The following is a 142,234-nucleotide window of genomic DNA, read 5'->3' on the forward strand; positions in this document are numbered from 1 at the left end:
TCCAGACGCATGCGCCCCTTTGTGCATCTGGCTAACGTGGGTCCTGGGGAACCGAGCCTCAAACCGGGATCCTTAGGCTTCACAGGCAAGTGCTTAACCGCTAATCCATCTCTCCAGCCCCAAAATATTATTATTATTAATTAATTATATAAAATATTTTATTTTTTTATTTCAGAGAATATGAGAGGATGGGCACACCAGGACCTCCAAACGCATGCAGCACTTTGTCCATCTGGCTTACATGGGTCCTGCAGAATAGAATTGTGGTCCTTTGCCTTTGCAGGCGGGCGCCTTAACCATTAAGCCATTTCTCTAGCCAAGAGAGAGGATTTTGAATGTTCCCACACTAAGGAAATGATGAATATCTGAGGTGACAGATACCAGTTGTCCTGACCTGGTCATAGCACACTGAGTATAAATACTTAAAAGAATCACTGTCACATTATGCCCTATAAACACATGAAATTACTACCTGTCATCTAAACATTGCATTAGTAAATAAGAAATTCTCTGACCTACTTTGTTTGGCTTTAAATACTAAGACATCCATTCTAGAAAGGGTCGCGTATCTGAACATAATGAAGACTGTTCTGGGAAGCCAGAATGAACCTCAGAAGACACCCCTGTCTGGGTCCCAGGAGTGGGGGTGTCAGGTACCACTGGTGACCTCTGCCTCATACCCTGAGACTTTGGTCTTCAATGTGAAGGTTCCTATGTCACATAAAATTACCATGGTTAGTTGGGCATGGTGGCACATGCCTTTAATTCCAGCACTTGGGAGGCAGAGGTAGGAGGATCGCTGTGAGTTTGAGGCCAGCCTGAGACTACATAGTGAATTCCAAGTCAGCCTGGTCTAGAGCGAGACCCTACCTCAAAATCGTACCCCCCAAAAAGCAGATGGGATGCTAGAGAGATGGCTTAATGATTAAGGCGCTTGTCTGTGAAGCCTGAGGACTCAGGTTTGATCCCAAGGTTCCCAGGTGAGCCAGATGCACGAGGTGATGCTTGTGACTGGAGTCCGCAGTGGCTAGATGCCCTGGCCCACACACATTCTCCCTCTCCCTCTCTTTCTCAAATAAATAAATAAATAAGAAAAATCAGGTGTGTGAGTGATGGAGGGGACACATGATGTTTTCCTCCAGCCACCCTAGACAAGCCCATGGGCACTGAATTAGCACATTCATGTGCATAACACACATAGTATACACATGCAAAAAATTAAAGTTTATATCCCACCCCCAGCATTGCAAGTGGGGGTGGGGAGAAAGAATGAGCATGCCAGGCCTCTTGCCACTGAAAACAAACACTGGCTTTCTGTGGGCACTGGGGAATTGAACCTGGAACAGCAGGCTTTGGTAGCACTCACCTTTAACTGCTGAGCCATCTTCCCAGCCTGTTAGTCTTGTTTACTGGATTACCGCTATTTTGGTTGGTTCTGTTGGATGTTTATACTAGATAATTGTAACAATGGCAACTAATTGTCTCTTTTCAATGTTATTTGTACATTTTATTTACATTGCCTTTCCTTTAATTTTAGAAGGTTTTTTTTTTTTTTTTTCTTGGTTTTTCAAGGTAGGCTCTCAGTCTAGCCCAGGCTGACCTGGAATTCACTATGGAGTCTCAGGGTGGCCTTGAATTCATGGCGATTCCTCCTACCTCTGCCTCCCGAGTGCTGGGATTAAAGGTGTGTGCCACCATGCCTGGCTTTAGGAGGGTTTTTAAAAGCTTCTTTTTAGGGCTGAAGAGATGGCTTAGTGGTTAAGCACTTGCCTGTGAAGCCTAAGGACCCCGGTTCGAGGCTCGGTTCCCCAGGTCCCACGTTAGCCAGATGCACAAGGGGGCGCACGCATCTGGAGTTCGTTTGCAGAGGCTGGAAGCCCTGGCGCGCCCATTCTCTCTCTCTCCCTCCATCTGTCTTTCTCTCTGTGTCTGTCGATCTCAAATAAGTAAATAAATAATTTTTTTAAAAAAGCTTCTTTTTAGTTGAATGCTCAGTTTAGCCATGTCATTTATTATTTTCTGATCTGTGCATTAGAGGCTATACATATACATAGATTACTGCTTTGTCTTTTATGACAGGTTTTTATATGTAATGATTATTGTGGCTTTATGTCTAGATAGCTACTTTTTAAGGGTTACTTTTCAGTTAGAAGAAAAAAGCTTAGTATATATCCCTTTGTTACTTTATATACCTGTTACTATAAACAATTCAAAATTCAAACCTATACTCTCTCTCTCTCTCTCTGCCTTTCTCTCAGATAAATAAATAAATACTATATGTATAATTTAATTTTTTAATTCATATTTTATTTTGGAACATTTATTCACTTACTTATTTGAAAGAAAGAAGCAGATACAGAGAGAATGGGTACACCAGAACCTGTAGCCACTGCCACCAAATTCCAGATCATGTGCCACTTTGTGCATCTGGCTTACATGGGTACTGGGGAATCGAACCTGAGTCCTTAGGCTTCGCAGGCAAATGCCTTAACTGCTAAGCCCTCTCTCTAGTCCCTATATTTTCTTTTTGTTGTCATTTTTATTATGACCACCCTGCATTTTGGGAATTGACTGTTTTTTTTGTGATATAATAGTCAATTTTTCTTGAGGCAAGTCCAACAGACCTTTTTTCTTTAAGTGAGGGAATTGGCATGCCAGAGCCTCCAGTCACTGTCATAGAACTCCAGACACGTGCGCCACCTTGTGCACATGTGAGACCTTGCGTTCTCGTGTCACCTTTTATCTGCTTTCCATGGGATCTGAAGAGTTGAACATGGATCCTTGGGCTTTGCAGGCAAATGCCTTGACCACTAAGTCATCCCTCAAGCCCTTTACAGTCAATTAAAAAGTATTTATTTGCAAGTAGATAGAGAAGAGAGAAAGAGAGAATGGGCACAGCAGGGCCTCCTGCCACTGCAAACAAACTCCAGACACATGTGCCATTTGTACATCTGTCTTTATATGGTTACTGGGAAATTAGACCCAAGCCATTAGGCTTTGCAAGGAAGTGCCTTTAACCACTAAGCAATCTCTCCAGCCCTGATAGTTAATTTTTATTTATGTATCTTTACTTTCTAAAAATAGAGCTGAGAAGTGGCCTAGCAGGCTTAGTCTTGCCACATAAGTTTGAAGGCTTGAGAGGGCCTGAGCCTGAGCCTCCCAGCACTTAGCTAAAAATCTGGGCATGACCACATATATCCAGTCCACAGAAGGCTGAGACTGAAGAATCCCTGGAGCTCTCTGAGCAAAAACAACAGTTCCAGGTGGAAAGAAATTTTCTTTCAAGGAAACACACAGATGAGAGAATTCAGTGTTCTCTGGCCTCTATATATGTGCGCATAGGCATGTATCTGCACATATGGTACATATGCCACACATCACATCATATACCACACCACACATACTCTATATACATGTTCCTCCCCCCCCCAAAAAAAATAGGGCAGTCTTTTTTTTGTAAAAAATAAAACTATATAAGGTATTTTTTTTTTAAGTGGGGCTTGAAGCTGGGTGTGGTGGCACACACCTTTAATCCCAGCACTTGAAGGCAGAAGTGGGTGGATCACTGTGAGACAGGTCACCTGGAGACTGTATGGTGAATTCCAGGTCAGCCTGGGCTAGAGTGAAAACCTACCTCGAAAAACCAAAAAAATAGGGCTGGAGAGATGGCTTAGAGGTTAAGCGCTTGCCTGTGAAGCCTAAGGACCCCGGTTCGAGGCTCGGTTCCCCAGGTCCCACGTTAGCCAGATGCACAAGGGGGCTCATGCGTCTGGAGTTCGTTTGCAGTGGCTGGAAGCCCTGGCTCGCCCATTCTCTCCCTCTCCCTCTATCTGTCTTTCTCTCTGTCTGTCACTCTCAAATAAATAAATAAAAAATGAACAAAAAATATTTAAAAAAAAAAAGAAAAACCAAAAAAATAATGAAATAAATTAAGGTGGGGCAGTTAAGGCACTTGCCCACAAAGCTAAATGATCCAGGTTCAATTCCCCAGGACCCATATAAGCCAGATGCACAAGGTGGCACATGTGTGTGGAGTTTCTTTGCAATGGCTGGAGGCCCTGAGGCGCTCATTCTTTCTCTCTACTGGGCTGTTTCTCTCTTAAAGAAATAAATTAAAACTATAATGTGCAGTTAAAGGCACTGTATGAAAAGCCTGCTGGCACTGGTTCAATTCCCAAGCCAGCAGCACAAAGTGGCACATGTGTCTGGAGTTTGTCTGTCTCAGGCCTTGGTATGTCCTTACCATGTCTCTCAGTATTAATTTGCTCACATCTAGGGGACAACTGTGACTTGGGCACACACTGACCACCACACAGGTTACTAGTTTCCAACTGAGCTTCACATAGACAAGCCTGCCATACTGGAACCAATGGAAAACATGTCTCCACATCCCCTGCTGGGGGGCGGGAGGGGGGGGACACTTATGGTGTCCCAGTCAGGGGAGGGGAGATGGAGCAGGAGGAGGGACCTTCTCAGGGACCCAAACCAGACACACCCCAGGAGAGGGAGGGAGGGAGGAGAGTAGATGCTTACACAGGAAGAGAGGAGGGCCTCTGGAGGGAGAAGTTCCTTCTGCAAGGCCTGCCTTTCTTTGGACTACCAATAACAAAAGACCTAAAGGCTTCCCTGTGTGCTGCACTGGGTTCCAGCTCCTGTGGGAGCACAGCAGGTCTGTGTTCCCCTGTGGGTGGTAGGGATCATTCTGAGGCATGTTGTATTGTCCGGGCAGATCAAGGACAGACAGCTAGGCTGAAAAGCCCTTGTGAAGCCGGAAGAGATGATTCTCATAGCTGGTGCACAGGGGCTAGGAACGCTAATTTATAACAAAGGGCTGACTTGCACGCTGTAGGATGTTTACAGGCCACACTCACTGTGAAATTATGCGCAAATATCTAGTTGTAGCAAGAAAAAAAAAAAGTCACCAGGCATTTCCTGTATCACCTGAGGCAGGGGCTGCAAAATCCTCCCCTGATTAGATCTACGTGGAGTTTAAGTTCAAGCTCCACTATTTGCAGGCTGAATGAATTCAGGTAGGCCATTCAGCTGATCTGTGATTTGACTTCTTTACATGTAAAATTAAGATAATATTTACAATTATGGAAGTTGTCAATAAAAATTTTTTTAATGTGAAAAAAAAAGATAATAATACCCATAATAAAGAAACTCCACAGGATTGTCATGAAATGAGCTTATGGGTATTTAAAAAAGAGCTCTATCACATGCTCCCCACTCAGTAAATACAAGTTATTGGTCTTTTTAATATTTGTTTATTTTTATTTATTTATTTGAGAGCAAGAAACAGAGAGAGAAAGAGAGAGAGAGAGAGAGAATGGGCACGCCAGGGCCTCCAGCCAGTGCAAACGAACTCCAGATGCGTGCGCCCCCTTGTGCATCTGGCTAACGTGGGTCCTGGGGAATCAAACCTCAAACCAGGGTCCTTAGGCTTCACAGGCAAGCACTTAACCGCTAAGCCATCTCTCCAGCCCATTCTTTTTATTTCATTTATTTGAGAGAAAGAGAGAGGCAGATAAAGAATGGGTACATCAGGGCCTCTAGCCACTGCAAATGAACTCCAGACCTATGAGCCACCTTGTGCATCTGGCTTTACGTGGGTACTGGGGAACTGAACCTGGGTTTTTAGGTTTCACAAGCAAGTACCTTAACCATTAAGCCATCTCTCCAGCCTGAGTTCCTGTTCTTATGGAAATCCAGGTAACATTGGTGCTCAAAAGAACTGCTCCATAGACACTGTAGTACAGAAGTAAGTTTAATTTATTTATCTTCTGCCTGCCTTCTTTCTAGTAAAGCCGTTTAGGTTGCTTAAGGTAAAAGCACACGCAGGACTGAGTGACTTAAAATTAGACAACAGGGGGCTGAAGAGATAGCTTAGTGGTTAAGGCATTTGCCTGCAAAGCCAAAGGACCTCGGTTCGATTTCCCAGGACCTACATAAGCCAGATGCACAAGGTATCACATGAGTCTGGAGTTCGTTTGCAGTGGCTGGAGGCCCTGGTGTGCCCATTCTCTCCCCCCTGCCCCTCTCTGCCTCTTACCTTCTCTAGCTCTCTCAAATAAATAAACAAATTTTAAAAAAAGATCTGTTATAAACATAAACCCAGTGTGGTGGTGCACACCTTTAATCCAAGCACTCAGGAGGCACAGGTAGGAGGATCGCCGTGAGTTTGAGGCCACCCTGAGACTACATAGTGAATTCCAGGTCAGCCTGGGCTAGAGTGAGACCCCACCTTGGAAAACCAAAGTAAATAAATAAATAATAAAAATAAAATTAGACAATAGAGACTGGAAGGTGGCTCTTGTGTACATCTTATATTCAAGCCCTTGAGAGATCCAGGTGGGAGGGGTGACGGGAAAGGATTTCTGAGCCTTTTTTTCACAGTGTACCCCTTGGCTTGACCCAAGCACTGGGATCTTTACCAGAGGAACCCTTAGGATGGTGACTCCAGCTCTGCCACTAACTGATGTTAAGGTCAGAGTGACCTTAAGTGAGACCTTGTTACTCTCCCATGGAATGAATGGGGAGCAAAAAAAAAAAAAACAAAAACAAAAACAGAACAAACTGCTGGGGGATAAAAGTCACCAGCAGTGTGAACAAGCAGTGGATCCTGCAAGCTACAAAATCAACCAATCAGGCAAGGAGTACCCACTGCATAATAGTGGTACACAGGGTATGGTAATCAACTGCTCTGACTGGATATGGGACACCCACAGCGAGAGAATTCATGCCTGCTACTGAGAACCAAATCAGCCTGTGGCTTAGAAGGTCCTAGACTCTAGAAGGGAGCTTCCACTGCTCTTTGGCTAAGAATGGTCATACCCATCAAAAAGTCTTCCAGCTGGGTGGGGTGGCACACACCTTTAATCCCAGCACTCAGGAGTCATAGATATGAGGATCATTGTGAGTTCAAGACCAGCCTGAAACTACACAGTGAATCCCAAATCAGCCCAGGCTAGATTAAGACCCTACCTTGAAAAAACTAAGCAAAACAAACAAACAAAAACACCAAATATACAATCCTGGGCTGAAGAGATTGCTCAGTGGTTAAGTCATTTCCTTACAAAGCTTAATGAAGCAGGTTCGATTCCCCAGGACCCATGTAAATCAGATGCACAATGTGGTGCATGTGTCTGGAGTTTATTTGCAGTGACTAGATTTAGAGTGCCCATATACTTCCCTACCCTCTCTGCTTGCAAATGAATAAATAAATCTTTTTTTAAAATGACTTCCAAATATAGTTGCTTATTCCCTTTGATCCATGCTGCTCTCATCCCTGGATAGAGAAACTGCTTATTACAGACTATAAAGAATATGCAAGAGAACCAATACCCACCAGAAAAACACGAAAGCTGTTGTAGACAGCTCCACATTGCTGGGATGAACATTTAAACCAGACACGGCTTATGGGAGGAAGGGGTTTATTTCAAGCTTACAGACCCAGGGCAAGTTCCATCAAGAATGGCAGAAGAGCTGGAGAGATTGCTTAGTGGTTAAGGCACTTGCCTGCAAAGCCAAAGGACCTCGATTCAGTTCCTGAGGACCCATGTAAGCCAGGAACATAAAGTGGCACAGGCATTTTGAGGTTGTTTACAGCAGCTGGAGATCTTGGCATGCCCATTCTCTTTCTTTACCTACTTCTTTCTCTCTTCCACACTCTCTTTCAAATAGATTTTAAAAAAATGTAATTAAAAAAAAAAAGAATGGCAGAAGTTGTTTCCATATATCCAAGGACAAAGGAACAACCAAGCAGCCAGGAAAACCTACAGAGGAAGTGGCACATGGCGTACGAGTGATGCTTTTACAGATAGCATAAGAACCTTCTCCAGAGACATGGCGGCAGACACTGAGGAGACTCAAAACTCATCGAAGCAGAAATCCAGAGGCTGCCAAGAGCTCAACACTAAAGGAGACTTGTAACACTCCCTCCAAGGTTCAGGGAACATTGGAAGAGAGGGCAGAAAGAATATACAAGCCACAGGGTAGGAAGAAGTATCTTGAGGTATTGTTCCCCCCCCCCCCACACACAGACCAGCTGGTGCATTTATGATCCCACAGTGATTACTTATAACCCCACTGAGGAGCGCCTCAGTGAGATGGGGGCAGGGAAAGAGGTTGTGAGAGTCTAACCCGGTGGGAATATGACCAAGTCTCAATATATTCACTTATTAAAATTCTCAATGAAAAGAAGAATGTGACCTAGGAGAGGTTTCTAACCTTTGGCTTCTCTAGACCACATTAAATGAAGAATTAGGCTGGAGAGATGGCTTAGCAGTTAAGGCACTTGCCTGTGGAACCTAAGGACCCAGGCTCAATTCCCCAGGACCCATATAAGCCAGATGCACAAGGTGGTGCATGTGTCTGGAGTTTGTTTGCAGTGAGTAGAGGCCTCGGCACACCCATTCTCTCTCCCTCCCTCTCTCTATCTCAAACGAAAAATATTTAAATGAAGAATTGCCTTGGGCCACACATTAAATATAATGGGTTTCCAACCCATAGCATTTTTCATGACCTTGCAATGATGTTTTCATCTACAAAGTACATGCTCAAGAACCATGTAATCCAGTTACAAAAGAAAAAAAAATGCTCACAAAAAATGTTTTAATAAGTTCCTGGTTTCACGTTGAGCAGCATTTACAGCCACCATGCAGCTCAAGGTTGAACAGCCCTAGAAGAACGTAAATAAAGGTCACTTCAAATGTGAAAACCTGGAATCTGCGCCAGGTCATTTCCCTGCCATGATAAACACTGCAGTGAAGTGAGGAAATTGTTTTCCTAGGTCATAAAACAATTAAGTAGCAGAAACAGTAGATGGCCCTCTGAGTTAATTGTTAACAGATTCAGGCAAACCCAGATTCAAATCTAGACTTAACTGCTGACTAATGTTCTGGATTTAGGGGAGCACTGGGAAGATGGTTCTGCAGGTATAGGTGCTTGCCAGGCTGCTGGCCCTGGGCTCAACCCCCGGTCCCCTTGCGTTATAGTAAGCTCCACAATGCTGGGATGAATATCCAACCAGACACAATCTATGGGAGGAATGGGTTGATGTCAAGGTTACAGATCCAGGCAAAGTCCCGCTGATGGTGGAGGAAGCTGCTTCCATACATCCAAGCCAAGAGAAACAACTAGAGCAGCCAGCACGAGTCTGGCAGAACTCACATGGTTCTGCAAACGCCTTTGGGCTGGAATTCAGACGAGCCCACGTGGCCCCATAGCAGGAATCAGCCTGCCTGGTGCTGAAGTCAAAAACTCAACTTTAGCTGGGCATAGTGGCGCACGCCTTTAGTCCCAGCACTCGGGAGGCAGAGGGAGGAGGATCACCATGAATTTGAGGCCACCCTGAGACCACAGAGTGAATTACAGGTCAACCTGGACCAAAGTGAGGCCCTACCTTGAACCCCGTCCCCCAAAAAAGCTCAATTTGAATAAAACACTTGGGTCAATGGGGTCATACCTTTATACTATCATATTCAAACTATCACACCATGTAAAGCCAGATGCACAAAGTGGTGCATGTGTCTGGAATTTGTTTGCAGTGGCAAAAGGCCCTGGTGTGCCCATTCTCTTTCTCCATCTCTTCTATAAACAAACAAACAAACAAAAGTATGTGATAAGGAAAGAATGCCTAGACTTGACTATTCCTTCTATTCACTTCAAGATGCCATAGACTGCAGATTTCTGGGGCTGGAGAGATGGCTCAGTGGTTGAAGGTGCTGCAGTGAGAAGCCTGCTGGCATGAGTTCAATTCCCCAGCACCCATTTAAAGCCAGATGCAAAGAGACATGACAATGGGAGGCAGAGCCAGGAAAACCCCTGGAGAATCGAGCTAGTCTGAGTTCCTTTGTAGCTTGGCAGTTCATTTGTAGCACAAGAGACCCTGCTTCAAAGAAGGTGGAGGAGCCCAGAAGTTATCTTCTGACCTACACACACACACACACACACACACACACACAGAGGCTTGTGCACCCCCCCACATCCGCAATTAATCTTGAAAATATGTAAATTGTGGGGCTCAAATCCGATTCTCTGGAAATGGTCTAGAATCAGCATTTTACTGAGCACCTCAGAGGTAGGTGGTGCTCAATAACGTGCTGGGGGTGGTTCTGGGGACTGAACCTTGCACCTCATGAATGCTAAGTAGCCACTTGGCCACTGAGCTCCATTCAGTCAGGTTTGAAAGCCACTAACTAGAAAAGCTCTAAGGCCTCCTTCCAATATTCGAGCTCTGAAGTGCCCTCATCCAGCAGAGAGCAGTCCAGGGCGGAGGGCCACTTGCAGGTGGAGGGTCCCCGCGGGGCTCCTGTAGCTCTTGCAGGTTTAGTTCCCGGGCTTCCATGGCATCGACGTCTCAGCTCAGCAGTGTCACCTGCTCCGCGGCTTTGCTCTTAGCGCTGCAGGAAAGGCTGTCCACCAACCCGCCCAGTCCTCCTTCAGGGGCTTGAAGGCTATTTCACTACCAGGGAGAGGCCTCTTGACTTCAGCCCTTTCCACTGAAACTGCCCTAGACGAGGCTGTTAATCCCCCTTGTTTGGACCACACAGAGCATCCCAACTCTTCTTCCCCCGTCTTTCCGCACTGTATCCACAGTGCTTTTCCTATCCCCATCCTGAGCCCACCTCCTCTGTGCCTCCAATTCAAACCAACCTCCCTGCCTATCACTCAAGGCCTTTCAGAACTCAAGCCAACCTACATTTCCCCCTTTCACAGCATATTTCCATAACTTCTTCTAGCAAAGAGCCACTTTGGGGGTAAATATGACCAGAGGCCATCATACACATGTATAACAATATTAGAATGAAGCCAGGCACACTTTTAATCCCAGCACTCGGAAGGCAGAAGTAGAAGGATCGCTGTGAGTTCAAGGCCACCCTGAGACTGCATAGTGAATTCCAGGTCAGCCTGGGCTAGATTGAGACCCTACCTCTAAAAACAACAACAAAATACCTATATATCTATATCTATATCTATATATATAATTTTGTTCTGTTAATATGCCCAAATAAATAAAGCAAATAAGCCATTTGGGGCTCCAGTTAGCTGTGCTGAATTATTTAGTTTTTCAAGGTAGGGTTGTTAGGCCTTGCAGGCAAGTGCCTTAATTGCTGAGCCATCTCTCCATCCCACTCCACCGTACTGAATTATTTTTGCAGGTTTTCCAAGGCTGAAGGGACCCCCCCACCCATCCCCAGGGTGGTTTGAATGTAGATGTATGTTCCCTACAGCCACAGGGAAGTTTGATTAAAGTTAAGTTTGCAACTTCAGTCTCTAGCAGCCTGCTGGAGGAGGTGTCATGGGGGTGGTTGCAGATCTTATAGTCCACCCTCAGGTGTGTTCAGAGCCAATTTTGAGCTTTGGCTGTCTTTGCTGGCCATTGGTGGCGTCTCTCTGCTATGATCTGTGGAAGTGAGGCCGCTTCTTCTGCCCTGCTGGGACTTCCCTGAATCTATAACAAGAAACTTACCCTTTCTTCCACAGTTGCTTCTGGTCAGATGCTGGTCCCAACAACAAGAAGGAAACAGCAACACCTCCTCTCCATCACTGCATGATTTTTCATGGCAAAACATCTGTGATAAGCCAGGTGTGGTGTCTTATGCCTGTAATCTCAGCATTCAGATATCTGAGGTAGGAGGATTGTTATGAGTTCAAGGCCAGCCTAGACTACAGTTATTTCTAGGTCAGCCTGAGCCAGAATATGTCTCTGCCTCAAAACAAAAACAGGGCTGCAGGGAATGTTTAGAGGTTAAGGCGTTTGCAAAGCCTAATGACCCAGGTTCGATTCCCTAGTACCCACTTAAGCCAGATGCTCAAGGTGGCGCATGTGTCTGGAGTTTGTTTGCAGTGTCTTAGAGGCCCTGACATGCCCATTATCTCTATCTGCCTCTCTCTCTCTCTCTCGTCAATAAATAAAATTTTAGGGCTGGGGGGATGGCTTAATGGTTAAGCGCTTGCCTATGAAGCCTAAGGACCCTGGTTCGAGGCTCCACTGCCCAGGGCCCATGTTTAGCCAGATGCACAAGGGAGTGCACGCATCTGGAGTTCGTTTGCAGTGGCTGAGGCCCTGGCGTGCCCATTCTCTATCTATCTATCTGCCTCTTTCTGTCTGTCACTCTCAAATAAATAAATAAACAAAAAAATTTAAAAAAAAAATTAAACCAAACAATCAATAACCCCTATGCCACTGCTGGGATATTGACCCTCTCCATGCCCATCTGGTTGCCAGACTTCCCTGTCTCTTCTGGAGTCTGCCTGGGTCTTAAAGTCCAACCTACAGCAAGCACTTCATGCTGCTGTCTCAGACCATTGTGGACGACGGACAAATCAACAGAGATGGGCACAAGCATTCTTCTGCATCCCACATACTCTTCTTGCTTTGCCTTCCTTCCTGGGCTACTACCATGTCACCCCAAGAACTGAGCCACTCAACATCCTTCCTGACTTATATTGAGCACCCTTGATGAGACACCATATTCACTTTCCCAACTTCCAAATAAGCAGCCTCTTCTCATTAGCAGCTCAAGCAGGTAAACCCCTCCCTCTCCTGGGGCTGCTCCCTGCCTGCACCTGTGACAGACAAGGTTGTCACAGCTCTTGTCCTTTAGCCCCAGGCACAGTGATGCACTCAGAACCCTTCCCAACACCTGCCAGGCGGCTTCTCTCATCCCTCAGAGTTGGCCTGCAATTGACACCGTCCTGTTTACACCACCAGTGACCTGGGTGAGCAAATAGCTAATGGGTTTGCTACAAAAGCTCTGAGAGTTTTCATTGCCTCTCTCTGAAGGAGCCTTAAAGGAGAATAGCATCTAGTTACATTCAGTCTACTCCATGCCTGCCAGGCTGGAGGACCAAGGTGGTGGTGGGGATCTCGTAGAAGTCTAAGTTGACACAAGAACTGGATGAGCCGGTTACAGGTGACAAGAACCATCCTGGAGGCTGGGAGATAGCTCAGCAGGTAAAGTTGCTTGCCAAGCCTGCTGACCCAGGCTCAATTCCCCAACACCCATGTAAAGCCAGACGCAAAGTGGTGCATGCATCTGGCATTTGTTTGCAGTAGCCAGAAACCCTGATGGGCCACATAAATGTATATATGCATGCGCACGCACACAACACTCAAATAAATTAAATCATCATCCAGGAAACGTTACTGCCCAGCTCTGCTTTTCTCCTGGTAAAGTCCACAACACCGTGTGGTCTTCAATCATAAAGAAGGGTACCTGAGAGGCTATAAATCAAATGACCAACTACCCACGGAAGAACAATTCTCCAGGGCAGGCAGCAGTTGGAGTGACTTCCGTGTCTGAAAGCAGTGACAGTTTCCACCTAGCCTGAGCCGATGGAACCCTGTGCGATGCAAAGACTGACGTGTCTGGACAGGTAACAGACTACTTTGGTTTCTCTTCTGAATGGATCGTATTTCTTTGCTGATTTTCATGCTTGCTCAGAAGATCTTCAGAGATAAGTATGTACTCCACAGGGCTGCTGTTCCTCTACTAGTTAATATTGTCTACTGTAACGTAGCCTTCTCCCTTCTCCTCTGCCATAGCACGCATTGAACACTGCTACAAAACACCACTGTAAAGAAAGCCTTTAGACTCTGTCTGGAGCCCCAGGAGGGGCTGAATACCAAGATGTCACTGCCTCCATCAGCAGAGAAACACTGCAAGTTGCTTCCTCTCTTCTCTGGACCTCAAGAAAGCTAGAACTGGTGGGAGAAGTTGACAGCCTGGCAGCTAATCTGAGGGAACTTGGTAATCATGATGAACCCATGGGGCTAACCAAACCAGTTCTCAGATCCAGGATAACTAACTCTACAGAGATCAGCTGAGGTGAGGCGCTGGGGTTGTAGCTCAGTGGAAAAGCACTTGCCCAAGGCCCTGGATTTCACATCACAAAAACTAAGTTACTGAATGAATGAATAGACCATAAATAAATAAAGTTGACCACTTCTTACCTCTACTTATTGCAGGCATTTTCTAAAATGTTTTCTGTATATTAACACCCTAAATTCTTACAACAAAAATTTGAGTTAAATGTTTTTAAAAATTTTTTATTTTTTTGAGAGTGACAGAGAGAGAAAGAGGGAGGGGGGATGGGCGCATCAGGGCTTTTAGCCACTGTAAACGAACTCCAGATGCCATGTGACACCTTGTGCATCTGACTTATGTGGTTACTGGGGAATCAAGCCTCAAACATGAGTCCTTAGGCTTCACAGGCAAGCATTTAATCATTAAGCCATCTCTCCAGCACCCAAGGTAAATACTTTAAAAAAATATTTTATTTTTATTTATTTATTTGACAGAGAAAGGAGAGAATGGGCGCATCAGGGCCTTCAGCCACTGCAAATGAACTCCAGATGTGTGCCCCCCTTGTGCATCTGGCTAACGTGGGTCCTGGGGAGTCAACCTGGGTCCTTTGGCTTTGCAGGAAAACACCTTAACCGCTAAACCACCCCTCCAGCCCTTAAATACCTAAAAAAAAATTATTTATTTTCAAGGAGAGAGAGAATATGAATGGGTGTCCCAGGGCCTCTACAAACTCCAGATGCACGTGCCACTTTGTACATCTGAATTTACATGGTACTGGGGAATTGAACCTAGGTCCTTTGGCTTTGCAGGCACATGCCTTAATTGCTGAGCCATTTCTCCAGCCTTGAGTTAAATACTCTTATCATTCCAAAGATAAGAAACAGAGGCACAGTTGTGTAAGACCTCCCAGCAGCTGTCATTACCTGTACAAGATCTGCACAATACTAGGGCCCATCAACATGTTCTCATTGATGATGGAGGAGGGGGGAAAAAAAAGGAACTCAAAATAGAAGAGGGACTAGTTGGAAAGAAGGGGGTCCAGTGACAGGAGGACGAGGGATGGAGCTGCGATCAGGCTACATTGTGTATATGTATGGAGATTGCCAATAAAAGAAACAAACAGAAACAGAGGCGCTCACGCAAGGCTCTCCAGCAAGGACGTGGTAGTGCTGGGATTAGAACCTAGGTGGTCTTGCTTCAGAGTCCCACCCCTCCTGAAACATGTTCACTGAAATAAAAACAATGAAAGTATTGATTTGTGCTCAATGTGGTGGATTAGGTAGTAACTACATGGAACTCCCCCCTCCTAGACTTTCCATCAGTGAAGACAGAAGGGTGCTGAAGAGACCCAGGCCTGGAGAGATGGCTTCGTGGTTAAGGCATTTGCCTGTGAAGCCTATGGACTCATGTTGGACTCTCCAGGTCCCACATAAGCCAGACGCACAGTGAGGCAAGCATGCAAGGTGGCACATGCGCACAAGGGGGCACACGTGTCTGGAGGTCGATTGCAGGGCTGAGGCCCTGGAGTGCTAATACAAGAAGAAGAAGGAGGCTGGTCAGAAGGGAGGAACTCTGAGTGCTTACCAACTCCGGAAGGCCTCCCGCCAGCCACTCAAGACCCATGTATAACTCCTAGTGTTCCCACAGGTCACACACTGGTGCCCAGTTCCCCGCCCAAAGTGGTTTCATGTGAAGCGCCAGATCCCTGTAGGGTCTCTTCCTTACCGGAATACCACGTGATTTAACTAGTCTAATGCAGCCATGGCTGCTCCTAGGAATCTGAAACCCAGAATTCTAGAACACGTCCCCCCCCACCCCCGCCATGCACCCTGATTCATCTTTTCACCTGAAAATACGTCTTCACACCTTAAATAATTTTGAGCCCTCAAAACCACCCAGGGTGAATTCAGTATTTGCACGAGCAGCTCACGAGCAGCTCACTGTTTGCTGTAACGACAAGCAGGTAAGGAGTCTTTCTTCAGTGAGGGAGGGCCCCAACCATGCCCTCGGCAAATGGGATCACACAGGGAAAAGTGCTTTGTAAATAGCAGGAGGTGAGAATGGAGGGGGGTGGGGCGAAAAGGAGAAGGAAAGAGTGAAAAAGAGTGAAAAAGAGGAAGGGGAAGAGGAGAACTGGGGGAAGGCCCTTCTGCTTTGTCTGACTGCTTAAGCTAGCTCCTGCAGCCCCAGCCTGGCCTCCAAACTCCAGGGGACAAAGTCTGAGGCTCTGGCCTCATCCTCCCAATAGGCCAAGGCAAACCTCGAGGCCCATGCCAAGCGGCTCTGGGCTCTGTCTCAAACTGTTTCATTGCTCCAGATAGGTGCTTCCCCAGCCCTGAACAGTGACAGAGGCCAGGCCGTCTCTCCATTGTGCAACACAGTTAAGTCCGATTTCCCAAGAATCCCCTTATATAAGGGGATCCCTGAGAAATGATTGGTCCTTGCTCCGTGGTGCCGTCGCCACCATTCTCCGTGCGGAAGCGCCACCTAGAGGTCAATTCTTGCTCAAACCCATAACGAGAGTTTTTTTTTTTAAAATCTGCACCACGAAGGAAACAAGATAAATCTTTAAACAGAAAGGTAATCAAATGGCACAAGACCTTCAAAAGGCCCTCAGCAATACCTTGCTAGCCCTCACGTGGTTCTGATGGGATATTTAAGGGCAGAAATGGACCGCTCAACGCAACTGGATTCTTCCATGACTTGAAACCAGACAGATTCTACAATCTAGATTTGAGGCTGGCCATGGTGGCACACATTATTAATCCCAGCATTTGGGAGGCAGAGGTAGGAGGATCGCCATGAGTTTGAGGCCAGCCTGAGACTACATAGTGAATTCTAGGTCAGCCTGGGCTAGAGTGAGACCCCAGGGAGGAACCTTCTTCGGAAGAAAATGAGGAATACAGTTGAGCTGAAGAGCACATTAGCTGAGAAAACTTTCCAGCTTGCCCAGCATCCTACGTTCCAATTCGTGGGTTCTTCTTCTGTTCCAATGTTCAGGCTGTGGCCAGCTTGGGGAAGAGTTTGCCAGTGACCAGGGGGGAGGGGCGCTTGGTGATTGTCTCCGGAATCTGCTGCTCCACCAAGCTTGAGCGCACATTTGTCCTGGGCTATTTATTGACAAGTAGCTGAATTAGTCTACAAAGACACTAAGGACTACGTTGATTGCACAAATAAGCACGGAGTTACTTTAGCCTAAGTAAACTGTAGGCTAGATGGATCGGGGGTCCTGGGATCACAGGTGGAAAGGTGGATGAGGGAAAGCCAACGAGGAAGAAACGCAGCCCAGGCTCAAAAGCTTTCTGTTTTTGTTTGCTCTTAGAGGGAGGGTCTTGCTCTAGGCCAGGCTGTCCTGGAATTCACGATCTCATCCCAGACTGGCCTCATGATGATCCTCCTACCTCTGCCCAAGTGCTGGGATAAAAGGCGTGCACTACTATGCCTGCTTGTTTTTTTTAAAATCCTCTTTCTTCTTTAGAGTTTTCTGTTTATTCTTTTGGTAAGTCAACAATTTAGCTCCCTGTAAGCACAAAAAGTTACAAATAGCTAAAGCAATCTTCAGCAAAAAGATCCAATGGCAGAGGTATTACAGTACCTAGTGTAAAATCATATTACAGAGCTATAGTAACATTGTACAGACATAAAGACAGACATATAGATCAATGAAATTGAATGGAGAACCCAGAAATGAATCTACAGTCACTTTTTATTTTTTTGGTTTTTCAAGGTAGGGTCTCTCTCTGGCCCAGGCTGACCTGGAATTAACTATGTAGTCTCAGGGTGGCCTCAAATTCACCACGATCCTCCTACCTGTGCCTCCCAAGTGCTGGGATTAAAGGCATGTGCCACTTGGCAGTCACTTTTTTTTTGACAACTTCCATAATTATAGTTAATAAACCATGATAATTCCTTCCCATATTACTTTTCCCTTCACAACTCCATTCTGCATCATATCCCCTCCCCCCTCAATCAGTCTCTTTTATTTTGATATTATTATCTTTTCCTTCTATTATAATGGTTGTGTGTAGGTAGTGCCAGGTACTGTGTAAGGTCAGGGATATTCAGGCCACTTTGTGTCTGGAAGATTGCACTGTAAGCAGTCCTACCCTTCCTTTAGCTCTTACATTCTTTCCACCACCTCTTCCACAATGGACCCTGAGCCTTGGAAGGTGTGATAGAGAGATTGCAGTGCTGAGCACTCCTTTGTCACTCTTCTCAGCACCATGGTGCCTTCTGAGTCATCCCAAGGTCACCGGCATCTGAAAAGAGAAGCTTCTCTAACCAAAAGTGAGAATAGCATTAATATATGGGTATGAACATTAAGAGAAGTGCTTACTGAACAGTTTGGTGAGCATAATAAATGCATTTAGCCAGACACCAACAGACATTTTACCCCTAGGGCTCATGACTTCCCGTTATAGGCTTTTAGTATCAGGCATGTATGCCCTCCTATCCAGTCCGATTAGAGAGCAGTTGGTTTCTCCCATAACAGACAGGCCACTATGGCACCCGTTGGCTTGCCCAACATAAGGCTTGCAGAGTCCATTGTTGTTTATCTCCACTGATGACTTCTCTCTTTCCCATCACTCACTTAACTTTTGGCAAAGCTATCAAAAATTTATATTGGAGAAGCTGGGTGTGGTCACACCCCTTTAATTCCAGCACTTGGAAGGCTGAGGTAGAAAAATGCCATGAGTTTGAGGCCAGCCTGAGCTATAGAGTGGGCTAGAACGAGACCCTGTTTTAAAAGACTATGTTGTAATTGCTGTCTCATTGCTTCCACAAAGCACTCAACCACAATCAGCAGATGGGAGGACACAATGACAAATACCACATTTTCTCTCATATATGGAACCTAAACTTAAAATTACATATGTGTGCCTGTAGGTAACAGAACTAGAAAGGAGATCATGACAGGAAAGGAAGAGATCTCAAGAGAAGTAGGAAGTAGAGAGGGTAATGGATTATATGTAAAAGGAAAGCAGAAGGGGAGGCTAATGGGGCAGAAAAGGAAACAGTTGGAAGGGGGTGTACAAGGAGGGTGACAACTGAAAACAAAGTATAACAACATGCATGTTGAAAATGCCATGATGAAACCCATTACTTTGTATGCTAATGTTAAAATCTTTTAAATTTAATTTTTGTAACAATTTAGCTTCCTGGTACTCAATTTATTGAATACTGAAGTATAATTAAAGAATAACATCTTCTTGTTGTTAGCATCCAACCAGAAGCAGTTTATGGAAGGCAAGGTTTTCTTCTTCTTCTTCTTCTTCTTCTTTTTTCTGAGGTAGGGTCTCACTGATGCCCAGGCTAACCTGGAATTCATTATGTATTCTCAGGGTGGCCTTGAACTTGCAGTGATCCTACTACCTCTGCCTCCCAAATGCTGAGATTAAAGGTGTGTGCCATGACACCCAGCTAAGTTTCCATTTTCTTTCAGTTTACAATTTCATCATGGCAGGGAAAGAACAGTGGGAACAGGCAGCTGAATGTCACAGCTAAGCATCAGCAGGGAGGAAGGAGAAAGTGAGCTAAGCTGGCAAGGAGGATAAGGCCCACCCCCAGCAGAGCTCCGCCTCCCAAAGGCTCCACCACCTGGGGATTAAATACGAGACTCTCTGTGCCTCTTTCTCTCAAAAATAAATAAAAAAGAACTAAAAACTTAAAAAACAAACAAAAATAAATAAATAAAGGCTGAAGTGCTCTTTTCTTTCCAGGAGAAACGGTTCTACTTGGTACTCATAGTAACCTTGAGAAGTATTATCATCACTGTCCTGAAGAGAAGGAAACAGGAGTTAAAAGAAATTTCGCAATTTGCCTGTTATACAGGAGCCATGACATTTGTGATTTTCCCAGGAGCCATCTTTCTTCTTGGCACGAAATAGACATACTTGTACTGAAGACAGCACCCGGAGAAGCACTGCAACTTGCTGCAGGCTGCTGCATGAGTGAATGCGTCTGCAGTCATGGGGACCGCACTATACGGTGGCACCTATGGGCCCAGATGATCCTCACCTAGAATCAATGCTCACTGTTGGCCAGTCCACAACTCACACTTTTCAGAAGGCTCAGAACTTCTCAAGTGAACAAAAAAGAAAAACAAAACAAAACAGACAAACAAAATCTTCTCGAGCAGACAGAAAGATTTCTCCTTTCTTTCTCAGTTCATTTAAATTTGTTGTGCTCTGTCCTCTGTAATAAATTCCATGCAAGCATTTGTAATTGTTCTCTTGGCAGAGTCTCTCCTGGAATTAAGATCCACTCTACAACAAGTGGAAGGAACATAGACTCACTGGGGACTGACAGTGTCTTAGAACGCAGGGTTTCCGAGCAGAAAGGGCCTCCAGAGCACCCCATGACAGCGCACGTGCTCCCTTGGCATGAAGACTCGGCCCTTGGGTGGCCTGCCACACTCACAGTACCGTGAGGAAGCGCAGAGCTGCTGAGAACGCCAGTCCTACAGACTCTTGGATAAGTACACTTTCTATTGAATCACATTCTTTTCTAAGGAAAATCTAGCTAGAAGCTCAAATTTTCAGGATAGCCCTGAGATGAGCCTCTAGGGAAGCTAACGCCTTATGCCCCAGGAGAGCTGGTTCAGACAAGGAAGGGAGAAAGGGCCAGGGCTCCATTCTGAGCGCCCATCGTGCCTCACAGCGCCAGGCATAGAGGAGAGCGCTGGGCACTGCGCTTACTTTACCACGCCCTCTCCCTCAAATAAATAAATATTTTTTTAAAAAAATTATTTAGGGGGCTGGGGAAATGGCTTAGCAAATAAGGTATTTGCCTGATAAGGTTAAGGACCCAGATTCGATTCTCCAGGTCCCAAATAAGCCAGATGATGGCGCATGCATCTGGAGTCTGTTTGCAGTTGCTGGAGGCCCTGGTGCACCCATTCTCACTCTATCTCTCTGTCTCAAATAAGTGAATAAAATGGTTTTTTTTTTTTTAATTATTTGTGAACGGAGAGAGAAGAGACAAGAGAATGGACACACCAGGACCTCCAGCCACGGCAAACAGACTCCAGAGGCATGTGCCACTTTGTGCATCTGGCTCAGTATGTGGGTCCTAGGGAACTGAACTCAGGTTGTTAGGCTTTGCAAGCAAGCACCATCACTGCTGAGCCTCTCTCCAGCCCCACACCCAGCTTTTTAAAAAATATTTTTGCCAGGAATGGTGGCACATATCTTTAATCCCAGCACTCGAGAGGCAGAGGTAGGAGGAGCACCATGAGTTCATGGCCACCCTGAGATTCCATAGTGAATTCCAGGTCAGCCTGGACTAGAGTGAGACCCTACCTCAAAAAACATATACATATATATATGTATGTATGTATGTATATAAAATTTATTTGGAAGGAGAGAGGGATGATGATGATGATAATGGGCAGGCCAGGGCCTCTGGCTGCCTAAACAAACCCCAGACGCATGTGCTACTTTGTGCATGTGGCTTTCATGGGTACAGAGGAGGGTGGCAATAGAAACAAGGGCATCAGGCTTTGCAAGCAAGTGGCTTTAAGCACTGAGCAATCTCCCCAACCCTACCACTTACTTTTTGAAAATCCTAAGATCCACGCAGTACCCAGGTGGCCAGCTATCTGTAGGAAACTGGCAGGCAGTGTCTGACTAGCCATTGGATGCCTACCATGGATAGAAAATTGGAGTCTTGGGAATTTCTTGTCCAAGTAAGTGAATTAAATTCCCTCACTTGGGGTTGAAGGGCAGAAAGAGCCATGAAGAAACATGCGGAAAGAAAATAGGCCTGTTTTCTTCTTAAATTTTAATTTGCAAGCAGAGAGAGAAGAGACAGACAGAAAGGGAGAGAGAGAGAGAATGGGCATACCGTTCTCCAGCCACTGCTAATGAACTCCAGACACATGCACCACTATGTGGGTTCGGGAGAATTGAACACTGGTTGTTAGGCTTTGCAGGCAAGCACCTTAACCACTGAGTCATCTCCCCAGCCCATTAACCACTCACTGAATCTCTCCAGCCCAGGCTTCTTCTTGGTTTGCTTTTGCTTTTGAGGTAGGGTCTTGCTCTATCCCAGGCTGACTTGGTTAGCTCTCTATTCTCAGGGTGGCCTTGAATTCACAGCAATCCTCTTACCTCTGCCTCCCAAGAGTTGGGATTAAAGGCATGTGCCACCATGCCCAGCGCAAGCTTGTTTTTTTAACCAGAGCTATTACCAAACAGCCATGCCTTGCCGTCAAGAGTTCCAGAAGAGCCAGGCATGGTGGCATACACCTTAATCCCAGCACTCTGGAGGCACAGGTAGGAGGGTTGCCGTGAATTTGAGGCCATCCTGAGACTACATAGTGAGTTCCAGCTCAGCCTGGGTTAGTGGGAAAACCTACCTCGCAAATCCCCCTCCTCCCAAAAAGAGAGTTCTAGAAGAAAATTATGTTGTCTTAAATTCTTTCGCCACTCATCCTTGCATCATCCAGAACTTACATAGAGGAAAGGACTTGAGAGCTGAACTTGTCATTTCTCTTTACAAGATCCCTTTCCCTGGTGCTGGGAATGTGGCTCAGTTGGTAGAGTACTTGCCTAGCATTCATAAAGCCATGGGTTTGATCCCCATCACTTCATATACAGCATAAGCTTACACACACTTGTATTCCCAGCACTTGGGAGGTGAAGGCAAGAAGATCAAAGTTCAAGGTCATCCTTGGCTCTATAGTGTTCTAGTTTGAAACCAGCCTGGCAACATAAGACCCTGCCTCAAAAAAAGAGGACTGGAGAGATGGCTTAGTGGTTAAGGCAAGGCCCAAGGACCTAGGTTTGACTCCCAAAAACCCACATATACCAGATGACCATGGTGGTGCACATGTCTAGAGTTCATTTGCAATGGGTAGAGGTCCTAGAGTGCCCATTCTCTCACTCTCTCTTGTTTTGCTAATAAATAATTTTTTTTTAAAAAGAAGACAACCACCCCCCCTTTTCCTGGACTGAGAACTGAGCACAGCCCTCTTAGAGCCTTTTCTAAATGAAGGCTCAAAGCTAGAAACATGGAAACATTCACAGCAGAGAACACAAGGACCTTTTCAAACTCCTTACCTCCAGGGTGTTGATGTCTTCCGAGCTCTAGGGAACTTCAGGTTAAGAGTGTACACTTGCCAGGTGAGACAGGTGACTGAGGCTGGCAAGAGGTGTGAGAAACATGGAGCCAGAGGAACAAGGCAACAGGCCCACAAGGCAGTGCGCCTGCCAACATGATGCGCCACTTCCCTCCCAGACCTGCGATCTAGTACGATTTTATGCTTCTCCACAAGTCAAAAGGTCTCAACATCACACACTTGAATTTTGACCTTAAATTTCATTTTAGCAAGAGCACCTGTGTAGTTCTGCAGCCACCCGCTGCTTACATGCCAAAGAATGAGGCCATGGAGATGGCATAATTTTCTGTTGGAAGACAACTGCATTTCTTCTCTGCATGAGCTGTTTCTGACATGGAACATATATCATATATCCTCTGGTACCTGTCTCAAGCCAGTGGCTATCCCTACTAACCTTAACCACATACCTATTGTTTTCAAGCCTGAGGTATTTACACTGGCTTATTTTATTTTTATTTTTTAAACTTCCCTCCATTCTTTTATTTGTATTTATTTAAGATAGAAAAAAGCAGAGGGCTGGAGGGATGGCTTAGCAGTTAAGGCGTTTGCATGCAAAGCCAAAGGACCCTGGTACGATTCCCCAGGACCCACGTTAGCCAGATGAATAAGGAGGCGCACATGTCTGGAGTTCGTTTACAGTGGCTGGAGGCCCTAGTGCGCCCATTCTCTCTCTTTCCCTCTTTCTCTGTCAAATAAATAAAAATAATAATTTTTATTTTAAAGAAAGAGAGACAGAGAGAATGGGTGCAGAGGATTGCCATGAGTTCGAGGCCACCCTGAGACTCCATAGTGAATTCCAGGTCAGCCTGGGCTAGAGTGAGGCCCTACCTCAACAAACCAAAAAACAATGACAAAACAAAATAAAAAATTAGTATATGGTCTGTGTTTTATTTGGTTGTTGCATTTCACCTTACACACACACACACACACACACACACACACACACACACACACATATATGGCTGGAGAGATGGCTCAGCAGTTAAGGCACTTGTTTCCAAAGCCAAAGGACCCAGGTTCAATTCCCCAGGACCCACATAAGCCAGATGTACAAGGTAGCACGTGTCTGGAGTTCATGTGCATTGGCTGTAGGCCCTGGCATCACCATTTTGTCTCTTAAATAAAATATACTTTAAAAGAAAAATATTAATCCCAACACTTGGGAGGCAGGGTAACTACTGAGAATTCAAGGCCATACTGGGACTACAGAGTGAGTTTCAGGTCAGCATGGGCTAGAATGAGACCCTACCTCATAAAAATATATATATATACAAAATAAAATAAAAATAATGGTTATCTTTCTATCAGAAAATGAAAAATCAACTTTCAAGTAGCTTCTGGTGCAAGCTTCCATGTTAGTAGTAATTGGTGTCCAGAGGCTTTATCGAAGAGCTTCTGCAGATGTAGACAAGTCACGTTGCTCAGGACTGGAAAGTGTATCTGAGTCAGAATTTGGATTCAAATCCTGGGGATGTTGTTATTTATTTCCTAGCAGAGAGGAGAGAAATAGGCACACCAGGGCCTCCCAACACTGCAACAGACCTCCAGATGCCTGTGCTAGCTACTCTGTGCACCTGGCTTCTTACATGGGTACTGGGGAATCAAGGCTGGGCCATCAGACCCTTGCAAGCAAACACCCTCATCTCTCCAGTTCCCGAATCCTGGTTTTACTGCCTAAAAGTTTTTTGACATTGCATATCACCTCACTAAGCATTAACTACATGGTGCACACTAACTGTGCCTCACCTGATTGTTAAGAGATTCAAATGAGCTGGGCATGGTGGTGCATGCCTTTAATCCCAGCACTCTCGAGGCAGAGTTAGGAGGACTGCCTTGAGTTGGAGGCCACCCTGAGACTACACAGGAAGTTCCAGGTCAGCCTGAGCTAGAGTGAAACCCTACCTGGGGGGTGGGGGGTAGGAGAAAGATTCAAATGAGGTAACTAGCACCCCATGGAAGTACACAAAAAGTCCAGCAGAAAAAAAAAAAAAAAAGTCCAGCAGATATATACAATGGGACCAGTACTGGAACCCAGTCTTCAAACAGTTGACATTCTCCAATGGCCCTTGAGGTGGAAGAGTCAGTTACACAACACTGACATTCTTCAAATATTCTATTAATCAAGATTTGCCAAAATACAGAATGTTGCTGAAATTCTTTCCTGTTGGAGAACTCTTTCTAACATTTCCAGTGTGTCTGCTTCCAGGGCCCTGCACTGAGGTGAAGGGCTGAGGGGGTGCACAGTTCCTGGCCTGCACAGCCCAGGTGCAGGGTGGGGCAGAGGTAGACTCAAGGAGAATTATGTGATTTGCAAGAATGAGAGAAGAGAAACTCTTTCCCCCTCTCTAACTTGTTTTGCTACTTGAAAACTCCCTCAAAAGGATGCAAAGTACCACGGAGACTCAAAGCTTGCCAAAATGCTGAGAATGAGCGAGTGCTCAGTGTTACATGAGACATCTCCATTACGTACCCCCACGGTTCTGAGGACACTGCAGAAGAGGGAACAGCGAGAAGCTAGCACTGCAGGACGTGAAGGAATGCTTTTGACATGAAGTGGCCGTTACACTCATGACCTTACAATGGCTGTGATTATGTGCACAATACTGAGCCCACCAACATGCAAGCTAGAGCTGAGCTGGAAGCCTCCTCCCTGATGACTGAGCTGTCACGATGCTGGAAAGAGCTATGCAGCCTGTTGAGGGAGGAGAGTCATCAAGGGTCTTAACCAGCAGTGGATCCTCCCTACAAGCTCTACAGCTGGCCAACCAAGCCAAATATATCAAATGGTGCAATGGTGCCATGTCTGTTACGCAGGAAACCAACTACTCTCTGCTGGGACTTGAGGCCCACTCCATGGGAGGCAATTTCTGGCTGGTACTGAAAACCTAATTAAAAGCATAAGGTTGCAGGAGGTCATAAGCCATAGGGAGGAAACTACTACTACTGTCTGGATAAATAGATAAATTATGTCCATCAAACTGCCCTCTAAATACTTATGTTTATATCCATACATTCATGCTTTCACTTTTGAGTGGAGAAGCTTCTCTTTGCAGATGGCAGTGACCACTGGGGGTACTGTGACTCAAAGTGCTGAAAAGAGACAATGCAGTGTTCAGCACTGAGACATCTCTATCACAACCTCCTACAGCTCAGGGACCACTGAAGAGGTAACAGGAAGTCACAAAGGAAAGGGAAGTGTGCTTCCAACCTTGTCTTTCATATTCATGACCTCACCGTGGCTGATGCTCCCTACATGAGACCTGCATAATAAAAGGGGGAAATGATGACATCAAAATAAAAGACACTAGTTGGAAAGAAGGGATTCAGTTGAAGGGGAATTTGGGAAGAAGAAAAGGTGGGTGGGTGGGAGGGGATTGTGATCATTGTATATTATCTGTACATATAAAAGTTGCCAAAATGATTCAATGGAGGGGGTGGGGGGGAAGAGGAGACAACATAAGGTAATGGAAAGGGATTATGATCAAAATACATTACGGACATGTGTGAAAATTAGCAGTAAGTTTTTATTATTTTTATGGTTGGGTAGATGGGTCAGTGGATAAAAGTGGTTGCACGGGGCTGGAGAGATGGCTTAGTGGTTAAGCGCTTGCCTGTGAAGCCTAAGGACCCCAGTTCAAGGCTCAGTTCCCCAGGTCCCATGTTAGCCAGATGCACAAGGGGGTGCACGCGTCTGGAGTTCATTTGCAGTGGCTGGAGACCCTGGCGCGCCCATTCTCTCTCTCTAACTGTCTCGTTCTCTCTCTGTCACTCTCAAATAAATAAATAAAAATACACAAAATATATATAAAAAAAAGTGGTTGCTTGAAAAGTCTACTGGCCCACATTTGATTCACCAGGACCATTTAAAGCCAGATGCACAGAGTAGCACATGTGTCTGGTATTTCCTTTTCTCAAATAAATAAATATTTTTAAAAGGTTATTTTTTTAAAAGATGTAGGGGAGGAGGGAGGATGCAGCTGTGTGGTGGTAGTGCATACTTTTTAATTCCAGAACTCAAGAGGCAGAGGTAGGAGGATTGCTGGTGAGTTTGAGGCCACCCTGAGACTAAAGTGAATTCCAGGTCAGCCTGGGCTAGAGTGAGACCCTACCTTGAAAAAAAAAACAAAACAAAATAAAAAGGATGTCCTGTACTTCAGATAAGAGAGAACCAGAATATCATATTGTTTAGCTTTATTGAAGACATTACAGTAGACAAGTAGACGAACACATGCTCTGTAAAATATACATTCTATGTGAGAAAATATTATCAATACCACAAAAGGAGCACACTGAACAACTTGGCTTATATTTCTGTTTTGTTATGTCTAACATCAGGCCTGCTCATCTTCTAATAGAGGAAAAACAGAGAACGGGACAGTAGGGGTAAGGATTAAGTTTCTCAATGGATGAAGGCCAAGTAGCTAACAGATATTTCAGGAGCACTTGAGCATTTTATGATCAATTTGTCTTTCACAACACTGAAGGTTGTTACAAGGTCACTTTAATCCTTGATGCAACAACTGACAGTGATAAGTCAAACTGTTTCTTCACCCTCACCCTTAGGGTTTTTTTGTTTGTTTGGTTGGTTTTTCAAGGTTGGGACTCATTTTAGCCTAGGCTGACCTGAAATTTACTATGTAGTCTCAGGGTGGCCTCAACTACCAATGATCCTCCAATATCTGCCTCCCAGGTACTGGAATTAAAGGCATGCGCCACCACACCCTGCTTACCCTTAGGGATTTTAGGACTGTGAAGAAACATCTTGATACCTTGACGGAGTGGATCCAAGTCTTTAACTCAGTACACTGCCAGGGACTAAGGGTGCAGCTCCACTGTACAGTGCTTGCCCGGGATGTGCAAGGCTCCTGGGATCCATCTCTAGCACCAACCTGTCTCTTTCCTCAGACCCGAGTGATTCACAAGTTTTCAGATCCTGCAAGTGTAGATCTAAATACAATGTGACTTTGGTCAATGAACCAGGAAAATATCTGAATAAGATTGAAAGAAAATAAAAATCTAGGCTAATGTACTGTTGATTAAGATTAAATTACAGCCAGGCGTAGTGGCGCATGCCTTTAATCCCAGCACTCAGGAGGCAGAGGTAGGAGGATTGCTGTGAGTTCGAGGCCACCCTGAGACTACATAGTGAATTCCAGGTCAGCCTGGGCTAGAGTGAGACCCTACCTCGAAAAAAAAAAAAAAAAAAAAGATTAAATTCCAAATGAAGTTTTAAAAGGGAGGTGGCAAACACAACTGCCAAACTGGGCTGGGAAAGAGATCACACAGCAGAAAAAAACTATGTGCTAGTTGAAGGTTATAAGAAAAAAAAAAAGCAAAACAAAACAAACAAAAAAAAGGAGCTAGGTGTGATGGTGCATGCCTTTAATCCCAACACGTGCTGGGCAGAGGTTGGAGGATCACTGAGAGTTCAAGGCCAGTCTGACACTACATGGTGAATTCCAGCTCAGCCTGTGCTAGAGGGAGACCCTACCTTGACAAACAACAACAACAACAAAAAAAAAAAAAAAAAAGAGAGAGAAAAAATGAAAAAAGAAAAACAAGTAGCTCAACTAGGGTCTAAGATCCAGCTGTTTTCACAATTAATCTATAATCTGCAAAACAAAGTTGGGAGCTGGAAGGATAGCTTAGTGGTTAAGGCATTTGCTTGCAAAGCCAAAGGACCCAAGTTCAGTCTCTAGGATCCACATAAGCCAGATGCACAAGGTGGCACAAGTGGCTGGAGTTCATTTGCAGTGGCTGAAGGCCCTGGTGTGCCCATTCTCTTTCTCTACCTCTCTCTCAAATATATAAATTTAAAACAAACCCAAAGTTCCAAAAATGGAATATGTTACATAAAAATACAGCAAATGCAGGGTCTGAGCTCAGTGGTAGGACAACTGCTTGGTTTTCACAAGGCCACGAGTTCAACCCAAGCAGCACCAGGGGAAAACAGCCAAGTTTACTATGATCCCATCTCCACCCTTTTGACATTTCTGTGGATTTTTTGTTGTTGTTGTTGCTGTTGTTTAATGAGAAGAGTCCAGCCATACTGACACATACATATACAATACTGAGTATAAAACCAAACCCCATAATAACCACCCCCCATTCTAATTGGAGTCGCACAAGACAGGAAGAACAAAAATTAATCAAGCCAATCAGGGTGGCACACATCTATAAGCTCAGCACTGAAGAGGCTAAGGCTGGAGGATAGAGAACAGTTTGAGAACAGCCTAGGCTTTAGGAAAAAAAAAAAAAAAAGTAAAAGGAAGAGTTTAAATACATTAGAGGCTTTAACATTTTTTGTCAATTTCCATTTGTATTAGGAATTATAATTTTTCTCAAAAAAACAATCCCCATAACTTCATGTTTTCTTTCAGCCACAATTACAGGTAAGATCCCTACTGTCAACAAAGTCCAAAATTATTTTTAAAAGAATACTCAATCAAAGCCGGACGTGGTGGCGCACGCCTTTAATCCCAGCACTCGGGAGGCAGAGGTAGGAGGATCCCCGTGAGTTTGAGGCCACAGCGAGACTCCATAGTGAATTCCAGGTCAGCGTGGGCTAGAGTGAGACCCTACCTTGAAAAACAAAAAAAAAAAATAAAAAAGAATCCTCAATTAAGTATGATAAAGTGAACACAAAATATTCAAGGGTAAAAAAAGTGAGCTGTCAGGGAGCATTTGGAGACTTGATAGTCACCTGATCTACATTCCACCTCAGCATAGGCATCTCTTCCACACTAAGAGATGCCTGAGCTTCTGTATATGCCTTCCCCCAAATGGCTGATTGTTTCAATTATCCACAGAGTTACTTATACAGACCAGTAAGTGTGTACAACACCTCCACACAGATGAATGCTGCCTTGTCACTTCTTATGATGTGTAAAGACATCTGTCAATGTCTTTTCACAGGAAAACTGTGTCTAAATTGCTTGTTGAAATGGTCCTTTCGCAAACCCTTGGAGGACAATATGCAGCCAACAGATTTTAAATATGAAGCTAGCTACTGAGTACACACGCATTCTGGCATTTTAGGGGCGATGGTCCACTGGGCAGGGTTTCAGGTACATCCTATGTGAGAAAGTAGTTTGAATGAGGGTATGACTGACAGCCAGTGGCTCTGGTGTCGATCCTGTCCCAACAAGACTTGGAGTGTCATGACAATGCCACCTAACAAGAAGATTCGGGAGAACCAGTCTAAGAGGGCATTTGTTTGACTGGCTTTGCGCCGAGCCTGCCCGCCAGCATTTGGTGGACACTTTACTGATGTGCCACAAGCCTTGTCTCTAATGGAGGGCAGAGCACCACTTCATCAAAACCGTATTTCATGAAGTTGTTTCAGAAATTCCTTTTCACAGGATTAAAAATTGTTATTAAGAGCAGAGGCATGCTCTTCATTCATAAATAGAATCTTGACTAGTTATTTAGGCAAGCCAGGAATACTTGGGGGAAGGTTTCAAATGTTTAGTCAACATAATGGAGACACCCCTGGCCGAAGCATGGAGGCTGCACCCCTGCAGGAGCACTGGCTCGCAGCCTGCTTTCCACCTTCCTGTCAAGCGCCAACCGTGGTGCACAGGCCAGCCTCGCCCCAACTCCACACTTGCCACTTAGGACTGCAACTGAATGCATCATAAAGGAAGTGAAGCATCAGCGAGTTATAAATTAGTCGCAGCACCCCCTCAGCTAATAACCCTGACACACTGGTGTGCTAGAACATGTGTGTGCGTGTGTGTCTCATAGACCTGCTATTCCAGAGAGCAGTGGGTGATTTTTCATCACAGACAAGATTCCTTAGGTTATTATTACTGGTTATTATTCAGAAGCAGAATCTTTTTCTTCCTGAGAATTTTTTTTAAATCTGTATTTATTTCAGAGAAATAGAGAGAGAAAGAGGCAGACAGAGAATGGGCCTCTAGTCTTGGCTAACAAACTCCAGATGCTTATGCCACCTTGTGCATCTAACTTACGTGGGTCCTGGGAAATCAAACCTGGGTCCTTTGGCTTTGCAGGCAAGTATCTTAACCATGAAGCCCACTCTCTAGCCCCCCTCCTTCGCATTTCTTAGACTTACTCCTAACATAGAGAAAATAAATATGGCTAATGTTATAACAAAAGCATCATCCTTGCTCTATGCTAACAAAATACTTCACAAAAGCAGCTCTTTATTAAAGTAGCATAATCCTCTTTGGTTCCTGGAGGGAATTGCTGATTCACTGGATGTTATAGGTGGCAAGGGGTTTAAAGCATCTAGCAAAATGGCTCTTTTCAAAAATAAAAAAAGGCCGACCTAGAGAAAAAAACAAAACAAAACACTCTCTCCCCTTGATTACACAGCTAGCAAGGAACAGAGCTAAGAAGGGACCCAGTTTTCTAGTTCTGGTCAGATCAGCATAAACTATAAATGCATAAAAAGTAAAATAAAATGAAGTATAAGCCAGGCGTGGTGGTACACACCTTTAATCCCGCCACTTGGGAGGCAGAAGTGGGAGAATCACTCTGAGTTCAAGGCCATCTTGAGGCTACATAGTGAATTCCAGGTCAGCCTGGGCTAGAGTGAGACTCTACTTACAACCCCCTCCCTCCCCAAAAAAGTTTAAGATGAAGACAGGTACAATGTGACAGTTCAAAAATACAGAAAAATATGGGGTAGTAAGCAACTAAAGAAATGGCACTCTCCACAGGAGAAAAATTTGGTGGGAAAGAAGTATGAAATCCAGCTAAGCATTCTGACAAGAAGCTGAGAAACTGTGTGCACCTGGAACCCAGAATGCTCAATGATGTACAAATAGATGTTTTCAAGAGACTGAAGTCATCTAGCAAATAACTAATGCTGGATTTCAGGATAGAATTAACTGCCTGTGTCAGGACATCTGAAAGCACAACTTCCACCTACTGCTTTTCACTGACTTAAGTTCTTCTTTTACATAAAACTCTTTGCTGTCAAAAATTCAAGACTTTCTTTTATCTTGGTTTTTCAAAATGGGGGGTCTCACTCTAGCCCAGGCTGACCTGGAATTAGTCTCAGGGTATCCTCAAAGTCATGGTAATCCTCCTACCTCTGCCTCCCAAGTGCTGGGATTAAAGACATGTGGCATCACACCCTGCTCAAGAAACTTTTTGACTTAAATAACAACATACATAACAAGTACCATTCCCAATCTACATGGCATAGAAAATTTTTTATGTTCTTCTACTTTCAAGAGCACTCTTCCCTTCTTAAGATATGCTTGGAATTAATAACAGGAATGAAAAACAAACATAGAAAAGAATCTTTGGTTTCTTTGTCAACAAAGTACTTTGCTGAAAGAAGGTAATTCCAAACAAGACTTCTATATTTAAAGGTTGTAACAGAGCTGCCAGGCTCTGAAAGAGCCAAGCTTCCCTATTATGTTAGAAAGGGATTATCGCCTGGCACTTGAACTCAGATGGCAAATGATTGGATGTGTGAATATCTAGGCACAAAGAAAGCAGATAATTACACCAAGACTGTGTTTGTGTGTATGCAATCTCTAAGTACCCTGCCTCTATACATATAGTTTTGCACAAATCATTTTAGACCTTGAAACAAAGTTCTTAAAATCTCATCTAGCTAAGTTATACAAAAATCCACCTGTGATCTGAGAAACTGCTGTCAATGTAACTTGATAGACATTATTTATAGCTTTGGCATATCAAAAATATTTACATTGCGGTCAACACACAGGGTCAATGAATAGAAAATTTATAAATGCATATATATTTATGATGATATCCCTAGCCAATAGGGATTAAAAAAAGTCACAAGAATACAAAAAACCTTTGACCTGGTACCAGTTAGTCAACTCTGGGGTTCTTACTGAAGACCTTGAATATCAAAGCCCCAGTCTCTACCACCTGCTTAAACTCACTGAAGAATCCCAGGTATGCTTTCCAAAGGGTCCCAGAGTTAGTTTTTGCTCCATGGAAGGCAAAGTAGAATCTCAAAGGTAGCAATGCTTTTTCTCAGGACCATTCTGAGGACTGGGCAATCCAGTAGGCTAAGCAGCAATCAGATCTTCCTGATAGGCAGTACATACCTGGGCACGTCCCAGGAGGCACTTTTGCCTCCTATCTTCCTCTGCCACTGCTGTGTATTTTCAGTGTGACACACATTTATGTCAGCCATTACACTCGTCTTTCGCCGGGGATAAGCCCAAACACACTCCAGGCCTACCTTGGTGTGGTCAGGTGTAATTAGGAACAAAGTGGAAAGCAAATGCTGACTAGCGTTTCTTCTCGACTCTGAGGTAGTAGATACGAAATCAACTTGAGTCTCTTCCCAGATTTCATCCTGGACTGGGCTTCATGTGCCCTCACTACCTTCCTGAATGTTCTGAGTTCTACTAAAATCGAAAGCGCGGTCATGAAACCTGTGGCAGGACATGGGGGAAGAGCAGTTTAGAGCCCCCTCCACCTGGCCTTCGTGGCGATGAAGCTGTGGTGACTCCAGGACAGGCTGCTGGGGAAAGGGAAGCAGGCCCAGTTCTCTGTTCATGTTCCACAGGGGCCTCTGCAGGGCTTCTGAGAAGGAAACACAAGAATTATCAGTGGTGGCTAGAATTGCAGAATTGATTTTCTAAAGTTTAATGTCTGTCCTTTAAAACAACCTTCACCAGGCATGGTGGCACATGCCTTGAGAAGCAGCAGTAGGAGGATCGCTGTGAGTTGGAGGCCAACCAGAGTGAATTCCAGGTCAGCTTGAGCTAGAGTGAGACCCTACTTTGGAAAAACAACAACTAAAAAGGCATTTCTCACTTAAGCTCTTTTTTAAAGCATAGTTTACAAAAATAAAATTCACATAGAAAGTAAGGTTGGGGGAGGCCAGGTCAGGGAGATAACTAAGTGGTTAAGAACATTTGCAGTACAGCATAAGGGCCTCAGATGGCCCAAGCTCAATTCCCAAGACACATGTTAACAGTCAGGCAAGGCCATGTGCATCTGTAACCCCAGTCTCAAAGGGAGCAGAAGATGCAGTGGGGTGTGCTGACCTGAAAAAAAGAACTGAAAACTGCGTTCTGGGTTTAGTGAAAGACTCAATCTCAAGGAAACAGGCAGAAGAAGAAAAAGAGGACATACAACATTCTACTCTGGGCTCCCCATGCGTGTGCACAGGACAAATGCACCTGTACACACACGTGAACACACTACACACATCACATACCACCATACGCTACACATACACACACACAAACACACACCAAAAAATAATAAAAATTAAAAAAAAAAAAATTAAGCCAAAAATGGTGGTGCATGCCTTTACTCCAGCACTTGATGAAGTTGAGGAAGGAGGCTCCCTGTGAGTTTGAGGCCAACTTGGGCTATAGAGTGAGCTTCAGGACACCTAAGAATTGATAAAGACCCTTCCATTAAAAAAATATAAATAGGGCTGGAGAGATGGCTTAGCGGTTAAGCGCTTGCCTGTGAAGCCTAAGGACCCCAGTTTGAGGCTTGGTTCCCCAGGTCCCACGTTAGCCAGATGCACAAGGGGGCGCACGCGTCTGGAGTTCGTTTGCAGAGGCTGGAAGCCCTGGCGCGCCCATTCTCTCTCTCTCCCTCTATCTGTCTTTCTCTCTGTGTCTGTCGCTCTCAAATAAATAAATAAATAAAATTAAAAATATATATATATATATATATAAATAAATAAATGAAGGAAGGAAGGAAGGAAGGAAGGAAGGCAGGCAGGCAGGCAGGCAGGCAGGCAGGCTAGAGAAATGGCATAGCTGTTAAGGTGCTGGCTTGTGAAGCCTAAAGACCCAGGTTAGATTTCCCAGGACCCACATAAGCCAGATGCACAAGGTGGCACATGTATCTGGAGTCTGTTTGCAGTGGCTAAAGGCCCTGGTGTACCCATTCCCTATCTGTCTCAAAAAATGTATATAGGGCACTTGCTTGCTAAGTCTAAGGATACAGGTTCAATTCCCCAGCACCCAAATAAGCCAGATGAACAAGGTGGCACATGTGTCTGGAGTTCGTTTGTAGTGGCTAGAGGCCCGGGTGTGCCCTTTCTCTCTGTCTTACTCATGACCTCTTTTTCTCTCTCTCCTAAATAAATTACTAAATAAATCATGTGTGTGTGTGTATGTATATATGTACTTATATGTACACACACATACACACATATAAACAGAATACATATTTTTTTTAAGCTGGGAAAGGATTTCTCAAGATATAATAATAATGTATACAAATCAGGTACGGTGGCTCATGCCTGTTAATCCCAGCACTCAACAGGCAGAGGCAGGAAAACTGTCTTGAGATCAAGTACAGCCTGGACTATACAGCAAAATGCTGTCTCAAAAACAAATTGACTGAGATGGGGAGAATGGAATTTCAAAGGGGAAAGTTGGCGGAGGGAGGATATTACCATGGGATATTCATGGAAGTTGTTAATAAAAAAATTTTTGGAAAGAAAAAAAGCAAAACATAAATAAAAATTATTTTTTTAAAAAGGGGGCACTGCCGGGCATGGTGGCGCACACCTTTAATCCCAGCACTTCGGAGGCAGAGGTAGGAGGATCGCTGTGAGTTCAAGGCCACCCTGAGACTCCATAGTGAATTCCAGGTCAGCCTGGGCTAGAGTGAGACCCTACCTCGAAAAACCAAAAAAAAAAAAAGGGGGGGGGGGCACTGGAGAGATAGCATAGTGGTTAAGGTGCTTGCTTACAAAGCCAGGTTCGATTCTCCAGAACCCATGTAAGCCAGATGCACAAGGTGGCGGATGTATTTGGAGTTCATCTGCAGTGGCTTAAGGCCCTGGCATGCTCATACTCTCTCTTTTCCTCTCAAATAAATAAAAACTTTTTTTTTTTTTTTGAGGTAGGGTCTAACTCTAGCCCAGGCTGACCTGGTATGCACTATGTAGTCTCAGGCTGACCTCAAACTCACAGCGATCCTCCCACCTCTCCCTCCTGAGTGCTAGAATTAAAGGTATGCATTGCCATGCTTGACTTTTTTTTTTAATGTGGAAAATAGATTTACTATTGGTGTTTCTTTCACTGACACTGAATGTAAAGATATCTTCAGAGGGCTGGAGAGATGGCTTAGCAGTTAAGCGCTTCCCTGTGAAGCCTAAGGAACCTGGTTTGAGGCTTAATTCCCCAGGGCCCATGTAAGCCTGATGCACAAGGGGGTGCATGCACCTGGAGTTTATTTGCAGTGGCAGGAGACCCTGGCACACCCATTCTCTCTTTATCTCTTTCTCTCTCTGTCTGTCGCTCTCAAATAAATAAATAAAAATAAACAAAAAAATGGAAAAAAAAAAAAAGATAACTTCAGAAACAGTACTTTTCTCTGACCTGCACCCTCTTGAGATATCTTCAGAGTTGGTGTCTGAAGAACAGGGGTCTTGGGGATGGGGAGATGGCTCAGCAGTTATAAGCACCTTTAGCCACATAAAGCTGGGCACAAGAAGTGGCACAAGGCCAGTGTCGTAGCACATGCCTTTAATACCAGCACTGGAAGCCCAACATGGGAGGATTACTGTGAGTTTGAGGCCAATCTGAGACTACATAGTGGATTCCAGGTCAGCCTGGGCTACAGTGCAACCCAATTCCAAAAACAGTAGCACAAGCGCTATTATTTGTTTCCAGCAGGAGACCCTGGCGCGCCCACCTACCCACATAAATACATGTAAAGAAAGAAGAATCATCTCATGTTAGATCACTTACTGCTTTCAAAACTATCCTTGGGGGGCTGGAGAGATGGCTTAGTGGTTAAGGTGCTTGCCTACAAAGCCAAAGGAAGTGTTTTTCACTTCAGAAGGTGACAGCTGAGAGGCATGGTCAGACAGGAAGACCTCTGTGGTGCTCCTTCCGGTCTAGAAGGAGTTTGTTGTTATCAAAGGTCTAATCACACAGCAGTGTTTCTTTTCAGCAACCATGCACGACAGAGGACAGTATCCCCAAACTGCTTCCACACCTCATCAGAGAAAGAAACACCCAAGGTGATGCTGAAAGCAATATATACACCCAACTCAATAGCAAGCCAACAAAACATCCTCAAGTTTTAGCAAAGGCTTTGCCAAATTATATTCTTAGAACTTCAAATCCCCATTGCTGACCTCAAGATGGGAGAAAAATAAACTTAGATAATTTTTTAAAGCTTTTTCTGTATGGCCAGTAAATTTTCAGTAGTATCTTGTTATCTACATAAAAACTGTTTTCACCTATAAGTGAAGACTCATATATGTGAAATCTCTGGTTCCAGTTAACATTGGTGAACAGTGGCAATTACTCTATTATACCAATTTGTTTGCTTCTTGTCACTGAGCATGCTACTCTATGATAGAAGGAAAAATTAGTTAGGTAAAGCAACAACAAAATAAGCCAAAAACACAAAATAAACAAAACCAGGAAAGAAAAAGCATCCTGTACCATTACTCGTCTGTGCAGAGGGAAGTTTCTTCTCATTCATCCTCTCGTGGTTGGTGGGAAAGGCAGGCAACTCTCTGTCTGTGGATGGCACCAGGCTGTCCAGAGCACTGGCATCTTGGGGAGGATGTGACAAAAATGTCTCTTTGGGCACTGGAACCATGAGGCTGGAAAGTGTCTGATCCAGAACATCTTCTTCGGCAATATAGGTGTATGGACAGTATTCGCGGGTCCTCGAGTAGATGTTGGCATTGTCATAACAATCTGAACAGATCACCCGGGTCCCAGTGCTACCTAATAATGGCATGAGAAAGAGCCCAACATTCTTTCATTAAGGAATTTGCTTTACAATAATCAATTTTATTTAATAGTTATAATCATTGTAGCATTTACTGTGCACTCTATTTATAACTCCAGAGAAATTTCAAGGCCTGAGGACTAACTCATTTTATCTTTTGAGGTAGGTGTACTTATATATATCATATATGTTATGATACACAACTGTGAGATTATATATAAATAATATATATTATTTTATACTGACATATAATATCTCACGGTTATAGTTCTATGTTAGCTATAGCACAGGAAAGTAACTTGACTGAAATAATACTGACAGAGAGAAGAGCTGAAATTTAAACCCAGGTATTCTGGCTTCAGAGCCCATGCTCTTGAGTACTAACGTTAAACCATCTCTGTCCTTAGAGAGAGCAAGCTGCAATCAAGGCATTAAGGGCTGGCCCTGTGTCATGAGACACATGCTTGGCTTAAGCAAACCAAAGCAGAGAACAAGAAATTATCATGGCTGGATGAGAGGCCATGTTTCATGAGTCAAGAAGTTAAGTGACACTATGCCTAGTGAGGCACTGCCTGACAAGAGTTTGCAGTCAAAAGTAAAGGTTGAGGGGCTGGAGAGATAGCTTAGTGATTAAAGCACTTGCTTGCAAAGCCTAAGGACCCAGGTTTGATTCTCCAGGACCCGTATGAGCCAGATACACAAGGGGTACATACGTCTGGAGTTCATTTACAGTGGCTATAGGCCCTGGCATTCCCATTCTCTCTCTCTCTCTCTCTGTCTCTCCTCTCTCTCTCTGCTAACAAATAAATTAAAATAAAAATAAATTATTTTTTTAAAAGACTGGTCAATTTTCATTCCATTTTGCTAAATGTACTCATTGAATATTTTATTTTAAAATACTCATTTGGCAGGGTGTGGTAGTACACATTTTTAATCCCAGAATTCGGGAGGCAGGGGTAGCAGGATTGCTGTGTTTGAGGCTACCCTGGGACTACAGAATGAGTTCCAGGTCAGCCTGGGCTAGAGTGAGACCCTACCTCAAAAAACAAACAGTGGCTGAGAGATGGCTTAGCAGTTAAGGCACTTGCCTGCAAAGCCAAAGGACCCAGGTTCGATTCCCCAGGACCCACGTAAGCCAGATGCACAAGGGGGCACATGCATCTGAAGTTTGTTTGCAGTGCCTGGATGACCTGGCATGCCCATTCTCTCTCTCTTTCTCTCTCTCGGTCTCACCCTATCTCTCAAATAAATAAATAAAAATAAAAATATCTTTTAAAAGATACAAAAATCAAAAGGGGGGCTGGAGAGATGGCTTAGTGTTTAAGGCACTTGCCTGTGAAGCCTAAGGACCCAAGTTCAATTTCCCAGTACCTATGTAAGCCAGAAGTACAAGGTGGCACATGCATCTGGAGTTCATTTACAGTGGCTGAAGGCCCTGGTATGCACATTCTCTCTATCTGTCTTTCTCTCTCTCTCTCACACTAATAGATACAATTAAAACAAACAAAAATATTCCTTTGGGCTAATTGGAAAAGTACACAGTGAAAGATAAAGTTGCAAGAAGAGGCTGAAATTATACCCACATAAACAGCAGAGTCCCTACCGTCAGTGCCTCTGTGTACATAACCATTGGCAGGAGGCATAAGCTGTTGATGACTCCCTGCCTCTGAGTTGCTGTAGCCTTCCTGTGGCTCAGACAATGTTCCTTGGGAAGATAAGTAGCTGGGAATGTCTGCAGGCAGATTGAGCTCTTCTGTAAAAAGAAACATCTATAAGTATCAAAGTTAAGCAGTTGAGGCCAATACTCAGAAGACAATTTCACAAATGAGTTCCACTTTGATAATGGCCAGGAAAATGGCATGGACACATGTCCCCAATTGTTCTTACCACAATTCCCCTATCATTGTTTCTTACTACAATTCTCCTTCAAGTTTCACTTTAGTTGAATAGGACGGGGGGGGGGGGGGGGGGCGCGGAGCACAGCACTCATGTGCTTGCCTAACATGTGCAAGCTGTGAGTTCAATCCCCAGAACCACAAGGAAAAGTACACACCATGGTCATGTAGTTAAGACTCACCCGTGTTTGTGATACTATAGTCTTCATTTTTCCTTCTCATGTGGTAAATGACAATGACCCAGATCAAAGAGGTGCCCACAACGCAGCAGACCACAACAATGATGACAATGCCAACTGTGGTCCAGCCATCATCTTCATGCCCAATGCTATTCTGAGAAGAGTCACAATTGGGAGATGAGATAACGTTTAAGTAAATATGTCCACGTTCTGTCCCAAGGGTGTTAGACATAACGCAGGTATATTTTCCAGCATCTTCAAGCCCAGTGTCCACAATGATGAGAAGCTGGTTGGCTGCAGCAAAGAAGTGTCGTTCTGTAACCAGCAATGGTCCATCATCTTTAGTCCAGTTGAGGCGAGGGGCAGGACTCCCTCCAGCTATACACTGTAACACCGCTGTTTCACCCCGAGTGACTGTCTTGTCCTCCAGAGGTCTAATAAATGAGGGGGTCTCTAATAAGAGAACGTTAAAAATATCAAGTTAGGGGCTGGAGAGGTGGCTTAGTGGTGAAGGTGCTTGCCTGAGAAGCCTCAGGACCCATGTTCAACTCCCCAGATCCCACCTAAACCAAACGCACAAGGTGATGCATGCTCATGGTTGCACATGTACACAAGGTGGTGCATGTGTGTGGAGTTCAATTATAGTGGCTAGAGGCCCCAGCTCACTACTTCTCCTCCCTCTCCCGCCAATTAAAAAATAAAAAAGACTAAGCTGGGTATGGTAGCACACGTCTTTAATCCCAGCACTTGGGAGGCAGAGGTGGGAAGATTGACCTGAGGCCACCCTGAGCCTCCATAGGGAATTCCAGGTCACTCTGAGCTACAATGAGACCTTAACTAAAAAAAAATCGAAACACCAAAAACCAAAGACCACACACACAAAAAAAAGACCTGTCATTGGGCTGGCTTCAATAAATAAATGAATAAACAAACAAACAAAAATCAAGTTAGGCAATTTCATTCCTTAAATACTATATAATTAGATTCCAAGGGTATAATGAACTGTGCAGCTTCATGGTAGGATTAGACTTAATGTTTCAAAAAACAAATGACAAAAGCCATTGGAGGGGGGAAAAAAAAAAAAAAAGAGAAACCTGAACTGGGCTTGCTGGTATTGTGTCTATGATCCCATCTACTCAGGAGGCTGAAGCAAGAGAATCACAAGTATGAAGCCAGCTTGGGCAACTTAGCAGGACCCTGACTCAAAATACAGCAAAAAGGACTGGGGATGCGTGCTCAGTAGTAAAGCACCGAGCCTAGCACAAACAAAGCCTTGGGTTCAGATCCCAGTACAAACGAAAAAACGAATGGACAGAGAAAAGGAGTACAATCCAGTACTAAAGCATAGCTCACAGGCACACCTTCCTAGCAAGCACATACAAAAACCCTGGATAGGATCTTCAGCACCACAAAAACAAAATGAACCAACATCTTATCTCAATAATTCTACCTTGGGAAAGCTATCCCAAAAAATTCAAAGATTTATATGCAAAGATACACTATTATAAAATTAGTTTTAATTTAAAAATATACATTCAAGTGTTGTACACTGGTAACTCCAGCACTGCAGAGGCTGAAACAGGTCTATGAATTCAAGGCAATGGAGAAAAAAGGGAAGGGGGAAAGGAAGGGAAGGAAAAAAGAAGAAGAAAAAAACTGGGCACATTTAACACACAAAAGTGAGTAAAAGCCTGGGCATGGTGGTGCATGTCTTTAATCCCAGCACTCAGGAGGCAGAGGTAGAAAGATCACAGTGAGTCCAAGGCCAGCTTGAGACTACATTGTGAATTGGACTAGAAGAAGACATCTACCTCAGGGGGGCGGGGGGAGTGGAAAAAAATGTCTAGAATATGCTTTCTAGGTGGCTCCATGGCACAATGGATAGTGCATTGGACTTCTAGAATATACTTTCTTTGGGGGTTGAGTTAGGTTCTCACCCCTGAAATTCACTATGTAGTCTCAGGCTGGCCTCACACTCACAGAGATCCTCCTACCTCAGCCTCCCTAAGTGCTAGGATTAAAGGTGTGTGTAACCACATCAGGCAACTAGAATATGCTATCTTTAATAGTGTTTGAGTGATTCACTCTAAATCTGTAAAGTGGGGCTGGAGAGATGGCTCAATATTAAAGCCACTTGCTTGCAAAGTCTGACGGACTGGGTTCAATTCCCCGATACCCACGTAAAGCACAATGTGGTGCATGTGTCTGGAAGTCATTTACAGTGGAAAGAGACCCTGGCACACCCATTTACCTCCCCATCACTGCTTTATAAACAAATAAAGCTAACTGTGAGCTACTGATTTTCCTGATTACACAAGTAAAGAACACAAATCAACCAGCTTTTATGGTATGCTTTTCTTATTAGCGGTGTTTTCTTTTTTTTCTTTCTTTTTTATGGTTTTTTCAAGGTAGGGTCTCACTCTAGCCCAGGCTCACCTGGAATTCATTATGTAGTCTCAGGGTAGCTTCGGACTCATGGCAATCCTCCTACCTCTGCCTCCCGAGTGCTGGGATTAAAGGCATGTGCCACCACATCCCATTTTTTTTTACTTTTTATTTGAGAGAGGTAGAGAAATAGACAGAGAGAATGGGCACACCAGGGCCTCTAGCCACTGCAAATGAGCTCCAGACACATGTGCTACCTTGTGCATCTGGCTTACGTAGGTATTGGGGAATAGAACCTAGGTCCTCTGGCTTTGCAGACAAGCGTCTTAACCATTAATCCATCTCTCCAGCCTGGTGTTTCCTTGTTTTGGGGCTGGCCTGGAACTCTATTCTCCTCCCCTGAGTCTCTCAAGTGCTAGGATAAATGCATGCTTTAAAAAAAAAAAAAAAAAAAAAAAAAAAAAAAAAAAAAAAAAGCCGGGCATGGTGGCGCACGCCTTTAATCCCAGCACTCGGGAGGCAGAGGTAGGAGGATCGCCATGAGTTCGAGGCCACCCTGAGACTACATAGTGAATTCCAGGTCAGCCTGAGCCAGAGTGAGACCCTACCTCGAAAAACAAAAACAAAAAAAAAGCTTCTGATAGTCTGTAACCTGGCATAGTAGCTCACCTGAAAAGGCTCAGGCAAGAGTACCATGAACTCAATGCCAGCCAGGGCTACAGAGTGTAGAGACCTTGACTCGAAAAGATAAATAGGCCATGAAACTCTTGATATCTGGAAAAACAGAGAACTGGAAGGTAAAATTTGCTTAGAATTTAAATACCAAAAAGAAAGGTGCTCTAAACTGGGCATGGTAGGGTCACACTCTAGTCCAGGCTGACCTGAAATTCACTATGTACTCTCAGGGTGGCCTGGAACTCAAGGTGATCTCCTACCTCTGCCTCCCAAGTGCTGAGATGAAAGGTGTGTGCCACCACACCCTGCTTTTTCTTTAATATATAATTTATTTATTTATTTGTGAGAGAGATGTGGGGAGAGAGAGAGAGAGAGACAGACAGACAGAGAATGGGTGCACCAAGGCCTCCAGCCACTGCAAACGAACTCCAGACATATGCTCCACCTTGTGCATCTAGCTTACGTGGGCTCTGGGGAATCAAACCTGGGTTCTTAGGCTTCGCAGACAAGCACCTTAACCACAAAGCCATCTCTCCAGCCCTTTCTTTTCTTTTGAGACAGGTCCTTACTAGGCAGCATTGCTGGCCTGACCATGCTGTTATTCCTGTCTGCCTCCAGACTTCTAGGATTATACAGGACTATACCACAACACCTAGCATGAAAAAAAGGCAGGGAGGGCTGCAGAAACAGCTTAGCGGCTAAAACGCTTGCCTATGAAGCCTAAGGACCCATTTATAAATCTCCAGGTCCCACATAGCCAGACGGACAAAGATGAGGCAAGCACAAGGTTACACGTGCCCACTAGGTGGCACAAGCGTCTGGAGTTCGATTGCAGTGGCTGAGGCCTTGGAGGGCCAATTCTCTCTCTTCCAATCTCTCTAAAAATAAAAAATAACGACAGGGAAAACAGAAAACCTAACCAGAAGAGAGGTCACTTTTTAATATTACTTTGTTGTCTTTATTTTTTTCCAAGATAGAGTCTCAGTCTAGCACAGGCTAATCCAGAACTCACTCTACAGTCCAGGCTGGTCTTGAACTCACAGTGATCCTTGTCCCTTTGTTCCCCAAATTCTGGGATTAAAGGTGGGCACCACCATGTCTGGCTAATTTACTTATTTATTTATTTATATTTTTGTTTTGTTTTTCAAGGTAGAATCTCACTCTGGCCTAGGCTGACCTGGAATTTACTATGTAGTCTCAGGGTGGCCTCGAACTCATGGAGATCCTCCTACCTCTGCCTGTCAATTGCTGGGACTAAATATATGGGCCACCACACCTGGCACTAATTTATTCTCCCCCCCTACACCCCGAGGTAGGGTCTCACTGTAGCCCAGGCTGACCTGGAATTCACTATGAAGTCTCAGGGTGGCCTCAATCTCACAGAAATCCTCCTACCTCTTCCTCCTAAATGCTGGGATTAAAGGCATGCGCCACCACACCCGGCAATTTATTCAATTTTAAAAAACATTTTTGTTTATTTATTTATTTGAGAGAGAGAGAATGGGTGAATGTGCATACAAGGGCCTGTAGCCACTGCAACTGAACTCCAGATACATGTGCTACCTTCTGCATCTGGCTTACTTGGAAAATGAATCTGGGTCCTTTGGCTTTTCAGGCAAGCTCCTTAACTGATAAGCCATCTCTCCAGCCCTAATTTATTCTTAATTGGGAAAAATAATAAATGTTTTTAGGTTTTCTATGAGGCAAAAATCAAGTGGTCTGAATGCTTCTAGAAGCAGAATGCCCACTGGAAGATTCACTGAGTAGCAGAAAAAAATACATCTGAAGTAGAAACATGACACAGGGAGGTTAAAAGAACAAAGTAATAAAGGCATTTAATTTTGGGATAAAGACCTTAACTTTGCCCTTGGGATTTTTCTAGGCGTCAGCTGTGTGATCCACTGATATCCTAGGCTGACAAAACCTTATATAAAGTGGCAAAATAGTAACAAAGGTAAGAACCACAACAGAAACTTCAGAATTGTGCTTCTTGCCTTTTAAGCCCAAGTGAAGCTATCAAGGACTCCAGTAAAACCAGAGCTCCCGAAGGAGGTAAACATACCTAACACTGTTAGTGAGGCATTTGCTGAGAGGCCTCCTGCTATATTTTGTGCCATGCAGCTGTAGATCCCCATGTCTTCTATTTTCACATTGGCAATAAAGAAGACATCATCCTCAGGCATGACATGCATGCGTCTTTCTCGAGCTGCAGGAAAGTCAGTACCACCGTCTTTCTGCCAGGAAATCTGAGGTGCAGGGTGCCCCTCTGCAGCACATTCTAATCTGGCCATGGCACCAGTGCGAATAGTTAGATCCATTGGAGTTTTCAGAAAAGATGGCATTTCTGTTGGGGGAAAAAAAATTACTAAAGGTAGGCAAGAGGAAAACACACAAATCTGAAGACAAAAACAGGAACTGCTGGGCTGTGCATGGCTTAGCAATTAAGGTGCTTGCCTGGGAAGCCTAAGGACCCAGGTTCAGTTCCCCAGGACCCACTTAAGCCAGATGCACAAGGTGGCGCATGTGTCTGGAGTTCATTTCAGGGGATAGAGGCCCTGGCATGCCCATTCTCTCTCTCTCCATCTGTCATAAATAATTAAAAATTTAAAAACTTAAAAAAAAAAAGAAACCGCTGGGGCTGGAGAGATGGCTCAGTGGGTAAGAGCACTGGCCACAAAAGCACAAGGGCTTAAGAAAGCTTGATTTCCGCTGAGTTTCATTCCCCAGCACCCTCATAAAAAGCTGGTCATGAGCCGGGCGTGGTGGCGCATGCCTTTAATCCCAGCAGTCAGGAGGCAGAGGTAGGAGGATTGCTGTGAGTTCGAGGCCACCCTGAGACTACAGAGTTAATTCCAGGTCAGCCTGGACCAGAGTGAGACACTACCTCGAAAAACCAAAAAAAAAAAAAAAAAAAAAAAAGCTGGCCATGGCCACACATCCATGTGACCCCAGCTCTGTGGGGAGCAGAGATCAGAGAATTGCTGGGGCTTGCTGGTCAGACATGACCAAAGTGGCAGCTCACAGGTTCTCTATCTCAAGAAAACACGTGGATGGGTGATAAAAGAGAATATTGAATGTTCTCTTTGCCCCTGCACATGTGCACATATACATGTTTATACCACAAATACTGCATACACACTCAATGACTTTGAATTGAAATGAGAAACTTTAGATACCACCTTTTCTACCAGAGCCTCAATGTGTGGAAAAGTAACATAGTCTAGAATACAAGCCATGCCAATTTGACCATCTTGATGGAACAGGAAAATGAGAAAGCCACAAACCTTTTGGAACATGTTTAAAAAAATTCTCAAAAATCTTGCACATGCTGTGCATGATGATGCATGTCTTTAATCCCAGCACTCAGGAAGCAGAGTAGGAGGATCAAGGTGAATTCAAGGCCACCCTGAGACTGCAGGGTGAATTCCAGATCAGCCTGGGATAGAGTGAAACCCTACCTTGAAAAACCAAAAAGCAAAGAAAAAATTCTCAAAAATCTTGCACATGCCTTTAATCCCAGAACTTGGAAAACAGACATAAGCGATTGCCATGAGTTCAAGGTCAGCCTGAGACGACATAGTAAATTCCTGGTCAGCCTAGGCTAGAGTGAGATACTACCTCAAAATACCACCCTGCTGCCCCTCCCCCAAAAAAATCTTGCAGAGTCTTAAAGGTTGTACTTATTCAGGCAATAAGACAAATGCAACTATTTGGGAGAAGGATTTTGTAGCCAGAAAGAGCTTTATTTGTTTAAATGATTGTTGGCTACATTTGAAAAATAACAGTGACCCCTTCCTTCCACTTGGCTGCCAGAGCTGCTTACTGCCTTCCAGTGTGGACTGAAGACCAGCAGCTCCTCAGGAAGCCTCCAGGTCTTCAGTGCTGGATTGAGACTGCTGAGGCATCTAGCCACATGGACTGAGCAGCTACTGGGGTCCCTGATTCTTGGGCCTACAACTGCTATTGGACTACTGTAAGCTAATCCAATAAATTCCCCTTTTAATATTAAAAAAAAAAGAAAGGAAAAAGAATAGTGACCACTAGACCCAGACCACCCTTAGTTATTAGAAGACTGAATGGCAAGAATAAATCTCATACTTTTCAGAGAATGATATTTTAGAAAGAAAATTGAAATTATCATCTGGGCATTGTGGAACACACCCTTAATCCCAGCACTTAGGAGGCAGAGGTAGGAAGATTGCTGTGAATTCGAGGCTACCCTGAGACAAATTCCAGGTCAGCCAGGGCTAGAGTAGACTCTACCTAAAAAAAAAAAAAAAAAAAAAAAACACAAATAAAAAAAAGCATAATTCCTTACCATTCACGGTCAGTTTGGCTTTCTGAGAATAATTGGAACCAAAGTGATTAGTAACAATACACTGATATTTTCCTTCATCTGTGAAATTCACATTGAAGAGATGTAAGATACTAGTATATTCCAGAGCTTCTCCAGCTTGCTGTCGATAGCGAACAAAGTTCTCAATGTCGACGTCATACAGGATTTCACTGTCTTTGCGCCACACAGTGGACATAGGTGAATCACTGCTGCTCACTGCAGTACACGTCAGTGTCACATTAACACCTCGTAAAGCAATAGTGGTTCCAGGATGTGTCCTTATCTGTGGCTTCAGAAAATCATCTGGAGGGAATAAATACAATGATGGCCACATCACTTATTTACTTTTTGCTATAAGTTTAACTTTTAAAATATACCGTAAAATTGTAAGCTTAGTCTACACAATGGCATGTAAGGTTGAAGGCAACTATGTAGAGCCAGAGTCCAAGCCCCTTGTTTAAAGATGGAGAAATAAAGTCCAGAACTCAAACACCCTGTTCAGAGACTGAAGAGATGGCTCGGTGGTTAAGGCCTTTGCCTTGCAAAGCCTAACAACCAGGTGATTCCCTGGTACCCACATAAAGACAGATGCACAAAGTGGCACATGCATCTGGAGTTCATTTGCAGTGGCTGGAGGCCCTGGCGCACCCTGTCTGTCTGTCTCTCTTCTATCTCTCTGCTAGCAAATAAAAAAATAATTTTAAAAAATGCAACATAGGATGGGGCATAACCTGACTCTAGATTCTTTTCACCCACCTCCACTTCATTTTTGATGGAACAATCTGCTTCCAGGACACCCCAAAAGTCTGCACTAGCCTGTCTCCTTGAAAACTAAGCTCATTTAGATAATGGAGGGGGAACAGGAATTGCTCATTACTTTTATCCAGAAATTAAGGAGACAATTAAAAAACATACTAATGTGAATCCAGGCATGGTGATGCATGTCTTTAATACCAGCACTCGGGAGGCAGAGGTAGGAGGATTGCGGAGAGTTTGAGGCCACCCTGAGACTACATAGTGAATTCCAGGTCAGCATGGGCTACCGTAAGACCATACCTCAAAGAAAAAAAAAAAACCAACCAACAAACAAAACATATTAAGTGCTTTAATCCCAGCACTTGGGAGACAGAGGTAGGAGGATCACCATGGGTTTGAGGACAGCCTGAGACTACACTGTGAATTCCAGGTCAGCCTGGGCTAGAGGGAGACCCTACCTTGAAACGCCACCCCCCACCAAAAACAATACTAATGTAACTCCAAATGCCATGAAGGAAAAAAAATTCTTCTTAATGATAAATTTTTAACTCAACCAATACCTGGTATTTCTGGTAAATTACAAAAATTGGTATCCAAAACAGACAAGAGCTTAGAACAGTTGCTCCAGGCTGCAACTTCTATTTATTATCATCAGGAAGCTGAGAGAAAAAGAAGGGAAACAAAAAAATTTAAAACAGAAAAAAAGGCAGACAAAAAGGGAGATAGAACTAAAAAAGGGGGGGGGTGGAGGATAGGGCTGGGGAAATGGCTTAGTGGTAAAGGCATTCGCCTGTAAAACCTAAGGACCCTGGTTCAATTCCCCAGGTCTCATATAAGCCATATGCACAAGGAGGTGTATGCATCTGGAGTTCTTTGCAGTGGCTGGAGGCCCTGGAGTGCCCATTTTCTCTTTCTCTCTGCTTCTTCCTCTCTCAAATAAATAAATAAATTTTTTTTTTTTAAAAAAAAGGATCGATGTCACCAGATCACAGACCAGTAAAGGGTCCCTCCATTGAAACATTTAATTGGAAAAAATCTAAATAAATTATGTTTACTTGATGCCAAAGTCTTAACCAATAGAGAAACTGAGTACATTTCATTATGTTCCTGGTTTAAGTGGCTTACACTGGCTTTGACACCCCCCCCCCCCCAAAGAAGAACAAAGAAAACCTAGCGTTAAGCTGGGTGTGGGTGGTGGCTCATGCCTTTGATTCCAGTACTTGGGAGGCAAAGGTAGGAGGACCACTGTGAGTTCAAGTCCACCCTGAGACTATATAGTGCTTTCCAGGTCAGTCTGGGCTAGAGCAAGACCCTACCTTGGAAATGAAAGATTAAAAAAAAAAAAAGAAAGAAAGAAACTGGCTGTAAGGCTCTCAGTAAAGTAACTATGTTGCTGTATTTGCCAAGACATTAACTACAGGAGAAACTGAGTCTTAAGAAAAAGGTTCATGTGTAAGTGTTTAAGTTCCAAAGATAAGGTTCTCATACCTAAGAACATTGTGCCTGTAAAGGTAACTCTTTTTTTATTTATGCTAATTCAATCAAATGGTCATCAATAGGTTTAATCATTTTGGTTTAAGTGATTTAATTTCAGTCACTATAACTTTTTCTTTTAAATGTTTCCTTCATTTTCTTTATCATTTTTCCCAAGGTAGGGTCTCACTCGAGCCCAGACTGATCTGGAATTCACTATGTAGTCTCAGGCAGGCTTCGGATTCACAACAGTCCTCCTGCCTCTACTCCTCCCCCACCATTGCTGGGATAAAAGGCATATGCCACTATGCTGGTGTTTCCCGCAGTTTATATGTGAATCTTTAGAAGGCTTGAAAAGAACAGGGACAACAGGAGAGGGAAGGAATGTGCCCTGAGGACACACCTGTCCCCAACTTGAATTTTACTACCTCCTGATTTTAAGAATTCTTCTCTCTCCCAGGTTTAACTATGACTGGCCAGCCCCTCTGCCCCACAGAGCTTGGACCTCACCTGTGCAGATGAGATCTTGTAGATGTCCCTACTCACTTACTACCATGGCCTAACCAGAAGATGACAATGAAGACCCAGGACACACAGGCCAGAACACCTGCATGCCAGCCCAATGCCTCTCTTGCCTGTGACACCATGCTTGGCAGGCTGCGTGACCTGTAAGAGAGGAGCAGGGCTGGTGGGAGTAATCACTAGACAAGTCACTGTAACTTCCATCCTCCTGTTAGGTAAAGTATGTTGAGATAGCTTACCTAAGCTTTATTAATTTTAAGTCATGGGTAAGACATAAAATTGCTTTATGTTGTACCATGCGTGGTGGCTCATGCCTTTAATCCCAGCACTTGTAGGCAGAGGTAGGAGGATCGCCATGAGCTCGAGGCCACCCTGAGACTACAGAGTGATTTCCAGATCAGCCTGAGCTAGAGTAAGACCCTACCTCAAAAAAAAAAAAAACAAAAAAAACTTGCTTTATGTTAATTAAAATTTCTAATGTACATCAGATTTTATTGGTATCCAAGATTAAGCTAAAAACATTGGTTCTACTCTATTATCTGTAATAAAATAATTTAAAATCAAGATTTTATTTAAATAACTATATCATTGCTTGACATCCTAAGTCTACTACTTATAAGGAAATTAACTCTTAAGACATATTTCCACTTCAGGGTACAGCCTCATGCTCAAACAATGATCCTCATCTGAAAAAGATAATTTCAACCTCTGTGGCTCTGTTTCCAACATTCCCTGGGTAATTGGTACCCACACAGGTATCTGGACTAATCAAAGATGTTTTCAAATACTGGTGCCAAGACTTTATACTTTCTTCCTTACTTTTTGCTGAAAATTTCTAGTTTGTTTAGATTTGTTGGTAAAAAATATTGTTTGGGGGCTGAAGAGATGGCTTAGTGGTTAAGGCACTTGCCTACAAAGCCAAAGGACCCAGGTTCAATTCCCCAGGACCCACATAAGCCAGATGCACAAGGTAGCTCATGGGTCTGGAGGTCCTGGTATGCCCATTCTATCTGCCTTTCTCTCTCAAATAAATAAAAATTTTAAAACAATATCGTTTTTAAGACTGGTAACATGTTCTGCCTATATTGACAGCTACTAGATATTTACAAGATAAGACATGCCTAATTTCTATGCTTCAGATATGGTTTGTGCCATCCCAGGATAACGTTGAGGTTACACAAAATAACTTACAACATTTGTGCCGTTCTTTAACTAATCAATGTGCTGCACGTGTATACCCTTCATGGTTGATGTGACTTGGTTCTAAGTATAGTAATAACCTATGTACAAGCCAAAGTCAATTGGATTCACAGAAGCTTAAAAGGCCAACAGTTTGGCCCCTGTTCCCAGGCCATGAGGCAACTGGAGATGATGGGACACTTTTACACTGAACTACTGGTAAGTCACCTCTCTTCCTAATCAGGGAGGAGATGGAGGCCCAGAAACAAAAAAAAAGTATACAATCTAACACAAGAGTCACAACTGAGAAAAAAAACAAAAAAACAAAAAACTAAGTCCTCCCAATGTCCAAAAGGAGGGAAAAGTCACTTGGCCAGCAAACGGCCCTGACTTACCCTAACAGAATACACCAGTACTGGAAAAGCTATAGTGCTCCTCCCAGGTCCCTCAAGTCTCTGGAGAGCCCTTAGTGACCTCCGAAATTAATCCTTGATTGAATTTTGGCTACCTGCTGGTCTTAAAACACTCAGAGAATGATTGTGATGGGGAGGTAATATGATGGAGAATGGAATTTCAAAGGAGAAAGTGGGGGGGAGGGAATTAACATGGGATATTATTTTATAATCATGGAAAATGCTAACAAAAATAAAAAAAAACACTCAGAGAGAACTGTATAGCCAAAGATAAAGGGATACCTCTATTAATCTATAAATGGCCTATTGAGTATACAACAAAAGCTTCCCAAAAGGGGAAACAAACAAGGCCTTAAGACAAGTGAGCCCCAGGTCTACTAGTTCCAATTCCACAGTAAGAAAAAACAATTATAGATGTCAAAATGGTTATTTTCAAACCTAAAATATATAGAGAGATGACTCTGACCAAGGGTCAGTTAGTTCAAAAGACTTCCTAGAAACAATGATGAATCTCTTCTAACTTGCCAGAACATCATTAGTTAAGTCCTGAGGCCAAAACTATATTTGTACAGCCCCCAATAGCACCCAATGGCTCCATAGTACCAACCTCTGGTCCTGGCTGCCCCCAGGACAGATTTAAAAAGGTACACTATGGGAGCTATTATATAAAAGATGGCATATTAACCATCATTGAGGTTAAATGTTGTGCATATATCCCTAATAACTCTGCTAATATTTCATCTGTTTTATAAGCCATACAGGAACAGATTCAGACCATGTCAGACACTACTGTGCCATTTGGTGAACAGTTCTGGGAGAAGAACTCAGCAGCTCAGGCTCACATGGACAATCCAACTCTGTTTACCTGGGTTCCCTCAAATGCTGCCCAACGCCTAAAAGTTCACAAGAAGGGAACCCTGAAAGTGACCAGTTTGCTATGTGCCCATTTCTCATTACCTTTTTGCTTTTACTCTGTCTCCCCAACATTTTCTTCCAGGACTATGTTCCTATACTTTTGAGGTCCTTTAGAATAGTTCCCTTTCAAAAAAAAAAAAAAAAAAAAAAAGAATAGTTCCCTTTCTGGGAGAGACTCTCTAACTGCCCTATTTCTAACATTAGTTAGAGTGTCTTCTCAAGAGAGTGGTGGATGGGCTGGAAACATGGCTTAATGGTTAAGGTGATTGCCTACAAAGCCAAAGGACCCAGGTTCAATTCCCTAGCACCTTTGTGAGCCAGATGCACAAGGGGGCACATGCGTCTGGAGCTCACTTCCACTACCCAGAAGCACTGGCCCACCCAATCTCTCTCTCTCCCCTACTCAAATAAACAAACAAACAAACAGAGTGGTGAACGACAAGGAATAGGCAGTCAAGGTGAGCTGCCCCCAAAAGTAAAGGCAGGCAGGATGGTCTGCACTTGCCAGAATTCTCATCTTTTACCTAGGCCTGTTTTTCCACAAGCAACCTCAGGGAGGAAGGCTTTGATTTAAACATTGTGGTTGGTCAAGTTCAGCCCCTGGAACTCGGGTGTCAGGGCTAACCTCTTCCTGAATAAACCCCTAAACCTAACCAACCAGCTGTCCTTCTGGTTCACCTGAGCCAGATATAAATATAAATATAGAACATAAAAAAGGTTGTAGGGCTGGAGAGATGGCTTAGCGGTTAAGCACTTGCCTGTGAAGCCTAAGGACCCCAGTTCGAGGCTCGGTTCCCCAGGTCCCACGTTAGCCAGATGCACAAGGGAGCGCACATGTCTGGAGTTCGTTTGCAGAGGCTGGAAGCCCTGGCGCGCCCATTCTCTCTCTCCCTCTATCTGTCTTTCTCTCTGTGTCTGTTGCTCTCAAATAAATAAATAAATAAATAATTTAAAAAAAAAGGTTGTAAATATCTTTCTGTGGGGAGGGCACACACTCTGAGCTGTCTGATCACTTGGGAACTTCCAGCTCTTGGAAAGTTTCCCCTCCACTGAGCCTGGGCTGAGCAAGGGGAGAGCCTCCTAGCCCTTACTCTCCATATGGGCTCTTTAGCCACGCCAGCTCCCCACAGGGCAGGAGCTCTTTAAACTTTCTTTTCTTTCCATGGTTTTCCCAGGCCCTCCATGTAGGATCTCTAGCCACATGGGTGCCTTTCCTTGGCTCTGTACTTCCCTAAATAAATATAATAATAATTTTAAAGAACACCTAGTCGGGCATGGTGACACACACATTTAATCCCAGTACTCGGGAGGCAGTGGTAGGAGGATCACTATGAGTTCAAGGTCACCCTGAGACTACATAGTGAATTCCAGCCAGAGCTAAAGTGAGAACCTACCTCGAAAAATACCAAAAAAAAAAAAAACAAAAAAAAACAACCAACACACACCAAAAAAAAAAAAACGGGTTTAGCAACTAAGGTGCTTGCCTTAGAAGCCTTGTGAGCACCAAGGTTGGATCCTCCACATCCTATGTAAGTCAGATACATAGTGGCGAATGCATCTGGAGTTCATTTGCAGTGGCTACAGGCACTGGTGCACCCATTCTCTCCCTCTCCCTCCCTCCCTCTCTCTCCCCCTTCCCCCCTCCCTCCCTTCCCTCTGTAATAAACAAATAAAACTTTAAAAAAAAATGAGCTAGGCATGGTGGTGCACGCCTTTAATCCCAGCACTTGTGAGGCCTCATAGGATGATCGCTGTGAATTCAAGGCCACGCTGAAACTACCAAGCGAATCCCAGGTCAGCCTGAGCTAGAGTGAGACTACCTTGAAAAACAAAAACAAAAAACCCTATGGATACAGAAAGATGACTAAGAAACGTCTCAGAGAATAAGACCCTACTGCTTTAGTCTTTAAAAACTGCATCAAAAATACAAAACATAGGCTGGAGAGATGGCTTAGCTGTCAAGGCTTCTGCCTGCAAAGCCAAAGGACCCAGGTTCAATTTCCTAAGACCTATCTAAGCCAGATGCACAAGGTGACACATGCAACTGGAGTTTGTTTACAGTAGCTGGAGGCCCTGGTGCACCCATTTCTCTCTCTCAAATTAATAAAGAAAAATTAAAAACAAAACAAAATATACTAGACCTTTAATCCCAGCACTTGGGAGGCCAAGGTAGGAGGATCACTGTGAGTTGGAAGCCACCCTGAGACTACATAGTAAATTCCAGGTCAGCCTGAGTTAGAGAGAGACCCTACCTCAAACAAACAAACAACAAGATACAAAACACAAACTGAAGAGATGGCTCAGCAGGTAAAAGATTATGAAGCCCCACTGTCTGGGTTTGATTCCCTAGTACCCACATAAAGCCAGATGTACAATATAGTGTGTGTATGGAATTTGTTCACAGTGGCAAGAGATCCTTGTGTGCCCATACTCATTCTCTCAATTCTCTCTCTCTCTCTCTCTTTTTTTTTCTTTTTGAGGTAGGGTCTTGCTCTAGCCCAGGCTGACCTTGGAATTCACTATGTTGTCTCAGGTTGGTCTTGAAGTCATGGCCATCCTTCTACCTTTACCTCCCAAGTACTGGGGTTAAAGGTGTGCACTACCACACCTGGCTCTTCAATTCTCTTTTAAATAAATAAATAAAAAGAATTTAAAAAATGAAATAGGTACATTATTATAAATGTACATTACTATATACATATAATTATAACATTGATAATGACAACATAAACTAGTGCTTTTTTATTTTTATTTTTTGTTTATCTTTATTTATTTATTTGAGAGTGACAGACAGAGAAAGAAAGAAGCAGATAGAGAATGGGCACACCAGGACCTCTAGCCGCTACAAACGAACTCCAGATGCATGTGCCACCTTGTGCAACTGGCTTATGTGGGTCTTGGGGAAACAAGCTCAAACCAGGGTCCTTAGGCTTTACAGCCTAGCACTTAATCACTAAGCCATCTCTACAGCCCAAACTAGTGCTTTTTTAAAATTCCTAGTGGTACTATTAAAAGTCTTAATGTAGAGCTGGATGTGGTAGCATACACCTTTAATCCCAACACTTGGGAAGAAAGCAGAGGTAGGAGTTCAAGACCAGCCTGAGACTACATAGTGAATTCCAAGTCAGCCTGAGTTGGAGTGAGACCCTCCCTCAAACCTCCTCCCTCAAAAAGCCTTTGTGTAAAAAAAAAAAAAAAAAAAAAAAAATCAAACCAGGTATGGTGGTTCATGTCTTTAATCCCACCCTCAGGAGACTGAAGTAAGATTGCTGAGTTTGAGACCAGCTTGGGCTACGTTTCGAAGATGATAGAGTGAGACCCTACTTTAAAATATAATCAGAGGGCTGGAGAGATGGCTTAGTGGTTAAGCGCTTGCCTGTGAAGACTAAGGACCCCAGTTCGAGGCTCGGTTCCCCAGGTCCCACGTTAGCCAGATACACAAGGGGGCGCACGTGTCTGGAGTTCGTTTGCAGAGGCTGGAAACCCTGGCGCGCCCATTCTCTCTCTCTCCCTCTATCTGTCTTTCTCTCTGTGTCTGTCGCTCTCAAATAAATAAATTAATTTAAAAAATAAATAAAATATAATCGGAAAAAAAGAATAAAAAATATATATATAAGCAGAGTCAGGCAGGGTGGTGCACACCTTTAGTCCTAGCACATGAGAAGCAGAGGTAGGAGAATCACCATGGGTTTGAGGCCACCCTGAGATTGCATAGTGAATTTCAGATCACCCTGGGCTAGAGTGAGACCATACCTTGAAAAACAAACATATATATATATAAACAAAAAGCACATTTACTGACTCAGAAGTCTTACTACAGATCTATCCTAAACTTAGCAACTCTTCCTGAAAGTAAGACCAGCACAGCTGGGCATGGTGGCACACGCCTTTACTCCCAGCACTCAGGAGGCAGAGGTAGGAGGACTGCCATGAGTTCAAGGCCACCCTGAGAATAAAGAGTGAATTACAGGTCAGCGTGGGCTAGAGCAAGACCCTACCTTGAAAAACCAGAAAAAAAACAAAACAAAACATCATTTTTATGACTAGTGACTGAGGAGGAGGCTGGTGAACAAACCCTTCCAGGGAATATAAAATTTAATCTATGATTATAAAACTAATCATTGAAGCATGGTTTAGAGAACACAAATGGACAGAAGATATGCTAGTAGGAAACTTCTGGGATGGTCTTTCACCCCTTAATTTTGCAAAAATAGTTAAAAATAAGTAATGTACAGAAGTTTAAAAGAGAAATACAAACCGCAGACAAAATCTTTCAGGTCCACATTCAGAATGCTTTGCCCAGCCAGCCACTCGGGATGCGCACAGCTCACGCCCACAGAATGATGGAAGTTGTTATCAACCAGCCACTGAAGCAACCACTTCAAATGACAATCACAGAGCAAACTGCTGGTGTTCAGAATGCTGCAGAGAAGGAAAAGGAAAGTACCTTTCATTTTAGTCTTCATTTGATGCTTCCTCAGTATTAAAACCATGCTACACATTCCAGCCAAAACATTACTTAAAAAACAAAACAAAAACCAGGCTTTAATCCCTGTACTAGGGAGGCAGAGGTAGGAGGATCCCCATGAGGCCACCCTGAGAATACATAGTGAGTAGTGAGACCCTACCTCAGAAAAAAAAACAAAACAAACAAACAACAACAAAAAAAAAAACACTGAAGGTGGGCATGGTGGTGTATCACTTTGCATCTGGCTTTACATGGGCACTGGGGAATAGGCTTAGACAGGATTCTCTTAACCTCGAAATTCTGTTCATCTTCCTAGAAAATGGGATCAAGAATGCTTACCTAAAAAATAAATAAGGCTGGAGAGATGGCTTAGCAGTTAAGGCATTTGCCTGCAAAGCCTAAGGACCTAGATTCAATTCCCAGGACCCAGGTAAGCCAGATGCAAAGGTGGTGCATGCATTTGGAGATCTTTGCAGTAGCTAGAGGCTCTGGAACACCCATTCTCTATTTGCCTATTTCTCCCCCTCTCTCTTTCTAGTAATTATAATATTTAAAATAAACAAGTACATAAAATTACAGAGTAGAGAGATGGCTCAAAGGTTAAAAGGGGGCTTGCTTGCAGAACAGTAACCACCAGAAAACCAAATGCACAAGGTGGCCCATGCATCTGAAGGTTGTGTGCAGCAGCAAGAGGCCCTGGCACACTCATACTTTTTTTCTTTCTCTTATAAATAAATATTTTTAAAATAAAACTGTAGTGGGGTGTGGTGACTCGTGCTTTTAATCCCAGCTCTTGGGCAGCTGAGATAGGAGGATCACCACTAGCTCCAGGCTAGTCTGGGGCTATGAGTTCCAGGTCAGCTTGGGGTAGTGTAAGAACCTGCCTCAAAACAAAACAAACTAAAAGCAAAACTGCATTAGCCAGGCATAGTGACATTCCTCTGTACTACCAGCACAAAGGAGGCACAAGTTAAAAGGTTGTCAAATCAGGTGGGGTGGCGCACGCCTTTAATCCTAGTACTCGGGAGGTAGAGGTAGGAGGATCGCCCTGAGTTCAAGCCACCCTGAGACTACACAGTAAATTCCAGGTCAGCCTGCGCTAGAGCAAAACCCTACCTAAAAAATACACACACACACACACACACACACACACACACACACACACATCTACCTTCTCAGCTGAAGGCCAGCCTGGGCTACATAGGGAGACCCTGTCATAAATACTAAGGGCTAGAGTAGTAGCTCAGTAGTAAATATACTTGCCTAGCATGCATAAGGCTCAGAGTTCAAGTAGTTTGTTCAAATCCAATGTTAGAGAAAAAGATTATTCAATTAAAGTGCACTAGAGGCAGAATCATCTGTAAAGATTTGCCTTTCTTTAAATAATACAAGAGCATTTTCTCATTTTGTTGCCTTCTGTTGACTGATGACAAGGTTAATCATTTGCTGAGACTAGGTAAAGAGGAGTATTTCAATGCCTGTGAGTACTCAGGCATTTAAAAAGGAATGTTTCTGTGAAAAAAGATAAACCAAGGACAGTGTAGCCAACTTTAAATTCAAGAATTTAAGTCCAGCAATCAGTGAGCTGAAAAGACTCGTGAATGCTAAGTGCTGAGCAACTTCGGATGTGATATCTGGTATGTCATGAAGTGTTATGGTGAGCTTTCTAAGTGGCCCACACAGTATGGCTATGCGTGATTTATTACAATCATTGCTCTCAAATTTTTGCCAAGTCTTCAAGCTTCAGGTCACAGAGCTTTGGGAAAAGGCTGTTTTAGGTATACCAAGTCAGGAGGGCCAGGGGAAAGGAAACATCCTCTTGGGAGAATAACGGAGGAGATCTGGCACCTTGATGCAAACACACACAGCAGAGGTCACATAGGGTACACTACAGCTCTCCAATGAAACAGAATATCCGCTACCACCACCCTATCAAACTACACATTTCATGTGACCTCATTATTTGCCTAAATGCATCAAGAAAGGTAACTGAAGGCCAGGCATGGCGGCCCATGTCTTTAATCCCAGCACTCAAAAGGTTAAGGTGGAAGGATCACTGTGAGTTCAAGGCCAACCTGGGCTAGAGTGAGACTCTACGTCATAAAAACCTTAGAAAAAAAGGAAACCTATGCACAAGCAAAGTGTTGACCACAGGGGCCTTTCTGAACTTGCTTTGAAGGATGGAAAGATGGCTCAGCAGTTAAGGCAGTTGTCTGCAAAGTCTAACAACCCAAGTTCAATTCCCCAGTATCCATGTCAGCCAGATACACAAAGCTGCACATGCATATGAACTTGCTTTGCCAGAACTTTTCACAGAAATCTCAAATAAGACTTTTAGATGCCTCACAAGGCTAAGAAGCCAAGCCAGCGAGCCAGGAACTGTCCACTAGAGTTCACTTTCAGAAAGCTTCATGGAATTATTTTCTTGAGGTCCCTAAATATTCTAAAATTCCTGGAATGGCCAGAAAGCACCCTACCTTGCTCACAGTAAGACCTGGAATAAGAAATGCATGAGCAAGGTGTCAAACCACCTTTCCCAGGAAGCTCTGCACCTGAATCAACCTTAGCTGCTCTTTTTGGTGTTTTCGAGGTAGGTTCTCACTGTAGCCCAGACTGACCTGGAACACTATGTAGTCTCAAGGTGGCCTTGAACTCATGGCAATCCTCCTATCTCTGCCTCCCAAGTGCTGCTATTAAAGGCACCTAAGCTTCTTGAAACCATCTGGTCATATCTCATTTTATGTCTCATCCTCAAACTTTTGGCTTCATGACCAAAGTTTCCCATTGTGTCCAGTTATAAAAAGAACACTACTGAATTTGTGCAAATAATGGTACTGCTGTGAAAGTAAATGCTATGTTTCTGAATTCTGGAGGGCTCAGACATGCAGAAAAATTGTTTCATTTTTGTTCACAAAGATATAACGGGCTGGAGAGATGGCTTAGAGGTTAAGGCGCTTGCCTGCAAAGCCAAAGGATTCACATTCGACTCCCCAGGACCCACATAAGCCAGATGCAAAAGGAGGCGCATGCATCTGGAGTTCATTTGCAGTGGCTGGAGGACCTGGCCCGCTCAATCTCTCTCTCTTCCCCCCCCCTCTGTCTCAAAGAAATAAAATTAAATAAAATAATTTTTTTAAAAAACACAAGGGGTGTACATCAATAGTGTAACACTAGCTGAGCCCTAGGAGTAATATGCAGCACTGCACAAAAAGAAAAAAGAAATTTTAATAGTCAGATAGGAAAACTCAAAGTTAAGTTGAAGACAAAAAGTCTTCCCTCAGAAGTTGCTTTGGGGAACTCTGTCAGAAAGTTGGCTGGTGAAATGATTCACTGGATAAAGTGCTTGCTGCACAAGTGCAAGTAACTGGGTTCAGATTTCCAGAACCACACAAAGACGGACACTGGGACAGGCATCTGTAGCCCCTGTGTACTTACAGCAACAAGGGACACGAAGCTTGCAGACCAGTTAGCCTAATGATCACAGCAGTGAACAATGACACCTGGCCTCAAAAAAAAGGTGGAATGCAAGACAAGCAGCCATGTTTATCCTCTGACCTCACACCCACACTGCAGCCCCTGTGCACCCACACCCAACACACTTAAACATAAAACATGCACAGAATAAATAGATTTGAATATACGAGTTAATGGGATCACACATAACTAAGAAACAACATTTCCCTATTTAATCAAAGTAAAAATAAGACAGCTTAGTGTCCAAAAAGAAGGGCCCTGGAGAAGGTGAAATGAAGCCTAAAAAAAAATTCTGGCTCTAACTTGCAACTCACAGCACCAGAAACAGTGCTCCCCACACTGAGCTGTCGATCGGAGAAACCTATGAAACAGGCTTCTGTCAAAGTACGTGATTACCCGCCTGAGGTAAAAGGTAAGAAGACCTTATTGCTCAAAACCTTATGCAGCCAACAGAGAACATGGATAAACCTGGCTGGAATCTGGAAGAGAGAGACAGTCCCCAGACTGTTAGCCCATCTAGTGCTAGAAAGTGCTACATGAGTTACTGAAAGTGGCCCACAATGGCATGAACAACGGGGATCTAAGCGACTCAGAAGCAAACAGCCTGACAAGATGTACACACCAGTGGAATGGTGGACACAGCCTTGGTGGGCATCAATGGCTTTCTGATTACCTAGAGATCTGCTCAGTGGAAAGGAACCCATATATGGAACTGGGAACCAGGTCAGAATCTTATGGAGACAAAGATTATGCCCTCCAGTGTCAAGCTCCCACTAGTCTTTGGCTAAAATAGGGGGCTACATCCAACTCTCACTAACTTAATAATGCAATTTAACCTATGCTGACTTCAACTGCCATTGGAGAACCTGATTTTCTCTTTCAGAAGGTAGTGAGGCCCAAGGAGATAAACCACCCCTTACATCTCAGCCAAAGCCCAGGTGAAACAACAGAGGAACTGGAGAGACAGGCAAGAGTGCTGCTTCCATGGTGAGCCTGAAAATCAGCTCCAGGGTGACGGAGACAGATGCTGAGGATTCTCAACACACATCAAAGCAGAGATCCAGAGGCTCCTAAGAGCTCCTCACTTAAGTAGACATAAAACATCCCAACCAAGGCTCAGGGAATTTTGCAGAAGAGGGGGCAGAAAGATTGTAAGAGCCACAGGTTGGGACATCATGCCCAGAGGCCTTGCTTCCTCTCAGTAACTGCTGCTCCCACATGCACAACCTACAACCCCATGGGGAATACCAGTAACTCCACTGAGGAAGGTTCCCTGTGAAATGGGGGCAGGGCGGAGGGAAAAGATGGTACCAACATGATGTATCCATATAAAGTATGTTCTTAATTTAAAAAAAAAATTTTAAGTAAAAATAAAGTTTTTAAATTTTTACTTAATTTGGGTTTTTTTTTTTCTCCCTCGCCCCTTAATTTGGGTTTTAAAATTCATTTATTTACTTATTTGAAAGAGATGGAGGGAGGGAGGAAGAGAAAGGGTGTGCCAGGGACTTTAGCTACTACAAATGAACCCCAGATGCATGTGCCACCTTGTGCATCTGGCTTATGTGGATCCTGGGGAGTGAAACCCATGTTCTTAGGCTTTGCAGGCAAATGCCTTAGGCAATAAGCCATCTCTTCAGTGAACCCCTTTCTTTTTCCCCTGGAGGTAGGGTTTCGCTCTACCCAGGCTGACCTGGAATGCACTATGTACTCTCAGGCTGGCCTCGAACTCAGGCAATCTTTCTACCTCTGCCTACTAGGTTAAAAGGGTGTATGCCACCATGCCCAGCAAATAAAAGGTTTTAAGTTAAAGAAATTTAGTTACATAATTGATTTTTAAAAGTTAGCTCTTGTACTATGAAGAAGACTCAGTTTTCTTAACCAAAACATGTAAAGCAGGTTAATACAAACCATCACAGGCTAATGCAGGAGGATCATGAGTTGAAGACCAGCTTGAGCTATATAATCCCATTGGTTTGTCTGTCTCTTTCATTTCTCTTTTGAGGCAGGTTCTCACTCTAGCCCAGGTTGACCTAAAACTCAATCCGTAGACCAGGCTGGCATCGAATTCACAGTAATCATCCTACCTGAGCCTCCCAAGTGCTAGAATTAAAGTCAAGAGTCACCATACTGGCAAACCCTGTCTCTTAAAAACAAACAAAAGCACCTCAATATGGGGTATGGCTCAGTGTTACAGTACATGCTTAGCCTGCAGGAATGCATGGGCTCCTGGGATCTACCACTGCACGTTAGCCCAAGAGTGCACATGGGTGGGGATAGACAGATCTGAACAGATATGCTAACAGACCAACAATCCAAGAAACCTTTCTTTGATGAAAGAAAATAATGTTCAACTTAACACAGGAATGCAGAGAAATACTGCATTAAAGTTCCCCTTTAAAACTCTTAGAATAAATTCATTCACCTTTAGCCAGCTTGACCATGTCACTCTTCCAGACTCTATCTGCTCAACTTTTGTCCTTTGTTCTCCATTTTCATTTTGTCACAACTTTAAATAACCTCTATACTAACACAATATTACTTTACCCTCAACTTTAAGAATGTATCTTTTAAAAAATGTATCTTGGAGACGGGCATGGTGGTACATGCCTTTAATCCCATCACTTGGGAGGCAGAGGTAGGAGGAACGCTGTGAGTTCGAGGCCACCCTCAGACTACATAGTAAGGTCCAGGTCAGCCTGGGCTAGAGTGAGACCCTATCTCAGAAAAAAAAAAAAAAAAGTATCTTGGCTTGAGCTTGGTCCAGAGATAGTTCAGTGGTACAACACTTGCCTGTGAAGCCTGAAGACCCCAGTTTGAGGTTCAATTCCCCAGAACCCATGTAAACCAGATGCTCAAGGATGTTGCATCTGGAGTTCATTTGCAGTGGCTGGAAGCCCTGGTATTACCATTCTATATATCTGCTTCTTTCTCTTATTCTCTCTCTCAACTAAATAAAGTAAAAAAAAAAAAGAGAGAGAGAAATATAGTAATGCCACAAGCAAACAGAAATAAATATAATTTACCTATGGTTTAGCACTGTCTAGTTCCAGTATACACTGAGGATCACAAATATATCTTGGTGGATAAGGGGGTAAATTATATATTGGTGAAGGAAACTGGAGATTTTCTTTTGCCATAATATATCACCAAACTGAAGTTAAAGAGACATCTAGGAGCTATCTGGATATCGCCAAAGCCCATCTCAGTACACAAAATAGTCTAATTCCATTCACTGCTTTTCTTTTCAGCCTCAGGAGGTTGCTGGGGAAGACTAAAGTTGAGAACCTAAGGTGAGAAAGAAACAGTCTACCAGAGGGAGTCTGAAGGATGAAGGAAGTAGGGTCTGCAGAGAGACATCCCACAAAGGCAAATGAAAGCAGCAAAAGCAGGACAGAGGGAGCAATCTTAAGAGGAACCAGTTTGGAAGTCTCAAATTCTCCAAGAAAGGGCAATGAAGTTCTAACAAAAAGGAATTGATCGGCTGGGGAGATGGCTCAGAAGTTAAAGGCACTTGTTTGCAAAGGCTAACAACCTTAGTTTGATTCCTCAGTACTCACATAAAGCAAGATATACATGGAGTATGTTGTCTGGAGTTTGCAGAGGCAGGACAATCCGGCATGCCCATTCTTTCTCTCAAATAGTGTTTTTTGTTTGTTTGTTTTCTTAAAGGGGGGTTTGCATATGCTACTTTCACTTTTGGTTAGAGAAACTTTTCAGATGGCAGTGACCACTGGGGTGAACCAAAAGTCACCATAGTGCTGAGAAGTAACAGTGGTGGTGTTCAGCACTGAGACATCTTTATATCACACCCTCCAAGGTCCACTGTAGAAGAGGTGGCAGAATAAATGTAAGAACCAAAGGAAGAGGACAACTGTTTACAATGCAATCTTTCAGACACAAAATGGCCTTGATATTCATGGCCCCACAGTGCCTGACACTACCTACACAAGACTGTCATAATAGGAGGAAAAGATAATGAAATCAAAATATAAGAGACACTAATTAGAAAGAAGGAATTCAATGGAGGGTAAAGCTGGAGGGAAAGAATAGGAGTAGAGGAGGGAATTACGGTTTATTGTCTACACTTAGGAAAGCCGTTAATAAAACGTTAAAAGCAGGAGATGGACACAGGTAGAGTTAGCAGAACATGCTGTCAACTAAGGTTCCAGTGGGGTGACAGAGAATTTCCTGTGGGTAAAACAGAATCTAATCAAGCAAACAAAGATCTTATGGAGCATCAGGAAGGACATGCAACCCAAAGACTCAGGGAACAATTTCCACACAGGAAAGGATCAGAAAGAAGTTCTCCAGTCTAGCAGGTGCCCTTTTAAGAAGCTTAGAACACTCCCCCAGATACAGAAATTATACTCAGGACCTTAAGAATCAAAACTCTCTCCTTACCAGCTGCAGGGGACGTTTGTCCAGGGCAATGGCTCACAGTCTGACTCGCCATTGGATCCCCGATCAATCAGTCAGGAATGAAGACAAAGGCTTCAAAGGTGCACACTTGGGGACCTGGGTGAGAGGTCTGGGGGTCCAATGACGAATCTAATCCTATCCATGCCACAGCACCATAACTGTTAAAGGAAAAGTGATTCAATGATACTTGTCAAAGCATGGTAAGGCAGACTGCATTCAAGACCATCTCCAAAGGGAAAGAGACCACGGCAATGGGGTTTCATGATGGAAGAGAGAGACTGGGCTCAAGTCAAAATACAACATGGGCAAGTGGGGATTTATATACAAAGAACAGGTGCAGGCACAGGTCGGTGGATGACACATTACTAAAAAGTAACACGAGAAGCAAAGAGGAGCTAGCTAAATCAACCTAACAGAATTCTTGCTAAAGCAAGAGTAGGTGATCAGCATTAACTGGAGAATTGTGCAGAAGGAACCTAATTCAATAAGGTATCCGAGGTACCTAAGAAAAAACAGAAGCCCACATAGAAGGATGAACTGGTGAACTTTCAGCTTTAGCAAGGTTCTTGGTAAAAATGATTTGGTGACTGATTGGAAGAAGGATGAATTGGGAGGGTGGGAGGGAGGAGAGGGGGAGAGAGGGAAGGAGATACAGAAATAGAGAGAATAAGCTGGGTGTGGTGGCGCACACCTTTAATCCCAGCACTCAGGAGGCAGAGGTAGGAGAATCACCTTGAGTTCGAGGCCACCTTGAGACTACACAGTGAGTTCCAGGTCAGCCAGGGCCAGAGTGAAATCCTACCTCGGGAAAGAAAAAAAAGAAAAAGAAAACAGAAATAGGGAGAATATTAGAGATAGGCCTAGGAGGCTCAGGAGCATAAAGTTTGGTCAAGCAAGGAACACATATAATTCTTTTTTTTTATATTTTTTTAAATTTTTTAAAAATTTATTTATTTGAGAGTGACAGACACAGAGAGAAAGACAGATAGAGGGAGAGAGAGAATGGGCGCGCCAGGGCTTCCAGCCTCTGCAAACGAACTCCAGACGCGTGCGCCCCCTTGTGCATCTGGCTAACGTGGGACCTGGGGAACTGAGCCTCAAACCGGGGTCCTTAGGCTTCACAGGCAAGCACTTAACCACTAAGCCATCTCTCCAGCCCGAACACATATAATTCTTTAATGAATCTAACAAGACTAAAATACAGTGTATGCATTCACCTACTATCCAACTACAAGTTAAATTAGGTTCTCCAAAAAATAACAGCTTTCTTGCTGGCCTCCTTAATTATAACTAGCACAAAAAGAAAAAGAAAGTTAAACTGACATGCACTGTTATACTCTTAAATTAATGATGGTTTTTCTAACACTTAACTTTTGTTGACCACATTAGTTGTTTGATTCCTACTGTGTGCCAGCCTCAGTGCTTAGCATTTCCTCCAAACCCTCCAAAGTTTCCTAATGCATCTCGGGAAAGTAACACCTAATTCTTCTTCACCGATGAGCCCCATGTGATCTGGCACCTAGGCTCTCTAACCTCCCTGGACATACTCCTCACCACCTAGAACGCCTTTCATCCAGCATTCACATGGTTAGTCACTTCATTAAAACTCTTGCTCAACTGCAGGAGAGTGGGCAGAAAGATTGTAAAAGCCACAGTGGGTAGGGATATCCTAAGGCACAGTCTCCCTACTCCATCCCACAGGGACTGACTGAAGCCTTCATGACCCCACAGTGAATACCATAACTCCACTGAGGAGGGCCCCCAGGGAACAGGAGCAGGGGCAAGGGGATAAAAGTGCATAACCTGTTATAATACATATATAATTAAATTAAGTTTTTAGAAACCCTTGTTCAAGCGCTTACTTTTAAAGAACCTCTCCTTCCTAGTTTAAAACACCCATCCCTGTCACTTTTCACACTTTTCTGACTTGGTTTTATAAGATGAGATCAGATAGAATAACTACTATCTTATTCTTTTTAAAACATTATTCTGGGCTGGAGGTATGGCTTAGCAGTTAAGGCACTTGCTTGCAAAGCCAAAGGACGCAGGTTTGACTCCCCAGGACCCACATAAGCCAGATGCACAAAGTGGTGCATGTGTCTGGCGTTTGTTTGCAGTGGCTGAAGGCCCTGGTGTACCCATTCTCACTCTCTCAAATAAATAAATAAAAACTTTTTAAAAATATTCTTAGCTGAATGTAGTAGTGCACATCTTTAATCCCAACACTTGGGAGGCAGAGGTAGGAAGATTGCCATGAGTTCGAGGACATCTTGAGATTACATACTAAATTCCAGTTCAGCCTGGGCTAGAAGCAAGACCCTACCTCAAAAAGCAAAACAAGCAAACAAACACACACAAAAAAACCCTCTTTTTGTTGTAGTGCTGGGGAATGAACTTGGGGCCTTATACATGCTAGACAAGCACTTTGCCAGCTGAGCTACATCTCTAGCCCCAACAATTCTAATTCTTTATCCTTCTTAGAACTTATTGCGGTATACTATGAGAACAGAGACCCTGCCTTGTTCACTGCTGTGTTTTCAGCATCAAGAATAGTGCCCTACACTGTAAATGAATAAATACTTTAGTAAACAAATTATCTCATTGTATCTTCATAAAACCCTAAGGGAACTGCATTCCCATGTTGAAGAGAATGAATCTCAGACTAAACAATCTGCCTTCTGTCACAAGTTGTAAGGAATGGACTAAAGATTTGAATGGAGGCAATTTAAAAACACACATTTCAGGGCTGGAGAGATGGCTTAGCGGTTAAGCGCTTGCCTGTGAAGCCTAAGGACCCCGGTTCAAGGCTCGGTTCCCCAGGTCCCACGTTAGCCAGATGCACAGTTCGTTTGCAGAGGCTGGAAGCCCTGGTGCGCCCATTCTCTCTCTCTCTCCCTCTATCTGTCTTTCTCCCTGTGTCTGTCGCTCTCAAATAAATAAATTTAAAAAATAAAAATAAAAAAAAATAAAACACACATTTCGGGCCAAAGAGATGGCTTAGCGGTTAAGGCACTTGCCTGTGAAGGCTAAGAATGCATGTTCAAATCTCCAAGTCCCACATAACCAGACACAATGTCGCACATGTGCACAAGGGGCGCACACATCTGGAGTTTGTTCATAGTGGCTGAAAGGCTCTGGTGTGCCCACTTTCTCTCTCTGTCACTCTCTCAAAAATTATTTTTTTAATTAAAAAAGAAAATTTTAGGCTGATGAGATGGCTCAGTGGTTAAGAGCTTGCCTGTGAAGCCTAAGGACCCTGGTTTGAGGCTCGATTCCCCAGGACCCATGTTAGCCACATGCACAAGGGGGGGCACACATCTGAAGTTTGTTTGCAATGGCTGGGAGCCCTGGTGCACCCATTCTCTCTCTATATATATCTACCTCTTTCTCTCTCTCCCTCTCTCTCTGTCACTCTCAAATAAATAAATAAAAATGAACCCCCCCAATAAAACATTTCCAGTATACCTGAAAACTATCTGTGATAAACAACAAGTTTTTAAAATTTCCAACCTGTTATAGACTCTTGTATAAACTATAAGTGTTACAGGAATATCAAATTATTCTAAAACTTTCCACAAACACATCTTATTTTTTGTCAGTATCTTGTCATGAACCAGTTCTAGGGTTCAGAGCATCCTTTGAGCAGCACAAGGCACTTAAAACAGACTGTTAATAGTCCAGTGGTCCTGATATCTGGCTGCACATTTTAACCACAAGAGAAATTTCTAATAAGCAATTTTAGAAACTCATATACGAAAAGGTATAAAATACTATTTTTTTCTATTACAACTACTAAATGTTTTTGAACATTTTAGTATTTGAACAGATCAAAGATAACAATAGGGAAACTCTTAGGTCAACTCAAGAACTAAAGAACATCATCAGGGACTAGAGAGCTGGCACAATAAAGCACTGGCCTTACAAACACAAGGAACTGGAGTCCAGATCTCCAGCATCCGAGGAAAGCTAGATGTGTAATCCCAACACATCTACGGTGAGACAGGAGGAGGTGACAGAAAACTCCCAGAAGCTCATGGAGCAACCAGCTTGGTGTACACAGTGGAAAACAAGAGGCCCTGTCTCAAACAAAGTGGAAGACAAAGACCAATACCCAAGGTTGTCTGACCTACACACACATACCATGGTACATAACACAGCTGCATTCAGCCATGTATCATACACACATGTAAAGATTTAAAAGCAAAATTACAGCTAAGGAGATGGCTCAGTGATTAAAGGCACTTGTTTGCAAAGCCTGCCAGCCTGGGTTCAATGCCTCTGTACTCACACAAAGGCAGATGCACAAAGTAACACATGTGTATGAAATTTATTTGCAGCAGCAAAAGACCCTAGCAAACACATTCATATTCCTTCTCTCCTTCTCTTCCTCCTTTCCTCTCTCCCCCACTGTGCTTGTAAATAAATAATCAAAGGGTTACCTTAATTTTAACTACACCAAGAAATAAATAAGAATTGGTTGGATACAAATAAAATATTGAAAAAAAATCTATCTGGGGCTAGAGAGATGGCTTAGCAGTTAAGGCACTTGCCTGCAAAGCCTAAGGACCCAGGTTCAATTCCCCAGTACCTATGTAAGCCAGATGCATAAGGCGGCACATGCATCTGGAGTTCATTTGCAGTGGCTAGAGACCCTGGCACACCCACTACTTCTCTCTCTCAATTAAAGAAATAAAAACAATTTTGAAAAAATTGGTGAGACAACGTATTTTTTATGGTTTTAAAAGGAATACAACTGTAGAGTGCACATAAAGCACCAACAGTGGTACAAAGGCTTCCTAATTATGAGCACTGGCAGTACACGTGATACCAAGCACATCGGGATTTTCAATGGTGAGTTAGTCTTGTTATATATGCCACTTAAAGAGATGAATATTAACATTTTCTTTTCTTTCTTGACAGGACTATATACTTTTGAAAACATTTTGGTCACCTTCATTGCAATATACAAAAAGTACTAAAAATTAAAAGGAAAAAAATTAAAATAACTTACAGTTCTTTCAAGTGAGTCTGAGAAAAAGCATTTTCTTGGATAGATATTATAGCATTGTTGTTTAAATCTCTGAAATGAAATAAAACACTATCAGTCACCATTTCTACAATTAAATTATGTAAATATCAAAGCCAGGTGTGGTGACACACACCTTTAATCCCAGCACTCGGGAGGCAGAGGTAGAAGGACCACCGTAAGTTTGAGGCCACCCTGAGAATCAAGAGTGAATTCCAGGTCAGCATTGGCTAGAGTGAGACCCTACCTTGAAAAAAAAAATTTTGTAACTATTTAAATGTTCATGACAATTTCTGCTAATAATGAAAATTAGTAAGAAAATGTATATGAAATACTCACAGATGCTGAAGGGATTCAAGACCAATGAATGCTTTCTTTGTAATTGATTTAATCTGGTTTCCTTGTAAGATTCTGAAATAAAATTAAGTTCATTAAATATTAACTTATAAGAGATAATAATAAACAAATTGGTAATTTTCTGGTGTTTTAATAGCTTTATTGAGCTATAAGTGATAAGGAAAAATTATACACATGCAATTGTAAATGAGAACATGTGTTCTTTTTATTTTTATTTTTTAATTTTTTTTTATTTTATTTAATTGAGAGCGACAGACACAGAGAGAAAGACAGATAGAGGGAGAGAGAGAGAATGGGCGCGCCAGGGCTTCCAGCCTCTGCAAACGAACTCCAGACGCGTGCGCCCCCTTGTGCATCTGGCTAACGTGGGACCTGGGGAACCGAGCCTCGAACTGGGGTCCTTAGGCTTCACAGGCAAGTGCTTAACCACTATGCCATCTCTCCAGCCCACATGTGTTCTTTTTAAAAACCATATTTTTATTTATTTATTTGAGAGAGAGAATGAGAGAGACAGACAGAACGCAGACACATCAGGGCCTCTTGCCCCTGCAAAGAAACTCCAAATGCATGTGCTAATTTTTGCATCTGGTTTTATGTGGGTACTGGGAAACTGAACCAGAGCCAGTAGGCTTTGCAAGTAGTGGCTTTAATGGCACTGGGTATGGTAATCCCAGCACTCAGTAGGCTGAGGTAGAAGGATATTTGTGAGATTGAGGTCAGCCTGGGCTACAAAGTGAGTTCCAGGTCAATCTGGGCTGGAGTGAGACCCTGCCTCAAAAAAATCCAATTATTGTGGTTTATTGTCTATACTTAATGTCAATAAAGTTTAAAATAGGGGGACTGGAGGGATGGCTTAGCAGTAAGACGTTTGCCTGCAAAGCCAAAGGACTGAGGTTCAATTCCCCAGGACGCATATTAGCCAGATTCACAAGGGGACACAAGCATCTGGAGTTCGTTTGCAGTGGCTGGAGGCCCTGGTGCCCCCATTCTTTCTCTTTTTCTGTCAAATAAATAAATAAAATAAAAATGAAATATTTAAAAAATAAGTTTAAAACAGGGCTGGAGAGATGATTTAGTGGTTAAGGTGCTTGTCTGCAAAGTCTAACCACCCAGGGTTCAATTCCCCAGTACCCATGTAAAGCCAGATGCAGTGGTACATTCATCTAGAGTTCATTTGCAGCAACTAGAGGTCCTGGCATGCCCATTCTCTATCTGCCTCTTTCTTTCAAACAAATAAATAAAATAAAGTAATTTTCAAAATATTTATTTTTATTTTTTTTTAAATTTTTATTTATTTATTTGAGAGTGATAGACACAGACAGAAAGACAGAGAGAGGGAGAGAGAGAGAATGGGCGCGCCAGGGCTTCCAGCCTCTGCAAATGAACTCCAGACGTGTGCGCCCCCTTGTGCATCTGGCTAACGTGGGACCTGGGGAACCGAGCCTTGAACCGGGGTCCTTAGGCTTCACAGGCAAGCGCTTAACCGCTAAGCCATCTCTCCAGCCCTCAAAATATATTTTTAAGGTGAAAAGAGAACTATTATATGACCTTGTTACAGCATTGCTAAGCATACAAACCCAAAGGACTTTTAAGTCAACAACAGAGACAGTGGCACATTGATGTTATAGCAGCACTATTCATAATAACCAGGACATGTACCAGTCTAGAAACCCATGAATAAATGAATTAAAAAAATATGGTAGCCAAGCATGGTGGTACACACCTTTAATCCCATCACTCAGGAGGCAGAGGCAGAAGGATCACTGTGAGTTTGAAGCCACCCTGAGACTACACAGGGGTAAGCCTGAGCTAGTGAGACCCTACCTCGAAAACCAAAAAATATATATATATGGAGATGTGAGTAAAGGTACACTATGGAGTTTTATGTGACCATAAAGAAAAATAAAGTGAAGACATTTGCAGGAAAATGGGTGCAACAGGAAATCATTTTGTTAAGTGAAATAAGGTAGACACAGAAAGATAAAGAAAATACCACATCTGCTTTCACATATAGTACCTCAATTTAAAAATTGTACACATACACACACACATACACACAGCTATAAATGTGTATATTCATGTATATTCATATATGTGTGTAACATCAGTTTAGCACAGGCAGATACCAGTTTTTCAGTGATCAGGATGGTTGCTCAGAGGTACCTTCTACAGCACCAACTAGAAAGGGGATCATGAGAGGAGAGAGGAGAGAAATACAAAGGGTAATGGAATATATAATAGCAAAGCAGAGGGGTTGAGGAGAGGGTGGAGACAGCTGAGGGAAGGGAATGGCATGAGGGAAGAGGACCAATTGGGAAAAATGCTTAACACTGATGTGACAATGTCACAATGAAACCCATGCCTTTATTCTAAGCTAAAAGCTTTCAGAAATAAAACATAAATCCCCATATGATATTTATATTTATAAATAATAGTGCCGGGCATAGTGGCATACACCTTTAATCCTAGCACTTGGGAGGCAGAGGTAGGAGGATTGCCATGAGTTCGAGGCCACCCTGAGACTCCATAGTGAATTCCAGGTCAGCCTGGGCTAGAGTAAGACCCTACCTTGAAAAACCAAAAAAAATTAATAATAATAAAAAAAAATAGGGCTGGAGAGATGGCTTAGCGGTTAAGCGCTTGCCTGTGAAGCCTAAGGACCCCGGTTCGAGGCTCGGTTCCCCAGGTCCCACGTTAGCCAGATGCACAAGGGGGCAAATGCGTCTGGAGTTCGTTTGCAGAGGCTGGAAGCCCTGGCAAGCCCATTCTCGCTCTGTCCCTCTATCTGTCTTTCTCTCTGTGTCTGTCGCTCTCAAATAAACAAATAAATAATTAAAAAAAAATAATAGTCTGCCAATAACCACAACAAACCATTTAGTACAACACAGCTCATTCTTCAGGAGATGGATAGGAAGGCTCAGACTTTTGCCCATATCAAACAAACACAATCCAGTAACATTTACAACTGGTTCTTAACTAGACATCTTTGTACATACAAAAATATCATGAATACATACAATTTAGTGAGACTGGAGAGTCCAGCAAAGGCGTCACTGGCATCTTCAATAGCCCATGAAATTTCGTTGTTTCTCAAGTCTCTAAACAAAAAATGTCAGAGAGAGAGAGTTTACACTGCTCAACATAACCATCATACCACTGGGCAGCATCTTGGCATAGCAGCATAAAGGAGCACATGATTTTGATCTGTCCTTTACAGTTAGTTCATTTTGGTTTTTTGAAGTAGAGTCTCACTCTAGTTTAGGCTAACCTGGAATTTACCCTGAGGCCCCAAGTTGGCCTTGAATTCAAGGTGATCCTCCTACCTCAACTTCCTGAGTGCTGTGATTAAAGGCATATGCCACTACGCCCACCTAACAGTTACTTATGATAAATACCCAAACCTATTTTTCTTCTTCTTCTTCTTTTTTTTTTTTTTTTTTTTTAGTTTTTCAAGGTAGGGTCTCACTCTAGCCAAGGCTAACCTGAAATTCACTACGGAGTCTCAGGGTGGCCTTGAACTCATGGCAATCCTCCTGCCCTCCTACCTCTGCCTCCCAAGTGTTGGGATAAAAGGCATGTGCCACCACACCCAGCCCCAATTCCACTTTTTAAAAAATTGTTTTTTGTTTATTTATTTATTTGAGAGAGTGATTTAAAAAAAATGGGTGCACCAGGGCCTTCAGCTGCTGCAAACAAACTTGCAGATGCATGTGCTCTCTTGTTCATCTGGCTAATGTAGGTCCTGGAGAATTGAACCTTGAACTGGGGTCCTTAGGCTTCACAGGCAAGCGCTTAAATGCTAAGCCATCTCTTCAGCCCTACTTTTTTCTCTCCAGCCAATCCTACTTTTTAAAGGAGTACCTGTGATAAACACAGAGAAATGATTCTCATAAGCACTAAACTAGCCTTAATAAATAAAGCAATCTGCTAAAATTATGAATCTCCTTGGTTAATATAGTACCTAACTATGCTGGCATATTAAAAAGTATAAACAGGGAACTGCGGAGATGTTTTGGTGGTTAAGGAACTTGCCTACAAAGCCAAAGGAGCCAGGTTCAATTCCCCAGTACCCACATAAAAGCCAGATGCACAAGGTCGAGCATGCATGTGGAATTCATCTGCTTTGGCTAAAGGTCCTTCTAATTCTCTCTCTGTATGTGCCTGTCTCTCTATTAGATGATTTTTTTTTTTAAATTATAAACAGAGTCCTGCAAAAGGGATGGTTTCAAGATACAGGGGATATGGCCTACAAATCTGACTTCAGACTAATGGGATCCAAGCTTCATCCTAGGCCTTTAAACACAAAATGCATGGCAAAGAGAATTAACATAGCTCAAGAGCACTTAAACATGCCCTTGGAAGCAAAGATGATACACCCGTGTGTTAGAGTGGTCACTTTCTTTCTTTGTTTTTTGTTTTTTCTCTTAACACTTTATTTTCTTTAAAAGGAAAAGAATGGATCTTTAAAAGTCCACTAAGGTCTTCCAGGTAAGCTAGCAGCCTAGTAGCCACACCAAAGCAGCCTAGGAAGGGAAAGAAGCAGAAAAAGAACAAAATATATTCTTCTGCTGAAAAAGAGTAACAAGCAGGAAATTGGCCGGAATCCCACTGCAGGCGGCCACAATCCGCCCGCCAGCCTGCCCAGCCAGCACAGAGCAGCAAGAACAGAAACCGGGTGGAGGGATCGTCCACTCACATCGGCCTCCTCACAAAGTCAAGAAACCTGAAAGAGAAGACAGCAGGGACCAGGTGTGCAGCTCTGGTACAACTGCAGGCATCCTGTACAGCCTCCCATCCCCCAACTGCCAGTGCCACTAATCACCAGAGAACACCAGATCCAGAGACCAAAGCAACCTAACCAAGTCCACAGCACAACAGAGGAAGATTGAAGTGGGCATTCAGCACTGGTGAGATTGGAAGCCATCAACTGGATACCAAATTTGGTCAGGCATGCCTTTAATCCCAGCAGAGGGAAGAGGATCACAAAGAGTTCAAGGCCACCCTGAGACTACATAGTGAATTCCAGGTCATCCCTGGATACAGTAAGACCCTACCTCAAAAAAATAAAACAAAACAGAACTGAGCCTGCTTATACAAAGGCAAGTTCATAGGTCTGCACTGGAAGGGCTAATTTCTCTTTCTTGGCTTTACCATTCTGAAACTGTGTTTTGGTGTTGACTATTGTTGCCTTTGACACTTCTTGATTTATAGGGCTTTTGTCTATTTCTTCTGTCATTATTGGGAGCAGGGTGGGACCAACCCCAAGTTGACCTGGAACCCATTTCAGATCAGAAATCTCAACTTCCCAATTGACAGGATTAAGGGTGTAGAGCAACATACACCCTTAGGGACTTTGGCTTTTTATATTACCTGTTAGTTTTAATCCCCACTCTTGCATAAATACTGTGCTGGTTTGGATTAAATGTGTGTATGGCTCAGTTGAATTTTAGAATTTGCCAGTAAATTGCTCCACCCAGTCTACTACAGCATTTGAATAGCAAACAAACTCAACACCTAGGGTCACTTCTGCTGTCTCTTGGAGTAAAAGAGCTGCACCTGGTTGCTTAAATTCTTACCCTGAATATATATGTGGTGAGTTAATTCGGGTGTCCCGCCATAAACTTAGGTATTCTCCCCAGCTGATGGCAATTGGAAATTAAAGCCTCTTGGAGGCAGCGTACTGTTGGGAGCAGGCTTATGGGTATTATGGCCAGTTTCCCCATGCCAGTGTTTGGCATACTCTCCTGTTGCTATTGTCCACCTTATGTTGGCCAGCAAGTGATGTCCACCCTCTGCTCATGCCATCATTTTCCTCTGCCATGATGGAGCTCGCCCTCAGGTCTATATGCCAACATAAACCCTGTTTTTCCCCCACAAGCTGCTCTTGGCCAGGTGATTTCTGCCAGCAATGTGAACCTGACTGAAACAGTAATGTTGGTACTGAGAGTGGCGTTGCTGCTAGACACCTGATTGTGGGGCTTTGTCCTTTTGGAACTGATTTTCAAGAGGAATGTGGAAGGATTTGAAACCTTGGTCTAAGAGTCACCTTGCAGCGCTGTAAGTACAGCTTGATGGACTATTCTGGTCAGAGTTGAAAGACCTGAATGCAGTAAGAACTATAGACTGTGAGATTTGGCTTGCGAGGGTAAGAAAGGGCTTTTCATGGACCAGGCTAGAAGCAGTTTGTGTGAGAAGCTTACTGTTATGGCCACGTCCTAAGAAGTTGTGCAGGGTTACTTTGCATAGAAACGAACATATGGTACAGAAATAAATCTTTAGGCCAAAACTGCTGCCTGTTCAGCTGCAACTGCATGAGATTATAACCATTAAGATTGGGCCAGCTGACCTGCACTGGGACAACAGAAAGAATCCAATTTTTTGAAGCGGCCTGATAGCTCAAGGAGTGTCCTATTCTTCAAAGTCTACTTTATTCCCCAATGGATTAACAAACTGGCACTCGACCTGGTATTGTGGGGTATAAGAAATGTAGGAAAGAGAGGGTCATTGAGTTTGCAATGCATTCTTGTGTTCTGGAAATGGCCATGGGCAGTGTGAAGCATGGAGACCCAATGGAGCCTTGAAATGAACCGTGGGTTGCAGTGAAGTCCCAGTGGAGATGCTGGGACCATGAGATGGCTGCTAAGGAAAGCTGTTGGCCCTGGGTGGAGTTTTCCAGGACTGTGAGTAGCCTAGACGGAGGGGCAAAATTGGCTGGCAGTATCACATAACTGATGCTAACCTATATTACAGAGCCATGGTAACAAAAACAGCATGGTACTGACACAAAAACAAACATGTAGATAAATGGAACAAAATAGAGGACCCACATGTAAGTCCAGGTAGCTACAGCCACCTGATCTTCAAAAATGCCAAAATACTCACTGGAGAAGACACCTTCTTCAACAAATAGTGCTGGGAAAACTGGATAGTTATATGTAAAAGGATGAAATTAGATCCTTATCTCTCTCTATTCACAAGAATTAAGCCCAAATGGATCAAAGACCTTAATATCAGACCTGAAACTCTGAAACTGCTAGAGGAAAATGTAGGGGAAACCCTTCAACATATTGGTCTTAGAAAAGCCTTTCTGAATATAACCCCAGTTGCTCAGCAAATAAAACCACAGATTAACCACCGGGACCTCATGAAATTACCAAGTTTCTGTACAACAAAGGACACTGTGAATCAAGCAAAGAGGCAACCTACAGAATGGAAGAAAATCTTTGCCAGCTATACATCTAACAGAAGTATAATATCCAGGATGTACCAAAAAACTAAATAATAAGAAACCAAGCCGGGCATGATGGCACATGCTGCCTTTAATCCCAGCACTTGGAAGGCAGAGGTAGAAGGATCACCATGAGTTTGAGGCCACCCTGAGACTACATAGTGAATGTCAGGTCAGCCTGGGCTGGAGTGAGACCCTACAGGGGGTAGTGGGGTGAACCACAGCTGTGATCTAATTTAAGTTTGTCAGTTTACACTAATCTACTTTCACTCCTGATGATACGGAAATAGGAAGAAAACAGCCTCATAATTTTTCAGGCAAATCTGAAGAATCAACTTGGAAGACTGAGAGGTAAGATGATTGCAAGTTAAAGGCCAGAAAAACCATCTCTCTTCAAAAAATATATCAGGAGCTGGAGAGATGGCTTAGTGGTTAAGACACTTGCCTGTGAAACCTAAGACCCAGGTTTGATTCCCCAGTACCCTCATAAGGCCAAATGAAGATGATGGCCCATGTATGTGGAGTTTATTTGAAATGGCTAGAGGCCCTGGCATGCCTACTATCTATCTGCCTTTCTCTCTCTCTCAAAATTAAATAAATAAAATATTTTTTAAAAAACCAAATATATACCTATGCATGTACACATCTGTATTTTTGTCTATATACATGTTCAGATACATATGTGTGTGTGTGTGTTTGTACTCATTTGTATGTGTGTGTGCTCCCTTGTCGTTGATTGTCAGGACCCAAAGTTGGGAGCCTGATACTTCCTAAAAGAATTTATTAACTCTGAACCCAATAACCACAAAATCTTCTATATAAGAGCTACAAATTTAGCCAGGTGTGGTAGTGCATGCCTTTAATCCGAGCACTCGGGAGGCAGAGGTAGAAGGATCACTGAATGTTTGAAACCACCCTGAGACTACATAGTGAATTCCAGGTCAGCCTGAGCCACAGTGAAACCCTACCATGGGGGTGGGAGAGTGGGGACAGACCAAACCCAAAACAAAGAATCTACAAATTTAGTCTGGAGATACAGTTTAACAGTAAGAGCACTCACTAGTCTAGCTCATACAAAACCCTGGGTTCAATCAACAAAACCACTATAAAAAAATAAACTCTGCATGTTTACACAGGCACAGTAGCCATATGCCAGTAACCTCAGCACCTGGAAGGCAGAGGCAGGAGTTTAAGACCAATGTAAGCTAGACAGTAAGATCCTGTCTCCAAAAACCAAGTCTGCAGTAGAGGCAGGGGATATAGCTAGGTAGTTCAAAATTTGCCTAGATCATGTTCAAGGTTCAATCCCTAGGATCTCCGCCCATATACCCCCCAAACTACAAAAAACCAAAGTTGTGCTGCAAACCTCTAATAGTAAACAAAGATGCTTAAGCTCCTCACAACCTTTGAATGAGCATTAACAGTTCTGATGCACTATCAAGGCCAGAGAAACAAAAACAAGAAATCAATGTTTTAAAAAAATATTTTATTTTTATTTATTTATTTATTTGACAGAGAAAGAGAGTGAGAAAATGGGCGCTCCAGGGCCTCCAGCCATTAAAATTGAACTCCAGATGCGTGCATGCGCCCCCTTGTACATCTGGTTAACGTGGCTCCTGGGGAATTGAACCTGAGTCCTTTGGCTTTGCAGGCAAACACCTTAACTGCTAAGCCATCCCTCAAGCCCCAATCAATAATTCTTTTTTTTTTTTTTGACGTAGGGTCTCACTCTGGTCCAGGCTGACCGGGAATTAATTATGTAGTCACAAGTTGGCCTAGAACTCATGGCGATCCACCTGAGTATTGGGACTAAAGGTATGAGCTACCACACCTGGCACCAATCAATAATTCTTGATTGACACCAGCAACTGACGATCAGACTTTATTATTTGTTCAATTAACTCAGAATTGAAAACACAAACTATTTTAACTACTTACTATAAAATGTATTTATGAAACACAGAAAAAGATTGCCTTGCCCTGAGACACAAGACAGAAGAAACACAAAATACTAGCATATGTACATTTTCAGAATGTTATTTTAATTCATTTGGGGTTTTTTTTTGTTTTTTTTCAGGCAGGATCTCACTCTAGCCAGACTGGCTTTGAACTCCTGGCAATCTTCCTACTTCAGCCTCCTGAGTGGTGGGACCCTTTAATACCAGCACTTAGGGGGCAAAGGTAGGAGGATTGCTGTGAGTTTTGAGGCCAGCCTGAGAATACATGGTGACTTCCAGGTCAGCTACAGGAAGACCCTACCTGGGGGGCGGGGGGGGAAGAAGGGGGAGAAATGAATGTACTTACAGTGTTTGAAGATTGGAAAGAAACCTAAATACACCATCAGCAATGTGAGTGACTCTGTTGTCCCCCAAATTCAATCTCTCCAATAAACTCAGACCCACAAAAGCAGATTCATCAAGGCGGGTGAGCTGATTATACGATAAATCGCTAAAAAGCAGGAAACATGAAAAGTAAGGAATTCATTGTATTTATCTTAACTTACAAAAAAGTTAACTGTATTTACATGGTAAGTTTAACACTTGAAATAAAGTTTGAAGAAAGAGGGATGTTAGATCTCTTCTGGCTATGAGAATGACTTCTTCCAACTTGCTGTAGTATCATAGCCTCCCAATAAGTGCAATCAACACTTACAGTTCAGAGAGTCTTTGGCAGAACTCCCACGCATCAGGGCTGATTTTCTCAATAGCATTTTGGCTCACATACAGTTGCTGTAACATTCGCAGCCCATATAGCCACCCCTTGTTCACTCCTGTAAGGTTATTGTGTTCTAGTTCTCTGCAGAAATAAAGCAAGCAAGGCATTTCAATAGCAAGCAGTTTTAAATCTTAAGTTTTTCTTTAACACACATAAACCTTTCTTCAACCCTAGTGACCTAAGAAATTCTATTCAAAAGAATATTTATGGGTATATACTATGTTCATCAAACTGTCCAGTAAGTACTTCTCTTAATGTTCATACCCATATATTAATACTACTCTCACTTTTGGTAGAGAACCTTCTCTTTTCAGATGGCAGTGACCTTGGGATGACTCAGAAGGCACCATGGGGCTGAGAAGAAGTGACAAAGGAGTGCTCAGCACTGCAATATCTCTATCATACCTTCCATGGCTCAGGGTCCACTGCAGAAGAAGTGGCAGAAAGACCATAAGAGCCAAAGGAAAGGCAGGCCTCCTTACAACGCACTCCCCCAGACACAAAATGGCCTGTATATCCATGACCTCACAGTGCCTGACACTACCTATACAAGACCATCATATGAGGAAGAAAAGATCATGACATCAAAATAAAAGAGAGACTGATTGAGATGGGGAGGGGATATGATGGAGAATGGAGTTTCAAAGGGGAAAGTAGGGGGGAGAGAAGGCAGTACCATGAGATACTGTTTACAATCATGGATAAATAAATTTTTTTAAATTATACCTTTCTTAAGGGAGGAGGGTACTTAATAGGTTGATATTGTATATATGTAAGTACAATGATTGTTATGGGGAGGTAATATGATGGAGAATGGAATTTCAAAGGAGAAAGTGTGTGGGGGGTGAGGGAATTAACACGGGATTTTTTTTATAATCATGGAAAATGCTAATAAAGATTTTAAAAAATATATACCTTTCTTAAGAATTGGTGCAAAAGTAAGAAGGGATATGACTCAATGAGTAGAAAGCCTCCCTTGCATGTACAAATTCTTATGTTCAACACCCAGAATTGTATAAGGCAGGTATGGCAGCACTCATTATAATCTTTTTTGTTGTTGTTGTTGTTTTTGGTTTTTCAAGGTAGGGTCTTACTCTAGCTCAGGCTGGCCTGGAATTCAATATGTAGTCTCAGGCTGGCCTCGAACTCTTGGCAATCTTCCTACTTCTGCCTCCTGAGTGCTGGGAAAGGAGTGTGCCAGCACACCCAGCCACATCTATAATCCTAATACTTGAGAAGTAGAGGCTAGAAGATCACAAGTTCAAGGTCTTCCTCAGGTATATATCAAGTTTGAGACCAGTCTAGGCTATATGACACTCTGTCTCAAAAAAAAAAACAAAAAAAAAAAAAACAGGGCTTAGGAGGAGGAGATAGTTAAGAGTTATAAAGGCTGTTGGCCTGGGTTCAATTCCTCAAAACCATAAAGGGGCTGGAAAGATGGCTTAGTGGTTAAGCACTTGCCTGTGAAGCCTAAGGATGCCAGTTCAAGGCTTGATTCCTCAGGACCCACATAAGCCAGATGCACAAGGTGGCACATGCATCTGGAGTTCATTTGCTGGAGGCCCTAGCATGGCCCTTCTCTCTCTGCCTCTTTCAATCTGTCACTCTTAAATAAATAAAAATAAATAAATAAATAAACAAAACCCACATAAAGCCAGATGCAAAGTGGTTTGTGCATGGCATGTGTGTACTCATACACACATATGCATACAGACACACACATAACTTAAAAAAACAAGCAAACAAAAATGATTTAGTGCTAAAGAGCATTAAAACTATCTACAAATGCAGGCTGAAGACATGGTTTAGCAGTTAAGGTATTTGCTTGTGAAGACTAAGCATCTAGGTTCAATTTCCCAGAACCCATGTTAGCCTAATGCACAGGGTGATGCATACATCTGAAGTTCATTTGCAGTGGCTAGAGGCCCTGGCATGCCCATTCTCTCTCTCTCTCAAATAAATAATTAAATAAACTATCAAAATCAACATGCTGAACAGCACAATATTCTTTCATAACATAAATTCTGATTATTTTTACCAATCCAAATAATAGAAAATACCAATTTTTTTTTACAAAAGGAACTTTTGTATTTTTTGGTTTTTTTCAAGGTAAGGTCTCATTCTAGTCCAGGCTGACCTAGAATTCACTATGTAGTCTCAGGGTGGCCTTGAACTCACAGCGATCCTCCTACCTCTGCCTCCCAAATGCTAAGATTAAAGGCATGAGCCACTATGCCCAGCAACATAAGAAACTTTTTAAAAAATTTAAAAAAAAAACACTAAGAAACATTTTACTGGGCTGGACAGATGACTTAGCAGTTAAGGTGCTTGCCTGCAAAGCCAAAGAACCCAGGTTTGAATCCCCAGGACCCATATAAGCCAGATGCACAAGGTGGCACATGCATCTGGAGTCAGATTGCAGTGGCTAGAGGCCCTGGCATGCCCATTCTCTTTCTCTGTCTGCGTCTTTCTCCCTTTCTAATAAATAAATTGAAAAAATTAAAAAAAATATATTTTTTTACTTATTTGAGAGAAAAACTAAGAGGCAGATTAAAAAAAAAAATGGGTGTACCAGGACCTCTAGCCATTATAAACAAACTCCAGATACATGAGCCAACTTCTGTATCTGGCTTACATGGGTCCTCGGAAATCAAACCTGCATCCTTTGGCATTGCAGGCAAGCGCCTTAACCATTAAGCTATCTTTCCAGCCCTTTAAGAAAACTTTTTAAGAATGATAACAAAAATAGCAGCTGGCTGGGCTGGAGGGATGGCTTAGCGGTTAAAATGCTTGCCTACAAAGCCTAATGACCCGAGTTCAATTCCCCAGTGCCAGATGCACAAGTTGGCGCATGCATCTGTAGCTCATTAGCAGTGGCTGGAGGCCCTGGTGCACCCATTCTGTCTGTCTCTCTTCTATCTCTCTTTATTTGCAAATAAATAAATATACACACACACATACACACACTAATGTGCAAGCTAGGAAACCTTACAAGATCTGTGTGGGAGTCAGGGATGTGACTTAGTGATTTAGTATAGGTAACACCTGGGATCCCCCACCCTCCCTCCTCGCTCTCATACACTCTCAATGGCTGCGAGTTCGAGGCCAGCCTGAGACAACAGAGTAAATTCCAGGTCAGCATGGAGACCCTACCTTGAAAAACCAAAAAATAAAATGTTTATATATTTATTTTATAACAGAGAATGGAGAAAGAACTAAGATACCTTTACATTAATTGATTATCCTGACCATCTGGTATTGAAAATATCCAGGAAGACTCCTTCCAACAATCCCCTATTCTAGAGTTCCTAATACTTACAATTCTTCCATATTATTCAAGCCAAAAAATGCTCCATCTTTCAGCTTGCTAATTCCATTCCGCTGCATTTTCAATGATCTTAAGGAGTCAAGCCCTTGGAAGGTAAGACCTTCTACAATTTTAATCCTGTTTCTTTTAAGTTCCCTAAAACAAAAGATGTTAGAGTCAGAAAATGACTTTCTGAATTACTCTAGTAATTTAAAAGGAAAAAAAACACTGTACAGAAAATCATTCGTTTTATAACTCATCTATCTAGTTACTCACAAAAACTGGAGGTGAGGCAGCTTGAAGATCTTAGGTGGAATCATGCTAATTCGGTTCCGGTTCAACTTTACCACTAATAAAGAGCTTGATAAGTTATCAAAGCAACCAGCCTCCAAAGTGGCTATCCTATTGTTACTCAAATTCCTACAATGAACAAGAAAGAAAAAAAATAAGCTTTCTACCACAGGAAAGCTGTCCCAAATCTACAAATCTGCCCTAGATACAGACCAGTACTTTCTGACAACAGTGTGCACTCTTCTGGTCAGAAGTGGGGGACAGCTCTGACCACTTGGAAACCAGCTGTGGCTCAACTTCAACCTACATAAAGGACTACTGAAAACAACAAAATTCTCCCTGCAGTGGTGGCTCATAATTTGCCAGATATTTTAAAAGATTGTAATGTCTTGCTACTTAGAAGGAGGAGGCAACTGGCCTGAATTCCAGGCCAGCAGGCCTCAAGACAAAAACAAAAATTTGCCATAGTTACTCCTCATAAAATAATTTCCAAGTGTGGGGGAAAAAAGTGGGAGACAAACAACCACAAAAACCCAACCCTAAGTTTGTTTTACACATGCCTATTAAAGCCACAATAAACAGAAGACATTTGGGAAAAATAAGTAGCAATGGATAATACAGCCCACTTTTCGTTGGACTTTACTTAATATTCTTCCAAAAAATAAATAAATACTAAAGTAAACCTAATCCCTGATGTTACTTACAAGTATTTAAGTTGCATTCGAGGAAATGAAGATGTCTTGAGTTCTGATATGAGATTGGAACTGAGGTCTAAATTCTCAAGAGCAGGGTAAAACTGCAATGCCTCTGCATTTATTTCTGGGATTAAATTATGAACTCTGTAAAACAAAGATAGTATTTAAAAATATTGCCAATGATCACTCTGCCTCAGGCAACAGGATATTAAATAATTAGGATAAACAATATAAGCATTTAGAAATCAAACCAGAAAAACAAAACTATGTATTTTTCATAATTTAAGTAAAATACCTGAGATCTAACTTACAATGAAAGTAGAGTAATATTAGGTGTTGGTTCTCCAAAATATGGAATTTCTGTCAGCTCATTGTAATTCATTTTCCTAGGCAAGGAAGAAAACAGATTTAAAAGTTTCTTGAGGGAAATGAGTAAATTCTGATTTCTGACTGTATCTTCAGGGTAGGTACCAAATTTGAAAACACCTATGTCTGAGCTAGAGAGATAGCTTAGTGATCAAGGTGCTTATATGCAAAGTCAAAAGACCCAGATTCAATTACCCAGGTTCCCACATAAGTCAGATGCACAAGGCTAGCTTCAAACTCAGTGATCCTCCTAGCTCAGCTTCCTGAATGCTGAGGTTAAAGGCATGTGCCACCACACCCAGCTCTTTCATATTTATTTGACATCTCTGGATGGAATATTCGCAAATTCATGATGTATGAAATAACTTCAAAGAATTCAACATGAAACAGATAAAAATAACTTACACTCCTTGTAATGTTTGTGATTCCAAGCTGATGTTCCAGTTAGACAGCCGATTATGACTCAAATCCCTAAAGGAAGACAAAATATTTTCATCTAGTGTTAGAGAAAAATTAGGGGGGGGGTAGTGATATAGTTCACTGATGAAAGGCTTGCCTAACATGTGTCAGGTCCTAGGTTTGATCCTCAATACTACAAAAGGAGGGGAGGGGGCTGGGCTTGCAAAGCCTGCTGGCCAGGATTTGATTTCCCAATACCCACATAATGATGGCTCTGTCTAGAATCTGCAGTGGCAAGAAGCTCCAGCAAGACCATTCTCATTCATTCATTCTCATTCCCTCTCTCTCTCTCTCTCTCTCTCTCTCTCTAATAAAAATATTTCAAAGCCAGGTGTGGTGGTGCACGCCTTTAATCCCAGAACTTGGGAGGCAGAGGTAGGAGGAACGCCGTGAGTTCAAGTCCACCCTGAGATTACATAGTGAATTCCAGGTCAGCCTGAACTAGAGTGAGACCCTGCCTCTAAAAACAAAACAAAAAAACAGGTGTTTGCTTGCAAAACATAATGACCTGGGTTTGATTACCCAGTACCCATATGAAGCCAAGATGCACAAAGTGGTGTACACATCTGGAGTTCACTTGCAGAGGCTAGAGGCTCTGGCATGCCGGTTCGATCTGTGCATTTGTCTGTCTGTTTCTCCCTCTGCTTGCAAATGAATAAAATATTTAAAAAAATAAAAACACAAGAGGCAAGGCATGGTGGGGCATACCTTTAATCCCAGAACTTGGGAGGCAGAGGTAAGAGGATCATCATAGTTTGAGGCCAGCATGAGAATACATAGTAAATTCCAGGTTAGCCTGGGCTAGAGTGACACCCTACCTCAGTAAACCAAAACACACACACACACACACACACAGAGAGAGAGAGAGAGAGAGAGAGAGAGAGAGAGAGAGAGAGAGAGACACCACGCATGGTGACTCTCGCCTTTAATCCCAGCACTTGGAAGGCAAAGGTAGGAAGACTGCTCTGAGTCCAAGGTCAGCCTGATACTACATTCCAGGTTAGCCTGGGCTAGAGTGAGACCCTAACTACCCCCCCCAAAAAAAGTGAATTTCAAGGCTGGAGAGATGGTTTAGCAGTTAAAGCACTTGCCTGCAAAGCCAAAGTACCCCAGTTCGATTCCCCAGGACCCATGTAAGCCAGATGTACAAGGTGGTGTTGCAAGTGTCTGGAGTTTTGTTTGCAGTGGCTGGAAGCCCTGGCATGCCTATTCTCTATCTCCCTCCCTCCCCACCCCTGCTTCTTTCTCTCAGTCTCAAATAAATAAATAAATATTAAAAATATTAATTTCAGTAGTATAGAGAAGAATAAATACTTTAATTTTACAAGGTTTGTTCTAATTATTTTATTTATTTATTTAACATGGTTCAATAAACAGTCAAGTGTGGTAGCTAGTCTATGCTATAAGCCTAGCACTCAGGAAGCTCAAGCTCAGAAAGACATGAGCTCCAGACCAGCCTGAGCTACATAGCAAAACTCCTGCAGCACAGGGGAGCGCTCAGCACTGAGACCCATACCCTCCAAAGCTCGGGAACTATTTATTGCATAAGAAGTGGCTGAGAAATAATATAAGAGCCAAAGGAAGGGGAGGTATGTTTTGCAATACTGTCTTCCATACACAAAGAGGCCAAATCTCACAGTGGCTGATGCTACCTACCTAAGACCTGCATAATAGGAAAGAAAAAATGATGACATCAAAATCGAAGAGAGGCTGGGTATGGTGGTGCACACCTTTAATCCCAGCACATGAAAGGCAGAGGTAGGAGGATCACCATGAGCTTGAGGTCACTCTGAGACTACATAGTGAATTCCAAGTCAGCCTGAGCTAGAGTGAAACCCTACCTTGAAAATTCACAAAAAAGAGAGAGAGACAGAGAAACTAGTTAGAAAGAAAGGATTCAGTGGAGGGGGGATTAGGGAGAGGAGGAAAAGGGAGTGTGGTTGGAGGGGATTATGATCATGGCATACCGTCTATATGAATGGAAGTAGTCAATAAAAAGATTAAAAAAAACTGTCTTTGAGGATGGTCCAATGGTAGTGGGTTATCAGTACTAACATTAGTGTCACTAAAATTGTATACAACCCCCACTGCTAAATTTGACAGGCTTAAAAAAAAAAAACTGTCTTTGAGTCAGGGAGGGAGGGCAGGGATGGAAATTATCATGGCTTATTATCTATACCTATTGAAGCTGTCAATAGAAAGTTTTTTAAAAGAGCTGGAGAGATGGCTTAGTGGTCAAGGTGCTTGATGGCAAAGCCTAAGGACCCAGGTTCAATTTCTCAGGACCCACATAAGCCAGGTGCACAAGGTGGCGCATGCGTCTGACATGCCCATTCTCGCTCGCCCTCCCTCCCTCTCTCTCTCTCTCAAATAAATTAAATATATTTTTCAAAAAGGTTTTTAAAAAACCTGTCGCACACAAAAGAAGTATTTTTAGAAGAGTATCAGGGGACATCTTCACCCTCGTCTCCAGCTTCCCTACAGCACTGCTCTTTCCCAATAGCAATGGATGAGAATATTGCACACTATTTCTTATATAGCCTTCCAGATATGTTGTGTATACCATAAATTTTGTACACAAATGGAAACGTACACATTCAGCTCCTTGCTTTCTGCATTTAACAGTAAGTTTCTTGATCTCTTGTAAATTCAAAGGTAGATTTAACTAGTCAGAATAGTGAGTTTAGGTGGGCTCACACCTATAATCCCATATTCTGGAGGCAGAGGCAGGAGGATTGCCTTGAGTTCTAGGCCAGTCTTCATTACAGTGTGAGTCCAGGTTGGCCTGGGCTACAGACCCTGTTTCAAAAATCAAAAAGAGACAGAAATCATGGTAAATGCTAATAAAAAAAAATTTTTTTTAAAGAAAAAAAAAGAGACAGAACTGGAGGAACTGGAGCTGACTACATTGTTCCAGTTTGGTCTTCCTAGAGAGCTACCTAGCTTCTGAAGAGGGAAATTAATCTCTGTCCAAATTACGTAGTGATGATTGTAACAGTAGTGGCTGAGCAGTTATTAAATGCCAGTCTTATGTGTACTTTACAGATATCACTGGCTAAACTCAGCACTCTCCTACCAGCATGCACCACCTCAACCACACAACTGGCTAAACCACACAACTATTTTAACAAGGAATTACTTCCACAGCCCACACTTTTCTTATATATAAACAGGTACTGAAACCAGTAACTTGTCAATCCAAAAGAATTATATCAAAGCAGAGAACCATATATTCAAAATTCCATCTCATTTCTAGTAAGTGGTTTATAGCAGAGATTTCACTATAGTCATGAGTGAAAATTTTTAAACAGGCTTTTAATAGGCCCTTTTAAATAGGCCCTGGCACACCCATTCTCTCCCTAAATATATCTGCCTCTTTTCTTTCTCCTTTCTCTCTTAAATATATAATTTTTTTTAAAAAATCACCTGAGCCAGGCGTGGTGGCACACACCTTCAATCCCAGCACTTGGGAGGCAGAGGTAGGAGGATTGCTGTGAGTTCGAGGCCACCCTGAGACTACATCGTGAATTCCAGGTCAGCCTGAGCTAGAGTGAGACCCTACCTTGAAAAAAAAAAAAAAAAAATCACCTGGATGGTACCTGGCATCTTTATAAGGCTAAGGTAGAATGCAGCCCACACAAGCTGTCTGACCAAAAGATGTAATGTATGTTACAATATGGCTAGCAACAGGGACACACTGCAGCAACACTACAGATCAATTTACCTCACTGTGCCACCACAGGCAGCTGATAGATGCATGCAGGTTTGAATGACGTCTCTATCGTAACAGCACAATTTGTTCTCAGATAGATTCATGCCTGTCCATCAGCAAAACTCAGCTACTCTCATTGAAGAGCTTAATTTTCACTGTGACCTAACAAAGGCTACATTAAGCCAGTTCTTTTCTACAACAGTTTTAAGTCTTTATTCTGAGATATCAGGTACAAGGTACCAGCTAAAGGATACTCTGAATGAAGGCAGGTGTTGAGAAACAAAATAAAAACATGAATTTGCTTTACATAAAAATGTTATATTTGAGCCAGGCGTGGTGGCGCACGCCTTTAATCCCAGCACTAGGGAGGCAGAGATAGGAGGATTGCCATGAGTTTGAGGCCACCCTGAGACTCCATAGTGAACTGCAGGTCAGCCTGGGCTAGAGTGAGACCCTGCCTCAAAAAACCAAACAACAACAAAAAAAATGTTACATTTGGGCTGGAAAGATGGATTATGGTTAAGCACTTGCCTGTGAAGCATCAAGACCCCGGTTCGAGGCTCAATTCCCCAGGACCCACGTTAGCCAGATGCACAAGGGGGAGCACACATCTGGAGTTCATCTGCAATGGCTAGAGGCCTGGGCGCGCCCATTCTTTCTCTCTCTGTCTCTTTATCTGCCTCTTTATCTGCCTCTTTATCTCTGTGCTCTCAAATAAATAAAAATAAAAATAAGGGCTAGAGAGATGGCTTAGTGGTTAAGTGCTTGCCTGTGAAGCCTAAAGACCCCGGTTCGAGGCTCCATTCCCCAGGACCCACATTAGCCAGATGCACAAGAGGGTGCACACATCTGGAGTTCGTTTGCAGTGGCTGGCAGTCCGGGCACACCCAGTCTTTCTCTCTCTTTCTGCCTCCTCCTCTCTGTCTGGTACTCTCAAATAAATAAATAAAAATTTTTAAAAAAATAAATAAATAAAATGTTGTATTTGGGGCCAGAGAGATGGCTTAGCGGTTAAGCCGCTTGCCTGTGAAGCCTAAGGACCCTGGTTTGATTCCCCAGGACCCATGTAAGCCAGTTGCACAAGATGGCACATACATGTGGAATTCATTTGCAGTGGTTGGAGGCCCTGGCACGCCCATATTCTCTCTCTCTCTCTCTCTTTTTCTCTGTTGCTCTCAAATAAAAATAAACAAAAAAAAGTTATATTTAATTCAGATGTGGTGGCTCATGACTTTAATCCCTGCATTGAGGAGGCCTCAGGTAGGAGGTGAGTTTAAGGTCACACTGGGCTACAAAATGAATTCCAGGTCAGCTTGAGCTAGAGTGAGACTCTGCTTCAATTTTATTTTATTTTATTTTTTTTTTTTTTAGGGCTACAAATATAGCTCAATGGCAAAGTGTGTACTTAGCATGTACCAAACCTGGCTTCAATCCCCAGCACCAAAATAAAAAAAAAAATCTTATACCCAGATACCTTCAACCAACAGGTACTCAGTAACAAACATAATTTTATGGAAGTGAAATGTTCTAATGTTGTTTTGTAACATTTCAACTCTAGCAAAAATTCACTTACTCTAAGTTGGATAATCTGTGTTTTTATCCTTGAGCTCATGGTATAACCAATAAAGAGCTAACACCGGCTAGGAAGCAGGCATGGTATAATCCAAAATTCTACAACCTACAACTGGTAAAATTTAGTAATATTTCCCCTGATGAATTCAGGCTCTTATTTTAATCACAGCAGTGTTCCTAACACCTTCTCCAACCTCAAATTTCCCTAGCAGTGTAACTCCTGACTATTCACCTCTCCTAACAGTTCGCCATGTATGTCACTCAGCAATAACACAGACAATCCTTGACCAAATAAATAACCTCTAAAGAATCATTATTAAGCAGGGTGTGGTTGCTCATGTCTTTAATTCCAGTCCTCAGGAGGCCAGCCTGGGCTACAATAACAGAGGGAGAAAGAAGAGGAGGAGGGAAGAAAAATTATTATATTTAAAGCAGGGCTGAAGAGATGGCTCAGTGGTTAAAGGCACTTGTTTTGTTACAAAGTCTGATGGCCTAGGATCAATTTATATACATAATGCCAAGCACACAAAGTGAAGCATGCATATGGAGTTGATTTGCAGTGGCAAGAGCCCCTGGCATTTTCTTCCATTGCAAATAAATAAAAATACTTTTAGGGCTGGAGAGATGGCTTAGCAGTTAAGCACTTGCCTGTGAAGCCTAAGGACCCCGGTTCGAGGCTCGATTCCCCAGGACCCACGTTAGCCAGATGCACAAGGGGGCGCACACATCAGGAATTCGCACCCATTCTCTCTCTCTCTGCCTCATTCTCTGTCTGTCGCTCTCAAATAAATAAATTTTTAAAAAAAATTTAAAAAATACTTTTAAAAAATTAAAGCAAGGTGCTGGAGAGATGGCTCAGCAGTTAAGGCACTAGCCTACAAAGTCAAAGGAACCAGGGTCGATTCCCCAGGACCCACGTCAGGCAGATGCACAAAGAGTTTGTCTGCAGTGGCTGGAGGACCTGGTGTACCCATTCTCTCCCTCCCTCTGCTTCTTTTTCTTAAATAAGTCTTTAAAAAAAATTAAAGCAATAAAAAAACTAAACTTATGCATGGTAAAATAAACAACTTCATATCAGTAATAGTGAAATAATTCAGCATCTCTACTTGGGAAAAGAGTAGTCTTCCCTATCTTTGAAGAATGTATAGTACTTTCAAGTGACTCCAAAGGACACTTTGGCATAATCTGGAGCCTCTATATAGAATAACGTTTAAAAGACATATAAAGGGCTGAAGAGATGGCTTTCCGGTTAAGGCATTTGCCTGCAAAGCCAAAGGACCCCGGTTCGATTCCCCAGGACCTACATAAGCCAGATGCACAAGGGGGTGCATGTGTCTGGAGTTTGTTTACAGTGGCTGGAGGCCCTGGCATGCCTATTCTCTCTGCTCCCTCCCCCCAACCCGCCTTTTTTTCCCCTCTGTCTCTCAAATAAATAAAATAATAAAACCGGGCGTGGTGGCGCATGTCTTTAATTCCAGCACTTGGAAGGCAGAGGTAGGAGGATCGCTGTGAGTTCAAGGCTACCCTGAGACTCCATAGTGAATTCCAGGTCAGTCTGGGCCAGAGTGAGACCCTGCCTCGAAAAACAAAAAAAAAAAAAAAAAAAAGGTAAAGATACATGCTTTGAAACAACCTCATATGTCAGAACACTACAGAACTTTCTGAAACAGGTATACATTCACTAAGACTAAAACACTAAAGATGAACTAAAATACCCCCCAACATAGTTCTCCCACAGAAAACAACTAAACTATACCAGTGGAGCTGTTTATCAAAATGGCCTCGGGGGCTGGAGAGATGGCTCACCTATTAAAGGCACTTTCTTAAAAAGCCTAACAGCCTGGGTTCAATTCCCCAGTAAAGCCAGACCCTACCTCAACAACAACAAAAAAAGTAATTGTCTGAACCTGATGCACACCTTTTGTCCCAACACTCCAGAGGCTGAGGTAGGAGGATTGCCCTGAGTTCAAGGGACAGCATAAGATTCAACTGTTTGTGGGGTTTTCATTTTCTTTTCTTTTTAAATTTTTTAAACATTTATTTATTTGAGAGAGAAATAGACACTTCAGGAATCCAGCCTCTGTAATGAACTCCAGACACTTGAGCCACCTTGTACATCTGGCTTTACATAGGTACCGGCGAATCAAACCTGGGTTCTTTGGATTTGCAGGCAAGTGCTTTAACCACTAACCCATCTCTCCAGCCTTATAGCCCAGGCTGCTCAGAAACTTACTGTGTAGCCTAGGCTGGCCTTGAACTACTGGGGATCCTCCTACCTCAACCTTCAAGCACGGGATTAAAGGCCTGTGCTACCATGACTGACTGGCTCAGTCTTGAGGTTAGCCTGGGCTAGAGTGAGACCCTGCTTTAAAATAAAAGAAAAGTAACTATTTGATAAACGACTGTGTGCCAATGCTGAGTGACATCCATGGTACACTCTTAGAAAGGAGTCAAGAGTTACACTGTCAGGGAGACTTAGGTTGGGAAGTGTTGGGAACACTGCTGTGATTAAAATGAAGGTCCTAAAGTATCCTTTCAACCATCCCTAAAATATAATTAACAGTCACTAACCTTTCTTTATGTGCTAACACAGTAAGTATCTGAGAATTACTGGACATGATGAGTGTAAGTAAAGTTCTCAACAAAGCCCTTATCTCCGTGTTATAAGCTCCACTCCCCCATGCTATAGGAAAGCAGCTGCGATAAATGATGAATTATTAAAGTTCTTAATTCGTGTGGAGCCAGAAGTGCCATTAAAGTAGTTGTGTTGTCATCTGGGGTTAAATTATTTATAAAATGCACATAGAAGTCACCATTGAGAAAGAGAAAATCAAGTTCTGTATGGAAGCTTGCAGCAGAGAAGCCCTACAACCAGGAAGCAGGGGTTTTCTTCTGCGCAGTCACATTAAATAAACTTCTAGAAGCCGAGAGTGGTGGTGCACGCCTTTAATCCCAGCACTCGGGAGGCAGAGGTAGGAGGACAGCTGAGAGTTCGAGGCCACCCTGAGACTCCATAGTGAATTCCAGGTCAGCTTGGGCTACAGTAAGACCCTATCCCAAAAACCCAAAAATAAAATAAAATAAACTTCTGGGTCAACAATCTTTGTTTTAAAGAAGTGATAGCATTAAAATGCCAAATCTGAACCTCAACAATAACAAAGCCTTTGATAAAGGGGTCCTTTGCAGAAAGTAAAGGTAAGAAAATATTGTATCTAGTCATTGTGGCAAAGGCCTGAAATCCCAGATACTCAGGAGGCTGAACAAGGTAGAGGCCAAGCTGGGCAACTCAGTGAGACCAGTATCAAAATAAAATTAAAAGGAAGGAAGGAAGGAAGGAAAAAAGAAAAAGGGCTAGGATGTAGCTCACTAGTGTAGAATGTTTGCTTAGCAAGCATGAGGCCTTAGGTCCAGTCCTCAGTGCCATACATGCAAGAAGGAAAGAGGAGGGTGGGGGTGGAGGGAAGAGGAGAGAGAAGGAAGCAAGGAAGCAAGTCAGGCAGCCAGGTACAGTGGCGCACACGGGCCTTTCTTTACTACCATTGCCAGCCCTTGTACTCAGGAAGCTGGGGTAGGAGGTTCACAGTGAGCTTGAGGCAAGCCTGGGCTAGAGAGAGACCCTGCCTCAAAAAACAAACACAGTTGGGCACGGTGGCGTACCCACTACCTTTAATCCCAGCACTCAGGAGGAACAGGTAGGAGGATCACTTTGAGTTCAAGGCTACTCTTGAGACTATACAGTGAATTCCAGGTCTCGGCTAGAGCAAAACCCTATGTGAGGGGGAAAGAGGGAACAGAGCCAAGGGTAGTGGGGTGGAGAATGTCTTAATTCCAACACTTAGGAGGCAGAGTTAGGAGAATCACAGTTGAGTTTCAGGCCAGACTGGAGCAACAGAATGAGTTCTAGGTCAGGATGAGCTACAGAGAGACCCTACCTCAAAAAATCAAATCAAATCAAATCAAATCAAGTAATGAAGAGCTAGGCGTGGTAGCGTACATCTTTACTCCCAGAGGCAGAGGTAGGAGGACTGTCGAGAGTTCAAGGCCACACTGAGATTATAGTGAATCCAGGTCAGCCTGAGCTACAGTGAGATCCTACCTCAAAAATAAATAAAGAAATAAATAAATAGCAGGAACAGTAATGAAGTCCCAGCACTCACTTGGGAGGCACGGCAGGAGATTTAGACGGCTCTATGGTTTGAGTCAATGTCTGCCACAGGGTTATGTGTTTGAATCGTGGTTCCCAGCTAATGGTGCTACTTTTGGAAGGTTGTGGAAACTTCAGGAGGTAGTGTCATGGGTGAGGAAAACTTGAGGATTACAGGTCAGCCCTGCTACCAGCCTGGAGTCTCTGCTTCCTGGGTGTCTACATCATTGTAACCAAAGGCCTCACACATCCACTGCTACAGCTGCTCCTACCACCAGCAACCCTTTCAAACCATGAGCCAGAATAAATCCTCTCCTTAGTTGTTTCTGTTAGTTATTTTGTTATTTTGTTTTTTTTTTAATTTTTTTTTTTTTAATTTATTTGAGAGCGACAGAGAGAAAGACAGATAGAGGATAGAGAGAGAATGGGCACGCCAGGGCTTCCAGCCTCTGCAAACGAACTCCAGACGCATGCGCCCCCTTGTGCATCTGGCTAACGTGGGACCTGGGGAACCGAGCCTCGAACCAGGGTCCTTAGGTTTCACAGGCAAGCGCTTACCCGCTAAGCCATCTCTCCAGCCCTCTGTTAGTTATTTTGTTACAATGATGAGAAAGTCACTAATACCACTGTACAATAGCCTTTAAATGAATCCAAAGAACTGGAAGTAGAAAGTCTGGAATATTTATTTCCAGAATAAAGAGGACTAAAGATATTCAACACTTAAAGGTGCTTACTAACAAACTCTGAGAGTCAGGGTTTAATTTCTTAGTACCCAAATGAAGCCAAACAAAAAGTTGGACTTGAAACTGGGCATGGTAGCACACACCTTTAATCCAGCACTTGGGAGGCAGAAGTAGGAGGATCATGATGAGTTCAAAGCCACCCTGAGACTACAAAGTGAATACCAGGTCAGCCTAAGCTAGAAATAGATCCTACCTCGAAAAAAAAAAAAAAAAACTTGCACTTATAATCCCAAAGTGCTATGACCAATAATGAGAGGCAGAGCCAGGAAAATCCTAAACTTGAGGACTGGCTAGTCTGATGTTCCTTTATAGTCTGGCAAAAGGCTTGCAGGGGCAAGAGATCCTCTTTTAAGGAAGGTGGAGCACAGATACCTCAAAATTGTCCTCTAACCTCCACACATGCCCATACACATAAACCTATATATACATACATACAAATAAAAAATTTAAGTAAGAAACATGTTCTAGAGCCATGTTTGGTAGCACATGCCTTTAATCCCAGCACTCCAGCGGCAGAGGTAGCCAGATCGTCCTGAGTTTGAGGCCACCCTAGACTACATAGTGAATTCCAGGTCAGCCTGAGCTAGAGTGAGACCCTGCCTCCAACACACACACACACACACACACACACTAGAAACATGTTTTATTTTCTTCCATTACTTTTCTTTGTTCCCCTTTTTTCTTTTCTCTATTCTTTGGGCAGTAGGGGACAAATCAGGGTTTCTTGCCACTGAAAATGAATACACATTGTTGGCTTTATGTGGGTGGCTGGGGAATTGAACCTGGATCAAGAGGCTTTACAATCAAGTGCCTTTAACCAGTCAGACATCTCCCTAGTCCCTCTTTTGTCTTTGTTGTTGTTGTACTGGAAACTGAACCCAGGACATGCTAGGCAAGCACACTACCACTCAGATATATGCTCCTAGCCTCTTAACTTTTTAGTCTGAGAAAAGGTCTCACTCTTTTGCTCAAGTAGGCCCTGAACTTGAGCTGTCTTCTCACCTCAGCTTCCCAAGTAGCTGGTATTACAGGCCTTTGCCACCTGACCTTGCTTTTCTTAGGTTCTTTTTTTTTTTAAATTTTTTTCTTTATTTATTTCAGAGTGACAGAGAGAGAGAGAAAGAGGCAGAGGGAGAGAGAGAGAGAATAGGCGCACCAGGGCTTCCAGCCATTGCAAACGAACTCCAGACATGTACACCCCCTTGTGCATCTGGCTAATGTGGGTCCTGGGGAATCAAGCCTTGAACCAGGGTCCTTAGGCTTCATAGGCAAGCGCTTAACCGCTAAGCCATCTCTCCAGCCCTTTCCTTAGGTTCTTAATCACTGTAAAGAATTTCATTTGGTAATTAATATAATAAGACCTTCTGGAAAATCATTTAACTTCTCTGTATTTCAGTTTCTTCTACCATAAAATAAGAATCATGACCAAGGGGCTGAAGAGATGGCTTAGCAGTTTAAGGTGCTTCCCTGCAAAGCCCAAGGATACAGGTTTAATTCCCAAGTGCCCACATAAAGATGCACAAGGGGGCACACACATCTGGAGTTCATTTGTAGTGGCTAGAGGCCCTGGCCTGCCCATCTCTATCTGCCCCCACCTAACTCTCTTATTCTCAAATAAATACAACATTTTAAAACAGTATCATGGGCTGGAGATGGCTTAGCAGTTAAGGTGTTTGCCTGCAAAGCCTAAGGACCCAGGTTCAATTTGCCAGTACCCACGTAAGCCAGATGCACAAGGTGACACATACATCTGGAGTTCGTTTACAGTGGCTAGAGGCCTTGGCATGCCTATTCTTTCCCTCTCTATGCCTTGTTCTCACGCTCAAATAAATAATTTTTTTTAAAGAAAAGAACTTACAACCTAGAACTCACTCTATAGTTTCAGGGTGGCCTTAAACTCATGGTGATCCTCCTATCTCTGTGGCCAGGAAAATATTTTGTATAATAATAAACTCAACTATAAAAAAAAAAAAGAATAGAAACTATATATAGCTGGGCATGGTGGAGCATGCCTTTAATCCCAGCACTCAGGAAGCAGACAGGAGAATCACCATGAGTTTGAGGTCAGCCTGGGACTACAAGGTGAGTTCCATGTCAGCCTGGGCTAGACTGAGTCACTACCATGGGGAAAAAAAAAACAAAAAAACATACATACATACACACACACACACACACACACACACACACACACACACACACACACACACAAAATATATATATATATATATAAAAAACATTCCCAGCAAGTTTTTCCTACAGGCACCAAGTCTAGTATCTCCTCAAACAAGCACATTGATGCTCAGGATTAGCTATACTTTTCTGCTGCAACCTTCCAAGATTTTTTTACTTTTTTATTTTTGTTTTTTGAGGTAGGGTTTCACTCTAGTATCAGGCTGATTTGGAATTCACTATGTAGTCTCAGGGTGGCCTCTAACTCATAGCGATTCTCCTACCTCTGCCTCCTGAGTGCTGGGATTAAAGGTGTGCACCACCACGCCCGGTTACCCACCAAGATTTTTATAAGTTATAATAGTAATTTTGAAACAGATACGTTTTAAAAGTATGTAAAACTGGGCTGAAGAGATGGCTTAGTGGTTAAGCACTTGCCTGTGAAGTCTAAGGACCCCAGTTCGAGACTCGGTTCCCCAGGTCCCATGTTAGCCAGATGCACAAGGGGGCGCACGCGTCTGGAGTTCGTTTGCAGAGGCTGGAAGCCCTGGCACGCCCATTCTCTCTCTCTCCCCCTATCTGTCTTTCTCTCTGTCTGTCGCTCTCAAATAAATAACTAAAAAACAAATAAAAATATTTATTTAAGTATGCAAGAGAGGGCTGGAGGGATGGCTTAGTGGTTAAGGCGTTTGCCTGCAAAGCTAAAGTACCCTGGTTTGATTCCCCAGTACCCATGTTAACCAGATGCACAAGGGGGTAAACACATCTGGAGTTCATCTGCAGTGGCTAGAAGCCCTGACACGCCCATTTTTTCTCTCTCCCTTTCTTGGTCAAATAAATAAATAAAAATAAAATATTTAAAAATATGTAAGAGAAACCCCAAATTAAGAAGCCTTTAGTTATAAATTATTTCATCACACTTTATTGTTGCTGCAGTTAGCAGTTCAATTATAAAACTCTTCATCACTAGTAATTGTCCTAGCAATGTTTTGTGTGTATGTTTTTTCAACAAATAACATAATTACAGTCTCATTTTTCTGAAAAGGTTAGGGGAGGACAACAGAAGCAGGGGAAAAGGACACATACGTCTTTAAGAAAGGTAAAACTGGGCTGGAGAGATGGTTTAGCAGTTAAGCGCTTGCCTGTGAAGCCTAAGGACCCCGGTTCGAGGCTCGGTTCCCCAGGTCCCACGTTAGCCAGATACACAAGGGGGCGCACGCGTCTGGAGTTCATTTGCAGAGGCTGGAAGCCCTGGCGCGCCCATTCTCTCTCTCTCCCTCTATCTGTCTTTCTCTCTGTGTCTGTCGCTCTCAAATAAATAAATAAAAAATTAAAAAAAAAAAAAAGAAAGAAAGGTAAAACTTAACTGTGGTGGCTCACACCTTTAATCCCAGGACTCAGGAGAATAACGTAGGAGGAGCATTATGAGTTTGAGGCCAGCCTGACCTATAGAGTGAGTTCCAGGTCAGTCTGGGCTAGAGTAAGTTACTGCCTTAACGTGGGGGAAGGAAGGCATGGAATTTGTTGAGTCATCTACTTTGGCAAAGAAAATAAAATATGGTATGAGAACACATTAAAAGTACTTCTGAAGAACATTTACATTTTTGCCAAGTTCTTAATATGATCTTTCTCTGCTGGTTAAATGCCAGTTTTTCATTAGGCTAAATGGTATTTGAAGGACCTTTAAGGAATACAGCATATAAAATATCATGGACCTGAGATGAGGGAAATGTATTTTCAGGCATTAGGAAAGCTATATGATATGTTAATATAAAGCAAGTATTTGATTAATCCTATGTTTATTATGTATGCTGTATCTTGGGAAATACAAAATATTTTTAATAAAATGAAACATAATTAGGACACTAACCTCTATAAAAATAAATGGGTCCTCCAAAGTATAATGGAATGCTAAAGAATTAAGCCAAGTGCCGACCTCCTAAATTAACAAATGAGGAGGAGCAACTGGGGCTGAGTATTTGCCTGGCAGGTACAGGCCCCAACACTGCATAACAACTCTGGATCAGTGGTTCTCCACCACTGCCACATACTAGCACCACCAGAAAGGATTTTACAGCAGAGGTTAAGTAGTCCTAACGAGAAAATCCAAAACTCCTGAGCACCAACATAATGGCACATAATGCTAAATGTAGAAAATTATGACTTCATCAAGGTAAGTCAGTCAAAATACAGATAACCTAGTGCCTGGTGTTGTGGTGCATAGTGTAATCCCAGCACTGAGGCTAAGGTAGGAGATTCATGAGTTTAGACCACCCTGGGCTACACAGCAAGACTTTGTCACAAATAAACACAAAGTTCTGCTTCCTGGTCCACCTAGACGTGAGCAAGCCACCGCACAATCCTGCTGCCATGGGGCAATCCCCACCATGACGGACTACATCCCCTCAGTCCAGGAGCCAAATACATCTTTCTTCCCTTAACTGGCCAGAACAATGAGAAAAGTAATTAATATAGAAACCAAGAAGCGGGGCCATTGTTACAACATGCCTTACCATGTGCTGAATTGGCCTTTGGAACTGGTATGCAGGGGTGCGGAAGAAGTTGGGAGCTGTAGTTTAGAGAAGCCCTTGAATGCTGGAGGCAAGTTCTGGTAAGAGTATGGAAGACCAAACTGCTGACAGAAATGCAAACACTAGAGACACTCTCCAGGGGTTTCAGAAGGGAACAAGGACCCTATCTGGAATTGGACTACAGGGCATTCATGCTACATTCTGACAGACAGAATGGCTGTATTCTGAAATTTCTAATGAGGCTATATTCTAAGTAATGGGACAAGGTGTCCAACAGAGAAAATTTCAAAAGAGCATAATGTTCAAGCTGTGACTTGGTTACGGCTCAGTACACGTAGTGAGAAGTCAAAGCAGAAAGTGAGCCCAAAAAAAATGTGCAGTTTAGCAAGGAAAGGAGCATGAACCTGGTTCAAGCAATGGAAAGGGTCTGAACAAGGTAACAGTTGTTAAAGAGACTGTCACAATTAAGGAAAAACCACACACTTTGCACTACAACAGGAATGGTTTCTTTAGAAAGATGACCTCATCATCAAAGCTTCAGGTTGTAAAAATATCAATTCACTTGAAAGGAGTGTCTAAATGGAGAATATGGCCACAGAGGTTCCATTTGGGAAACAGCCTCTCATGAAATATTTTCCCAGGTTCAGCCAGGCAGAAACTCAGGCCAACACAGCTGTGGAAACCCATCACAGCATTGTCCACATGGTGCTGGGTTTGCAGGCATGCACGATGCAAGGAGTCATGGGGGCTTGATCCAAGACTCCAGAAAGTCACTGTAGCAGCGTTGGATTCCCTGCATGGATCTCAGGTGAAGGGGTGGCTCTGTGAAGGTGAGGCCCAGGTTGCAATTAGATTCTAGGATACTGGAAATGAAAGAAATGTGGGCAGTTCACCAGGGTAAGTTTTAGGCACCAAGGACACTGAACCGAGGCCACATATACCACAGGAAATACAAGACCAAGAGGAGGAAAAGATCAAAATAAGAGAGACTAATTGAGATGGGGAGGGGATATGATGGAGAGTGGAATTTCAAAGGGAAAGTGGGAGGATGGAGGGTATTGCCATGGGATATTTTCATGGAAGTTGTTAACAAAAATTTGAAAAAAAAATGCTGGGCTGAGCGGGTGCAATAGTGGCACGTCTGTTATGGGGGAAACCAACCACCCTTTAATTGGACTGGAGGCCTGCTCCATGGGAGGAAATCCATCCCTGATACTGAAAACCTACAATAGGGGTAGTCATGGGCCCTAGGGGTATAACATCTGCTGGTGCCTGGATAAATGTATATACTATGCTCACCAAACTGCCCAGTAAGCACTTCTCTTTACGTTCATACCCATATATTAATGCTACTATCACTTTTGGTTAGAGAAGCTTCTCTTTTCAGATGGCAGTGACTTTGGGATGACTAAGAAGGCATCATAGTGCTGGAAAGAAGTGACAACAGCACTCAGCACTGCAATATATCACACCTTCCAAGGCTCAGGGTCCATCGCAAAAGAAGTGGCAGAAAGAATGTAGGAGCTAAAGGAAGGGTAGGACTCCTTACAACATGCTCCTCCAGTCACAAAATGGCCTGGATATCCATGACCTCACAGTGCCTGACACTACCTACACAAGACCATCATAACAGGAGGAAAAGATCATGACATCAAAACAAAAGAGACTGATTGAGATGGGGAGGGGATATGATGGAGAGTGGAGTTTCAAAGGGGAGGGAGGAAATTACCATGGGATATTATTTACAATCATGGAAGTTGTCAATAAATAAATGAATGAATAAGTAAAATGTTGGGCTGGAGGGATGGCTTAGCAGTTAAGGTGCTTCCTGGCAAAGCCAAAGGACCCAGGTTCAATTCTCTAGGACCCATGTAAGCCAGATAGCACATGCATGTGGAGTTTTATTTGAAGTGGCTGGAGGCCCTGGTGCACCCATTCTCCTCACTCTCTTTCTGTCAAATAACAAAGAAAAATGTTTCCTCCTTTCAGATTTTTCTTCCAACTTTTACTTTCTATATGCAATAAAAAGTTGAAAGAGGTCAGGCGTGGTGGCACACACCTTTAATCCCAGCACTCGGGAGGCAGAGGTGGGAAGATCACCATGAGTTCAAGACCACCCTGAGACTACATAGTGAAATCCAGGTCAGCCTGGACTAGTGTAAGACCTTATCTTGAGAAACAAAAAAAGAAAAAAGCAGTTGAAAGACTAGAGATGGCTCAGCAGTTAAAGGTGCTTGCTTGCAAAAAGCCTGACAACCTGGGTCTGATTCCCAGTACCCACATAAAGCCAGATACACAAAGTGCCATATGCATCTGAAGTTCATTAGCGGTAGCAAGAGACCCTAGCATGTACCCCCCCCCACAGGCTTGAAAATAAATTAAGAATATTAAAAGGAAAAAAAGGTTGAAAGAAGCCAAGAGCAGTGGCACAGGCCTAGTGCTTGGGAGGTGGAAGTGGGAGGATCACTTAAGCCCAGGAGCTGGAGACCAGCCTCAGCAATGTTGCAAGATCACCTCAAGAAGTAAGTAAACATAAAGTGTTGAGCAGGGCATGGTGGCGCACACCTTTAGTCCCAGCACTTGGGAGGCAGAGGTAGGTATATCCCCATGATTTTGTGGGCACTCTGAGACTACATAGTGAATTCCAGGTCAGTCTCAGCTAGAGTGAGACCCTACCTCAAAAAAACAAAAAATATTAAAAAAAATAGTTAATTTTCAAAAGACTCAAATAAGAACTAGATTTCAAATTTAATGAAAATTTAAAAGCCTTCTGATGAGCATGGTGGTAGGAGGATCATCATAAGTTCAAGGCCAGCCTGAGACTACACAGTGGATTCTAGGTCAGCCTGGGCTACAGTGAGACCCTACTTCAAATAAATAAATAAATAGCCTTCAGATAAACTGCTGTGGTTTGTCTCTACAGTTCCTCTCTCATCTAAGATCACTAAAGCTTTGTTACAACACAGTTCTCAGATTGTGAGACAAAAATAAACACACCCATTCTCTCACTCTCTCAAGTAAAATATTAATAAATAAGGGCCAAGCATGGTGGTGCACACCTTTAATCCCAGCACTCGGGAGGCAGAGGTAGGAGGATCGCCGTGAGTTCAAGGCCACCCTGAGACTACACAGTGAATTTCAGGTCAGCCTGGGCTAGAGTGAGACCTTACCTCAAAAATTAATTAATTATTTAATTAATTAATTAAAGACTTAGGTTTGGACTGTAGCTGCATAGTACAGCAGTTGCCTAACTTGCCAGAAGCTCTAGGTTCAATCCCTGGCACTGAAAGTAATAATACTAACAATGATAGTATTAAAAGGGCCAGGCACGGTGGTGCACGCCTTTAATGCCAGCACCCAGGAAGCAGAGGTAGGAGGATTGCCATGAGTTGGAGGTCACCCTGAGAATACAGAGTCAATTACAGGTCAGCTTGGGCTTGAGTGAGCTATACTGAGACCCTACCGCAACAACAACAAAATCAAAATTACAGGATGGAGAGACGGCTCAGTGGTCAAGACGCTTGCCTGCAAAGCCTAATGACTCAGGTTTGATTCCCGAGTACCCACATAAAGCCAGATACACAAAGTGGTGCATACATCCAGAGTTTGTGGTGGCTAGAGGCCCTGGCACACCCATTCTCTATTTCTTTGCTTGAAAATAAATGAATACAATAAAGTACTTTTTAAAATTCAAAATTACATAAAGAAAGCCAGGCATGGAGGCACACGTCTTTAATCCCAACACTCAAGAGGCAGAGGTAGGAGGATTGCCCTGAGTTCGAGGCCACCCTGAGACTATATAGTGAATGCCCGGTCAGCCTGAGCTAGAGCAAGACCCTACCTCAGGGGGAAATAAAATTACATTAACAAACCCCAGTACTTGGTGGTTATGTAACGAATAGGATTTGCTGAAGAATGCTTGATGTCCCAGTTTTAAAAAGCACAATCTGGGGCTGGAGAGATGGCTTAGAGGTTAAAGCATTTGCCTACAAAGCCAAAGGATACCGGTTTGACTCTCTAGCACCCACGTAAGCCAGATGTACAAGGAAGCACATACGTCTGGAGTTCATTTGCAGTAATGCCCTGGTGTGGCCATTCTCTCTCTCAAATAAATAAATAAAATATATTTTAAAAAAATAAATAAAAATAAAAAGCATAATCTGGGCTGGGGAGACGGCTCAGAGGTTAAGGCCCCTGTCTACAAAGCCTAAGGATCCAAGTTTGAGTCCTCAGGACCAGGTGGTATATGTGTCTGAAGTTCATCTGCAGTGGCTACAGGCCCTCTCATTCTCAAATAAAAATAAAAGGTAAAAAAACACCACAAGACTATCTTTGCATAATCTAAGTTGAGTTTTTCTGCTAATATAAGGTTTCCATCTAATTACATTTATTTATTATGTTTTTCGAGGTAGGATCTCACTCTAGCCTAGGCTGAGCTGGATGGAATTCATTCTGTAGTCTCAGGGTGGCCTTGAACTCACAGCAATCCTACCTCTGCCTCTCAAATGCTGAGATTAAAGGTATGAGCCACCACTTCTAGCATTATTGGTTTTTTGAAGTAAGGTCTGGCTATAGCCCAGGCTGACCTGGAATTCAGTATGTAGTTGTAGGGTGGCCTCAGTTTTGAACTCACAACTATCTTCCCACCTCTGCCTCCCAAGTGCTGGGATTAAAAGTGTGCACCACCATGCCCATCCCAATTACATTTCTGTAACAGAATTGCTCTCCAAGCATTTCACTTCTCCTTAAAATGTCAGTTTCATTCCAGAACATTTAAAATTTCTGAGAATCAAGCTAGAAATGGTGGTGCAATACTCAGTACTAAGTTGGAGGGCAGCCTAAGCTACCTAGCAAGTCCTTGTCTCCAAAAAAAAAAAAAAAGAGGTTGGAGAGATGGCTTAGCAGTTAAGACGCTTGCCTGCAAAGCCAATGGACCTAGGTTTGATTCCCCAGTACCCACATAAGCCAAATACACAAAGTGGTGCATACATCTAGAGTTTGCAGTGGCTGGAGGCCCCAGTACACCCATTCTCCTGCCTGTGTGCGTGCGTGCATGCATCTCTCCCTCCCTCCCTCTTTTTCTCTCCCTCCCTTCCTCCCCCCCCTCAAATAAATAATAATTTTTTAAAAAGAAAAACTTGGAATGTCAGTAGCTTTAGTCCATTTGTCTTGACTAAATGAAAACCTTTTCTTCCTGTGATTTTGTCTGAACAAGTGTTTAGGTCTGTATACCCCTGGAGATTTCTCTGTGGTGGAGATTCCCTCCCTATCCTCTCTCCCTTTCCAGCCAGGAAAGGAGAATTCTCTTCCTACTTGAGTCTCTCAGCTAGCCTCCTCCTTGGATCTTAGCTCCCCCTATAACAAACATAATTCATTACTTCTCACTAAATAAACCCAATCCATAAAAATATCAAATTTAGGGGGCTGGGAAGGTGGCTCAGTGGTTAAAGCTTGCTGGTCTGGGTTTGATTTCCCAGGGCCCATGTAAAGCCAGTTGCACAAAGTGGTGTGTACATCTGGAGTTTGTTTGCAGTGGCAAGAGGCCCTTTATCAAACTTGCTAGGCATGGTGGTATACACCTTTAATCCCAGCACTTGGGGAGGCACTGATAAGAGGATCCCTGTGAGTTCAAGGCCAGCCTGGAACTAGAGTGAAAAAAAAAAAAAAAAGAATCATCCACAAAATAAATATATCTCACATAACATTTCTACCAATATGGATTTTTTTTTCTTTGAGGTAGGGTCTCACTCTAGCTCAAGCTGACCTGGAATTCACTCTAGTCTCAGGGTGGCCTTGAACTCACTGCAATCCTCCTATCCCAGCCTCCCAAGTGCTGGGATTAAAGGCATGCATGACCACGCCTGGCTCCCAATAGGGAATTTTTGTTACCTTTCTTTTTCAGTGCTAGAGATCAAACCCAGGACCTCGTGCATGCTAGGCAAGCTCCACTGGAGGATCCTAACAAGCAGGCCTCACATTTCAATTATTGCTACATTAAGTCATATTATCTTTAAACCTGTGATAGATTTATTCTGTCATCATCAGGTAGCTTCCAAAAATTCCTTTAAAGCCAGACATGGTGGCACAAACCTTTAATTCTAGCACTCAGGAGGCAAAGGTAGCAGGATCCCCATGAGTTCAAGGCCAGCCTGGGACTACATAGTGAATTCCAGGTCAGCCTGGACCAATCTGAGACCCTACCTCCAAAAAAGAAAAAAAATTCCTCTAAAAAGACACTTGCTGAGGGGCTAGAGAGACAGCTCAGTGGTTAAAGATGCTAGCTTGCAAACTCTGATGGCCTGAGTTCAATTTCCTGGCACCCACATGAAGCCAGATGCAAAGTGGTGGGTGTATCTGCAATTCGTTTATAGCAGCAGGAGGCCCTGCATGGCTTTTCTTTCTTTTTCTTTCTCACACTCCCCCTCCCCACTTATAATTGTTAAAACATGTAAAAATAAAGACACTCGCTGAGTAACAAAAAATGCTGTGCTAGGTTTAATTTGACTATATATGCTGGTATGAATTTTAAAATTTGAGTCAACAAAACCAGAATTAGCTAGAGGTGTCACTATCTTAACAGGCTATGTTGTTATACTGTAATTCGATGTTTGCGTAACATCCGGTTATCTTCTCAATGAATATATGAAGTAGCCTTTTCCTCCATCTGTGCTAACCTATAGATACGTACTACAACCTATACGTCAGCACAAGCCTTCTATTTGTATTCCATTTCTTATGAATATCTAGCCAGCCTCCATCCTAATTGCACCTCAACATATTCTTTTTAGTGAGGACTCTTTTTTTAGAGGTAACACTAGTAAAAGGCAATTAATAAGCATGTGGCTCAGCTACTGGCAGAGAAATAACTGTATGCTGGTACTAGGAAGCCCCATAATTGCAGTATTTAATACCTACTGTTGTTCCCAATGCCACTGACTCAGACCAACGAGTTCTCCAAGGGCCACTACTTATTACAAGCTTGTCAGAAAGAAAAGTCAGCAAAGCGGGTTCGAGGATTCATTCAACTACACTGTATGTGATTCTCATACATAAACACAAGAGGGCTGATTTGGAGAAAGGGGGAGGGCGGTCCTTTGCCACCAGGAAGTGTACCGAACACAAAAATAACACAGAATTTTGGATAAAAATATTCTTTGAGGTGATCATACTCTGAGTTTAACAATGAATCTTCTGCTGCATGAAGTTCTCAACCCAGTCAAGTACCACAACATGAAATGTTAACTGGGGACAAAAGAGAATCCCTGCGTCGTCTTTTGGAGATCGTGTTTATACCACGTGCCTGAGGACCGCTCCAGCAGAGATGCACAAATGCAATCGTAGCCACAGGAGAGGTTCCTACTCGACCTGCCCCCACCCCTAGTCCAGTCCATGCCACTGCCCAGGACCCCAGAGTCCTCAGCTTTGAATCGCAGATTGCCTGCTCCCCAAAACCTTCACCCCTATCTTCATACACGCCCCCAGAAACCAGAAAGTCCCCCGCATCAGGAATGGCAGCTTCCTTCTGAAGTTAGTCCCCGCGACCACGCCCTCGGCCCGGGCCCCGGCCTGCCTCCCCTCCGCTCCGCTCCGGCCGCCTCGGCCTGGCCGCGGTACTCACAGGCTGGCGGCGGCGGGGGGCAGCGGGCCCGACAGCGCAGTCCAGCTGGGCGCGGGCAGCCTCCGGCGGCTGCAGTCGAGCAGAGGGCCGCGGCACGAGCAGGGCGCGGGGCAGAGGACGGCGCGGGCGGCGGGCAGCGGGAGGAGGAGCAGCAGCAGCACCGGGGCGAGCCACGGCGGCCCGGAGAGGGGTCGCGAGCCACGGCGCGCGAGCGGCGGCTCCGGGGCGCCCAGGGGCGCGGGCGCCATTTTCCAAGCCCCGACCGACCCGAGCCGCCCAGACAGCCAAGGCGGCCGAGGAGAGACGTCCGGCGGCTGCGCGGCCACCCGGCCGTCGCCTGTCCTCCGCTTCCAGCGGGCGAGAGGTGGACGCGGGCGCGACAGCGGCGGGGGCGGCGGTCAGGAACGTACGGCCCAGGCCCTGTGAACAACCGCTCGTCCGCCCCGCCCCGCGACGCAACGTCCTCACGCACGGCAGCTGGCCAATCGGTGGCCCAGGACGAGGTTGCGTCGCGGGCGGGAGGACGTCGCGCGCCTGGGGAGGAGGGCGTGCGGCTGGATCAGGTGCCTCTGTGCGGCGCCACCGCCATTCGTCCGCTGGGGGGCGCAGTCGCTCCTTAAAAGAGAGGACCCTGGCCCGAAGCTTGGAGGCCACGGTCCTCCCTGGTGGGAGTACAGAGGAAGGATCCTTGCCCCGAGCTCCAGGAAAGAGGAAGGACCCAAGGGCTACCTTCCAAGCCACAAGACACAGACTCGAATGGGTGCAGGATCCAGTCTAGCTTCGACCACATCGGCTCCCGAGCCAAACCAGAGGACCTTCTCTGCCCCGCTTGTAGGCACGAGCTGCACTGCAAGGAGCAGGAACGGGGGAGGGGAGAGGGGTGGCGGAGGCGGGGGGGGGGGGGGGAGAAGGGTGGCGTTGGTGGGAAGGGTGATGGGGGGGAGGGGGTGGCGGGGGGGAGAGGGTGGCTGGGGGTGGGGGTAGGGGTGGCGGGGGGGTGTGTTGGCAAGTCCAGGAGAAGCATGCTGTCACTGCTGAGGGACAAGTGCCTGTGGGCCCTGGCTGCTTGTGCATCTGTGCACCTCCAGTTTCTGCTGAATGTCTCCAAGGAACACGCTCTCCTCCGTTTCGGAGAAAGCCACATCTTCAGAAAAACAGGTGGGACAAGGAGATAAAGGGTTGAGTTAGCTTTTCTGGACTTTTTATTTTGTATTTTTTAAAATGTTTTATTCATTTATTTATTTAATAGAGAGAGAGAGAGAGAGATAGCTGGGTGTGGTGGCCCATGCCTTTAATCCCAGCACTTGGGAGGCAGAGGTAAGTGGATCACCATGAGTTTGAGGCCACCCTGAGACTACATAGTGAATTCCAGGTCAGCCTGGGCTAGAGTGAAACCCTACCTCGAAAATCCAAAAGAAAGAAAAGATTATTTTCTAGATTTTATTGTTGTTTGTACTCTTTCTTTAAAGTATGGGACTTACTCTTTGGGAATGAATATATTTTGCTGGGTTGCCTTCTTTTTTTTTTTCTTTCATATTAAAAAAAAATTAGGAGAGATGGCTTAGCGGTTAAGCTCTTGCCTGTGAAGCCTAAGGATCCCAGTTTGAGGCTCGATTCCCCAGGACCCACGGTAAGCACAAGGGGCACATGCGTCTGGAGTTCATTTGCAGTGGCTGGAGGCCCTGGTGTACCCATTCTTTCTCTCTCTCTCTATCTGCCTCTTTCTCTCTCTGTCTGTTGCTCTCAAATAAATAAATAAAAATAAACAACAACAACAAAATTTTTTTATTTAGTTAGTTGCAAGGATAGAGAGAGGGAGAGAATGGGTGCACCAGGGTCTCTTGCTACTGCAAATGAACTCCAGATGCATGTGCATCTCGCTTTATGTGGGTACTGGGGAATCAGACACAGGCCGTCAGATTTTGCAAGCAACAGCCTTAATGGCTGAGCTATCTCTCCAGCCCTGTGAATTGTATTTTTAAAGCAGTCAACACAAATGAATTTTTTAAAATTAATCCTGAGTCAGAAGCTACAGAAAACTTACTGGGTACCTTGGAGTCTACATTTTGCTCTCACAGGAAGGTATAAGACTTGGAGAGGAATGCTAGTGGTACACAGACTTGTAGTGTATTTATACTTCTCAAAGAGCGTTTGCAAGCCAGGTGTGGCCTACACTTCCTCCCCTTTCCTGTCACATTTAGTCACTAGACTTTTAATTCCTCCTCAGATCTTTCCAGAAACTCTTCATTTCCTCTCTTTTTTTAAATTTTTGTTTATTTATTTGAGAGCTACAGAGAGAGAAAGAGGGGGAGAGAGAGAGAGAATGGGCGCGCCAGGGCCTCCAGCCACTGCTAACAAACTCCAGACTCGTGCGCCCCCTTGTGCATCTGGCTAACGTGGTTCCTGGGGAATAGAGCCTCGAACCGGGGTCCTTAGGCTTCACAGGCAAGCGCTTAACTGCTAAACCATCTCTCCAGCCCCTCTCCTTCTTTTTTTTTGGTTTTTTGGTTATCGAGGTAGGGTCTCACTCTAGCCCGGGCTGACCTGGAATTCACTATGGAGTCTCAGGGTGGCCTCAAACTCACAGCAATCCTCCTACCTCTGCCTCCTGAATGCTGGGATTAAAGGCGTGTGCCACCACACCCAGCTTTCTTTCTTTTTTGTACCACATGCCAGAGGACCACTCAAGTAGAGATACACAAATGAAGTCATAGCCCAAAGAGGGGTTCTTATTCTACCCACCCCCAGCCATCCAAAGTTCATGCTGGTGCCCACGACTCCAAAGTCCTTAATATTGAATCACAGGCTACCTGCTCCCCAAAACCTTCATCACTATCTTCATACGATTCTCCAGAAAAACCGAGGAAGAAAGAAAGGCAGGTCAGGGCCAAAGGCCTAGTGACTGGCCAGAGGGAGGAGAAGTGGGGGAGTGACTAACTCCTGAAGGAAGCTGCCATTGTGATGCAGGAGACTTTGGGGCTTCTGGGGACGTTTTATTGGTGGGGTTGGGGAGGAGAATTTCATTTGATTTTATTTTGTTTTTGTTTTGTTTTTGTGGTAGAGTCTCATTCTAGCCCAGGCCGACCTGAAATTCACTATGGAGTCTCAGGGTGGCCTCGAGTTTATGCGATCTCCTACTCTGCCTCCCGAGTGCTGGGATTAAAGGTGTCCGTGCTGGGATTAAAGGTGTCCGCCACCACCCCCGGCTTTTCATTTGATTTTTTTTTTGAAACAGAGTATCATTATGTAGCCCAGACTGGCCTTGAACTTTCTTTGTAGTCTATACTGACTTCAATTTTTAACTTCAACCCTCCATCCATCCTCCTGCCTCAGCCTCTCAAATGCTAGGATTACAGGCATGTATCACTATGCCTGGGCTCCATTGCTACTTTTGTTCATCCCTCATTGGTCTTATTACAATAACCTGTCCTCCAGTCCTAGAATAACAGGCAAATTGTTAAACAGAACAGAATACAGAATTAGATTCACATACATGCCTGAATACCAGAACACGGGATGCCAAGGTAAGAGAATGGTGAGTTCCAGGCCAGCCTAGGCTACACCACAGACTTTGAATTGAAGGTGGAGGGACTCAGTTGATTAAGTGCTTACCCAATATGCATAAAACCCTGAATTCTGTCCCCATCACCATATGCACTGGGTGTGGTAGCCCACACCATAATCCCAGCACTCAGGAGGTGAAAGTAAGAGAATCAGAAATCCAAGGTTATCTGTATGTTCATAGCAAGTTTGAGGCCTTCATAGAAAACATAAGACCCCATTTCAAAAACAAACAAATAGCCAGGCGTGGTGGCACATGCCTTTAATCCCAGCACTCGGGAGGCAGAGGTAGGAGGATTACTATGAGTTCGAGGCCACCCAGAGACTACATAGTGAATTCCAGGTCAGCCTGGGCTAGAGTGAAACCCTACCTCAAAAAAAGGGGGGACTGGAGGTATGGCTTAGTGGTTAAGATGTTTGCTTACAAAGCCAAAGGACCCAGGTTCTATTCCCCAGGACCCACATTAGCCAGCTGCACAAGGGGGTGCATGCTTCTGGAGTTCATTTGCAGTCGCTGGATGCCCTGGTGCGCCCATTCTCTCTCTTCCCCCCTCCTTTCTCTGTCAAATAAATAAAAACATTTTTTTAAAAAAGTCATTATTATAGCCCAGCGTGGGTCTCACTGTAGCTCAGGCTGACCTAGAATTCACTATGTAGTTTCGGATTAAAGGCGTGTGCCACCACGCCCGGCGACCTCAGCTTTTTTTATTGGATGAAAACTCTATCCTTTTCATCACTGCTCTAAAGTTCTACCTATGTCATAAATCAAGTATCTGATTAAGTCTCTGGTATGTACCAAAAGGAAATTTAACTTTCCCTGGGGGCAGTACTTTATTTTCAAATTATTGTAGCCTTCAAATATCTCTATCTTGAAAGCTGGTGTAACAAGTTATTCTACAACTTAACCCTACCAGTGTTTTTGCTGTTATTTTTACCTTGTAATGCCATATATTTTTAGAGGTTTTTTTTTTCAAAGTAGGTTTTGCTTTAGCCCAGGCTACCTGAAATTCTACCTCTCCTCCCAAGTATTCCTCTTACCTCTCTGCCTCCCAAATGCTGAGATTAAAGGTGTGTGCCTCCACACCTGGCTATTTTGGGGATTTTTATTAGGACTACATTAAATGTGTAGATCAGTCAGATAAAACTTGATATTCTTATAATAATGATTTTTTGTTTTGTTTTGTTTTTCTGAGGTAGGGTCTCACTCTAGCCCATGCTGACCTGGAATTCACTATGTAATCTCAGAGTGACCTCAAACTCACAGTGATCCACCTACCTCTGCCTTCCAAGTGCTGGGATTAAAGGTGTGCGCCACCATACTCAACTCGAAGCTGAGGTCTTTGTATATTCCTCCATGGGGGAGAGAAATAGGATCCTTTCTCACATCACATACAAAAAAATCAATTCAAGAGCTGGGCATGGTGGCATGTGCACTAGGGAGGCAGAGGTAGGAGGATCATCATGAGTTTGAGGCCACCCTGAGACTACAGAGTGAATTCCAGGTCAGCCTGAGCTAGAGCAAGACCCTACCTCACAAAAAACAAAAAGAGGGCTGGAGAGATGGCTTAGCGGTTAAGCACTTGCCTGTGAAGCCTAAGGACCCCCGTTCAAGGCTCGATTCCCCAGGACCCACGTTAGCCAGATACACAAGGGGCCGCACGCGTCTGGAGTTCGTTTGCAGTGGCTGGAGGCTCTGGTGTGCCCATTCTCTCTATCTCTGCCTCTTTCTCTCTGTCTGTCACTCTAAAAAGTAAATAAAATAACAACAAAAAAAATTTAAAAAAAAAATAAATCAAATAAATCAATTGAAGACCAAAACCAGAAGCTTTTGGAAGAGAAAGATAATTTTTTTTTTCAGGTTGAAGCAGAAAAATATGCATTAAGGTACAAAAAAGTTGTTACCCATAAAGAATGAAAAATTGGACTACATTAAAATAAATTTTACCAGGCATGGTTGTGCAAGCCTGTGATTCCAGCACTCAGAATACTGAATCAGGAAGATCATGTGTTCAAGGCCAGCCTGGGCTACATATTGAGACCATGAGTAATATAATAATTTAAAAAATCATTCATGCCAGGCATGGTGGTGCACACCTTTAATCCCAGCACTTGGGAGGCAGAAGTAGGGGGATCACCATGAGTTAAAGGCCACCATGAAACTACATATTGAATTCCAGGTCAGCCTGAGCTCCAGTGAGACCCTACCTCAAAAAAAAAAAAAAAAAATCATTCACAAAAGACATAATAAACGGGTAAACCGGGCATGGTGGCACACGCCTTTAATCCTGGCACTCAGGAGGCAGAGGTAGGAGGATTACTGTGAGTTTAAGGCCACCCTGAGACTAAAGAGTGAATTCTAGCTTAGCTTGGGCTAGAGTGAGACCCTCCCCCGCAAAAAGACATAATAAACAATGCTTGGGGTGGGGAGACAGTGTAACTCAACAGTAGAACAAGGACCATGATTCAATCTTAACATCATCCCACACACAAAAATTACATTTGCAACATTGGTAGTCAGTGAAATATCCATAATTTGCAAAAAAATTCCTATAAGACAGTGAGATAAAAATAAATAACATGTGCCAGGCGTGGTGGTGCATGCCTTTAATCCCAGCACTCGGGAGGCAGAGATAGGAGGATCACTATGAGTTCGAGGCCACTCTGAGACTACACAGTGAATTCCAGGTCCGCCTGAGCTAAAGTGAGACCGTACTTCGAAAAGAAACATAAATAAATAAATAACATGCACTCAAAAAAGAAAGACAAGGGCTAGAGAGATGGCTTAGTAGTTAAGGAGCTTGCATGTGAAGCCTAAGGACCCAGGTTTGATTCCTCAGTACCCACATAAGCCAGATGTACAAGGTGAGGCACACACGTATGGAGTTTGTTTGCAGTGGCTAGAGGCCCTGGTGCGCCCATTTTCTCTCTCTCTTTCCACCTCCCTCTTTGTCTCAGATAAATAAATAAAGATAAAATTAAATTTTAAAAAGAAAGATAGCCAAAAACATATGTAAATATTAATCTCCTTACAAGTAAAAGAAATTCATGGGTTTTACATTACAATCAAAATGTCTATTTCTATTTTTTCTTCTTGTCTATGTTGTATTTGACAGTAACATAAAATGATGGCATTGGGCTGGAGAGATGGTTCAGTGGTTAAGGCACTTGCCTGCAAAGCCTAACGACCCAAGTTTGATTCCCCAGTATCCATGTAAAGCCAGATGCACAGAGGTACATGCATCTGGAATTCATCACAGTGGCTAGAGGCCCTGAAGCACCCATTTTCTATCTGCCTCTTTCTCACACACACACACACACACACACACTCTCTCTCTCCGTTTCTATCTCTCTCTGCTTGCAATTTTTTTATATTTATATTTTTATTTATTTATTTATTTGACAGAAAAAGAGGGGGAGAGAGAGAATGACAGAATGGGTGCACCAGGGCTTCCAGCCACTGCAAATGAACTCTAGACATATGCGCCCCCTTATGCATCTGGCTAACATGGGTCTTGGGGAATAGAAGAACCTGTGTCCTTTGGCTTTGCAGACAAACGCCTTTACCACTAAGCCATCCCTCCAGCCCCAAATAAATATATTTTTTAATGACAGCTTTGATTATAGTAGGTTAAAATTTTATCCAAAAATTCAGTGTAATTCCAAAAAATAGCAATCTAAGAAAGTGTGTCATGAAATTGATATACTTTTAGGACATACATTCTAAAATTATAAAGAACTAATAGTATTTTCTCTTTTTATTTATTTATTTGTGTGTGCGTGTGTGTGTGTGTGTGCGCACGCGTGCGCCAGGACCTCTTGCCACTGTAAATGAACACCAGACCCTTGCATCATTTTTTGTGTCTAGTTTATATGGGTAGCTTGGGAATTAAACCTCAGGCCATCAAGCATTGCAAGTAAGAGTGCCTTTAACTGACAAGCTATCTTTCCAGCCCTACAATTTCTTTTTTCTTTTGAGGTAGGGTCTCACTCTAGCCCAAGCTGACCTGGAACTCACTATGTAGTCTCAGGGTGGCCTCGAATTCACGGCAATCCTCCTACCTCTGCCTCCCAAGTGCTAGGATTAAAGGCGTGCGTCACCACGCCCGACTCATAGCCTATAATTTTTATATGTGTATCTTCCCAGCCCCACTAATACCCCCTTTTTTTCTGGCTGGAACTTTTATTTCAGAAATAAGCATTCTGTGGACTTTGAAATGGTTAAAATAGTTATTTCTGGATTACTAGAATAAATATCATACAGGCTTTCCATTTATTGAAGACTTCCAAAAATAACTTCTGTATCAAAAAAAATGTAAAAATGTCACAAGAAAAGCAGTAACATATGGAGGGAGAGTGTTCCAAGTCACAGTCATGAAGCAGTTCCTCATTACACCCTCTACTCAGACACAAGACAACCAGTTTTACTTTGCTTTTTTATGTTTGGTCTGAGAGGGAATGCGCAAAGATCACAGCTTTAGAGAAAAAAAAAAACTACTCTGCCCACCTCAGAGTGCACCACAAACCCACTTTTATGACAAGGCTGTTAAAAGCTCAGAGATGCGATACCCAAAACATATGCAATAAGCTTCAACAAATATATTATCTATGTACTTGAAAAGAAGCAACCTCATGCTTTCAAGTATCTTATCTTGAAAATAAAGAGACTTTGCTTACAGGAGACTTAAAAGTAAAACCCACAAATATGTAATTCCCTCAGGGATCTCTCACTATGAACATTCTTTTTTTTAATTTTTTTTGTTTATTATTTATTTACTTGAGAGCAACAGACAGAGAAAGAGGCAGAGAGAGAGAGAGAGAGAGAGAGAATGGGCTCACCAGGGCCTCCAGCCACTGCAAACGAACTCCAGATGCGTGAGTACCCTTGTGCATATGGCTAACGTGGGTCTTGGGGAATTGAGCCTCGAACCGGGGTCCTTAGGCTTCACAGGCAAGCGCTTAACCGCTAATCCATCTCTCCAGCCCAGTATGAACATTCTGAACTGTCCTGACAATGGAAGGACATGTGGAGACCAGACAGGAAGAGCTCCTGCATCCGTGTCTCCTGGCTCAGCATGATCAGCGCTATATCCCAAACCCCTTACAACACTCTCCCTGCCTCAAAATAGACAGATGCAGTTACTAATGTAAATTAAAAATACTTAAATTCTCATATGCAAATCTTAGCTTTCACATCCATTAGAGCTTTTTTTTACTAAAACACGACAGTTACAAATTTACGCGCTCACTTGGGAGAGAACTACTGAACTTATTCTCCAGAAAAAGGAAGAAAGCGGTGAGGTCATACTGCTTGAACATTTTCAACATGAAGACAGGTTCTTCTCTTCTAAACCTTGACTAAAGCTGCTCATGCAGAGTCTATTGATTATTTGCCTTTACTAAACAAGGCACTGGATGCAGCAGACAGTTGTCCATAACTTGTCCTTTCATTTCTGTCTGTGGTTTCCGGTTGCTAGCATAGTTGCGACTCACATAAATATAGTTAATGGGGCTGGAGAGATGGCTTAGCGGTTAAGCGCTTGCCTGTGAAGCCTAAGGACCCCGGTTCGAGGCTCGGTTCCCCAGGTCCCATGTTAGCCAGATGCACAAGGAGGCACACGTGTCTGGAGTTCGTTTGCAGTGGCTGGGGGCCCTGGTGCGCCCATTCTGTCTCTCTCTCTCTGCCTCTTTCTCTCTGTCGCTCTCAAATAAATAAAAATAAATAAATATGGTTACTGTATCCACGTAGATTCCCAACATCGAGTTGACAGGATCACGTTTGTGAGCTCCAAACACTGTTGTTGTTTCTGCACGTCTGATCACTTTCTGAGCGTCATACAGAAGGAACACACTGGAAAGAACTAGCCCACCATACGCTGCCGCTGAGTGCAGAGGGGCACCAGCCACTGTGGAAGGTGGAAGGAACATAGATCCCAATGAGGACACAAAGACGACACCCAGCCCCACTCGGAGAGGTGCCCCCGTGTTCAGAAACTTCCCACTGGGTGCGCACATGGAGCAGCACACTGCGCAGCTCTGATGAGCAGAGGCCCTCCTATGGCCGTCAGGGAGCTACCACTGCCCCCATCACACCAGAATGCAACATCCAAGCAAGATGCTTCGGGCCCAGGCTAGGCTCATGTGGTAACGGGTGTACCAGCAATCCAGCTCCAATCACAGCCACAAAAGTTGCACCAGTTGTTACCCAAGAGCCTCTCATCATGAAGTTCATGAGACCAGGAGCTCCACTTACTGCCAAGGCAGACAACGCTGTTAATCCAATACTTCCTGCTGAGTCCATATAGGTAGAATGAATTCTATCCTTCACATACTGAGGCCAAGTTACAGCCTTTTCAGTAGCTCCAATATCATCAGACAGTCCCAAGCCATTGAAGCACCATGCTCCAAGACCAAGAGCAGCCCCTCCAGCCACAAACCACCTTCCCATCTGAGAACTTTTAAATGCTGCTTCTTTCAGGTCTTGGGTGGTTTTCCCACGATGGATCCCAATTCTCGTCTTGGTGGCATATGCCCTGCTGGGTGACAGGAGCCATTGATTCTTTATGATGAAATTCTCCACAGTGGGGGAGGCCTTGGTGCAAGTTGGGTGGAAAGCCTTGGCAGGTGGTATCCGAAGACACACAAACCTGCAGCCAGCGTGGCAGGGCACCAGGTTTGCCAAACAGATATGAGTTGCACAGTTCCTGATCACCTCAACCACGTGGCTCCCCTTCCCGGCCTGCCAAACCCCGAGCATGTGTCCGTCTCCCTCGGCCTCTGTCCTCTTCTGCGGTGTTTTGTCTTTTTGAGGTAGGGTCTCACTTTAGTCCAGGCTGACCTGAAATTCACTATGTAGTCCCAGGGTGGCCTCGAACTCATGCCAATCCTCCTACCTCTGCTTCCCAAGTGCTGGAATTAAAGGCGTGTACCACCACACCTAGCACTAATGGCTTAGTGCTTAAGGTGCTTACCTGCAAAGCCAAAGGACCCAGGTTCAATTCCCCAGTACCCATGTAAACCATATGCACAAGGTGGTGCATGCATCTGGAGTTTATTTACGTGCCTGGAAGCCCCGGTGTTCTCTCTCTTTCTCTGTCTGTCTCTCTCTCTCCCTCCCTCTTCCTCTCACATAAATAAAATATATATTAAAGCTAAGGAACTGGACTCATGGCTCAGCGGCTAAAGGTGCTTACTTCTAAAGTCTGATGGCCTGGGTTTGAGTGCGCAGTACCCACATAAAGCCACATGCACAAAACAGTGAGACCCTAGAATGCCCATTCTCTCCCTCCCTCCCTCTCCCTCCCTCCTTCCCTCTCTCTCTCTCTCTCTCTCTCTCTCTCTCTCTCTCTTTCTTTCTTTTTTTGTTTTGTTGAGGCAGGGTCTCACTCTGTAGCCCAAGCTGACCTGGAATTCACTATGAATCTCAGGGTGGCCTTGAACTCACAGCAATCCTCCTACCTCTGCCTCTGAGTGTCGGGATTAAAGGTGTGCATCACCACGTCCAGAATCTGTCTCTGTCTCAAATAAATAAAAATATTTTAAAACAAGCTGGGTGCTGTGCTTCATATCTTTATTTTATATTTATTTATTTATTTATTATTTGAGAGAGAGAGAGGCAGACAGAGAGAGAGAATGGGCGGACCAGGGCCTTCAGCCACTGCAAACAAACTCCAGATACATGGGCCACCTTGTGCATCTGGCTTACATGGGTCCTGGGAAAGTGAACCCAGGTCCTTTGGCTTTGCAGGCAAATGCCTTACCTGCTAAACCATCTCTCCATCACACGTTCATACCTGTAATTGCAGAGCTCAGGAAATATAGATAGGAGGATTACTGCAGGTCAGAGGCTAATGTAGTGAGTTGCAGGCCAGCCTGAGCTACAGAGAGAGGCCTTTTGAGAAAAACAAAACAACCAAAAAATAACATTAAAAACAAACAAAAACTGGGTGTGGTGGCACACACCTTTAATCCCTGCACTTGGGAGGCTGAGGGACGAGGATCACCGTGAATTCGAGGCCACCCTGAGAATCCATAGTGAATTCCAGGTCAGACTGGGCCAGAGGAAGACCCTATGAGGGGGGGCGGATAAAAAACGGGTAGGAGAGATGGCATAGCAGTTAAGGTGCTTGCCTACAAAGCCAAAGGAACAAGATTTGATTCCTAAGGACCCATGTAAGCCAGATGCACACAGTGGCACATGTGTCTGGAGTTTGTTTGCAGTGGCTGGAGGCCCTGGCACATCATTCTATCTCTTGCTGCCTGAAATAAAAATATAATAATAAGCCGGACGTGGTGGCACACACCTTTAATCCCAGCACTCGGGAGGCAGAGGTAGGAGGATCGCCGTGAGTTCAAGGCCATCCTGAGACTACAGAGTTAATTCCAGGTCAGCCTGGACCAGAGTGAGAGCCTACCTTGAAAAACAAAAGCAAACAAACAAACAAACAAACAACAACAAAAATATATATATATATATGATAAAACAACAAATTAAAAGCTGTGTGCGGTGATGCATGTCATGAGTTTGACGTTACCTGGGCTGGGCTAGAGCAAAACCCTACCTTGAAAAACCAAAATAAGTAAATTTAATAAAATGAAATAAAAAATACTAAAAGGGAACTGGGATGATGACATAGTGTTTAAAGGTACTTGCTTGCAAAGCCTGCCAGCCTGGTTTCAATTCCCCAGTACCCACATGAAGTCAGATGCACAAAGTAGGTACATGCATCTTGAGTTCATTTACAGTGGGAAAAGGGTCCTGGTGTGTCCATACTCATTCTCACATTCTCTCCCTCCTATAAATATATTTAAAGACAATACTAAAATTCTGGGTCCCACCTCTCCCTGAGGACTTACAGACAGATCATAGTAGCTAGGGAGGAGGGGCTCATGAAGCCTCTCTGAGTTGAGTTAGCAAGTTAATGGTTGCAGAGAGACATTTTCTCCAGCAATGAAGTAAGGATCCCGTATTTCTGCCGGGCATGGTGGTGCTCACCTTTAGTCCCAGCCCTCAGGAGGCAGAAATAGGAGGATCATCGCCAGGAGTTCGAGGCCACCGTGAGACTATTTAGTGAATTCCAGGTCAGCCTGGGCTAAAGTGAGACTCTATATTGAAAAACAAAACAAAAAAGAAAACTGAACTTGCAAGGAGGGTAGTGATGCATCCCCAAGAATGGGGCAAGAGAATTTCAAATTTATGGAATCTTTAAACAAAGAAAGAAAGAAAATAGCTGGGCATGGTGGCACACACCTTCAATCCCAGCACTCGGGAGGCAGAGGTAGGAGGATCACTGTGAGTTCAAGGCCACCCTGAGACTCCATAGTGAATTCCAGGTCAGCCTGGGCTAGAGTGAAACCCTACCTAGAAAAGCCAAAAAAAAGAAAAAGAAAAAGAAAATAAAGAAAGAAAGAAAAAAGAAAAAGCCACACCTTGAGATCTATACTAAAATATATCATACATACCATATGTGCTTTTTGTAATTGTGAGGAAATAGACAGCAAACGCTGAAAGAAAACACGGCATTCTTCCTGCACATTGTTTTGGCTTGAGGCCAGCCACAGCTCAGGTAGAAACAAGGTATCAGCTGGATGAGTGTGCCACCAACTCCTCTTTTTTTTTTTGGTTTTTCGAGGGAGGGTCTCACTCTAGTCCAGGCTGACCTAGAATTCACTGTGGAGTCTCAGGGTGGCCTGGAACTCACGGCGATCCTCCTGTCTCTGCCTCCTGAGTGCTGGGATTAAAGGCATGCGCCACCACACCCGGCCCAACTCCTCTTTCCTCAACTTCATGCCTGAAGTGATGTGAGTGATTTAACTGGTTTGAAAACTACTGGACTGCCTTCCCATCAAGCCCTGTCCCTACTCTACCCCGCACCTCCGGCATAAACTCCACGCGCATGCTCGGAAGGTGTGGGCAGTCAAGACTGGAGATGCTGACCTCCATCCTGTACCCAGGCAACCAGCCGAGCCCTGGGCTGCTCGAGCTTCTGAGCTAACCTGCAGCCAGTTGCATTTGAAAAGGAAAGGAGCTCTCACTCTGGGTGTGATAGTTCATGGGCTCTTGGGAACCCCAGGGTTCGGTTACTCTCAGAAATCAGCAGGGGAACTGGTGCGTGCCTTCCGAGTTGGAAACATACCCACAAACCCTTTAGTTGGCAGAAAACCAAGGGCACTTGCAGGCGTGCCTGCATGCGTGTGTGTGTGTGTCTGTGTGTGTGTGTGTGTCTGTGTGTGTGTGTGCGCGCGCATTCCCAAGGAAGCTGGAAGCTACAGCCTGGGAAAAGGCCAGAGGCCTAAGGCTGGTCATTAGCTCCAGGCCAGAGCTTTCGTGAACCCGAAGTGGGCCCCTTGTGTTCTGCCTAATGGACAGACTTCCACTCTGCCTAATGAAGTTGACATTGATTATCCTGATGGTGTCCCAAGAGACCTGGGCCCAGGGAGGTCCATCTGGTGCCAACTCTGGTTTCTTGTCCCACAGCCCTATAGAAATGAGGATGGCCCTGTGACTGCCTCAAACATCTCAATTCCCCAGAATAATGCTTATCCTCAAGGGACCCTGATCCTGAGGCCTTACAATGACATCAACCATCTACTAATTGGACTAATGAGATGCCTGGGGGGCGGGGACCAAAGCTGGCCGACTGAGGAGCAGGCAGATGAAATGGGAAGATCTTAGCACACAAGAAGAAAGGCCTAGATTTCAGGATGGAACCAGTGGCTCACTTTCTGAGTATGGGGGGAAGAAAGCAAACTCATATCCTTCTTTCCGTTTTATTTTTAACTCAATGTGTAGCCAAAGATGACCTTAAACTCCTGATTTTCCTACTTCCACCTTCCAAGCACTGGGATTTCAAGTTTTGTGTCACCATGCCCAGCTAAAACTCATATTCTTTTTAGTTTAGATTTTTTTTTTTTCCGGGTACAGTCTTGCTCTAGCCCAGGCTAGTCTGGGATTCACTTACGTAGTCTTAGGCTGGCCTCTCAAACTCATAGCAATCCTCCTCCTTCAGCCTCCCAAGTGCTGGGGTTAAAGGAGTGCACCACCACACTCGCTTAATTTTTTATATTATTATTATTATTATTACTTAGTGTGTATGCTTATGAAGGTCAGACACAACTTTCTGCTGGCCCTCGACTTCCATCCCTTGTTTTGAGGCAGGGTGTCTCCCCGTTGTTCACCACTCTATTGTAAGCTTCAGGGAATGTCCCCTGTCTTTGCCTCCCTTAGGCACACTAGATTATGAAGTCCACCACGACTTCTAGCTTTTACGTGGGTTCTGGGCATCCAAACTCAGGTATTGAGGGTTGTAGGGTAAGCACTTTATCTACTGAGCAATTTCCACAGCCCCACCCTCATATTCCTTATATTGTGCATAACACTTCAGTCATGGACAACTACAATAGCTCCAGCTGCATTTCTTAAATGCCTAAGTTCCAGGCTCTTCTGTGTTGTGCATATCTTACCTAATCTTCTCAAGACACATGTGAGAAAGAAGGCCCTGGGTTCATTTTACTACCGAGAAAACTGAGTAGTAGAGGATTGCTGTGGTGGTTTGATTCAGGGGTCCCCCATAAGCTTAGGTGTTCTGAATGCTAGGTTCCCAGCTGATGGAGATTTGGGAATTAATGCCTCCTGAGGCAGTGTATTGTTGGGGGTGGTTTTATGGGTGTTATAGCCAGCTTCCTCTTGGCAGTGTTTGACACACTCTCCTGCTGATGTTGTCCATCTGATGCTGGCCAAGAGGTGATGTCCACCTCTGCTCATGCCATCGTTTTACCCTGACATCATGGAGCGTCCCCTCGAATCTCTAAGCCAAAATAAACCTTTTTTTTCCCACAAGCTGCTCTTGGTTGGATGTTTTCTGCCAGCAACGCAAACCTGACTGCAACAATTACCCTTGGGCTGAGGAGATGGCTCAGTGGTTCAAGGCAGTTGTTTACAAAACCTGCTGACCTGAATTCAATTCCCTAGCCACTCATGGTAACAATAGAGACATTCATTTACAGTGGCAACAAACCCTGATGCACATGCATTCGCATGCACACACACACATAATTAAATAAAAATAAAGAAAATAGGGGCCAGAGAGATAGATGACTTAGTGGTTAAAGTGCTTGCCTGCCGCACGCGTCTGGAGTTCATTTGCAGTGGCTGGAGGCCCTGGCGCGCCCATTCTCTCTGTCTCTCTCTCCCTCTTTCTCTGTCTGTCTGTTGCTGGCCAGGAGGTGATAAATAATAAATAAAATAAATAAAAATAAACAAAAAAAAATTTTAAGTGCTTGCCTGAGAAGCTTAAGACCCAGGTTCAATTCCCCTGTACCCACATAAGACAGATGCACTAGGGTGGTGCATGCATCTGGTGTTCATTTGCAGTGGCTAGAGGCCCTGGTGCGTCCATTCTCATTCTCCCTCTCTCTCTCAAATAAATAAATGAATAAGATATAAAAAATAAAATAATAAAATAAAAAAGATTATACAAAGCTATTGTTGTCATAAATGATAGAGCTAAGACCTGAATCACACAGTGACTCTGGAACCCAAACTCTCGGTGCTGCTCCTTCTCCTTTAGAGACATATTCTCATAATGTAACCCAGGCTGGCCTCAAACTGGAGAGTCTCCTGCCTCAACCTCCTCAGTGCTGGCATTAGAAGCATGTACCACCATATAGAGGTTTTCATTTTGTTTGGCTTTGATAGTGCCGGAGTTAAAGCCAATGCCTGACACGCACTCGCTCGGCAAGTTCTCTTCCACTGAGCTGCACCCCCAGCCCGGTGAGCCCAAACTCTTAACCCCTGCTGCTGTCAGGACTGATACGATACGAGAGTCAACACCTAAGTTAAGTGTAGCATTTATTGAGTATTCCTCCATGGTGAGCATAAGCCTTCTATATGTAACAGTATTTCCAACTCTATGAGGCAAACATATTTATTTTTCCCCAGTTTACAGATGCATAAATGTACAGATGAAGTGATTTGCCTAAAGTCACAGCACTAAAAAGTATCAGAGGAAGGGCTGGAGAGGTAGCTCAGTGATTAAAGGCACTTGCTTGCAAAGCCTGATGGTCTGGGTTCGGTTCCCTGGTACTCATGTAAAGCCAGAAGCACAAAGTGGTGCATGTATCTGGAGTTTGTTTGCAGTGGCAAGAGGTCCTGGAGCGCCCATGCTCTCTCTCTTTCTCTATCTGTCTCCCTATGTGAATGTGTGTGTGTGCGCGTGTCTCAAATAAATAAAACTATTTTTAAATAGAAAAAAGAAGTGTCAGAGGAGAGATGGGCAAACCATCTCCCTGATTCCTCAGCTGCAATTCTTGCTTTACTTCATTGCCTCTCATCAGGAATCTACCTACTTTTACCCTGAACTCCTACAAGCATCTTGTTTAATGGAGGAAACTTCAGTTTGACATTGGGGGGTTAAGATCACTATGGAACTTAGCCTGTGGACCAGAACCCCTAGCCAAATATGGAGGCAAGTTGCCAGGTGGTGGACTGGCAGCTCGTCATGTGAAGGGTCTCTTCAGAGTACCCCAAGTCCAGCCTGATGCCAGGCCCAGGAAAAGGCATAAAGGAAGGTATGCTGATAGTAAGACGTTTTACTCATTTTTTCTCATTTAATTTTTTTTATTATTATTTATTTATTTGAGAGTGACAGACAGAGAAAGAGGCAGAGAGAGAGAGAGAGAATGGGTGCGCCAGGGCCTCCAGCCACTGCAGACGAGTTCCAGACGCGTGCGCCCCCTTGTGCATCTGGCTAACGTGGGACCTGGGGAACCGAGCCTCAAACCGGGGTCCTTAGGCTTCACAGGCAAGCGCTTAACCGCTAAACCATCTCTCCAGCCCTCATTTTTTCTTTTGTTTTAGTTGATTTTGTTTTTTGAGGTAGGGTCTCACCCTAGCTCAGGCTGACCTGGAATTCACTCTGTAGTCTCAGGCTGGCCTTGAACTCACAGCGATTGTCCTATCTCTGCCTCCCGAGTGCTTTGATTAAAGGCGTGCACCACCATGCCCGGCTCTTTTCCTCAATATTTTGAGGTTTAATTCTGTTTTTTCCTGTCAACAAGGCCAGTGGGGTAGTGTGCTCTGGCAGCAGAGTCCTTCCTGTTTGTCCTCCTGACGCATTTCCAGCTGACCGGCCACCGGGAACCTGCTGTTTAAGCAGCTACCGATGGACCAGCACATGCAAAGCAAGACAGGGCCAGCGTCCTCCTGGGACTCAAAGCCGTCCTGCTGACAGGAGCCAAAGGTTAAGGACACAGGAGCATGGGTGGTGAGTGTCTATTTAGCTGTTCCCTGCTCTGGGCACTTTTACAAATAATAAATGATTACCAGCAAATTCAAACCACACAAGAAAATGTAAAGCAAAAAGTGAAACCTTAGGGGATGGAGACAGAGCTCAGTTGGTAGCGTGCCTGCCTGGCATTTAGAAAACCCTGGATTTTGTCCCCAACACCATGTGAACCAGGTGGTGGTGGTAATACATGCCAGTATTCCAACACACGGGGGTTAAGACAGGAGGATCAGAAGTTCAATGTCATCTTTGGCTACATAGTTCAAGTTCAAGGCCAGTCTGGGATAAATGAGACCCTTTCTCAGATTAAAAACAAAAGGAGGGGGGCTGAAGAGATGGCTTAGTGGTTAAGCACTGGCCTGTGAAGCCTAAGGACCCCAGTTCGAGGCTCGATTCCCCAGGACCCACGTTAGCCAGATGCACAAGGGGGTGCACACGTCTGGAGTTCATTTGCAGTGGCTGGAGGCCCTGGCATGCCCATTCTCTCCCTCTCTCTCTCTCTCTCTCTCTCTCTCTCTCTGCCTCTTTCTCTCTCTGTAGCTCTTAAATAAATAAAATAAAATAAAATAAAATAAAAACAAAAGGAGGACACTGAGTATGCACATAACTAATAAAGAAAAAAATTCATATATATAAAGGAGGGGCCTGGCAGAGCGGTGCACACCTTTAATCCCAGCACTTGGGAGGCTGCGGCAGGAGGAACACTGTGAGTTCAAGGCCACCCTGAGACTATTTAGTGAATTCCAGGTCAGCCTGGGCTAAAGAGAGACCGTACCTCAAAAAAAAAGTTGCTTGGAGATGGGGGGAGAGAGAGCTCTGGAGAGACAGCTCAGTGGTTAAAGGTGCTTGTTTACAAAGTCTGCTGGCCCAGGTTCAATTCTGCATCCACCCATGGGAAGCTGCACCCATACACGTTTTCAGTACACCTACATACGCACGTGCACACACAAATAAATAACTTGTTTTTTTTTTTTTTTTTGAGGTAGAGTCTCACTCTAGGTCAGGCTGACCTGGAAATCACTATGTAGCCTCACGGTGGCCTCGAGCTCCTCATTGATCCTCCTCCCTCTGCCTCCCAAGTGCTGGGAATGTGCCACCATGACCGGCTCTCTTTTTATTTTTTTTAATTTTTTGTTTATTTTTATTGATTTATTTGAGAGCGACAGACAAATAAAGAAAGAGGCAGAGAGAAAGAGGGAGAATGGGCACACCAGGGCCTCCAGTCACCGCAATCGAACTCCAGATGCATGCACCCCCATGTGCATCTGGCTTACGTGGGTTCTGGGTAATCGAACCGCGAACCGCAGTCCTTTGACTTCACAGGCAAACGCTTAACTGCTAAGCCATCTCTCCAGCCCTCTTTTTTAAAAAATTAATCGATTAATTAATTGGCAAGCAGAGGGAGAGAGAGAATATGTACACCAGGGCCTCTAGCTGCTGCAAATGAACTCCAGATGCATATGCCACTTTGTGCATCTGGCTATACATGAGTACTAGGGAATCAAACCTGGGTTGTTAGGCTTTGCAGGCAAGGACTTTAATGGCTGCCATCTTTCTAGCCCTAAGATTTCTTCTTCTTCTTCCTTTTTTTTTTTTTTTTTTTGGTTTTTTGAGGTAGAATTTCACTCTAGTCCAGGCTGACCTGGAATTCACTATGTATCTCAGGGTGGACTCGAACTCTTGGTAATCCTCCTACCTCTGCTTCCTGAGTGCTGGGATTAAAGGCGTGTGCCACCACACCAGCTCCTAAAATTTTATTTTCTATTATTTAGTACAAAATCATGTTGATATGTTGATCTCCAAAGCAAGCTCTTTTTCTTTTTTAACTAAGTTACAGCCCCACCAAGAGTATATAAAGGCCGGGCGTGGTGGCACATGCCTTGAATCCCAGCAGGCAGAGGTAGAAGGATCACTTTGAGTTCAAGGCCAGCCCGAACTACAGAGATCCAAGTCAGCCCAGGCTGCATTGAGACTCTACCTCCAGAGGAAAAAAAAAAAGAGAGAGAGAGAGAGAGAGATGTAAAGTATCATTTCTGGGGCTGGGGATGTAGCTAGATGGTAAAACAGAAGTTCCGGGTTCCATCCCTAGCAGTAAGGGAAAAATAAGAAAATAAAAAAGGAGCACCTAACTATTTTCTTTCAACCTGGCCAACAGTGATTTATTTTGTATTTAAAAAAAAAAAAAAAAAAAAAAAAAACCTGTACCGCCCTACTTTTCCTTTTGCCCTTTCCCCTAATTCTTATTCAATTCACAGTCTCTGACTCATGTGCATTACGCAGAATTCTAGAAGTGTGTGACTAGATGAGAATCAGGGAGGCGTTCTCCAATAGGATACGCAGAAATGCAGCTTGCATATTTACTGCAAATCATACGGACAGCTCCTTAGCTGGTGGGGTGGGGGGGAGTGTGGGCAAGATTCCTGCCCGGTGTGGTGGCGCACGCCTTTAACCCCACACTCCGGAGACAGAGGTAGGAGGATCACTCAGGCCAGCCTGAGACTACAGAGTGAATTCCAGGTCAGCCTGGGCTACAGTGAGACCCTGCCTAAAAACAAAACAAAAAGATTCCTTGCTGGGTACGGGAATTGATTTGCTCCTCAGATAATCCTAAATTTAAAAAAGTAAAATAAAAAACAAAAGCCACACGTTCTACTTATTTGCAGATAATTGAAAGTGAACAAATGTTGATGTAAATTCATAGTGCTGGTGAAAAGTGAAGCTCAAAATCACTGTCCTATCTCCTCCAGTACATCTATAACTTTTTTTTATTTTTATTTTTGGTTTTTCGAGGTAGGTCTCACTCTAGCCCAGGCTGACCTGGAATTCACTCTGTATTCTCAGGGTGGCCTCGAACTCATGGCGATCCTTCTACCTCTGCCTCCCGAGTGCTGGGATTAAATGCGTGCGCCACCACGCATGTCTCATTTATAACATTTTTTAATTTATTTGCAAGCAGAGAGGGTGGGCGGCAAGGATATGCCAGGGTCTCTTGCTGCTGCAAATGAACTCCAGACACATGTCACTCTTTGTGCATCTGGCTCTACATGGGTACTGGGGAATTGAACTGTAGTCAGTAGGCTTTGCAAGCAAGTGTCTTTAACCACTAAGCAATCTCCCCAGACCTACATTTTTTACAAACTTTCAATTATTTATTTGCACTTGTGTCTGTGTGTGTTTGGAGTCAGGGGTGCCAGGGCCTCTTGCCTCTGCAAATCAACACCAAGATAATGGTGCTGCTTTTTGCATCCCACGCAGGTGGGCAGCTTGGGATTTGAACGCTAGGCCAGCAGACTTTGCAATCAAATGCCTTTAACCCCTGAGCCACTTTCCTAGCCCTGTGACTTTTATATGTGCATAAAATATAGGTATATGTGTATCAATATAAACCCTAAGTGCACAGTACATAATTTATAAACACGTATTGAAATCACACCCTGTTCTATGCGTGTAGAAATCTAGGAAGTGTAATCTGAGTATGTGAAGTGCAATGTGTATAAAATGTGGTAGATAGTACATAAGGCACCAGGAGGTAGTTTAAAAATAAAACCCTGCCTAAATGTGACCTGGCAGGCCCTGACAAATACAGAGGTGTGTCAGGACTAAAAATGGTTGGGCAATATTAAACTATAATTGAAATCCCTTTTAGTCATGGTTCTGGAAAAAAAAAATTGTTTAACAGGAGTTATGTGCTCTACCGCTGAACTATACCTCCAGTTTTTGAGCCTTCCATTTACTAGGTACTAGATGTATGACTTTGGATAACTAAGTTCACTTCTCTGAGTCTTAGTTTCTCATCTGTAAACAAGAGATAATATTCTCTAGCTCATATAATTGTTAGGTAGATGAAATGAAATGATATATGTACAGTAATTGTCAGTGTCCCTGGAATAAGTAAGTCTCAATAAGTCTTAGTTAGGGGCTGGAGAGATTGCTTGCAAAGCCTGCCTGGGTTCAACTCCCCAGTCACCCACACAAAGCCAGACAGGCATTCATTTGCAGCAGCAAGAAACCCTGGCACACCCATATACACATAAGTGGAACTTTTTTAAAGTGTTATTTAGTATTATTATTATTATTTGGCAATAGTTATAGGGTCTTGCTCATGCTAGGCAAATATTCTACTACTAAGCTATATCCCCGGCCCTCTTTTTGCTTTTTTAATTACTTTTTTTATAATTTCATATGTATAATTTTTTTACACCAGGTTGTAACGAATATATTTTAATCATAAAGCTGGGTGTGGTGGCGCATGCCTTTAATCCTGGCCCTCAGGAGGCAGAGGTACGAAGATCACCGTGAGTTCGAGGCCACCCTGAGACTCCATAGTGAGTTCCAGGTCAGCCTGGGCTAGAGTGAGACCCTACCTGGAAAAAAAAGAATTATATTTTGATCATAAACAGCCCCCTGTCCTCCTGCCCCCTCCCACTATACCTTTTCTTCTCTCCAGCTAGTCCCTCCTTTTTACCTAGAGTCAGGTCAGGGTTTCACTGTTATCCAGGCTGACCTTAAACATTCAATCCTCCTGCCTCAGTCTCCCAGACTTGTGCCACCAGGTCCAATTTACTATTCTTTTTTTTTAAAATTTTTTTAAAATTTTTTATTTATTTATTTGAGAGCGACAGACACAGAGAGAAAGACAGATACAGGGAGAGAGATAGAATGGGCGCGCCAGGGCTTCCAGCCTCTGCAAGCGAACTCCAGACGCATGCGCCCCCTTGTGCATCTGGCTAACGTGGGACCTGGGGAACCGAGCCTCGAACCGGGGTCCTTAGGCTTCACAGGCAAGCGCTTAACCGCTAAGCCATCTCTCCAGCCCCAATTTATTATTCTGATCACATGTTTACTGGTTATCTTAGCCCACTTTTTGTTGCTATAACAAAAAGCCAGGCTTGGTGTGGTGGTGCACACCTTTAATCCCAGCACTCAGGAGGCAGAGGTAGTAAGATCACTGTGAGTTCAAGGCTAGCCTGAAACTACAGCGTGAGTTCTAGGTCAGCTTAGACTAAAAACCCTATCTCAAAAAACAACAATAACAAAAAAAACAAAAAACAAAAAACAAAAAAACTAAAGGCTGGACGTGGTGGCACACTCCTTTAATCCTAGCACTTGAGAGGCAAAGGTAGGAGGATTGCCATGAGTTTGAGGCTACATAGTAAATTCCAGGTCAGACTGGGCTAGAGTGAGACCTTACCTTGAAAAAGAAAAAAAAAAAACAAAACACCAAGACTGGGCAATTTACATGGAAGTTTATGTAGCTATCGGCTACACATGGAGACAAATCGAACAAGCCAGAGGTCACTCACCTCCATAACAGACTACTCCTAAACACGTTCATCCATAATTGGATTAATCCATCCATGAGAACAGAGCTGACCACACTGTGGCATGCCTGCAGTCCCAGCCCTGGGAAGGCTGAGGCCGGAGGATCTCATAGTGAAAGACAGCCTAGGCTACATAGCAAGACCACTCTGCCCCCCCCCATGCACACCCCAAAAAAACAGAGGACAGAGTCCTTATCCTCATGACATAGTCCCCTCTCAAACGCCTCATCCCTCAAATAACTCTAACTTTAACATGCAGTTTTGGAGGATAAAGTTTCCAACACATGATGCTTGAAAAACAAATCCAAACCATAACATCTCTTCTTTATTCTTAATTATTTACATTCAACACAGTTCAGTTGAATCTAAGCCTATGACTGAAGAACAGATAAAGATGAAAGATGAGTTCCTGGCATGGCAGTACCTGCCTCTGGTCCCAGCACTTGGGAGACTGGAGTAGGAGGGTCAACATAAAGTTGAGGACAGCCTAAGGCTACAAAGTGAGTTTCAGGTCAGCCCGGACCACAGTGAGACCCTGTCTCAAATAACAACAACAACTTTGGGCTAGGGGAGATGGCTCAGCAGTTGAAAGCACTTGCAAAGCCTGCTGGCCTAAGATAGATTTCTCACTACCCATGTAAAGCTGGATGCATAAAGTGGCATATGCTTCTGGAGTTTGTTTGCATTGACAAGAATCCCGGGCACACCCATATTCTCCCTCCCTCTCTTTCTTTTTAAAAATATTTTATTTTATTATTACTTATTAGAGAGAGGCAGAGAGAGAGAGAGAGAGAGAGAGAGAAAGGGCATGCCAGGTCCTCCAGACACTGCAAATGAACTCCAGATGCATGTGTCACCTTGTGCTTATGAGGGTAATGGGGAATTGAACCTGGGTCCTTGGGCTTTGCAGGCAAGCATCTCAACCACTAAGCTTTCTCTCCAACCCTCTCTCTCTTCTCTCTCTCTCTCTCTCCCCATCTCTTTGCCCACAAAGAAATAGAAATAGGGGACTTTATTCCCTCTCACCTCCCTCATGGTAGGAACTCTCTGTACTTCCACCTCATAATGTAATAAAGTCTCTCTAATCCTTAAAAAAAAAGAAATAAAAATAAAAATAGGGCTGGAAGCCAGGCATGGTGGCACACGCTTTTCATCCCAGCACACTGGAGGCAGAGAAAAGCAGATTGCTATGAGTTCAAGGCCAACCTGGGACTACAGACTGAGTTCCAGGTCGGCCTGGGCTAGAGTGAGACCCTACCTCAGAAAGTAAAGTAAAATAGAACAGGGCTGGTGAGATGGCTCAGTGGTTAAAGGTTCCTGGTTGCAAAGCCTGACTGCCTTGTAATGCTAAATGCGCAGCGTAGTGCACACATCTGGAGTTCATTTGCAGTGCCAGGAGGCCCTGGCATGCCCACATACTCTCTCTCTCTCACTTTTTGTGTGTTTGTTTTTTCAAGAAAGGGGTCTCATTCTAGCCCAGACTGACCTGGAATTCACTATGTAGTCTCAGAATGGCCTTGAACTCACTGAGATCCTCCTACTTCTGCCTCCCAAGTGCTGGGATTAAAGACATGCACCACCACACCTGGTCTCTCTCTCTCTCTTTCTCTCTCTTAAATAAATAAATAAATTAAAATAAAATAAAGATTAAAGCAGTGGTTTAAAGAGTGGCCAGCTCTTCTTGCCCATCATTACCTTGTATGCTGAGAACAAAATACTGATGTGTGAGAAAGACATTTAAAAAGGAGCCGGGCGTGGTGGCGCACGCCTTTAATCCCAGCACTCGGGAGGCAGAGGTAGGAGGATCACCGTGAGTTCGAGGCCACCCTGAGACTACAGAGTGAATTCCAGGTCAGCCTGCGCTAGAGTGAGACCCTACCTCGAAAAAACAAAAATAAATAAATATTAGAAGGAAAAAAAAAAAACAAACCAACAAACCAATCAAGTTCTTCAGCCAGTACTCAGGTCCGTGTTAACTGCGTACTTTACTGACTGAAGGATCCTTTTGCAGTTTCCCAATTGTCCCATTTGGAGACCCTTAAAGTCGGTCTGTTTTGCCCCAAGTCAGACATGCTTTCATGCTTCCTTCTCCTCTCACTCTTCCCCACATACCAAACCTCATCTAAGTCTCAATGTCCAGTCAAATGCCATTTTCCCCTGGCAGGAATGGGGACCTTTCTTGACCCTTTCTCTTTTTATATATTTAAATTTTATTTATTTATTTAGTATTTATTAGAGTGAGAGAGAGGCAGGTAGAGAATGGGCACTCCAGGGCCTCCAGCTACTGCAAATGAACTCCAGACACATGCACCACCTTGTACATCTGGCTTTACATGGGTCCTGGGGAATCAAACCTGGGTCCTTATGCTTCACAGGCAAGCGCCTTCACCACTGAGCAATCTCTCCGACCCTCTTGTCACTTTCATGGTTTTCTGTATACCTACCTTCATTACAGTGCTTATCACATGGTTGCATGGGCAGGTCAATGTGTTTCTAGGCTACTGTCTCCACCATGCTATGAGCACATCAAGAGCGCATCATCTTTTTCCAACTTAGACGCTGGGGAGGTAAATTCAGTGATGGCTGAAGTAATCTATTCTGGAAGAACCTAGAGTCTCAGCTCTAGCCCCAGGGGGCAGCTCAGTAGTGGAGAGCTTGCCTAGCACATACAAGGACTTGGGTTGGACCCCCAGCCTTGTAACGGGGGCGTGCTGAGATTGCTCAGTGGGTAAAGTGTGTGCTGTACACGCACGGGGACCTAAGTTCTGGTCCTCAAAACCCGTGGGAAATAATGGTAGAATGTGCTGGGGAGGTGGAGGTGGAGGCAGGCAGGTTCCTGAGGTTTCCTGGCTAGCTACACTAGTGGAATGGGTGTACTCTGGGGTCAATGAGAGGCACTGTCTCAAAGAACACAGTAGACAGACAGTGCCTGAGAAAGACATTGGATGTTAACCTGTGGCCTATACACACAAGCATGCACATGCACCCGCATACATACATGTGCCCACACACATGTATGCACACATATACTTATACACCTGCCAAAAATATAGAGAAAAAAAAAAAGACAGGTCAGCCTGGACCAGAGTGAGACCCTACCAAAAAAAAAAAAAAAAAAAAAAAAGAAGAATCCAAGCTCTACCACTGATTAGCTCAGCAACCTAAGATAAAATATTCTTCTGTAGCTGGGCATGGTGACACACAACTTTAATCCCAGCCCTCGGGAGGCAGAGGTAGGAGGATCGCCGTGAGTTCGAGGCCACCCTGAGACTACATAGTGAATTCCAGGTCAGCCTGGGCTAGAGTGAGACCCTACCTCGAAAAAACAAAAATAAATAAATATTTTTCTGTGCCTTCACTATAAACTTCCTTATCTGTAAAATGGAGATTTGAAAATAAAATCCACAGGGGAGAAAGGAGGGGAAAATAATGAGTGCACAGATAACAGTTAGGATTAAACAAGATCCTCCACACAAAACCCTCTGTCGAGCAGAATGCCTAGGAAAGCCACCGTAATGACAGTAAGCACAAGGGCAATTAGCACCTAACCTCATGCCCTTGCATGCTTTAATTACAAAGAAACAAGCTGCACGTTGTTGAAAGTGAACACTGGCCAGATTTCTTAACCTAGTGACGTCTATTTTAATCCCAGAGAGATAGAAGGCTATTCTGTGATTACTGCTGAGTCCCAAAGACTTTGACCCCTAGGAAAGAGGAGAATAAGGGAAACTTTGAAGGAGTTTATAGTTCCGCCTTTACAATTCTCAGGAATTAGGCCACCCTGGAACATTCCACCCTACAACAGCCTTTTCTGTTCTACATGTAACCCATTTTGAAAGATTTTCTAAACCAATAAATGTTTGAGCTCAAAACACACTGATTTCCCCCACACCTATGTGAATAGGTTTATTATTTAAAATTTTGTTGTAATTTTGTTATTTAAAAAAAAAAACTTAAACCTAACATGGTGGGAAATGTGTTAATTCTAGCACTTGAGGAGCTGCTGGAGGAAGATCACAAGTTCAAGGAAGCAAGACCTTGTCTCAAAAAAAAAAAAATTAAATTATGTGGTGTGTATATAGCCTCAAGTCCAGGCTGGCCTCAAAGTCTTGGCAATGCTCCTACCTCAGCCTTTCAGGTGCTGGGATTAAAGGCATGTGCCACCATGCCCAGTTCCTTTTTCTTTAATTTCAACTTTATTAAAGTTTAACTAACATACTAAAAATTGCCATCATACAATTTGGTGAGTTTTTAAAAATTTTATTTTGTGAAGCTGGGTGTGGTGGCACGCACCTTTAATCCCAGCACTCAGGAGGATTGCTGTGAGTTCGAGGTCATCCTGAGACTACATAGTGAATTCCAGGTCAGCCTGAGCTAGAGTGAGATCCTACCGTGAAAGACTGGGGAAAAAAAATTATTTTGTGAGAGAGAGAGAAAATTGGTGCACCAGGGCTCCTAGCCACTGCAACTGAACTCCACACCTGTGCGCAATCTTGTGCACATGCATCACTTTGTGTGACTGGCTTATGTGGGTTTGGGAGTCAAATCTGGGTCCTTAGGCTTCACAACAAACACCTTAACTGCTAAGCCATCTCTCCAGCCCTTTGGTGAATCCCTCCCCCCCCCCCCCCGGAGGTTCTCTAGCTTAAGCTGATCTGGAATTCACTAGATATTCTCAGGGTGGCCTTGAACTCACAGCGATTCACCTACCTCTGCCTCCCAAGTGCTGGGATTAAAGGCATGTGCCACCATGCCCCAGCTCCCTTTGGTGAGTTTTAACATACATGCATATCTCTATCTGACACCATAACCAACCATAACAATGATAAAAATACTTTATCCACCACCCTCAAATTTTATTTTATTTTTTTAATAATTTATTTATTTATTTGAGAGTGACAGACACAGGGAGAAAGACAGATAGAGGGAGAGAGAGAGAATGGGCGCGCCAGGGCTTCCAGCCTCTGCAAACGAACTCCAGACGCATGTGCCCCCTTGTGCATCTGGCTAACGTGGGACCTGGGGAACCGAGCCTCAAACCGGGGTCCTTAGGCTTCACAGGCAAGTGCTTAACCGCTAAGCCATCTCTCCAGCCCTTTATTTTATTTTTATTTTTAAAATATTTTATTTAGGCTGCTGCTGCCACGGCTTGGCCAACCTGCAGGAGGCGGCAGCAGCCTGGTCGATGCTGTGGACCACATAGATATTTACGCCGATGTGGGCAGAGTTCAACCAGTCCAAAGGGATACCGTTGGGGCTAGGAGTACAGGCTGAGGCTTTGGAACAGAGTGAAGCTAACTAGTCCACATGGAGATCCAACCCCAGGACCATGGTTTCAGTTAGCATCATTTCAACCAATTGGAAGCAGTCCAACTAACCAGAAAAATGGCTGATCCTAAAATTTGGTATAATCATATAAATATGGAAAATTGCTTGGTGTCAATGTAGGAATTCATAGACATACAAAAATAACCAGGGCTGGAGAGATGGCTTAGCAGTTAAGCTCTTGCCTGTAAAGCCTAAGGACCCTGGTTCAAGGCTCGATTCCCCAGGACCCACATTAGCCAGATGCACAAGGGGCACACGCATCTGGAGTTCGTTTGCAGTGCCTGGAGGCCCTGGCATGCCCATTCTCTCCCTCTCTCTCTGCCTCTTTCTCTCTGTCTGTCACTCTCAAATAAATAAATAAAAATAATTTAAAAAATAACCATATTCCGGGCATGGTGGCACATGCCTTTAATCCCAGCACTCAGGAGGCAGAGGTAGGAGGATCACCATGAGTTCGAGGCCACCCTGAGACTACATAGTGAATTCCAGGTCAGCCTGAGCCAGAATGAGACCCTACCTCGAAAAACAAAAACAACAACAACAAAAAAAATAACCATATATTGTGATTAGTCTCTGCTGAGGATGGAAAGCACAACTCCTTTTGAATAATCATAATGCTACTTGGTGTACAGAACCGGATTGCAAGAGAATTTAAAGTGCCACGACTCCTTGTGGGAAGCTTTTTATTATCGTAAGTGTAGGGAGCCATTGCTTCTGCTACACGGAAACTTCATAACAAAACTGTCACTGCACTTCTTGTTTAATAAACACTCATCTTGAATGTTTGTTTGTTTATTTGTTTGTTTGTTTGTTTGTTTATTTAAGACAGAGAGGGAGAGAGAGTGAGAATGGGTGTGCCAAGGCCACTAGCCTTTGCAAACGAACTCCAGACACATGTGCCACCATGTGCATCTGGCTTACGTGGGACCTGGAGAATCAAACCTGGGTCCTTAGGCTTCACAGTCATATGCCTTAATGGCTAAGCCATCTCTCCAGCCCAAAAGCTCATTTTGTAGAAAAAAAAAATTTATTTAGCTAGGCATGGTGGTGCACGCCTTTAAATCCCAGCACTTCGGAGGCAGAGGTAGGAGGATCACCAAGAGTTTGAGGCCACCCTGAGATTACACAGTGAATTCCAGGTCAGCCTGACCTAGTGAGACCCTACCTTGAAAAAAAAAAAAAAAAAAACTCACCATACATACATACATATATGTGTGTGTGTGTATGTGTGTGTGTGTGATTATGTATTTGAGAGAGAGCAAAAGAGAGAGAATGGGCATGCCAGAGCCTCTAGTTACTACAAATGAACTCCAGACACATGCATCATCTTGTGCATTTATCTTTATTTGGGTACTGGGCAATTAAACCTAAATCCTTTGGTTTTGCAGACAAGTGCCTTAACCACTAAGCCATCCCTCTTTGGTGATTTTTAACATATATGTATATCTATATCTGACACCACAACCAACCATAACCATGAAAAAAGTACTTTATCCATCATTCTCAAATTTTCTTAGTGTTGCTTTGTAATCCATCCATCACCCATCCATCACCCAACACCCACTAACCCTGTCTGTGAGCAACCATTGATCTGTTTTCTGTTCATATGCATTAGTTTACATATTTTAGAATGGCATATAAGTGAGATAGTACAGTATATACTCTTTTTTCTGTCTTCTTTCATACAGCACAATTATTTTGAGATTCACCTGTGCTGTTATGTGAATTAATAGTTGATTTCTTTTTTCTTTCTTTCTTTTTTTTGTTTTTTGTTTTGTTTTGTTTTTTCGAGGTAGGGTCTCACTCTAGCTCAGACTGACCTGGAATTCACTCTATTCTCAGGGTGACCTTGAACTCATATAATCCTCTCACCTCTGCCTCCCTAGTGCTGGGATTAAAGACATGCGCCACCACACCCGGCTCTTTTTTCTTTTGTGTTTTTTTGAGGTAGGGTCTCACTCTAGCCCAGGCTGACCTGGAATTCATTATTCAGTCTCAGGCTGGCCTCAAACTCACTTACGGAGGTCCTCCTACCTCTTCATTCCAAGTTCTGGGATTAAAGGCAAGCATCACCACATTCAGTTTACTAGTTAATTTTTGTTGCTGTTGTTTCCATGGTATGATGAACCTCAACTTGTCTATTCATTCACTGCGGATAGACACTCTTCCCAGCTTTCTGTGTATTATAGATAAAACTGCTCTGATGGTTCATATCCAAGTCTTTGTATACACGTACAAGGCAGTTTCACTGGAACAACTGTTAAAATAACAGTAGCGACAGCCGTGAGGGGCGTGTGAGAAGAGTGACAGATGGAACATGTCAGCTATTCCTTTTTCAGTGTGTATGTAGCTAACATTTATATAAACCCTTGAACAAGTAAGTATTCAAATATTTACAAATAGGATTCTTGAGTTGATTGCAAATAGATTTCACCAGTCCAAGTTCTCACCTAAAATAAGCCCAACACAGAGTGTTTTATAACCCAACTTTTATTTATTTATTTACTGGTTATTCGAGGTAGGGTTTCACTCTAGGCCCAGGCTGACCTGGAATTCACTATGTAGTCACAGGAGGGAATACATGCCTGATACTAAAAACCTATGATGGGGGAAGTCATGAGCCTTAAGTGTGTAATGCTTGCTGGTATCTGGCTATATGCATATATTATACCACCGAACTGCCCGGTAATTACTTCTCTTAATGTCCATACCCATATATTAATGCTACTCTCACTTTTGGTTAGAGAAGCTTCTCTTTTCAGATGGCGGTGACCTCTGGGATGACTCAAAAGGCACCACAGTGTTGAGAAGTGACAGAGGAGTGCTCAGCACTGAAATATCTCTATCACATCTTCCAAGGCTCAAGGTCCATTGCAGAAGAGATGTTGGAATGAATGTAGGAGCCAAAGGAAGAGCAAGACTCCTTACAATGCACTCTTCCAGACACAAAGTAGCCTGGATATCCATGACCTCACAGTGCCTGGCACTACCTACACGAGACCATTATAATAGGAGGAAAAGATGATGACATCAAAATAAAAGACTGACTGAGAGGGAGGCAGGAATATGATGGAGAGTAGCATTGTGAAGGGGAAGGGGGAGGGAATTATCATGGCTTATTGTCTATAATTATGGAAGTTGTCAATTAAAAAAAAAAAGCATAGAGGCCTGGAGAGATGGCTTAGCAGTTAAGGCACATGCCTGCAAAGCTTAAGGACTGAGGTTCAATTCTCCAGTGCCCACATGAACTAGATAAGCACATGGTGATGCATACATCTGGAGTTCATTTGCAGTAGCTAGAGGCTCTGGTGCGCCCATTTTCATACTCTCTCTGTCTCTAATAAATAAATAAATAAAAATAAATCTTGGCTGGGCGTGGTGGTGCATGCCTTTAATCCCAGCACTTGGGAGGGCAAGGTAGGAGGATCACTGTGAGTTCAAGGCCACCCTGAGACTACATAGTGAATTCCAGGTCAGCCTGGGCTACAGTGAGACCCTACCTCAAAATGCCAAAAGAAGAAAAAGTATAGTAGAAGTAGAAGAAATTAGTAATCATTTTAAATTTTTTAATTTTTATTTTATTTATTTGCAGATAGGAGAGAAGGGAGAGAGAAAGAATGGGCACACCAGGGCCTCTAGCCACTGCAAATGAACTCCAGACACATGTGCCACTTTGTGCATCTGGGTAACGTGGGTCCTGAAGAATCGAACTCTAGTCATCAGGCTTTGTATGCAAGCACCTTAACCACTGAGCCATCTCTCCAGCCTAATCATCATTTAAATGACGGTTTTAGTTATTATGACTTATAAATATGTTAAATACATATTTAAAAATATACAATTGCTACTGTTGTTTGGCTAAGTGGATATATTCCACCCACCAAACTGCCCTCTAAATACTTAGGTTTTTGTTTTGTTTTTTATTTAAGAGAGAGAGAAAAAGAGAGGGAAGCAGCTAGTGATAGAGAGAATAGGCACACCAGGGCCTTCAGCCACTGCAAATGAACTCCAGATGCATGCTTTTTACGTAGGTCCTGGGGAATTGAACCTGGGCCCTTTGGCTTTTCAGGAAAGCACTTTGACTACTAGGCCATCTCTCCAGCCCTGTTTGTTGTTGTTGTTTTGTTTTTTAATATATTTATTTATTCAAGAGAGAGAGGGGGGGAGAATGGGCATGCCAGGGCCTCTAGCCACCGCAAATGAACTCCAAATGCATGTGCCACCTTGTACATCTGGCTTACTTGGGAACTGGGGAATCAAACCTGGGTCCTTAGGCTTCTTAGGCAAGCTCCTTAACTGCTAAACCATCTCTCCAGCCCCCCTGTTTTTTTTTTTAATTAATTTTTGTTTGTTTGTTTGAGGTAGGGTCTCACTCTAGCCCAGGCTGACCTAAAATTCACTATGTATTCTCAGGGTGGCCTTGAACTCATGGTGATCCTCCTACCTCTGCTTCCTGAGTGCTGGGATGAAAGGTCTGCGCCACCACACCCAACCAGCTAATTAATGTTTTAACGTAGATTGTAGTATGTTCCCTCTCCATTTCCCTGAGGGCCCTCCTCAGTGGGGTTATTGGTGTTTACTGTGGGGTAATTAGAGCCTCATCTCTTGGGGGAGCTGTGCCTCAGGGTATTGCTCCCTGCCCTCTCTTCCGCACAGGTCCCTGAGCCTTGGCAGGTGTGTTATCCATTGGTGATGATTTCCCCATAGCCTCTGTATTTTATTTTTTCTTCTTTTCTTTTGTTTTCGAGGTAGGGTCTCACTCTAGCTCAGGCTGACCTGGAATTCACTCTGGAGTCTCAGGGTGGCCTCGAACTCACGGCAATCCATCTACCTCTGCCTCTCAAGTACTGGGATTAAAGGCGTGCGCCACCACGGCCCGCTATCCTAGAAGTTTTGTAATTCTAGCTTTTGCATTTAGATCTACAATTCATTTTGAGTTGATTTTTTGTTTTACTTTTTAAATTTAATTTAATTTTATTTTATTTTATTTTATTTGGTTTTTTGAGGTAGGGTCTCACTCTGGTCCAGGCTGACCTGGAATTAACTATGTAGTCTCAGGGTGGCCTCGAACTCTCGATGATCCTCCCACCTCTGCCTCCCAAGTGCTGGGATTAAAGGCGTGCGCCACCACGCCCGGCTTGTTTTACTTTTAATTAATTTATTTAGTTGAAAGAGAAAACCAGAGAAAGAGAATGGGCACTCCAGGGCCTCCAGCCACTGTAAATGAATTACTCCAAGAGCATGTGCCATCTTGTGCATGTGGCTTACATGGGTCCTGGGGAATTGAACCTAGGTCCTTTGGCTTTACAGGCAAGTGCCTTAACCACTAAGCCATCTCCCCAGCCCGATTTTTTTTTTTTTTTTTTTTTCATGGTAGGATCTTGCTCTAGCCCAGGCTGACCTGGAATTCTCTGTGTAGTCTCAGGGTGGCCTTGAACTCGGTGATCCTTCTACCTCTGGCTCCCACTGCTGGTATTAAAGGTAAATGCCACCACACCCAGCTTGAGTTGATTTTTTTTAAAAAAAGCTTATTTATTTTATTTGAGAGAGAGAGAAAGAGAGAGAGAGAATAGGTACACCAGGGCCTCCAGCCATTGCAAGTGAACTCCAGACTCATAAGCCACCTTGTGCATCTGGCTCTACATGGGTCCTTTGGTTTTTCAGGCTAGTGTTTTAACTGCTAAACCTCTTCAGCTCCATGAGTTGATTTTTTTTGTATATTGTGTGAGGTATGGATTAAAGATTTAGGATTTTTTGCATTTGTATGTCCAATTACAATTTGTTGAAAAGAATGTGTTTGTTTGTTTTTTTACCATTAAGCTATGTCCCTTGGCCAAAAAAATTTAAAACATGCATTAAAAGCATACTTAAGAGCTGGAGAGATGGCTCAATAGTTAATGTGCTTGCCTGCAAAGCCTAAGGACAAAAGTTCTATTCCCCATTACCCACATAAAGCCAAATGTACAAAAGGGCACATTCATTTGAGAGTTTGTTTGCAGTGGTTAAAGGCCCTGGCGTGCCTATTCTCTCATTCTTTCTCTCTCTCTCTCTGTGTCTGCTTGCAAATAAATTAATTAAATTTAAAAAATTGGAG

General features: G+C 43.6%; 1 protein-coding gene and 1 pseudogene across 2 annotated transcripts; both read right to left on the reverse strand.

Annotated features, from left to right (window-relative positions):
• Nucleotides 1-29,556: 29,556 nt before the first annotated feature.
• Nucleotides 29,557-107,896, reverse strand: Lrig2 (leucine rich repeats and immunoglobulin like domains 2). Of its 2 annotated transcripts, none has more exons than XM_045138405.1 (18): nucleotides 107,649-107,896; nucleotides 85,106-85,171; nucleotides 84,646-84,720; nucleotides 84,344-84,478; nucleotides 83,625-83,768; nucleotides 83,361-83,504; nucleotides 79,979-80,122; nucleotides 79,631-79,774; nucleotides 73,116-73,196; nucleotides 70,081-70,152; nucleotides 69,727-69,795; nucleotides 56,613-56,776; nucleotides 47,079-47,399; nucleotides 44,823-45,104; nucleotides 39,704-40,153; nucleotides 39,230-39,379; nucleotides 37,332-37,622; nucleotides 29,557-33,480 (listed from the first exon to the last, which is right to left on the reverse strand). In XM_045138405.1, exons 1-18 carry the CDS (start codon nucleotides 107,894-107,896, stop codon nucleotides 33,263-33,265), a joined length of 3,198 nt encoding a protein of 1,065 aa, XP_044994340.1. In that variant the 3' UTR covers nucleotides 29,557-33,262. The 2 variants fall into 2 exon arrangements, with proteins under 2 accessions (XP_044994340.1, XP_044994341.1); XM_045138406.1 differs by lacking the exon at nucleotides 29,557-33,480 and adding an exon at nucleotides 37,124-37,236 and having other exon boundaries at nucleotides 107,649-107,695.
• Nucleotides 107,897-116,933: 9,037 nt separating this feature from the next.
• On the reverse strand, nucleotides 116,934-117,963 carry LOC123455970 (annotated as a pseudogene).
• Between the last annotated feature and the right edge of the window lie 24,271 nt (nucleotides 117,964-142,234).

Source organism: Jaculus jaculus, chromosome 19, assembly GCF_020740685.1.
Source record: "Jaculus jaculus isolate mJacJac1 chromosome 19, mJacJac1.mat.Y.cur, whole genome shotgun sequence".
Classification (NCBI taxonomy): domain Eukaryota; kingdom Metazoa; phylum Chordata; class Mammalia; order Rodentia; family Dipodidae; genus Jaculus; species Jaculus jaculus.

What these genes read in the sequence shown, in the direction of transcription:
- Lrig2 (XM_045138405.1), bottom strand. Translation starts at nt 107,896, where the DNA reads ATGGCGCCCGCGCCCCTGGGCGCCCCGGAGCCGCCGCTCGCGCGCCGT. An exon ending in CTTTCCAATCTTCAAACACT is followed by an intron (nt 73,197 to 79,630) that starts GTAAGTACATTC and finishes TTTTTTGTTTAG; the next exon opens with AGACTTGAGAAACAACGAAA. An exon ending in CTATAGTATCACAAACACGG is followed by an intron (nt 39,380 to 39,703) that starts GTGAGTCTTAAC and finishes TTCTTTTTACAG; the next exon opens with AAGAGCTCAATCTGCCTGCA.